This window comes from Gallinula chloropus, assembly GCF_964237585.1.
Source record: "Gallinula chloropus genome assembly, chromosome: 1".
Lineage (NCBI taxonomy): Eukaryota > Metazoa > Chordata > Aves > Gruiformes > Rallidae > Gallinula > Gallinula chloropus.
The window spans coordinates 108,205,108-108,349,286 of record NC_140085.1 but is presented as its reverse complement, the minus strand read 5'-3'; the positions used below and the strand labels follow the sequence as shown (position 1 = coordinate 108,349,286).

The 144,179-nt window shown below is 39.0% G+C and overlaps 2 protein-coding genes across 3 annotated transcripts; one reads left to right on the top strand and one right to left on the bottom strand.

The window, feature by feature from the left end:
* Positions 1 to 39,336: 39,336 nt before the first annotated feature.
* Positions 39,337 to 97,857, top strand: TMPRSS15 (transmembrane serine protease 15; the record flags this gene model as incomplete). Its single annotated transcript, XM_084279154.1, has 28 exons — positions 39,337 to 39,481; positions 42,395 to 42,525; positions 42,829 to 42,896; positions 43,715 to 43,759; positions 45,769 to 45,911; positions 47,264 to 47,308; positions 49,637 to 49,678; positions 49,987 to 50,028; positions 53,055 to 53,174; positions 58,701 to 58,809; positions 61,417 to 61,526; positions 62,504 to 62,641; positions 63,827 to 63,976; positions 66,341 to 66,443; positions 66,961 to 67,111; positions 68,295 to 68,436; positions 73,236 to 73,325; positions 74,564 to 74,689; positions 75,141 to 75,272; positions 80,119 to 80,229; positions 82,866 to 82,998; positions 87,967 to 88,062; positions 91,929 to 91,978; positions 92,417 to 92,591; positions 94,453 to 94,634; positions 94,878 to 94,973; positions 95,895 to 96,034; positions 97,702 to 97,857. 28 exons carry the CDS (start codon positions 39,337 to 39,339, stop codon positions 97,855 to 97,857), a joined length of 3,171 nt encoding a protein of 1,056 aa, XP_084135280.1.
* A 4,858-nt stretch (positions 97,858 to 102,715) lies between these two features.
* Positions 102,716 to 131,841, bottom strand: CHODL (chondrolectin; the record flags this gene model as incomplete). Of its 2 annotated transcripts, none has more annotated exons than XM_084279365.1 (7): positions 102,716 to 102,920; positions 107,015 to 107,117; positions 108,753 to 108,836; positions 109,221 to 109,283; positions 112,552 to 112,709; positions 113,458 to 113,770; positions 131,751 to 131,841. In XM_084279365.1, the coding sequence occupies 7 exons, from the start codon at positions 131,839 to 131,841 to the stop codon at positions 102,836 to 102,838; spliced, it is 897 nt and encodes a 298-aa protein (XP_084135491.1). In that variant the 3' UTR covers positions 102,716 to 102,835. The 2 variants fall into 2 exon arrangements, with proteins under 2 accessions (XP_084135491.1, XP_084135492.1); XM_084279366.1 differs by having other exon boundaries at positions 109,221 to 109,268.
* Positions 131,842 to 144,179: the final 12,338 nt, after the last annotated feature.

Genomic DNA, 144,179 nt, shown 5'->3' with positions numbered 1-144,179 from the left:
CACAGTATTTACTACAGTGGAATCTTGGCCTATAATTAAAGATGCAAAAAGCTACGGTAATACAGGTGATGATTAACACTAATAAAACTATAATTCCCAGAAATAGGTACCTCTTCCAGAATCATAGGGGAAGACTAGAAAAAGGGAAATATAGCTGTTTATAGGTACAGGACCTAAATCAAAGTTGCTCTGAGGTCGTCACGGATATTATGTTCTATACATGGACTGTATAGGGGCTAAGAGAACTGTGTAGTTTCTGTTGTATCACCAGTAAACACTAAAATGATTTGCTATCATTTTAATAGACAGAATATAGCCACTGAGTATTCTACCAGCCTCCAGTTTCTGAGCAAAGCACATTTATTGCCTGATCAAGTATTGACACGATGAGAGGTCACGCTCATTTCTGAAATCCCATTAGTGACCTGCATACTGGGCAGAGGGGGCACAGGTGTTAATTTCAAACTTAGGCACTTTAGAAATTCTTGGCTAAGTTGTCTACAAATAACACATATCTCAGGCCCAGACTAAAAACACTGAAATCACTCAGAGTTACTGGTCGTGACTAGAACAAGATCGTGAATGGTAGAGGAGGTGTGATTTTCACAGACTTTTTCAGGGCATCTCAGAGCATTATGGAATAGGAATGCTGATGACTTTGGGAAGGTCTCATATAAGAGTTAATTTTCAAAACTGACCTTCCCAAACCTGACAGGGGAGATGAGCCCCTTGAATATGAACCAATTTCTGAAGCAAGGGCAGGGACTTTGGGGGGAAGATCTAAGGCTGCAAGAGTACCCTTTTCATTTGCAGGGTTTAGGGCTAAGTAAATGAACGTGGAAGTTAAAACAAAAAAAATGCCCACAAGGCCAAGGACAGATTTATTTACAGTCAGTATGGACCACGGTGCATTATAAGCATGTTGAGCAGGTTGCTTGGGAACCATCTCAGACTTTTGTAGCATGATATGACAACTTTTGCTGAAATTTGTACAATCCCAGCCTGGATGCAGCTCTTCCAGGGGCTCCTTATCTTGCATTTCCACCTGGGCTATGAATGCAGCAATCATTAACAACTTCACTGACACACCACAGTTCTTGCTACTAATGATAACTAGTAATAAAGTTAATATGAACATTCATAGTATTATTATTTGTTCTAAACACAATACCATCCATGCACCAGAAGTATGTGAGGTCCTATTTTACAGAGCATTATTGTCATAATCCATTTGAATATCTCAAATGTACAGGACAATGTACTCTGTAAATTAAGCTTTGTTTTAGAGCTCATTAGCAAAAATAAACCCAAACAACACAGAGACTGTCTGAATTCCCTCTGTGCAGACTACTCTAACACATGAATTCACTAATTCATAACTTCTTTAATCCATTAATTCACTTACAAGTTCTCTAATTTCTAATTTGCATGCCTATGACCAGAAAAATTGCAATGCTGATGGTGTGAGCTCTTATTGTTCCTCCTCAGCATCACTCTGGGAAGTGTGAAAGCCTCAGCATTCCAGCTGCCGTTGGATCTGCTTCAAAACCTTTTTTGGGTAAGCTGATGCATTATACCTTCCAACTTGGAAGTTTGGTCTATACCAAATCCACTAGTTAATGGATTTTGAAGAAACTTCCAAACAATTACTATGCAAGAATGCTGGAGGTGGCATCTGCAGGAGACACCAAGCCGCTGGTGATAATGGCTGCACAGTGACCTCTATCCCTTCCTGTTAATTTTGTCCTGCCAACACATTGCTGTGGCTTTGACCTAACAGTGCTGCGCCCGGCATACATCAGGCCTGAGCGTGAGCTGTGTGTCAGGCCAAAGCCAAAGCAGGAGTTGTGCGAACAGAGTTATGCAGTCATAATGTGTTACAATAGCCCAGGTCCTGGAATGCAATGTAATGTCTAAGTAATGCAGAGAGCAAGAACATTGTTAGGAACAGAGACTAATCAAAAAAATTAAAAAATTAATTCAAAAGGGAGGGGGGTTTTTTTGGAGAAATCTTCTTGAATTTCCATAGAAACAAAAGTGGTGAAGATTTTTGGTGACAATTAAAAATAAGTGGAAAACTTGTATGCAAAACCCAAGGTCTTGTCACGCTGAAGACCTAACTGAAATGTGCAGTTATGATTTATCTGTTTTAGAATTCATGTCAAATCACATATCTCGTTCCTATTTCACATAGTTAGTTTCAGTGTTGGAGAGGAGGAACATTCTTACTTATTTGCTGTTAACTATTGCATATTTTTGTAATGCTTAGTATTTCTTATGTCTGAGACAATGTCTTTGAGTTTATCTAGGATCACAGAGGAAGAATGTAATGTTAACTGAAATGTGATATCACGTGTGGGTGGGTTTTTTTCTTTGGTTTTCCTTAAACCCCAATCAAGGGCCAGAAGCTTTAATTTAAATTAAGGTAAACAAAAACAAGAAAAAAATTGTGGTACATCACAGTACACAGAGACATTGAGAAGGTAAAAAAGCTTCTTCTTTTATCCCAGGGGTGACTATATATTTGGTATGCTTTTATACAGTTCGTTTTTTCATAGTCTGATCTCTGACTGGCATTAGTGCAGTAGTAGGGGAAGGACGGAAAGTTCCCGAAAGACTGTGACATCGCCAAGAATGCCAGCTTAATATGTCTTCGATATCCCTTATTTAGATATCTGCACACACAATTCTGTATAAACCTAAATTTTGCTCATTCTGCTCAGTAACACTAAAGTTTGTCTTCCATCAGTCTGTTGTATCACTGTTACTAATACACCTGGACATCATAGTGAAAAAAAAAGGTAGCAAGTGAGTTTGATGAGGCCTCATTTCTAGGAATGGACGTGTAACTAACATTGAAGATTACCAGGCTATTTGATTGCCTATGTGCTAGCTTGAGGGCTCTGCTTACCAAGATGCCTCACTAGCCAAAGAGACCCAGCAGACTCTACAGTGCTACTGAATTTCTATTAATGCTGTCATTAAATTTCCAGAAAGAATTCATGGGGTGGCCGGGAAAAAAAAAGTCTGAAATTCTGTGACTGATAGACTGTGGTAAATTAGTAATTAATATTAAAAGGCCCATCTGTCAACCTTTGGCTTTTCATATAGTTAGCAAGTGTGTATCTCAGCAGGTATATCCTATCTTCCCTTATGTTGCATGAAAAATCTAAGTAGCTCGTTGTAAATCTTATCACCTTGTGTGAACTGTATGTTGTTAATGGTTTTAGGAGTGGAGATTATGAGAGAACATACTTCCTTGAAAGACAGCTCAATCATCAACACATTGCTGAGTGCCTGACATAACACTCTTGTTTTTACTGCAGCGATGGGTGAACAGTTTTTATCTGCCAGTAGTTCATCAGTTAAAACAGCACACTTCCTAAAGTCTAGTGGGAAAAGTATTCTGTGTTATATAACTCCATTTTATGTGCCTGTGAATTGAAATGAAGTAAAATGAAAATCCCTTCATGGGATGATTTTGGTCAGAGGAAGAAAGGAAGGAGAAAGAGAAAGTTTTCTTAAGTGAAATGGTGTCACTTAAGTAAGAGAGACACAAAGGTCTGTCCATTTTTGCAGTCTGAGCTAATTTATTCTTCTAGATTCATCAGTGACTGCACAAGCTAAATCCTGTCTTCTAAAGACTTTATAAGAAAGATAACATAACTAACTTTTTCTGGATGTACATTTTCTGGATCCACAGATGGGAGTAGTCTGGCTTTGGAAGAAAAGCTTTGCAAAAGATAGCTAATTGCAGTGGGTTTAAAAGATATTTTTTCATTCTACTTTTGGCTATTAACTTTAGAAAAATTAACTTTCCAATGTAAAATCAGGTATCTCTGGTGTTTCTTCAGGTTTCTTTCTGGTTTCTGGAAAACATTAGAGGGTGTTGATGTTCTAATGATTACTTCAGTAATTGAAATAGATACCATTTATTTTTGAAACAGCATATTTTCTTACTGTAGCCAATGAAAAATCATTTTTAATAACCCCTGAAGGTATTAACATAAAGTATGCATCATTCTTAGAAACAGCACAAACAAAAACCAAAACCACTAGGAGATCATAAGGACAACCTCCCATAACACACTTAGAACTGTCAGTGATATCTTTTTCTTATGGGTGTCATCTGCCACTGCCCTGCTCATGCAAGGCTGGGCTGGGCTGCCATCAGCCTGAGTGGGGCTGAGCTGGGTTCCCAGGTGCCCCGTGGCCAAATGCCCATTGCCCAGCCTGCCTGAGCTCCCGCTCTGCAAGTGCCACGGGGGAGGCAGCTGGCAGTGATACTGGGGAAGCTGTGGGGAACCATTCAACTCTTCCCTGGGAGCAGGGGAAAGGGAGCAGGTGGGGAAAAGAAAATCTACCATAATCATCCATATCTCCAGAAGAATTCTGGATGCTGATGTCACCCTGCATCTCTCTGCTTTAAGAAAATTGTTATCATCGGCACTAGCAGGCAGAAAAAAACCCTAAGCATAACATGTTAGAAGCACAGATAACTTGAAGTCTTCTTGTACAACCATTGGAAGGGTTTTATTGTCAGTGAGGGGGTTATTTTTACTGTTTTGAACTACGAGTGTTAGTTTCCTGTAACTACTGCTTTATTTTCACAGCTGTTAAAATTTTGTTAGGCTAACAATAAACTCTTGTATCTGTAAAGTCCTTTACACCCATAACAAGATTTTTAATAGTGTAGACTGCCCTTCATACTGAAGCTGAGTACAGAGTAACAAATAAAAAAGATTAACATCTATTTCAAGTCACACCAAATTCTGAGACAAAACCAAGGCATCGCATGACATATGCCACAAAGAGATGAAGCTGAAGGGATTAGGGCATATTAAACTTTAGATGTTTATATGTGCTAGTGAAACTTGCATTCATTGCAAGAAAAATTTAAAATAAGGCCAAGGAAATATAAGAGTAAAAAGAAGACTGTTGGAGCATTGTGTGGCTGGGTTCTAGTGGAGAAGGGGGATTGCAGGGGTGGCTTCTGCAAGCAGCAGACTGGAGTTCTCTGCAGGCCCCACAGAGCAAACACCAGTTGGCCCAAGGTTGGACCTGCCGCTGACCAAGGCCAAGCCCATCAGTGCCTCTGGGACTCACATTTAGGAGAAAAAACCCTTAAGCAGATGCTTTTTGTCCCCAGAGAAGGGAGTGAGAAGATGTAAGGAACTGTGCAGGCACCAAGGTCAGGGAAGAAGGAGGAAGGGGAGGGCATGAGGCACTCCAGGTTCTGGAGAGAGAAAGAGATTCCCCTGCAGCCCAGGGAGAAACCCATGGTGAAGCAGGATGTCCCTCTGGAGCCCATGGATGATGACAGTGAACAGAGATCCCATCTACAGCCCATGGACAACCCCCTGCTGGAGTGGGTGGAAACACCTGAAGGACACTATGACCTCGTGGGAAGCCCATGTTGGAGAAAGTTCCTGGCAGCGAAACTTGCAGCCTGTGGAAAGGCCGACACACACAAGAGCAGGTTTATAGGGGGACTTGAGACTCTGTGGGGGACCAGGCTGGAGCAGTCTGGACCTGAAGATCAGCACCCCATGGAAGGGACCCATACTGGGGCAGTTGGTGAAGAGCTGAAGCCCTGTGGAAAAGGACTCACATTGGAGAAGTTCATGGAGGACTCTCTCCCATGGGTAGGACCCCACAGTGCAGCAGGGGAAGGGTTTGAGGAACACCAGCCTACCGGCTAAGAAGGAAAATGACACATGGGGAACTGACTGAAAACCCCATTGCTCCAGTCCCTGCCCCTCCCCATGTCACAAGGGCGGGGGAAAAATGGAGAGAAATCATGACTAAAGTGAAGTCTGCTAAGAAGGGAAGGGTGGGGGAAAATGCTTTAAGATCTGGTTACACTTCTCATTACCCGACTCTGGTGTCACTGGGTGTGCAGTGCAGTGTCATAAATTAGAGATTTTTCTTTCCTTTCTTCTGTGTTGAGTCTGTTGTGCCCATGATGCTAATTGCAGAATGATCTCTCTTTGTCCTTATCTCGACTCCTAAGCCTCTCGATATATATTTTCTCCCCTGTCCAACTGAAATGGGGAGTGATAGAGTGACTTTGGTGGGTGTCTGACCTCCAGCCAGGGTCAAACTACTACAAAGGTACCAGTAGATCCATGAGTTACAGGGACAAAGTTTGTAAACTCACAGCTATTTTTAATCTTATATGCTTTAAATCAAAGCCTTTGTTGTTGATGATTATGTCAATAGCATCTGAAAAAGGTAGGACATTTTGCAGGTGATTTGTGGCTTTTTAGCTCCCTGTGTTCTTGTTCAAAGCTTAAAAGGAGCCAAATTTTCTTATTTACTAACTAATTGCAGCCTAGCAGCCCAAAACATCTAGCAGTAAGAGAATGAAATAGAATGAAATAGAACGATGTCTACCTATGGCTTCTGATTGTGGTCCAACATTATGAAAACACACAAAGGGAAAAATACAGGAAAATTAGGGCTGAATTTGTTGTGCAGCTAAAAAGCCAATGAATTTGGAACACATGGTGATCTTAGAATTGAGCTGGGGTTGGGGGGGAGCAGGCTGTAAGGGAACAACAAAAAAGTGCTGAGAAATGCACAAATTTTGACACTTGTCACTACCATGCAAAACTTATCTGAATTTAACATCACATCAGGTCTTGCCCTGCAGCTCAGAGAAACTCACATAGTGGCAATAGAGTCAACAGATCCAGAGGGACTCTTCCACTTACTGAACACAGAGTTGCATTTTAAGTATCCAAAGCCTTTAAAAAATGAAGATATAAGCAAGGATGAATAGTAAATGTGGTCAGAGTACAACTTGATCACTTTTTTTTGTTTGAGAAATGTTCCCTAGAAATTATTGTTCAAGCAGCAATTTAATTCTGCAATTAAAAAAAAACCCAAAGAAACTAACTAGGTCCTTCTATCCATTCAAAAACAGGTCATGCTTATTCCTGTAATTAATAGTCTTTTCTTGAAACCTATGTGACTGGATCAGAGTTTTAGGACCATAATTCTTTTCCAGGTACAGCTCTCATTCTGTTGTGCCCAGGAGTAATGATCTTACATAGAAATCTCCTCTGTCATATTCAACCTTGCTTCCCATCTACCACTGTTGATGAGCTTAATTAGACTTCATTAAAAATCCTGTAGAGAAGGCTACTTAAAATTATGCATAAAATTGCCACCACACTGGAGATGTCATCTTAGAAAGCCTTTTGGGCTATTTCTGTATTTCATAAATAAGGTTGCCATGAAGAAAAAATTGTGTAGTTTTAATTCTCAGTCCTAGAAAACCCAAGTGATTATAATCCACTGTACCCCTCTTAACACATTTGAAGCTGATAAAATAACAATATTTACACAAAGGTAAAGCAGAACCTAAGAAATGCTTGTCTCATCTTAATGTGCAGAAGTGAAGGTGAGAATTGATGCTGCAAAAAAGTATCTCCATCTCTGCATTAGATTTACTCCTGTTTTAATCTTTCTAAAATTGAAAGATTTCAAGAAAAACAATCTGAACTTTTGTTGGTATGCTACTTTGTTTTCAAGGATTTGAATAGGAAGTAAATCTTGCAGATGCATAGATAGGCCTACGAGTTACCAAAAGATTCATACCCAAGGAGTTCATGCAGCCATCTGGAATGCATTGTTCCTGATCTTTTTATAAAGAGGCAGTCATTTTATCAAGAAGCAGAATTGTTATCACATAGCATATGTGATCATGGGTTTCCAAGTGAATGAAAGAACCAAATAATTTTGGTAATTACACAGAGACCAAAATGTAATGCTTAAAGCATAAGTGGAACAATTTCTAGTAACTCCAACTTTCTCAGAAACAAATTCTGTTTGTAGCAGTTTTCCAAAATTTCCTAACTGCAACAGTACCAACAAACCAGCATCAGCAGTGCTCTGAAGCAGCAAGTCACGGCTGCCACTTTCAGAAATACACTTTACTGCTACATGACCTCCACTTTTCTGTGGCTCGAAATGAGCGCTGGGAAATACACAGTGGGATCTGTTATAGAATATTCCTACCAGAGTTGCATAGACTCAATATAGTCAAAAACAGATGTTGTGGTCTTGTGTAGCTCAGTGTTGGTGGAGAAGGGGGGCTGCAGGGGTGGCTTCTGCAAGCAGCAGCCAAAACTTTCTGCAGGCCCGACAGAGCAAACACCAGCCAGCTCAAGCCGAGCCCATCAGCAACAGTCACAGCGCCTCTGGGAATCACATTTAGGAGGGAAAAAACATAAGCAGCTGCTTTTTTGCCACTGAAGAAGGGAGTGAGAAGATGTAAGAAACTGTGCAGACACCAAGGCCAGGGATGGCGGGGGAGGAGGCACCCCAGGTGCCAGAGAGAAAGATGCCCCTGCAGCCCATGGAGAAACCCATGAAGAAGCAGGTGTCCCTCTGCAGCCCATGGAAAAGGCCCAGACCCCACCTGCAGCCCATGGAGAGGCCCCACACTGCAGCAGGTGGAGACATACAGAAGGCGCTGTGGCCCCCATTTGGAGCAATTCCCTGCCAGCACTTGCAGCCTGTGGAGACAGACAGACACACAAAGATGAGAGAGAGAGAGAGAGAGAGAGGAACCCACGCCGGAGCAAGTTTGCTGGGGAGGGAAGCTTGTGGCCCCATGGAGGACCAGGCTGGAGCAGTCTGTGCCTGAGAGAATGAGAGACATTCTGTGATTTATGACTGCACCCCACAGAAGTGACCCACACTGGGGCAGCTGGTGAAGAGCTGAAGCCCTGTGGAAAAGGACTCACATTGGAGAAGATCGTGGAGGAGTCTCTCCTGTAGGTGGGACCCCACAGTGCAGCAGGGGAAGGGTGTGAGGAATGCCACCCTACTGGCTAAGAAGGAAAATGACACATAGGGAACTGACTGAAAACCCCATTGCCCCAGTCCCTGCCCCTCCCTATGTCACAAGGTGGGGGAAAGAAGGGAGAGAAATCATGAATAAAGTTAAATATGCTAAGAAGGAAGGGGTGGGGGGAGGTGCTTTTCCATCTGGTTACACTTCTCATTACCCGACTCACTGGGTGCAGTGTCATAAATTATAGTGTTCTTTCCTTTCTTCTGTGTTGAATCTGTTGTGCCCATGACACTGATTGCAGAATGATCTCTCCCTGTCCTTATCTTGACTCCAAAGTCTCTCAATATATATTTTCTCCCCTGTCCAACTGAAATGGGAAGTGGCTTTGGTGAGCATCTGACCTCCAGCCAGGGTCAAACTATCACACCAGAGTGAAATTAAACCATAGAATAGCAGAATCATAGAATATCCTCAGATGGAAGGTACCCACCAGTATCACTGAGTCCAACTCTGGGCTCCACACAGGGCCAGACAAGTTAGAGCACGTGAGTGCATCATCCAGCATCCCCAACAGGCAAACACATGTAATGTGTAGGTGACTGCCCACTGGTTAATTCACCAGATCCAGAGCACTGCTTTCATGTCTGTGCCTTTTGCCCTAACCAAAGCTGCCAGTGCAATACTAGGAAGGGCAGTAAAGGTGCTCTTGTCAGACTCAGAGCTGTACCCTGGCTGGACCCGGTGTTTGGCATGCTTATTCCTGTGTAATTCTGAATAGCATGGAAGAAAATGAGGTTCATGAAGAGCGTGACTGCCCTCCGGCGGCCGGATTCACCATTCATGGGGCAAGACTTAGTTTTCCCTTTGACACTTGAGGTTTATTTGAAAAGCAAGTGCCTAGAACTACAATTCCAGCACAACGTATGTCCATGGGATCGAAACTCTCAACCTTGGGTTTGAATACAAATAATGAAAAACTTTTTGGTGGCAGTGGTTTTGTTTTTTGGGGGGGCTTTGCAAAAATTTCACTGTCTTACAAGTTTTCAACCCCAACATGAAGCATTTAATGAGGACTTGACATTAATCTGTTTAGAATAAAATATTCAGCTTTTTGAAGTCTTAATCTTTTGGTCACTGGAAAAAGCACAGTCAATAGTAGTGCAGATAAACAGCAAATATATTCCCATTTGAAGCTTATCAGAAAGAAGCATGAGAATAAGAAGTTTGAGAATAAAGAATATATATTTTGTGTATATACAATTATGTTTACATGGAAATAATTTTTCATCTTTCTGATGGTTTAAGCTGTTACATTTAGTATTGGGTATCTGATCTTAACTCTGTAAGCAGGCAATTGATAACCATGTCTGTCATGCTGCTACTGGGTTTAGCTGTTATCTTTCTTTTAGCAGTGTTGAAAAAGTTATCTCCAGTTGAAAAGACTGTCTTTTCCTTGGTTTGGTTGTTTGTTTTACCATCAATGTCATATAATTGATAATAGCAGATTTGGAGCTTTCATTAAAAACACCCATGGCTGTTTTTCAAAGCTGGATTCTGTAACACATTTGGGGGTTTGTCTCATGAAAGATCTATAGACCATGCCAAACTTAGCCCATCATCTCTAAAAATAATTATGATGGAGTTAAAGCAAAAATTTAATTATCAACTTGCTGAAAATCATTTTTTCAGTTAGTGATAAACTACAACCATGTCCTCCTTTCTCTTACATGTCAGGTACATTATTGATCCTATATCACCTGCAACAAGAAGCACTGTTGTTTTATGCAAAGAGATACTACCATCTCAGATTCCCCTCAGTGATTAGTACGAGGTTGGCTAGATGTATTCAGGTGAGTAGCAATGAAGATTTTACAGATACATTTGCCAATGGTTTCTGTATCGAAAAATGCCAATGACAGAGCAGCCTTAAATGTCCCATCTATTCCAAGCAGACATTTGAACTTTTCCTTCTCACCAAAATACCTCTTTCCATACATATTTACAGATTATTTACATCTCCCGTAATACAATCTCTATGTTAATGTCGAGATTTTTTAAGGAACACAACAGTAAGAAGCTACACAACTCCCATTTATATACAATAGACAATAGATTGGTTATCCTACTCCTTTATACCCTTGTTAAATGCCACTTCACCAACTATCCAGATCATAGAAAATGCAGGAAGGATAAGGTTACGTACCACCCACACCCAGCATAAGATCAATATATTTCATTCTTAAAGTCTGTTTGAACTTTTCTCAAAAATTGTCTCATTCTAGTACCTCAGTATCCTTAACGAAAATGTAAATATCTAGTATCAATCTTTCTTGCTGCAATTAAACCTACTTTCTGCCCCACCAATATGATGAACACATTATTCCCTTTTTCTTCACAGCAGCATTTTACAGTATTTGCAACATTTTATTGTGTTTCCTCATCAACTTCATGTAGCTGAGAGGTCCTTCTGTATTTCACTATAGTTGACAATTTTGATAGTTCAGATCTCCATAATAGTTCTTAATTGGATTTTCATCCAACAATACACACACCTTTGACGTGCAGTCATCAAAATGGAGGCCTTAACAGTGCTGAATAGAGCAGGGAGCATGCTTTGCTTGTCATATCAAGACAGCCTCTTCACTCACTTTCCAACTGTAATCTACTTAAATCCCCAGACCCTGCAGTGCAGAACTGCCACTCGTCCTTCATTCCATAGTTACATCCCCAGTTGTTTCCACTTAAATGTAAACCTTAGGAAACCCTTTCACAGGCATTCTTCTAGTTACCAGAGTTACTGGTGGCAGCCTTCTGAGGAGGCATTTTGAAAAGCTTTGCTGCCCCCCTTGCAACATCTCTGTTATGTGAGATTTTCATATAAAACAGAATCAAATGTCAAGTTACGTAAAAATATCTGACTGACACAGGCTACAGACTCTGCTACCCTAGGAAATACCTTAGGACTTAGGAATTAGATTGTTCTGAGTGAATTCTTCCTGAAATGTCCATGTTGTAGCTTCTTTGTTTTGCTAACATCTTTATTTTGTTTAGAATGCTTTCAACTACTTGGAGTAATTTTTCCAGTGGTTTTGGATGTTTATTCTGTAAGAGTTGAACTTGCCCTGACAGATTTGTGATTTTTCAGCCAGTTCTTTCTTCCTTTTTACAAATACATTACATGGAAGTACACCTGCAGCCATTTAGTGTTTGTATTTTAAGATTCCTTTTGAGAGGTTTTCCTTGGATCCGGTTAGCTGAAAGCATCTAACTAATCCAAATCACTCTCTAACCTGTTGTTTTCCCCCATACTCCATGCTGAGGCCTTGACCTACTCTTGTTAACACTGATTCCTTTAGACACGTGAACATGGCTGAAATTTCTAATAAAGGAGTAATATTTACTCTTCAATCTTTTTATTGGCATATCTTCCCTTACAAGTATATTTTTCAAGCTCAAAGTAATTTTTATCCTTTTATAGTCTCCCTAGCTCAATAGAAATTCCTCAGACAGAGGATATTTTACTTTTCATTTAAAAGATTGAATTGACTTTACTTGGTCCATGCCAGTAGTAAGATGGATGGCATCCCTGACGATGACATAAACCTGTGTTTCTTGTCCATTCAGATACCATATTTTTTATATTAAGTAAAAAATGAGCAAAGGCATTGCATATAATCTTAATTTTCAGACAGATCTTTCAGACTGCTGTCGCCTGGTACCTTAGTTATCTTGACAGTTTTCCATTCCTCATCTTCTCAAAAGATGGAAACTCAAAGTCTTACTGCTACAGCGTCCCTTTTCTTAGCATGTCCCCTGATTTCGTTGACTCATTCACGTTGGCTGCACGTTACATACAGGATTAAGCAAAGTATTTTAGAACATCCATATCTTTAAGTGTATGATTGTGTGCTTTACTGAATCAAAGCTGAAATTATGAATCAAGTTTCATTTTTTCTTGACAATTTTCCGAATGCTGTGGCAATATGTTTCCCTCAACAACTAATTTGTTTAGTATTCATGAACATGGAAGATATTTTAAAACTATTCTCAAACTGATCACCAACCCATCCCACGTAAATACTTTTTAAAACATAGGACTAAACTTCACTGATGTTCAAGTAGGCTGATTAATCGAAATAATGTAGAGACTTTTGATGTGGCTTAGACTCTTTCTAAATATTGACAGAAGTTCAAAAAGAAGCTGAAACTTTTATAAATACAGTAACTGAGCTTTAACTATTTCAGTTTGATAGATTATTACTTTTAAACATGTTTTCTTAATTAGATATATATTTAAGAAGCTATATTTGGATATAATTTAAAGTACCACTGAAATCTGAGATATTAACAGTGAATTTAGGTTTGAATTAACCTCTATAAGTATGTAATGCCCCAAGATTCAAACACAAGTATGATTTTTATGTATTTTTTTTAAAAAAAAAAGTCACCATTCTGTAGTCTCCTAGGGCTTGCTTTGCAACCCGCTGGCATTACTGATGGTAGCAATGCTGATGACAGGGAGAGTCCCCTTTTAGGAGGACTTTGGATCATTCCTATTAGCAACAATTTCCAACTATGGCTGACTTACTTTATGATACTTAGTTGGCATAATTCCAAAACTAGTGGTGGGGAAAAAAATGCATTGCACCCCTAAGCTTAGCTGATCCTTTCAGATATTAGAACAGGTAACCCAATTATCTGAATCTGCCCATTTTGGGTGATAAAAGGGACGTATCTCCTTGCTATCTAAATGCCAGTATACAAAAAAAGACCTAATGAAGCTGAACTCACAGCTCCAGGAAAGAACATTTTAGTTCTATTATTCTGCAAAATTGCAAGAGGACTAATACAGCCTGGGGAAGATTGTAAAATGTATTATCCTTAGCTGCACTTTCCCTTATGGCCTGATTCCAAAGCAAAGCACTTTACTTTCATTCCCTATAAATATCTTTTCCTGTCATCCCCTGGTTTATTTTACTTTAGGGACATGATCAGCTTTTATCTGCTTTTAAAGATCCGTTTCTGACAGAAGGTAATGACATTTGGAACCTTTTGCCTTCACTATCACTTTAGACTTTTTGTGCCATGAAATTGCTCTTTTTTTCTTTCTTAGTTTGCAGATGGTGAAAGCTGATGCATCAGCCTCCTTGATGTTCCCCATTGGGCACCAAGAAATGACCAGGCAAAAAGCCAAGTCACAATGAGATCAACACAGAGACAAAAAATTTAACAATGTTGGCTATTTTTTTTCTCAACTTTTTATTTAACTAGAATTTCATAATGACTCTACAGAATGTGAGAGTGGCTCTCTCAAAAACCATATTGTTTAACAACCAAAAGCTGAAGTCCTTCTTTACTATGGATGCAGGACACACTCTTTAATTAGCTCAGTCAGTTTGCATACTGTGACGAATCATTCAGGGTTCTTGAGGGCTGCCAAACCTTGTTTCCCTACATAGTCCACTGGATTGAAATTGAATATAGATCCTGAATTTGACTCCTTTATCCATGCTACTTAACCTATGTGTCTGTTCATCAGTGCCAGAACGCCCTGGATTGTCTGCCTGGACGCACTTTGATGTTGGTAGGCACTGTGAGTCCAGGTGCTCTATTCTGTGAACAGCTCAGTGGTATGGAGGGAAGCATTAGTGATCTCTGATCCCATATCTCTTCAGTTGTATCTGGCATAGCACAGCCACTGCAAGGAACACAATTCTAATCTGATAGATCCCACTGACCAAAAAAAATCTTTAGAGAACCCAGAAAGTACTTAGAAATCATAAAATGTTGTGTCACTCGAATACGTCTGGGAAGCAATTCATACGGAATTTTCCTAAATCTGCACTTAAATACAAAGATGTCATACATGGTCTTAGTGCAACTAAAAATAAGGTGTTTCACACTTACATTGAAAACCAGCCTAATGTTCTGTTACGTGTTATCTTTGGGTGCTGCTTATGTTATAGAATAAACAATTATGCCAAGAAAGATGTAAAATGTAAAAGTTAAATCAGTTAATAATTTCTTGATTAGTTTTATAAAATGAAATAATGGGTAATTTTTATTTAACATTTATTTTTATGTTCATACTTTTCTATTAAATATTTAAATGTTCATATATACTTAAGTTGTAATCATCATAGTATATATTAAGTACTATGAAAAAAACCCACATTGACTGGAATTGAACAACATTCAATTAAATTTCTAATTTTGAATTGGCATTAATGACAAAAGTAACTGAAGTAGCTGCGTAAGTGCTAACTAGACTGAAGTACCTGGGGTATGAATAAGAGAAAACAGGAAATTAGCAAGTAAAATGTGTGTACAAAACACTTGAGGAAAACATTTAAATCTTTCTGGCCCGAATTTTTCTAGGAAAACTCCCTTAAGCTTTAATAAACATGACAAAGAAGATAAATGCTCTGAAACTTTCAGAAGTTCTTGGAAAAGTTTCTTTGACCACCCAGGAGCCTAATATCTTTGTTGATTAACCATTCCTCATAAAAGGGAACTGTTAGCAAGATACCCTTAAAGTGATTAAAAATAGACTGCTATCATTGTGCTGGTTTTGGCTGGGATAGAGTTAATTTCCTTCATAGTAGCTGGCAGCTGATATGGGACTGAGAACAGTTGTACTGGGTCTGGCTGAGATGAAGTTAATTTTCCCCACAGCAGCCTTCACAGGGCTGTGTTGCATGCCAGTAGCCAGAAAGGTGCTGATGACACACCAGGGTTTTGGCTGTTACTGGGTAGTGCTGGCACACATCAAGGCTGTCTCTCTCTCCATCATTTTTCCTTCCCTCAGCAGTAGGCTGGGGGTGGGCAAGATCGTAGGAGGAGACACAGCCAGGACAGCTGACCCAAACTGATATTCCATACCATATGAGGTCTGCTCAGAAGGAAGAAGCTGAGAGAAGAGGGGAGTGCATTTGTTTTTTCTAATGTTTGTTTGCTGGAGTGCCACTGTGTGTCAAGAAGCCCTGCTTCTGTGGAAATGGCCAAATATCACCTGCTGATGGGAAACAGAGAATAATCTTTTGCTTTGCTTCTGTGTGCAGCCTTTGGCTTTTGCTGTATTAAACTGCCTTTGTCTTGACCCATGAGTTTGGGGTGGTTTCTTTCCATCTTATTTTTCTCCCCTTCCTGTCCAGACGAGGAGGGGAGTGATAGAGCAGCTTGGTTCACACCTGGAATCCAGCCAAGGTTAAACCACCCCAACAGTGTCAATAACAAAGAGACATTTTAGTTACTGCCGAGCAGCACTTACACAGAGCCAAGGCCTTTGCTACTTTCTCACACCACACCACCAGAGTAGGCTGGGGGTGCACAAGGAGTTGTGAAGGGACACAGTCGGGACAGCAGACCCCAGCTGACCAAAAGGGACATTCCATACCATGTGATGTCATGCTCAGCACATAAAACTGAGGGAAGAAGAAAGAAGTGGGGGTACAACATTTGAAGTGAGGACATTTGTCTTCCCAAATCACCATTAGGCATGCTGGAGTCCTGCTTGCCTGGACATGGTTGAACACCTGTCTGGCAATGGGAAGTGGGGAATGAATTCCTTGTTCTGCTTTCCTGGAGTGTGTGACTTTTGCTATGCCTTGCCTTTATCTCAATGCACAAGTCTTCTCACTTCCACATTTCCAATTTTCTCCCCCCGTCTGGCTGTGGGGGAGTGAGTGAGCTGCTCCATGGGGCTCAGTTGCTGTCTGGGGTTAAACCATGACAGCCAGGCAAGTTCCAAAACCATTGCTACTGAAGTGGTGAACACAGCTCTCCTGATACAGACATGTCTGTTAAAATTGGTACTGTCAATTTCACTGGGCAGTGAAACATCACTATGAAAGTTAAAGAGAAGTGGTCACTGTGACTGTTGCAGAACAATACAGTAATCCTAGTGATTCACACAGTAGTGTAAAAGGAAAATGTTTTATTTATATGAGTTAAAATATGAAGAATGTGAAAAGAATAGGACTCAATGGTAAATAAAGTGTCTGCCTCCTGGCACCTGGTATGTTTTTCTCAAAGGCTTTCAAATCAAGCAAGAAGCGTGCTTTTTAACCTGGGAAAGGCTTCAAAATTGAAAAATAAAAATTTTAATTTTCAAGAAATGTTAAATACTTTTTTGGTGTTGTACTAAGGCACAGAAGAAAATTCCCAAGAGCTACAGAACAACTAGCAAGTCCTCTTTTCAGAACAAGCACCAGAACTAAAGGTTTAGGTGCATTCATGAAAAGTGCAATTTAACTCTGTTGCTTAAAAAATTGTAAGTAACATCTGACTTATAATAGCCTAATACTGTGGATTTTAATGTCTTAGAGCACATAGCAGGAAGTTGTTTGTTTGTTTGTTTGTTTTAAATGAATTCATGTTTAGGGCTTTGCATAAAGCTGGAAAGTGTATCACCATGAGTACATATATTCAACTTGGCCTACGGGTCAAAGAAAGGAAGCATGGGCTGAAGCAGGGAATGCAGATGAAAAATTGCATAGTTTTGGTTGCGATCCTAACTCATCCACTCTTCTATTTACTGTCATATTCAATATATTAAGTTATTTCATATATATCCATCAGTAGTTTACTATCTGAAGTTTGGATAATACAGGGTAGCAAAATATCTGGCATTAGAAGGGCAAGGATAAACTGGATAACGTGTATAATAAGCTTCATTAGATATTTAGAAAATATAGTCTGTAAGACAGAAGGTACTAATTCAAATTATGAGTAAAGGCCCATCATATAAAGCATGAAATTAAAAGTGCATTTTAATGACCACAGTGCTGAGTAAGATCACGTAACATTCCCGTACTTTACTGTCATTGAGGAATTCATTTACCACATCACATATTTTCTGTTTTACTCATGTTAAATGGTAAGGAAAAGATATTGTCCTGGTTTCAGCTGGGATAGCGTTAATCTTCTTACTAGCAGCTGGTGAAGTGCCCTGTTTGGGAGTTAGGATGAGGACAATGCTGATAACACACAGATGGTTTTAGTTGTTGCCCATAAGTCAGGGACTTTTCAGCTCCTCATGCTGCCCTGCTAACGAGAAAGCAGAGTCCAGGAAGCTTGAACGGGACACAGCCAGAACTGCTGACCCAAATTGGCCAAACAGATAGTCCATACCATATGATGTCATGCTCAGTATAGAACTGGGGTAGTTGGCCAGGAAATGTGCATCATTTCTGGGTGGTGAAAAGTTGTGCATGGCATTACTTGTTTTGCATTATGTTGTTGTTATTAATACATTCTTTTTCCTGTCCTAGTAATCTCTCTTTATCTCAACCCATAGAATCATAGAATCATAGAGTCTATGATTCTATGATTCTTTTTCCTGTCCTAGTAATCTCTCTTTATCTCAACCCATGATTGTTATCTTTTTTGATTATCTCCCTCCCACTGGGTGGGGGAAGGGTGAGGGAGTGAATGATCAGGTGTGTGGTTGTTTTAGCTGCCTGCTGGGTTAAACCACAACAGACACCAAAAAAAGGATTAACCAAGTGCTGTCCACATGTAACTGTTGCATTTTATTGTAGGATTTTTATTGTAAAGTCATACATCACTTGCACTAAAACTGTTTGCTTTTTAGGTTAAGATAAACTTCTAGCTTAGAATGCCTTTCCTCTTTCAGCACAATCATAAATTGCTTTTTTCTTATTTTGAAGTCTGGAAATCTTCTGCCTTAACTTGGTATCATTTGTTCTGTTTTAAATACCTTTCACAGGGGCTTTTTGTAATTAATTATGTGAACTGTAACTGATGGACAGTGACAGTTAGGAAAAAAGGCCTTAAACACAGGCAGATTAGTGAAAAATATGTCCAGTGTTCTCTTCTAACTCTTATGTCCTGTGCCAGCTGTGGCAAAACTGCAAACTGTTTCATAAAAAGTTAATAAGAAATATGATTGATGAAAAAGATTTCTCAATTAATGTTACTGCAATTTAGACTTATACATTTGACATTCATAAGCACTATTACTTTACTGGTTTGCTGAATAAATAAAATATAATTCCCATTGATATGCTACCTTCCATCACAGGCGTTTTAAGGAACCTAACAATTAAGGAAGCATCTCTGGTCATGTCAGTATAAATGAATCCTGTGTAAAATGTCATAGAATAGTTTGGCAGGGACCCCTAAAGTTCATCTTGGCTGCCTGCCCTGCCATGTGCAGAGACATCTTCAGCTAGACCAGTTTGCCCAAAGCCCCATCCAGCCCAACCTTGTACACTTCCAGGGATTGGGCATTCACAATTTCTCTGGGAAATCTCTTCCAGTGTCCCACTACCCTTATTATAACCCCCCCCACCGCCCCCCACCCCCCCCCCCGCCTTATATCCAATCTAAATCTACAGTCTTTCACCTCAGACCTGTTCCATCATGATTTTACATCAGTAAAATGAGTTGTAAATGCCATCAAGAGAAGTAGTTTTTGCTATGTGTTGTTTTTGCTTGGGGTTTTTTTAGTTCTATAAAGCCATGGTAAATATAGTTGCCTCTGTCTATAGGAAAAGCACATTTTCCTCCTGGTTTTTAAAGGCTGATGAAATATCTTCATTTTAAAAAGTGAGGGACAACACCTGCTTGCATTATCCTACTTGCTACAGGACCTCCTACTCGTCCACTATTTACTGTGCAAGAGCATCACTTAAATGCTTAAATTTTTCACAGGGAACCCTAGCTGCCTCTCCAAGCAGGCGTTCAGAGCTGAAACAATGACCTCCAGTATATCTGGTCCATGCTGGGTCCATGAGCTCTTTCAGATGAGCTGCATCTGGACCAATGAATTTCAGAACAGTAGAAGGGATATGTTTTGTAGTAAAGCTTTGAGCTATATGATATAAGCTTTCTTTTCTCTGAGTTACAAATCCATAATAAAGTAATGCATTAACATTTATAAGCCTTCAACACTAAAAAGAGGCCTATTTCTTCACATGACCTAAAAGAAAAGTAAAGCAGTACAACTTTAAGAGTGATAAACTTCATTTTCTCTGTGTACTACTGAGGACCCGTAAAATCAGCTTTCCAACATATCATACAGAACTACAACAGTTCGTTTTCCAAGAGACATGACATATATCTTGTATTTTTAATGGAATTTGCTCCACAGATGTACAGTAAAATGCCTCAGTGCTCTTCTAGTCATTGGCTAAGTTAAGGTTAACTTTGCAAGTGCTTTACTTATTAGAATTTGGTGATAGGATTTGTTCTTGTGCACTAGTCATTTTCTTTACCTGAAACACTTTAAAAGAAGAAATGGGTGATGTGATTGATGTGATGCCTATCTGACCCTTTCATCTCATGTGTATCTTTATCTTGCTATCAATTGCCTTCTTTTCTTTGGTTAATGATGTCAAAATCCTAAATAACTAGGTAGGCTTTACTCATGTAACGTCAGGTGTTTTTTCATGCCAAGCCAATTAGTCACTATTGAATAGCATTTTTCTTCCTTCTGTAGATAATGACATCTCTTTCAGTGCAAGTTCTGAACTATGTCATTTCTTCTCTGAAGACCTGAACACCTTTGCCTTGACTTTTCTCATTTTAGCTGGTCCTACTGGCAAATGTTGCTGTTCTGTGTTTCTCAGAGATCTACCTTTTTCATTCTTATTGTTCTCACTAAAATCATTATCATTTGTATTCAGAAGTGCCCATACCCTCGATATGTTGTATAACTGGGAAAAAAAAACATCCAGAAGAACAAACACCCAGTGCCAAGATCGGTTGCTGTCTTGAAGGTGCAGAAGCTTTCCTTTTATTTTCCCTCATTTGTTGTTGAGGGTTTTTTTTTCCCCAGAGAAAATGACATCCTGAAAAAGAAAGTTAGACTGTAACTAAGCAATTGCTATCCATTGTCTGAAATCAGTGTTGTTTTCTTTTATTATGGTAATGTCTGGAGATCTTAGGAGTGAGGTGCTACCTGGCAACACGCTGTGCTTGTTGTGACGTCCAAGGTCACAAAATCATTTCCACTCAATTTTTTTCTTTCAGTGTCAGTGAGGCTTAAGTACATATTTGCCAATAGGTGTGAGTTTATGTGCTCTTCTAAATTAAGGTTTAAGGCTCCGCTTCGGCAATCGGAGCTATGTAAGTGTAATTGCCATGGCCACACAGCTCTCTACTCACAGCAGGTGTGATTAAATGCTGAAGTCTTTGCTGAAAAATTATACTGAAGGTAGAATGTGTGCATCTGTAGGCAGATAACTGGTTCTTAATTCATTAGAAATGGCATGTATACAGGCAGAGAGGTATGTCTTCGCAACCTTAATTAGTAGTGAGTAATATTTCAGTAGATACTGGATTACAAAGTAGGAAATATACTTGAAGGGACTTTTAAATGATACTTTCATTATATACTTTTTTACATTCTTTTAAGTATATACAATTTTTATCATTTATTTGTACACATTTTATATAAATATATATACAAATTTTCCTACACAGCCTTAGCATTTTACTACCCAACAGTACAACTGTTAAGAAGTTACTCATTAATAAAAGGATGTCATGGGGATTTTTCTGGAAAACTAAGGAAGCTGCAGCCTTCTCTGCTCTCAGATTCCAGTAGCACTCAGACTCAAAAAGTTCTAGTCGCTTTTCATTCTGTGTTCATTGAGTAATTTTTATCTAGTTGTGGTTAGTCACCTAAAGGTAACTTCCAATTTTACACCCTCTAACTTTATTATGAATGCTTCAAATTAAAGGTTAGTATCAAGAGGATATAGGGGTACAGAAGATAACTTAAAAATTGCTTTAGCCTAAATTAATGTAAATCCACTTTCATAAATAGATGTTCTTCTCACAGCTGATGGAAGCTGATTATTGCCTAGGGGAGGAGGTAAACAAATCTGGGTATCTACAAAGAGAGTCAATGGGTTAAACAAAACAAACCCTAAGAAAAAGATTGCTGAAACTCTGGACTTACGTTACATGTTTACTCTGCTTATAATGACAGTGACTTAATCAAGTTTCTGCCTGATGTGAGGCATAAAAGGGAATGGAGAAAAATTCAAGTAATTTTTTACTTTTTTAAAAAACCCACAACCGCGAAAAACCAATCCAGCCAGTTATCTCTTCTCTAAATAATCTGAAATTATCTCCTTTTCTCCAGGTGGACTGTGCAGTAGAATAAAAAAAACAAATAATCTATTCTTTGCAGGAAAGGGGCTGTAGCAAAAGAACATGCCACATGAGCAGGAGCTTTCAAGTAGTACAGCAGTTTCTTCTAACTTGTAGTTTTGGTTTAATAAAAGAGGGGATAAGATTCTTCCTTGGGTGCAGTAATGGCAATACAACACTAAATTCAGAGTTTGTAATAGTCATGCTTTTTATTTTTAGATGGATGAAGAACTCCAATGGCCCCTTGATGAGAGAAAGAGTGAGGAAAGCTGCATACCTGGGAAGGGCTTCCAACTGGGAAGCACTCATTGAAACACGCAGCCATGTGGCAGCCTCTCCTGTGGCTCAGCTCTCCAAGAGGAGCATTTCTTCCACCTGCCTAGCTCTTCTACTTGTCCCAGGGTGAGTATCTCACAGCAGTTACTTTCCTCAGTCTCCTACTCCCTTCAATCTCCATCCCAAATAAATGTTATTTCCAAATGGCTTTCTAAATAGCACAACAGAAGTTCTTAATCATAACAACTGTAGCTATAATAATGCTGTCAACTGTTAGCCTCTACCTCCACTGTGCTCTGATGCCCACTGCTGCTACCACCATCTTAATGGAAAGCCATAAAAGTGCTTTTTGGTCTTCACCAGCTGTGCTAATGTAAGAAAGCTTCTCATTGCAAATACTGCTCTCCACTACCTAAAGGTATCTTCACCTGTGCCACTCTCTCAGTAGCACATATCAGCCTGTGTGAAAGACTTCTGGCTTACCCCCACTGGTTTTTGTTTGATCCTTTTGTTGTAAGGTTGTGGGTGTTTGTTTTTAATATGGGCTTCATGGCAAAATCAACATTTTAGCCTCCTACTTCCTGCCCATTATCCACTGTGGCACAGTACAAAAACAAAACAAAACAAAACAAAAACCCAAAAACCAAACACACACGCCCAAAAAAAAAAAAACCACCACAATAAAAAACCCCACAGGACAGAAGAAAGTTTAGAGGCAAATAAAGAGGAAAAGTAGCATGGTGTACATACTTGAGAAACAAGTATTTTTCAGTAGAGGGTCTTAAATACACTTTGAAATAAAGTAGCAGTCATTAGATTTCACAAAATATGAAGTCTAATAGAGTATACAAAACAAGAAGTAGAGATGCTTGTTAAAATTAATACATATTGCAAATAAACTGTATCTGAAGCACTTCAACCAACCACCTGCTCTTTGGAAGTTGCTCAATGTTTGGTAATGCTTGGCTATATGCTCTATGTTACCTGTTGTTGCACATCACTGAAGGGTAGGGGTTGGAAGGGACCTCTGGAGATCATATAGTCCAACACTCACACTAAAGCAGGATCACTGAGAGTGGGTTGCACAGGACTGTGTCCTGGTGGGTCTTGAAAGGAGCCTGTGACAGTGCTCTGCCACCCTCACAGTGAAGCAGCTTTTCCTCATGTTCAGATAGAAACCCCTGGGTTCCAGTTTGTGCCCATTGCCCTTTGTCTTGTCATTGAGCTCCACTTGGAAGAGCCTGGCAACATCACAGAAACAATTCAAAATTTACTCAGAATAGGACGTATGGGAAAGTTAGTTTTGGTTTGGTTTGTTTTTTTAATCTTATTTAATTTTTCAGACCAAGTCTGAACTAATACTCTGAAAATAACATCTGGATTCTTACTAACCATGATATGGGTCTGGGCCACCAGTTTTGTCTGCAGGCCTGGAAGACTTTAGTGTAGGATAATTTAGAAAACTATCACATGATAATTTTCTTACAGTGGATAACAACATTCTTCAAATGTCATTGTAATTCCACACTCTTTTTAATCTTACACTAAATACTGTAATATAGAATAAGGAAATAGATTAATTGCAGCTTAGCACAGATAAGCACAGTAACGTTAATTATGACAGGTTACTGGTGCCAACACAGCATTTTAGGTTAAACTAACTGGAAGGAAGATGACTGGAAAATACTCAAGATGTCAGAAAGAGGTGAATTGGCAGTCTCCACAGGTAAAAAGGTCAGGACAAATAGCACAACTGCAAAGCAGCTCGTAATTTACAGCCTATAAACTTACGTGGTTCCCTATATAGATTTAAGTAGTTTCATATTAGCCCTTAAGATGATAAAAGAAAGATCAGTTGTGATATAGTATTGCTCTGAGATTTGTTAATGTTCATGTCTTCTCAGAACTGAACTGTTAAGATTTTCTTCCCAAGGAGGTTAAAATCCCTGCTGCCCAAGTAGTGCTAAATAAATGTTAGAACAATCACTTTTCTCTTTTACAGTTTTCCCCTTTTTTCTTGTTAGATCCCAGTATCACAAACTGTCAACAGTGTATATGTTTTCTATCATTGTATTAGATATACTGGTTATATCTGCGTTGTTGCCATTTAGTTACACAGTACATGATATCATTAGATTAAGTAATATTCTTTGTATCTATTGTACTGGTATGTCTGGGGTGGCGTTAACTTTCTTCATAGAAACCTGTACAGTGCTGCAGGTTGTATTTGTGGCTAAAAGTGTGTGTCTGGCTCCCTAATATTTTGAATAATGCTGAACATCACTTGCAAAATTGGTCAGAGGGATATATTGTGTCATATAACATCATGTTTAGACACAAGAAATACTATACCTACCTTAAACTAATCTTACTGGGGAGATATGCTTGAGCCCCTGTCATTCTTTGCTACTGTTTTGAAGTCGGGGTGTCGACAAAAGAACGATGGTACCTCCGTATGTCAGGGTGAGTGGCTGGGTGTGAATGTGTCTGCACCCAACTGTACTGCAGAGGTAACGTTCATTTCAAGAAAGCCACCTTCAGGAAAAGGAATTCTGAGCATCTTTCCATGAGCAGCTTCCTCCTAAGCTAAGAGACTAGATCTCTGGAACCAGGCTCAAGCGTGGTATGCAAACGCAGTGCTGTTACACATTTAGTAGCTATACCAAGACTCCCATACAAAGGTTTGGAGGAGAATATGTATCTCCTTCATCAGGTCAGGATAATCCAAATTCCATTGAAAGATCCATAAACAGGGAAACTTGGGATCATTACTGGCCTTGTATTTTAAAAAACTAGCAACACTGGATTTTTATATATGTGTATATATATAAAAATAGGCTCTTAAAAAACATGTACAATTTTGTCCATCTATCCAGATGATCTCAACAGGATGCTATGTGCTTTCAATGGGAGATGCAATTTAAGAAGTACACAGAAACCTGGTTACTCCCAAACCTAAAAACTTCCATTGCCCTCCCTCTATACCCTCTCAAATTCTACTCTGTTATTTTTCATATGCAGGGATTGAAACTGCCCAGAAGATACACTTCAGCAGAAGATACAATCAAGATGAGTGGCCCAAGGGGTTTAAGTAGCATTTTAAGTAAATTTTAATAATGACCTCTTTATTGTTGCCATTAACCCTCCTAATGGTTCTCCCAATATTTTCTTTGCTCTCCTGAATTGAAGACTTTCAGGTATGAGAGAGATTTTCTAGCATTCCTCATCATTAGTGCATCTGACAGTTACCCAAAGCTTAATGTCAGTGGCACACATGGAGATTACACTGATTTCTCCTTTCTTTAAGTTACTCCTGAAGAAGCTGGCTAAAAAAAAAAATAAAAATTCCCAGCACCAGTCCTTGAGAGACTCCATTATAGACTCTTCTCTACCCTGAACAGTGAGAATTAATCTCTCTTCTTTCTGTACATACAACAGCTTTATGGGTCCCCGTTAAGGGACCTATCTAGTGGTTCTATGGCAAATTAGTTTCTGTAATATCTCTTCATGTGAAATCTTGTTAAAGCAGTTTGCGATGCCTATTTGACACTCTCACAGCACTTCTCTCCAAAATACTGACTTAAAGTTATGCACAATTGTTTCAAAATGGCACCCACGTTTTCTTCATAAAAAGAGTGGACATTCAAAAACACTGACAGTAATTGTTTACGTACTCTCCCTTTTAAGATTTAAATAATGAATGATCTATTAGTATCCTTGCATTAATCTACAACAACATGGCTTTACAGCCACAGTTTTTTCAACATACTTTTAAGAACTGTGTTTACCAAGATAACTTCTTCATTGTTATGTGCAAACTTTCATGTTACGGTAAGTAAGAGTAATCAATGAGTTCCTCTGAGAAAGAAAATTTGTAATATTTAATGTATGAATTACTGGAAGGTGACAGAAGAAAATTTTTGCATGTTCTGTCACACATCTAACCTATGGATTTTGGGGTTTTTTTCCAAAATTCATGCTTGGTTGGCTTTTTTTTTTACATTTTATAACTTTCCCAGTATTTCTGGGTTTACCTGGATTTCATTTTTCTTTTAGCTTTCCAGCATGACCTTCCAACATTTCCTTCTTTAATTTTTGTCTCAGTAAATCTAAATCTCTCTCTGACAGAATCTCTCTTAATTGTCTGTATACTTATTTTTCACTAAAGACCGATCCTTTCGGAGGATGTTATTTATTAGAAAATAAGTGAAAAATCATCTTCTGTATTTTATTTAACAAATGCTATATCTTCATCTCTGTGACTTTTGAATGAGCAGGTATATATTGTTGACTTTCCCAGGGCAGTGTAAATGCTATTAACTCATCTTCACTGTTTCCAAAGATTCAAGTTTTTCATGCTTTTTTTTTAGAAGACTGTTTAGAAATAATTTGCAAACAAAAATATCTCTAACTGTATTTTTTCACACAATTCCTAGACAAAATAAAACAACTGAAATATACAATAGCAATGAATGCTATTTATCATTCCATTATTCTTATCTTTCTCAATTTTTTACAATTTGTACAAATATTGCTTTTTGTATTGTTGTATTATTGCACCATTTAGTAGACATTTTACTAGGCTGCTGCACCCTGAAAAGTTGCCCTTTTTCATCATGTCTGATTATGCATGTGATCATGTGTGGCTGCAGTGAAAATCACTGTTCTGGGAGGTTATACTGTTTTCAGACTCCATGTGCTCTTCTTTTTGAAAACACTGCAAAAAATGCATGTGATAGCACAATTTGACTTTATAAATTATTTGGCCTCCTTTTTCTCTTGGATAAACTTGATCTCAAAGATAAAGGTTCAAAGATAACCAGCAAGAACAAATATTACCAGGGGGTAAAATGTATACTGGGACAAGCAGGACATTAGTGCCCCCTAATGAAATTGAAAGCTTGTTGAATAAAGTCAGATATTAAATAAATGGCAGGAAAATATTTTAAGAAATAAAAAACTAATCAAATTAATTTAAACAAACTAAATTTATTTTTCATGTCTTTTCTTTTAGAAGGAGCCATCTATCATTATTATTCTTTGTTACTTCCTGGAAAAATAGAAAGAAACTAGGGTTGATATCAACACTAATTTCCATTTGGTATAAAAGATGCATGACTCTGCTAATTCAGCATTTAGAGATTCTGCAGATTACATCTGCATTACTGTCACCTTAAATCACTGAAAACCTGTTAGATCTATCGGTCCTTATTACTCCAGAGCGGAGTCTTGGAGGTTGGTGTCCTGTGGTGGTTTGACCCTGGCTGGGGGTCAGATGCCCATCAAAGCTGCTCTATCACTCACTCCCCTTTTCAGCTGGAAGGGAGAGAAAATACATATCGAGAGGCTCAGGAGTCGAGATAAGGACAGGGAGAGATCATTCCGCAATCAGTGTCATGAGCACAACAGACTCAACACAGAAGAAAGGAAAGAAAACTCTCTAATTGATGACACTGCACTGCACACCCAGTGACACCAGTCAGGTAATGAAAAGTGCGAGCAGATATTAAAGCCCCTCCCCCCACCCCTCCCTTCTTAGCAGACTTCCCTTTAGTCATGATTTCTCTTCTTTCTCCCTCCTTGGGATAGCATGGCAGGGGTGGGGGTGTGTGGAAATATTCCTCACCCCCTTCCCCTGCTGCACTGGGGGGTCCCACCCACAGGACACAGTCCTCCACAAACTTCTCCAACACAAGTCCTTGTGTTTCTGACGGGGCTTCTGCTGCCCCAACGTGACTCACATCTATGGGGTACAATTTGTCAGGCCCAGACTGCTCCAGCCTGGTCCCCCACAGAGTCAGAAGCCCCCCCATACTACCTGCTCCAGCGTGGGCCTCTCCCTCAGTGGTCTGTAGGTTCTGCCAGCAGCTTGCCCCCATGGGGGCCACAGCATCTTCCATATGTTTCCACCTGCTCCAGGATGGGGCCTCTCCACAGGCTGCAGGTGGGGTCTCAGCCTTTTCCATGGGCTGCAGGGGGACACCCGCTCCACCATGGGTTTCTTCTTGGGCTGCAGGGGCATCTTTCTCTCCAGCACCTGGGGCGCCTCCTCCCCTGCCATCCCTGACGTTGGTGCCTGCACAGCTCATTACATCTTCTCACTCCTTTGTCCGGTCGCAAAAAGTGGCTGCTTGGGTTTTTTTCTCCTAAATGTGATTCCCAGAGGCGCTGGGACCATCACTGATGGGCTCAGCCTTGATCAGTGGTGGGTCTGGCCTTGAGCCCAGCTGGTATTTGCTCTGTGGGGCTTGCAGAGAGCTTCTGGCTGCTGCTTGCAGAAGCCACCCCTGAAGATCCCCTTCTCCACCAGAACCTGCCATGCAAAACTGTGACAGTCCCCAAGATAATAGATATATACAGATTTTTTTTTTCAGTTGGTAGCAACAGGAAAACATTGTGATATGGTTTTACACTAACAATGATACGTTAGGGGGTATGTACAAAGCAACCTAATCTCCAAGCTTTAAGTTAAAGACGACTATTTTGCGATGGAAAATTAAATTTTCCATTTAAAGTTTTAATAATTGGCAGAGGTATGAGAGAAGGAATTGGATTCTTTTTTTATGAACACAATTGCCAGCTTGGTTCCATGTCTGTAGTCTTTTATCACTTCTATGTGTAAATGAAAAAGATCAGAAATTTCAAATCCATTTGCAGGGCTAGTACTTAATAAAACAAAATTTTAATGGTAAATCAATTTAAAATGGGTTGCTTATGCAAAGTCAGTAAAATGCAGTGATGGCTAAGTTCTGACATTTCTATTGAAATAACTGACATATCTATTAGCTGATAAATATCTGTTAGATAAATACAAGCTAAAATGCTGAAATGCCTTCTTGTAGAATATATGGAAGCATCCCCTTGCCGTTCCCTGTCCTATCTGTCCCATTAGGGAAAAAATATTTTATGAAATCTGAAATAGTGTTCTCATGTAAATGGAATTTTTTAAGGCCTGATTTTTGGCAGTGTTGTCATTTGATCAGTTTCTAATATTTTTTAACTTTTTGCCATGTTTCAGACTAACTTAAAAGAACTGTTTTTCTTTTTTTTTATTTTCCTCCAAATGTACCAAACCTGTGAGAATTGATTTAGATTTGTATGTAAATCCTTTCATGCAGAGCAGTCCCATGTCTCAGTTCTCCAGTTTTCATTTGGTTTTGAGTGGCATTTCTGATTTTTAAATGAAAACCATTTGAGGCTGAAAGCTTTTCATAGAAAAAATAAAATATAATTTTTAATATTTCATATGTTCTATTTGGTATCAGGGTTGGGTTTTTTTTTCGCATTTTGGATAGATATTAAAATAAAGTCACCTAGTATTTTAAAAACATAAAGTTACAAAGCTTTTTACCATTCATCATCTTGGGAGCATTTATATTGTTTGGAGATAGTATTATATCTGTAGTGCTCAGAGTGGGTAATGAGGAACAATATGAACACAATGACCAAAATTTGAACTCCTGTTCAAATAGACAAGTCCAATTATATGAACCTTTGAGAAAGTAATTACATGCTTAGTTGACCTCATTTTCAAAACCCAAGAGCATTTTCCTCATCATTCTCTTATGTCAGGTACTGTTAAAATAATTATCATGAAAAAAATAAGAAATGCATTGTACATTCTTTATTTTATTTCTCCCTCACCTTGTCAAATGTCCAATGTGAAAAGTTAATTTGGTGCAATAAGCTAAACGGAGGTCTAACCTGGATGCTTTTCCGTATGTGTTTAAAAGAATATAAATTTACTTCAGTAGTTATCTTGCAGGTCAAGTACAGAGAACAAGAAAATAGAGTCATCAAACCATTTAATGATCTAACTTCTCTTCTGTATTACTTTGCTGGAGGGATCTTGAAAGATGAAGTAGAAGTTTACTTATCATTCCTTGTCCCCAAAACAAACACATAATTTTTCAAAAGTTTCTGCACTGATGCAATTCTTCCTCTACAAGTCAGGCCCAGTTTCTAGTAAAAGTTTTACCAAAAATTCTAAAAGGAAAAGAGCAAGATGGAAGCCAACTTCTTTTGGAATTATGTGCAGAGTATTTTTAACATCAAAAAGTGTCAGGCTGTCAAAATGCTTTCTAATGTGTATTTAAAGAGACCGAGCTTATGTTTATATCTGACACACTGAGCACTAGGTAAATGTTCATCAGCACTTTTCTACATCATCTTTGGCCTCAGTTTTTTCCTCATTTTGTGTACTTTTTATACGAGTGAACTCCAAGGCTTTTCAGATTTACTTCTCCCAATTTTCTCCTTTAAATTGTCTGACCTCTCTTTTCCCTTTGCTTTAGCTGATGTGGCCAGCCAGAAATAACCCCTATGAGGTGATAACAAATGGCATAATGATGGAGATACTTGAGTTCCTTATGGTGTGCTTTCCAGAATCTCAATCAATTAAGAGTGCTGCCAAATCCATAATATCGGTACACAGGAGTACAAATGTTTCATAAAACCAGATTGGATTTCACCTACGGATTTCCCAAATCACTTCACAGGCTTATGGGCCAATTATCTTTGTCTTTGTAGTATTGGTTATACAGGTTAGAAATAATTATTTCTTCTTTGGCCCTCCTTACTCTTTCTGCTATGGACATTCATGGTTAGGGTTTTCCAGAGTTATAATAAAAGAGATCTCTTTTTTTGCCTTAAAAAACAGAGACTGAGCAAGATGACCTTGAGACTGGGACTTTTAAAGCATTTACATTTCTGAGAGAGAGGCACTATTAACATTCTTTATAGCTAAATCTTAATGATCTTGTAAGTACCTTACGTTAGCTGATCTGCAGAACAGGGGATAGTATTACTTAGCAACTTCCAAGATCCTAAGTCAGCATTTAAACATGAAATTTCCCATTTCTCATATTATTTTCTCACACACACTCAAAATCAGTTTGCTGTCTAGCACCGGCAACCTTGGGAAAGATTGCTGGAAACTAGAAAAAAGGGTGAGGATGCATTTCAATGGCTGTTGTTGAATATTTAAAACCAGTATTTCTCCCCATTCATTGCAAATGTTACAGATATCATGAAATGGTTTAGATTGGATGGAAAGATGTTAGACTAGTCCTTATTTAAGCCTCTGTTGAATAACTTTTTTCTTTTCTGTGTTTTGTGGCCCTTGACAGGGAAACATTTTATATGAATTTTCTATTCCTTATTTAGAAATAAATACATACCGACAAAAACCTGCATTTTGGTATAGAAAAGCAGTTTTCATTTATTCTGTCATTGTGACAAAAAGCTAAGGACAATGGAGGAGAAACATTTCCCTGACATTTTTGTTTTCTTTTCAAGGCCTCCCTATTGGCCTATAAGGCACAAATCTGTATACACAGTAATGTCTCTATAGTTCCTTAATACTGTCTATGAATTTACACTGTACTGAAGTTACCACTGTTTTTATCTACTGCTCCACTCCGGCTTTTACACTAATTCAATCAGAACAGCAATAATACTGCTACTTCCTCCTGACCTTTGTCTTTTTACCTGCTTATTTTGCCATTCAGTGTTATCAGTCGAGTTAAGACTCTGATTCTTTCCCATGTGTGCTGTATCTGTTCCTGCCTTGTCTATTGACTTGTCACAGAGAACTTTGCATTGGCATGCTGTCTTCATTATTCAGGTGGTTCATGCTATTTTCTCTTTTCTTCTGTCACCAGCCTCCACTGACTCGTGTTTTATTTTTACTGATTGCTATTATCTTCACTTCGCTTCTATGATCTACTCTTTTTTTTCTCCTAATATTAAAGGGGAATATGTGGGAAGCATGTGTATATAGCACAAACAAAAAGCTGGTTGATTCAATAATGACTAAGTAGTTTATTCCCTGAATGGAAGGCAATATGTTACACTCAGCTCACCTGATTTTAACTACCTAAAAATTAGACATTCATTTAAATTTTCTATGATATTACTTTAGTCTTAGAGTTACTGACTGTCTCCAGAAGAAAATTCTTCCCCTCACCATTAAATTTTTAAGTTAGGTGAAAGTCTTCACAGAATCACAGAATTGAACAGGTTGGAAAAGACCTTTGAGATCATCGAGTCCAACCATACCTTTCCTCTACTAAACCATACACCTGAGCACTTCATCTACCTGCCTTTTAAATATAGCCAGGGATGGTGACTTAACTACCTCCCTGGTTAGCCTATTCCGATACCAAACAACCCTCAGTGAAGAACTTTGTCCTACTGTCTAATCTGAACCTGGCCTGGCACAGCTTGAGGTCATTCCCCCTTGTTCTATCACCTGTCACTTGGGTGAAGAGACCAACACCCATTTCTCTACAACCTCCTTTCAGGCAATTGTAGGTGGTGATAAGGTCTTCCCTCAGCCTCTTCTTCCCCAGGATAAATAGTCCCAGTTCCCTTAGCCACTCCTTGTAAGGTTTGCTCTCCATCCTCTTCACCAGCCTTATTGTCTTTGAACACACTCCAGGACCTGAATGTCTTTCTTGTAGTGAGGGGCCCAAAACTGAACACAGCACTTGAGGTGCAGCCTCACCAATGCCAAGTACAGGGGCACAATCACTTCGCTGGCCCTGCTGGTCATGCTGTTTTTGATACAAGGCAGGATGCCATTGGCCTCCGTGGCCGCCCGGGCACACTGCTGGCTCATATTAAGTCTGCTGTCAAACAACACCCCCAGGTCCTTCTCCACCAGGCAGCTTTCCAGCCACTCTTCCCCAAGCCTATAGTGCTGCATGGGGTTGTTATGTCCCAAGTACAGGACTCTGCACTTGGCCTTGTTGAACCTCATCCCGTTGGCCTCAGCCCATCCAGCCAGCCTGTTCAGATCCCTTTGAAGAGCCTCCCTACCCTCAAGCAAATCCACACATCCTCCCAGCTTATTGTTGTCCTCAAACTTACTGAGGGAACAGTCAATCCCTTCATCCAGGTCATTCCTAAAGACACTGAAGAGGACTGGACCCAGGATTGAGCCCTGGGGAACACCACTCATGACTGGCCTCCAGCTGGATTTAGCTCCATTTACCACAAGTCTTTGGGGGGGGGAGGGGGGGGGAGGGGTGTGAATGTAGTTTTTTTTGTGGTGGTCTTTTAAAAAAAATTAAAAAGTCTTCCTTCAAACTATGGGCAAGGTAATATATTCCACTTTTGCTTTCTGTAGAATTTTTTTCCCACCATGCCAGTCTGAAGAATTACAACTGCTAATGACACAAGTGCATTTTTAATTACTTTCCTGATATGGATCATTTAACATGGAGATAGATTGGTTTCCAGCAATCCATTTGGATCATTTCATTGAACAGTTAATTGTAATTCATATTTCTGAAACCTCTTCAAGGGTTGTATAAAATCCATGGGGGGTTTTATGTTGACTTGGGAGTTTTTTTTAACTTTTTGTTATAGGCTTATTGGAAGTCAGAATTTAATTAAATTGTGACCATACAAAACAGCATAGATATTAGCTTATACGATAGGAATCTAAAACTCCTCAGAACCCTTTGTCAGAGTTTTATTATGGTCTTCCATATAAAGTAAATGTATCAGTTACTTAACTGCATTCAGTTATGCTTTACTGTATTTAGTACATTACATGTCCTATCTGCTTAGTGATCACTGCTGGGAAACTGATTTCTTGTCAGGTGTGTATGTTAAAGTTCTTGGGGTAGTTCCTTAGAGCAAATGCCCTTCCAGGTGATTCCACGAGCAAATCTTCCTACAAGCAGATCTTCCAATACAATTTGATCTATCAGATATCAACTCAGCGTTTTTAACAACTGTTATTTCAAAGTATATTTAGAACCCAAATTTGAGGGATATTTAAGGACTGAAAGCGGGTATCAGTGTTCAGTTCTGTTCTCTATCTTCCCACTTTCAACATACCCTAGCCTAATGGAGACCTACATTACCTTGGCCTCCGTGCAGTTATATATGTTACATGACCCTGAAACCAGGTTGGTTTTTTGGTTTGATTTTGGAGGGAGTTGGTTGGTTTTTTTTTTTTAATTAACTGAATGACTGTGGTAGGTGGAATGGAGACATTGTTCCTTCATACCTTTAATGGCTAAAATAGAGGTCTCTCCAAATGTATTGAACATTTTTATGTTCTACAGCATAGTTTTTGCATCATCTCTAATCCAATTAAAAAAAAATCCCCACTTATTACTTACATCTTTAATACTGTATACACTTTTAAAATTTTTTGATCTTGTCAAATAACCTCTGGATAAGGAATACTATCCTAGAAAACTGAGGATTCGGCAAGTCCTCCAAGTTGGATTATCCTGGAAAGGAGTGAAAATAAGGTGTATACAAAGATGATTTAGACCTCCGCTAAGACATGAGTCCTCTGCCAAACTATTTATTGTTGGGTCAAATATACATGAGAAGATGTTTAAAGATAAAATAGCACATCAGTGATGTATATTATGCCAGTCTTAGTCAAGCAATATTAAATAAGGGATTATACAAAGAAGCGTATTTTTACTACTAAAAATTCTGATAACTTGCTTAGTAAATGAGGTCCATGTTTTTCATTCCATATAACATTTCACAGCTGGCTGATCACTACCACACATCTTCCTCATTTTTGATAAATGCAGTTGGAAGAGTAAAAGGTAATCATTACATAGGATTTGAATATTTTAAATAGAGAATTACTGGGAAGTTGTGCTACCATATGAGCTCCCTTTTAAATTTCTCTTTATGATGCAATAGTAAGAAGCAAGCTCATAGTCTGTTTCTGCACTTTCACTGCAGATCCACTGATTTGGTTTTCTACCTTCCTCTGTGGAAGTCTGCATAGCAAAAGGGACAAATCACTTAAGATACCTGGAAACAGCTCCAATAAAAAAGCTCATTTTGATTTCATTTTGAGAGGGGAGGGCAAGTCTGTGTGGGTAACCAAAACATTTTCCCACATATAGCTAGCTATAAATGGAATATCAGGCTTTAGGTATGTTTGTGATAGACTGGGTATTAGAGGGATTATCTGGACACAACATCCCCTCCTTTCTGTGTCAGCAGTTCTTTCACCCTGTGTTGGATGGAAATTGATTGAACAAGAAAATAAAGGCAGCCCAATAAAACATGTGGAGCTGCAGATGTGGGTGCAATATAAATGAACTAAATTGTGAATCCATTGGGCTTCTACTACAGCAATGTCCTACTTCTTTAAAAATTACTTGATCTCAAATTTCACTAGTATAACTGTAGTAATAATTTTTCAAAATTATCAATTACCAATACTTAAGTAATATTTAAATACTTGGTTATCTGGTTTTGAACACATTAATAGAGTACTTACCTTTGTACCTTTTAAAATATTTTTAAGTCATGGTGTAATTGTTTTGTTATACAGTTCACAAGCATCATCACAAAACTAGAGCTTAGACAATAATACAAATTTTGTATTATTTTCTCCAGTGAATAATTTCTGTGCTGCAGCCTGTTTATGACCTGTAAATACTCATAATTTGCAGTAGATGGATATTCTCTCTAATTTGGTAGTACCATTGGTTAATGCTCACTCTTTTCCTGAATGGATCACATTTCACCAGTTTAGTCATGTAAGAAACCAACAAAATATGACTTTGAAGAGTCCTATCAGTCTGTAGAGGAAATGAAAGTGAAATATAAACTTCAGAATTATAATTAAAAGAAAAAGAAATACAGCTAAGTCTGCAGACTGAAAACAGGAAGACAAGTATTTAAATGAGAAATAAAAGAGTAGAAGCAAGTGAAGTCAATGGCTAGCGGAAAGCGTGCAGTTACTGAATGTACTTTTCATTAAGAGACATAGAAACAGCCTGACAGAAACCTTATAAAGTTCAACCAAATTCAACAAGTGCAAAGTCCTAAATGTGTGAGGGAATAACCCTATGTACCAGTACTGGCTTGGAGCTGAAAAGCTGGTAGGAGTGTCTAAGTGCTGCCGTCAGCTACCTAAAGTATGATTACAGCGAAAACAGAGCCAGACTCTTTTGCATAGCGAAAGCCCAAAAGGCAATAAACACAAATTGCAGAAACTGAACATCCAATAAGACATAAGGAAAAAAAAAATCACTGTTCAGGTAGGCAGTGCTTGCACAGGTGTTTTTTCCAATGTGGTTGTGGAGTCCTCTACCTTGGAGGTTTTCAGATCTTGCCTAGACATGGCCCTGAACAGCCTTATCTAATTTCAATTTGCCCTGCCTTGAGCAGGAGGTTGGGCCAGATGGCTTTCACAGGGTCCTTCCAGCATAAACTGCTCTGCTTTTATAATTCAAGACTAATGGTAAACTAGCATTGGCACAATGTTTAAGTCTGCTCCCCTCAATTTGAAGATTTATAAATTGATATGTGAAATTATAAGGTTTTATATTCTTTTTTAACCACCTCATAGTAATACAGACTGCACTGTGTGTTATAAACAAATTCATGAAAGAGCTTACTCTTAATTACTCTCAGCTCAGCATTCAGGGCTTGCCTGTTATTTACAGCTACCATGACCTTGTTGCCAGCTCCCGTTGTTTAACAAGTGAGTTCATCTGTAGGAGTCACAACTCCAATTGGAGACTACTAAGTTACGTCAGCATGTAATCAATGTGTATGAGCACACACACAACTTCACTATCACATATAAGGTGCTAGTAAAAGAACCACAGTGTAAATGCCCACAACCTTTACTAGCTCCTCTGATTAATCACTTCACCGTTAGGGCATAAATTCAGAATTTAGAATGCAGTGAGAACTTTGGGTGATGTGTTTATCTCTTACTAGTTGATATACAAATACGTATACAAAATACGAAAGAGAAATCCAAAGTCCATCTACACAAAACTCCTTAGTTTTGTGATAGAAGATGTCTGATTAGGAATTGACAGGAATAAACAAGTAGTGTTTCATGCAGCATGGAAGTGCAGTGAATTAACCTTAGCTGCCTGCCAGATGCCCACTCAGCTGCTTCCTCACTCCCTCTCCTCAAGAGGACAGAGGAAGAAAATAGGAAAGAAAAGCTTGTGACTAAAGACAGGGAGATTACTCACCAGTTATCATCACAGGCGAAACCAGACTCATACTCGGAAAAATAATTTAATTTATTGCCATCCACACACGGTGCAGGGGGACAGGGACTGAGGACTTGTTAATTCATGGCAGCTCCTCTCCGTCACTCCTTCCTCCTCACATTCTTCCCTTGCTTCAGTGGGCATCCTTCCCATGTGCTGCAGTCCTTCAGGATGAACCTGCTCCAGCAAGGAGTGTCTACAGGTGGTAGTTCCTTCACAAAATATCCACCTACACCACTGTGGTCTCTCTAGGGGCTGCAAGAGAGCCCTGCTGTGGTGTCTGGAGCACCTCCTGGAGTCTCCCTCATCCCCTTAGGGCTCACAGGGCCATTTCTCACCCTTTTCCCCTCAGCCCTGGCTGTCTGGCAGTGCTTTGCCCTTTCTTAGCCAGGCTTTCCCTGAGGTGCCACCATGGTGTCTGCGGGGCTCAGCCCTGCTCTGCACTGGGTGGGTTGGAGCCGGCTGGAACCAGATGTGTCTGGCACAGGGCAGCTCTGGCTGCACCTCCCAGAGGCCTCTGCAGCCCCTCACAGACGATGGGCATCCACACACAGTACAACAGTCATGTATTTATGCAATTCTGTTGGATGTGGAGTAACGTAACAAAGAAGTATAACTGAGAAAAAATAGGTATTTAGAGGTATTCTGAACTTCTGTGACAGAGTGAATGTTCAGAAAAGTATAGAAAATTAAATCCCTTGTAATGAGTATTAAAATTCTTGCTGAGTAATCACAAATAGTTAGAGATAACACTATGTCACAGTTCAGCGAAGTTTTCATCAGCACAGATTTAATCTTTTCTTATATGTTCATAAGTACATAAGCACACATTTATATTCATATATGTGTGTGTGTCATACACAATATATACGAAAGCAGTTCTTAGTCTAATTCATCTAGCATGATGACTGAAAGATCTCATCTGTTTGCAGGATAAAGACTGAGTTTGCTCTTGCTCTGTGAAGGCAATATGATTAAGCTGTCCTGAATTTTGTTGTAAAAACTTTTTTTAAGAAAATAATTATTTCTAATAATAGGAAATATTACTGAATTTCTTTCATTGGGTTAGGGTAATACACTAAATCTAAGTTATTAGTGTCAGGTCAAGACTATGATTATGTTTTAGAGTGCTTTAAATCTGATCAGTTGTGTTACAGATGTTTTCTCAAAGTTCTCAAAGACCAGGAAGAGAACTGTTATGTCATCCAAGAGTCTTATTTCAAGCCTTTCTAATTTCTTAATCAATTTCTGTTAATTTATAGGTAGTTAAACCCTCTTTCTTCCAAATATTGACTCAAACAGGTTTCCCTTACATTTTACAGGCAGGGATACAGCTGGTGTGTTCAGACTCTCCAGTTCCATAAGGAGAGATGAGAATACCATACTATAAATCTGGATTTAGGACCTCTATTCCAGTCAAAAACTGTAGCTTAAAGGACACAAAACATAAAATCAGTTTGATGGCACTCTTCTGGAGGTGGTTTACTCAAATTTTTACAGATTAAATTTGTAACAAAAATGTTTGGGCTGTACAACTCATTGTTTGTTTAATTTAGTCTTGCTTTATTATGGATGAAGCACTGGCCATCCACAATTCTTTAACTTTATCAAGGGCAATAAAATATTAAAAAGTATACATTTCATAATATCTCTGGTCAGTTCTCCAGATATGTGGTGAAGGAACCACACCTTACATAGATTAGATTTGTACTGCTGAACTACTGTTCAGTGCCAAACATATTGCTGAACTATGGCCCAGTTATAAACACCACATTTGCCACTACATTCTATATATATAAAATTACTTTTAAATAAACTTTTGAAGCAGAATAACAAAAACCAATGCAAATCTAGTGATCAGCTTTACATTTCTGTGGGTTCACTTATTTATTTGAGACATAATCTTAACTGTTTCTTATATGAAGAGATTTCTTCTTATTTGTATATCTTGTGCGTGAATATGACTGCTCAGGAATGTTGTAAAAACCTATGATAATGAAGTTTTATGGTGTAATCAATTTACAAGCGTTTCCTATAAATATCTGTTCATTTGGATTACCAGACTCCTTTCCAGGTTGTGTCGGTCTTTAATTCACACAAGCTTTCAAGACAGAAATGAAGCTAAAAAAATCATCTGATGAGAAATATGTTCCTCTTAGTTACTATGAAATTTTGTTTGCTTCTCTGTTTGTAGTTCTTGTGTGTGTTTCTGTTGGACTAATTGTACTTTCATGGTTATCATCCCAGGAGTCACATCAAGGTAAGTAGAAAACCTTTAGCATTTTCAGTTCTTCAGTAGATTTTCAGACTTTGAAGCCAGTGGTATTGTCATTGTAATTATATGTCATATTTCATGCCATGCTTTTAATGGTGGGAGGGGAGGGTGTGCATTCTGAGGGGAGAGGGTTACGTTTTCCTTCTCCTGTGGAAATTCATGTGAACAAAATAGGTAAAAATACAAGCACTTGTGGCATGTCCTGAAGCTATAAAAAACAATTTTCATATTTTAGACTTTTGGTGAGGTCCCTGTAATGTAATCTAAGCTACAAAGTTTTGGTTATTCAATTGTATTTATCAACTAGAGAAGGTAATATAGCAAATTGTGATTTTTTTATCATTTTTGTCCATGTATGAGTTTGGAGTCAGAAAGACATTGATAATCTACTGAACTCTGTAAGGAACTTTAGGTGTTCTACATCTCTTGGAATTCTTTCATTTTTATATTTAAAACAACCCACTTTATATAATCATAGAATCACAGAATCGTTTGGGTTGGAGGGGACCTCAAAGATCCAACCCCCACCGCCATGGGCAGGGACACCCTTCACTAGACCAGGTTGCCCAAAGCCCCATCCAACCTGGTCTTGAAACACCACCAGGGACAAAACACCTCCAGCTTTGCTGGGCAACCTGTCCCAGTGCTTTGCCACTCTCACATTGAAGAGTTTTTCCCTAATCTCTAATCTAAATCTACCCTCTTTTAGTTAAAACCCATTACCCCTTGTCCTATCACTACACTCCCTGATAAGGAGTCCTTCTCCATTTTTCCCTTAGGTTCCCTTTAAGTTGCAGTAAGGTTTCTCTGGAGCCTTCTCTTTCCAGGCTGAACAAGCCCAGATGTTCATAGAAGTGCTCCAGCTCTCTGATCATACTTGTTGCTCTCCTCAAGACTCACTCCAATAGCTCCATATCATTCTTACAGTTGGGACCCAAGAGCTGGATGCCGTAATCCAGGTGGGATCTTACCAGAGTGAAGGGGCAAAATCAACTCCTTTGACCACCTAGTGACAATTCTTTTGACAGTACCCAGATAAGGTTTGGCTTTCTAAGCTGTGAGCTCACAATGCCAGCTCTTGTTGAATTTTAACTCAATAAATAACCCCAGTCCTTCTCCTCAGGGCTGCTCTCAATCCATTCCCCATGCAACCTGTAGTGCTGCTTGGGATTGTGCTGACCCATGTGCAAAGCCTTGTACTTCGCCTTGTTGATTGTGGTGCAGTTTACACTGGCCTAAATGCAGTTCACACAGGCCCATTTATTTATGGGAGTAATCCATCAGTGTGAGAGACATCCTGCATCAGTCAGCCCCTAGTCCTATGTAAAGTCACTCTTAATATTTAGATAATGCTCAGAATGTGATAGAATCAAGCTTTTGATACTCAAAGTAAGCTAAATTTAAAAATGGACATAAGATGATTTTCAAACGTAACTGAAATTTTAGTACAGATATCTTGTGGATTTATGTTAACTGTGCCCTAGTGAGGTCACACCTGGAGTACTGTGTCCAGTTCTGGGCTCCCCACTACATGAGACATATGGAGTTACTGGAGAGAGTCCAGTGAAGGACTGAGATTGTGGAGTCTCCATCCTTTGAGATATTCAAAAGCTGCCTGGAGATTGCCCTGGCCAACTGGATGTAGATGGCCCTCCTTGAACAGAGGGGTTGGGCCAGATAACCTCCAGAGCTCTCTTGCAATCTCAACCCTCCTGTGATCTAGATTCTTTGTTGTAAGGTAATGTATTTAGGTCTATGGAGCCCTTGCAGCTAATAGCAAAGAGACTTTTTGGGATGGGGTGAAGGAAACCAGTTAGGAAAAAAATTCAAGAAACACATTTTTTCATTATCGTGATTTTTGAAGCTGCAAAACCGATTCTGCTTCATTGAAGTTTTTTGTGCCTTCATTAACTAAAAGTTCATACTATTTCATACTGAAGCAAATGCAGACTAAACCAGCTCTAAGGCATACTTTTAAAAAAACTTGTTTGTTCAGAATAGTTGTTTATTCCTTTAGTTGCTATTGCTTTTCATTACAGATTTTTAAATCTGTTTTCCCTACTGACATATATAACCATATAAAGGCCTTTGCTATTTAGAAACATTTGTTAAAATAAATTTGCAATTGTTATAGAGATAAAAGGCTTTCAAGAAGCAAAACTGGTCTACGGTTACTGGTTGATAGAGCAAATCAGTGCCACCAGGCTTAGTTTTCCATCAAAAGCTGTTTATGTTATTTATCTGCTATCCACTTTTGTATTATTTTTTTTATATGTTAATGTCTTCAAACACAACCTAAAAATACCATCAGTACAGTAACTGTTAAGCAAAAGGTGTTTTCTATCAATCAGCCACATTAATTCAGGTCTTATCTGAAAATTTCCAGTATTTTACACAGTGAGGAAATATTTTTAATGTATAATGAATTGCTTCATGCATATTTCATGTGCTGTACCATTAAAAATGAAGATTAAATTTGCAGTAAGGACCAGTTATCCAGTTTCTTCATTAATCCTGCCAGCATTTCATGCTATGTTGATAAGAAAGGTTAGGTCAAAACCAGTGTGTATTTATATAAAAAGTGTACAGCATTAAATATAGAAAGTGTGGAGTAGTAATTCTTAATACTTTTAATCCAGAACATGCAAAAAATTCATAATTTGCTATCATTCTTCTCATGTATTCATGAAACTATGTTCACAGTTGTACCTGTTATAAACTTTGAAAAATGTGTATCACTTTTAAAATCAGCACTAGGCAAAACATCTCTGATTACAAAGCAAAACAGAAAGCTGAAATATATTGTACTGAAGTTGTGTGTGGAATAAAATCTAACGTAACATTCTTCATTTATTTCTGTCTAATTCAAACCGTTTCATTTTATTTTTAATTATTTAGCTGAAGCAGATGGCAATACTGATAGCTACATGGGAACATTTAAAATACTGTCTGGGACATCGTTCACTTCTTTTTTGCAAGACAGATCATCAGCTAATTTCAAAGTCCTTGCCTTTGATGTTGAAGAATTGGTAAGAACTTACTGGTTTGCGTTAATTCCAAGAGTATGCAGTAGCTACATTAATTCCCTAACATGAAATTAGTTGGTGGCTTTTTTTCCTCTCACCAAAATGAGTTATTTCAGGTCCTATGCCTGGTCAGAACTCAATATATTCCTTATTTGTGAAATTTGGTAAAGCAACAAAGAAAAAGTTTGCTTTTGTAGTCTAGATTTCTGAAGGAACAATTATTTAGTATTAATGCCATGAATTCAGTGTGTAACTGTGTGTATTTTTAATTACTGTATTGGTTCAAGATTTCTCTTTTTCATATAGATACAAAAAGTCTTTCAAGCAAGTGATCTGAAAAACAAATTTGGGAGATGTGAAATTTCCCAGTTCAAGTAGGTACAGTTTAATTAAACTTTGCAAAGAAAAGTCAAAAATCCTTAATTATCTATTTGTTTGGACTGTTTACCAATACCTTGCTTTTCAAGATATCCTTGGGAGCATCCTATATTATTCCTTTCATGTCTTATGTCTTCCAAGTGCTGCTGTGGAAAGTTTGATGCTGATGAGTTTCTTGGGGAAATACCTCTCTTGGGCTCTTTTATGTCCGTACCCTGACCAAACCAGTAAGGCTGAGCCTTGCTTCTCTGTTTCAAACTGTTGCTGAAATGTTGTTTTTTTTTTTTCCCAATATTTATTAGATGTCCTATGTTTGCAGGGTTGCTGACCCTTGCTATTTAAAAGAAAGTTCAGTTTAGAGATCTGCTGGCATAAGAGGACATGAATGGGAATACTCATATGTCCCTGTGGACAGGCATCAACTTAACTCATATTCCTTAGAGTGTTAACAAATGAGGCTGTCATTTGATAGCAGGTAAATAAATCTGCATCCTGTGTGTTATAAAGAGTCCATAAAATAGGTACTGTAAGACCTGCTTCATTTATTAAAGCTAGTAGGACCTCATTTTTTCAATATTCTGTTGTTTGTCCAATTGAAGGCCAGCAGGCAAAAGAGTCCAGTACATACAGTAAGGTCTGCAGTGCATCTGCACTGTTCTTAATAAGGTCATGATTCACCAAAACACATGTAATACTGTCTTCATTCTTAAACAGTTTCAAAACAAGCTTCCATCCTGTCCATAACATTATAAACTCAAGAGAAATCATATGCTTTTGTGTTGTGTTTTGTTTTATTGTTGTTTTTTTTCTACAGAAAACCTGAAGATGGCCGTGAAAGAATCAAAACGTCAGAGACTGGGTAATTGCATAATACAAAGTTACTTAAAACATTATTAAGAGACAATGATGCTATTAATTTAGAAAGTTCTCCTGTGGACAGTGAAAAGATGAAAAAATACATCTTTAGAGATCAGATAAGGCCCTCTAGAGGTTATATGAAGCTTCAAGACGTATCTTTCCTCCAACATCTTTTAGGATTAGAAGAAAGAAAAATGCTTTATTCCCTGGGACTGTCAATTTAGAAAGAAAAATGGTGCAGTAGGTAGGAAACTAGCTAGGAAGGAAACGTTATCAGTTTGCTCTGAACTTTCTTGTGGAAAGCTGCTTAAACAGGGGGTACAGATTTCACATTATCATTAGTAACCCAAGTTTTAAATAAGGAAAGGTCTGATGGGACAGTGAGATAGATAGAACAAAACAGAGAGCAAAAGCTAGAGACTAGAAGAAATGGAAGACTTTGGGAAAGGAATTACAAAATTACTTGTGTTATAGGTGAGACCGCAAAACTAAAGAGTATTTTATATGACGACAGATGATGCAATTCTGTGGTTCTGTGATACCATCTGTTCTGGTATCACAGTGTTTTCTGTAAACACATAAAGTGGCTAAATATGCAGAGGAGACAGTTCAGCTGAATAAGTCTGCTTTCAGAAGAGAAATGCCTATTAGCCAACTGTAAATACATGTATGTTGAAAATAGGAAGCAGATAGGAATTAAAGCAGTCTTTTGATTGGAATAATGAGGGCATAAACCTAATTAGCTAGAAAGGTGGAGTATGACCACTTTATAAATGATTTTATAACATCAAGGCAATTGACTACACAGTGGTCAGAATAGGTCACTTCCAGGGTTTTGTCCTTGTGAAGGTAGATCCGATCAGCACAATTTGGTTTCAGCACACAGAATGGGACTATTCTCATCCAATCATAATTGCTCAAGACTCTCTTTTTAAGCGATGGGGTTTTAGAGTTTTCTCATCTGGTATATTTAGGTGCCTTTTTAAGGAGGAGATCAGTTATGCCGAAGAACAACTTTTTTCTTTTCATCAACTACAATGGGAATCTAGATACCTGCACTGTAAACATAAATATTTGGTAAAATCAATTCCACTGCTGTATCTTTGCACAAACACTACAGGAATCACAGAAAACCCAATGTCAGTATATATTGGATCTAGCTTGCAGTACATTAGTAATGTTCTGACTTCATTTCTGCTTTGAAATAATACCTGAAATGTTACTTTGTCTCAGAAATTATTTTCTAGTTGATTCTTTTCATTTTAAATGTGTTTACCCCTTTGGGCAATCTCCTTGTTACTTCATCCTTGAGACTGCTGAGTCACAAGGGTAGCGATAATAGCTTTTGTTTGCTCAGCATGGCCTAGAGGTTATCAGAAATATGTAAGAAATTAAAGAGAAGAATTTTTCCATATATTGCAAACTATGCTCAGCAAAATGGCAGAATTAATCACCCCTTATCAAAAAGCACTGCTGAGTCAGTTGCAATTCAGTAGTATAAATGCTTAAGATTAAAAAAGGTTCGCACCTAAATTTAAGTAAATGGAGAAAAAAATTAGCAAGCATCATACTTGACACTACCTAATAGAAGCGATTGATTTGTATTATATTTTTGTAATGAATATATAAATTTCATAATTATTCAAGGTTCACCATCAATTTATTATGGCTTAAACTAGACCACCTGTTGAATAACAATAAACCTACTTTTCCTTTATTCAAATTCAGGTCTTTTGTAGGAATTGATATGACTCTTGAAGGGTTGGGTTTTTTTCACACAGTGAAAATAATAGTAGATAAAGAAAAAAACACCTGTTTTCCCAAGGTTTAAACCTACCTGATAATTGGTGTTTCTTCATGTGTCATCCTTGCCAGCCAAAAGTTAAAGATACTCTGGCTTTGCAAATGGAACCTGTGTTGGAATGAAATATTGTCTAGATGATAAGTCATATATCAGATTTATTTCATTATCTTGCATAACTAATCATCATCTCTGGTTTGTATTGCTAGTGTTGTTGTGATCTTCCACCTTTATTTTAACCAGCTGGTAACAGTTGAGAAAGTAAAGAATGAACTGGTTTTGGGTGTCAACTCAAGTAAAACTGATCTTACCAACACTTTGAAAATCGATGTGAACAGCATACAAGTCACAGGTAATGCTAATAAACATTTTTTCTCTATATAAATCCTTGAGAACTACAGGCAACCTGAATTAAAACTTTGTTTACAAACAACAAAGGGAGTGAAGACTCATTTATTGAAAAAGTATTGAGTAAGAACAACAAACTGAATGAAGAGTGCAGCTTCTGGAGAAGTACGCCCAAGGAACTGGGCGTACTATATTCCTCTATAAGCTTGGATAAAGTGTAAAGGGAAAAAAAAAGGAATGTGACTTTAAAGACTAGATAGTTTTAAATTCTGCAAATATACAAATACAGTGATTTTATGTAAGTACCAGAAAAATTATCAACGCCTAAAGGGAAGCCCAACAAGATCAATTGGAATCCTTATTACCTCAGTAAGCTTTAAAACAGACCCACACAGAGGATGAGGATAAAAAGTAATTGGAAGCCTTTGAAGAGCAAGTTAATTAGCTGACATTTGAAGACCTGCTGGAGATAATATTAAGTAGCAACTGATTGTTTTAAGAGGAGTGGGACATCTGGTGTGCAATGTCTCTTCCTCTGTTCTAAAAAGTGCATTTATTGCAAAGTACTTCAGATATTAGAGGCCTAAATTCAGAGTCTTGACATGTTTACATCTCTTTACTACTTGCACCACATATAAGAAGTTGTTCTGAACAACTGCATATCACTATGGAAAGCAATTGCTCATTATACTTCAAAAATGTCACCAAAGAAAATTAAGAGGAGCTTTCTAAAAGATTATATATCTATTGATGAGTTTTGAAAATCATCATTAAAATACCTCTCTTCACATGAGATATCCTCTGTCCATTCTATCAGGACTGGTTCAATAAAGTAACAACTGTAACTAATTAATAATCATATATGGCACTTTTGCATCATGTATCTCAGTATGTCCTACAAGAGAAGTGTTATTCCTATTTATGAGAGGAAGGGAACTACAAGACAGGTGGGACTTGTTTGAAATCACAGTTTTCACAGTGATTAAAAGCAACTTGCTTTCTTGCAAATTACCCCAGGTTAATTTGAACTCATTTATCTGATCTAAATACTGCTCTATAAGATGCAGGTGCTTTGAAAAATCCCCATAGTATAAAAAGTGTCAAGACAAATTTCAAGTTGAAGACAAAGAATAAAGAGAGATCAATACAGATTGTTCTGCCTTAGTAGGGTTATGATAGAGTTTGAGAAAAGGCTGGGAGCAGAGTGAGATGTTCAAAAGCAGGGAGGCAGGACACTGCTAGTGATTCGAAGAGAAATAGTCAGAAATAATGTGTGGTTTTTAACCTTTCTTTGAGTTGTATAAAGCTAAATACTGTGCTATATAAGGAGTTTATAATGAACTTGCTTTCTTCCAGAAGCTGCTGAAAGCCTTACTACAATGATGCCTTTAACTTCCTCAGGTCAGTATCTTTCATGAACCAGAAACCATTCTTTGCTATCAATACCACGCAATGAAACCTAAGACTTGCTGTTCAGCAGGGATCGCTTGGTAAAGCTGCCCTGGCTGTAGCTGGGGCTTGGCTGCTGGCGTCAAGCATTCAGTGATAGCTGTCCTTTGTTATTTCTGATCATTTGAGAAAGCATGATCTCCACCAACCACCTGAGCCACAAGCTGAAGTTTTCATGGATTTAGGAAAGTAGCTGAGGCTAGGGAGTCCTACTCTCATGCTGTGGTTGCCAATATACAGAGCATCATTGATTGATAAGACTTCTAGTGATGGTGGAAGGAAAGTCTATGACCTTAGGGCATGAAGCAGACACAACTCCTTGATCTCACAAATTCATTGAGTACAAACCTTCCAGAACTCAGTCAGACAGCTGAATAATACAGTATATGCTTTGTAGCACTAGATGCAGGTAGAGTTTCCACATACAAACTGCACAAAATTATCTCATACAAATTCTCCAGGGCAGGGTACCAGATCAGCACCTTCACACAATTTATGTGAGCCAAAGAAATGCATCTATGAATGCAGGGGCCAAGTGTTTACTGACAGTCTAATTACAGTGATAACAATAAAAGACTACTTATTAAGGTAGTTACAGGGCTACTACGGTGTATAGTCCAAAGTGTACAATTACTACAGCTTATTCCCAAGCATACTGTTGAAACTGCTTACAAATTTTCTCCTATCTGTACCTTCCTCTAGTACACTATATCAATGCTCCCCTGAGTCCTAAGTTCAATATTATTATTAATCATGCTCAAGAAGAAATTGGGAGGTGGGGAGAAGTGCCAGAGGAAGGGAGAAGTGTATTGGGAGTCATTAGCACCCAATACTGGAATGGAAATAATGTTCCTGGTGTGAATTCCTTTCCCCTTGATCTTAGGTCTGCTGTAGGTCATTTTCATACGGTTGCTGACATGCGCCTCCTTGCTCTTTCTGTTTCAGTCCAAATCCCATGATATAGCCAAATTTTACTGTATGTGGTATGTTTACATCTGCTGGATGCTTGGGGTTTAGCCCCAAGATTGTCGTTAAGGGTAATTCATCATTATCCACCTCCTGTTACTTTAGTGAAATTGCACAGGAATTGCCCATTTGTGATTTGTGCTTATAGCACTGATGTCACTGTCTTGTGATCCTCCCTCCTTTCATGCCTTTTGCTCTCAACTCGTATGTGCACTTTTGAGAATGCCTGAAACAATCAACAGTCTTCAAGATGTAGCTTCCTGATAACTGTTTTATTAGAACTGCTTGCTCATGCATGCTACCCATGTTTTAGGTCTTTTAATGTTTCATTCCTTTAAAAATAGTGATGCTTTAGAAAATATTTAGATAGATAGGTAGATACATATATATCATATAACACTTTGGAAACTACTGGGAGAGTGTGAATGAAGCTTTCTTCTCTAAATGTAGCTGTGGGAGAACAGTCTATCCACTTGCACCCTCCCTGTGCCTTCTGCTGGGCGTTCTCTCTCTCTGTGTCTCTCTGCCAGAGGAACTTTGTTGACACAGGAATGCTCCATAATCCATTTAACACAAAGTGTCTTAGTATTGGTTTTATGTTTGCTAAATAAGCATGTTTTGATAGAAAATTAATAGGAAGTCCTCATGCAAGTTTGTGCACTAATAGGTCTGGGAGAGCAGGAACATCTACCAAAACTAAGTCTCTGATAGCCAATGAGCAGCAACTTCTGCCAGCAAAACCCATACATGTAAAACAGTAGAGAAGGCCTTGCTACGTCTTTTGCTTTATTCTTTCGTCTTGTAAACTAAGGGACAGGGTCAATTAACTGTAGAGACATGGGGATCTTTATCAGCTGAGGACATCATCCTCCTACACACATATTTGAGTCTTAACGTAGAAGGTAAAAATAGTTAATAGAGATGTTAATGCAAATTCAAATAGGGAAAAAAAGAAGACCCTTTGGGGACTGGAAACAAGGGCATTCTCAGTGACTCTTACTAAGGGTACCACTAAGTGCAAGTTGTGTTGGAGCAATCACAAATAAGCATTCCATTTTTCCAGAATGTTTTGCACTTTACTCTCACTAATAGAAATCTAATGTACGTAGGCATTTGCTCATGTCTAAACATGTATGTACACAGGTATGTATGTATGCCTCCATGTAAATACACAAATACTAGATCTCTTTGAGGCTACTTTCCTCACACTGCAATAATAGATTTCTTGAACAGTTTATTGTTATTTAAAAGAAAATGTATATATACTATTTAGTACTCATATTAAAGTTGTCATAATTTCTCTTGTGTCAACAGATCCCACAAGTCTAATTACAAGTACCTTGGCACCGACTTCAGGTCAGAACTTTTACATATCAGGGGAAGAAAAGAAATACTAACTGTTACTTTAAGGGAGGAGGCAGGGGGGGAACAAAAGTCTTTTTGAAGTTATTGAAAAGCCTGTGACTAGAACTGAAAGATTTAAAATCCACTTGGGTTCCACATTGGGTTTGTTATGTTTGTCATGACATTTTACCTTCAGGATCAAACCACTCAAGCTGGCATTACCATATCATTAGCTAAGTAGGGGTTCAGGGACACAGCAACTAATTGTCTCACTGAGAGAGCAAGAAGTAGAGTTCTAATGTTGGGTTGTGTTTGCCCAGGTTCAGGACAACTCACCACAAGCAAGCCCTCAACAACTGTTGGTAGGTAACTATGTATGGGGAGGTTAAATGAATCTGTCTGAGATCTTAGAATTAAACTGTGTACAGTCACATCTCATATCATTCCATTCTCTCTTCCCAGTCCACCAAATATATGACATGTGGGTTTACTTTTGATGTAAATAAGGAGACCTCCTCAATGAGAAGGGACTTTTAAGGGGTGTATATTGATATAAATATATTGACACTGATATTCGGTGCTCATTTTGTTTCCTATTATTTCCTGGGACCTTTTGAAAATAAAGTTAATTAAAAAATTAAAAAACCCAATACCAACACCCCACCCCCCCCAAAAAAATCAAAACCACAAAAAACCAAAAAATCCACAAAAGCCAACCCAAAACACAACCTGCTAGCAAACTCCCACATGACTTCAAATGGAGAGAAATGCAAAGGTGTTTGAATCTTTGAAAAACTTACTTTAACCTCATTAAACAGTGAAATACATATGACATTTATAAGCATTTTTTAATGGGTCTAATTTATTTAATGGCATTTTTTAGTTGAGTACAGGAATTACATCGCAATTTGGGGCAATTTGCTGTTTAAAAATATTTCCCTAGAAAATGTTAATTTCATTCTATCCAGTAGGTGGCAATGCTGTTTAGTTTTCTGAGTTGAAGTCTAAAACTAGAATTGATCATGTCATATATAAACAATGTTTTCTTGTGCAATACATATTCCTAGATTATGGGTTGGCTTTTTGTTCTGAGTCTAGAACACACAGTTGCATCGCTGCTCATCTGTGGCAATTAATTCATTGGCACTGCACCACCTCCTGCACTTGACTAAAGGATGTTTGGTGTACTTCCATTACCAGTTGGATGCAAAATGGCAGTTCTTTGGCATTACACTGTCTGCACTGATAACACTGAAAGTGTTTTGTAAAGCACTGTGCAATTCTACAATACATCCAAACCAATTTCAATCTTTGTCACTTTTACTAATATACAATACAGTATCCCGCAAGCATTTAATTAATCAGATTGCAGAATGGTTTTATTAAAAACGTTAATCGAGCAATATGGTTAGAGGCTGCAAGACCAGTTGTACAACTTTATATCTTCTAAGTGAATATTTTCCATTAAATTTATGCAGTTATTCAAGAATTGTGAAATTAGTAGTTATCCAAAGCTTATTTGACCCAGTTTCTCAGCATTCTGACTGAGAAACTAGCTGCCACTGGCCTAGACAGGTGGACCCAGCTGGGTTAAAAACTGGCTGGATGGACGGGCTCAAAGGGTGGTGGTAAATGGAACCAAATCCAGCTGAAGGCCGGTCACGAGTGGCGTCCCCCAGGGCTCAGTCCTGGGTCCGGTCTTATTCAACATCTTTATCAATGACCTTGATGAAGGGATTGAATGCTCCCTCAGTAAGTTTGCAGATGACACTAAACTAGGAGGAAGTGTTGATCTGCCTGAGGGTAGGGAGGCTCTTCAGAGAGATCTGAACAGACTGGACCGATGGGCTGAGACCAATGGGATGAAGTTGAACAAGGCCAAGTGTGGAGTGCTGCACAAGGGACATAACAACCCCATGCAGTGCTACAGGCCTGGGGGAGACTGGCTGGAGAGCTGTCAGGCAGAGAAGGACCTGGGGGTGTTGGTTGACGGCAGGCTGAATATGAGACAGCAGTGTGCCAGGGTGGCCAGGAAAGCCAATGGCATCCTGGCTTGTATCAAAAACAGTGTGGCCAGTAGGTCTAGGGAGGTAATTGTGCCCCTGTACTCGGCATTGGTGAGGCCACACCTCAAGTGCTGCGTCCAGTTTTGGGCTCCTCACCATAAGAAGGACATTGAGGTCCTCGAGCGAGTACAGAGAAGGGCAACCAGGCTGGTGAAGAGGCTGGAGGGCAAATCCTATGAGAAGCAGCTGATGCAGCTGGGGCTGTTTAACTTTGAGAAGAGGAGGCTGAGGAGAAACCTTATCACCACCTACAACTACCTGAAGGGAGGTTGTAGAGAGGTGGGCGATGGTTTCTTCAGCCAGGAGACAGGAGATAGGACAAGGGGCAATGGCATGAGGCTGTGCCAGGGCAGGTTTAGATCGGATATTAGAAAAAAAATTTTTACTGAAAGAGTTGTCAGGGCCTGGAACAGGCTGCCCAGGGAGATGGTTGAGTCACCTTCCCTGGATGTGTTCAAAAAAAGGGTAGATGAGGTACTTAGGGATACGGTTTAGCTTAGGCTGGGAATGGTTGGACTTGGTGATCTTCAACCAACCTTGTGATTCTGTGATTATTTTAGCTGTATGGTTTTGTTCACTTTCTACGACCTACTGGAATTCTACAGATGTCTAACACCAAAGCCATCTAAAGACTAAAGCATGTTCACAGTGGATGAACATTTATGCTCTAGGAAATGCTATTAGTCAGATTCCATAATTCTAAAGGATCTGCCCATGTATTCTTTTTTGCAGAAATTTTCTCTTAACTTACAAATTTAATTACAAATATGAAAATAATAGGGTATCTGATATTCCTGGTGTTTTGAAACCCAGACTTGAAGGCTTTCATTTTTGAGATATACTGGTTAAAAAATGAGATCCTTTGGCATAATGAAGTATAACATCGTGATGTGTTGAAGTTGAAGAAATTAAATTAAATTGCATTCAACTAGAACCAGAGATTTTTTTACTGTTATTTAAACTGAATTACAGTTTTCTTATGTTATTCAAGCATAAGAAATTGGAAAATGTTTTTTATTATATTGTATAAAATAGTTTATTTGAAGAGAAGGAAATGGGAATTCATAGAAATTTCTTTCCAGTCCTACTTCAAGCGTAGTTTCAAAAGATATATCACTTCTGAGAACCTACTCCATTCTGTGAAATATTTAACTTTTTAGTATGTGATATTTCATTCCAGGCTTCTAAAAATGCGGTTTTGTAAAACACAATAGAGTGGGTGATTTGATTTGTGCTAGAGTAACCAAAGGTAAGTCAATTTTCCTTCGTAGTGAAACTTCATTACTGCTGGCCTGTTATTGCTGTTGTCCTTATTATTTCAGCTGAGTGTTTGCCACCTGCTGAACTTTGTGATGATGGTATAACCTGCATTGGAAAAGATTTATTTTGTGATGGAGTGTTGAATTGCCCGGAAGGTTCAGATGAATCTGAAAAAAGATGTGGTAAGAATGTAAACCCCTGTAAACCTGTCTTATTAAACATGTTCAAATGAGTCAGTAGCTTGTAAATACTTCATAGGCCACAAAATGCACAGTGAAAACCAAATCAATTCTATTAAAAATAATGAGTATTGTTATAATCTTTATATTGTGAATAGAAAGAGTTTTCTTTAAAATTATCATTGACAAAAAATACACTCAATAAATAATGAAGAAATACTACAAATTGGCTACGTAAATATAATATGGAAATATGGTTTAATATATTATTTTATTGATATTTAATATCTATAAATAAATATTGAGTGTGTTATAAAATAGAAAATTCATATGAAGTTCTGTACCAATAATACCAAATAATGTTCTTTCCAAATAAGATTTGCAGCCTGGGCAGACAAGTGTGACTGTTGTCACGGCAGGATGGAGCTCTGGCAGGAGCTCTTAACTCTGTTGGCCTCTCACCTGTAATCTCACAGCTCTGAGTGCTAGGGAATAGGAGTGTCTGCATGACTGGGACACAAAAATTTGAGCTGCTGGCACCACAGTCAGAATTGCAAGATGATAATGTGAAAATCTGAACAACCGGCTCTAGGTGGCCCTGCTCGAGCAGAGGATTGGACCAGATGATTCCAGAGGTCCCTTCCAACCTCAACTACTCTGTGATTCCATGAAAATCATACAAACTTGAAACATGACTGATACTTAATGGGAAAAGTTTATAACCTTGAGCACGTCTGTTTGCCTTTATCTGACTGGCTTTTTGTGCAGAGCAGCCACTGCTGCGTGTAGCCATGAATGCTGTGAAATTCCACCCATCAGTCTGACTACTTTGCTGCTTACCAAAGTGTGTGTGAAGCTTTTTACAGGGGAGGCATGTGTCTTAATGCTGTAGGCATTGCTCTTCAGTCTCAGCTCTCAGTTAAGTCAGCAAAGTTTTCCTGCAAATAGAACTTTTGCAGATGTTTTAGGAGGAGTCAGAGCAATTAAGTCCCTAACTGTTTGTTTGGTTTGGGTTTTTGGGGGTTTTGGATTTTTTTATATATAGAATTTGGTACTAGAAATCTGGAAAGCTTGTTTTGCTTCTGCTATGAGAACAGTCTTCTGAGTTTCCCTGAGAGTAACAGTCAGGGTTGTCTGGCCGGTGCTTTCAGAAACATGTAAAATGCAGAGCTCTGCTTTAAAAACAAACAAGCAAGTAAAAGAGCTATTTTTTTAAGAAGCATCTGCAAGCCTGACTCTGAAGGCTAATGACCTGCCTGACCCCTTCTGCCAGAAGTAGCATTTTCTTCAAGAAAATAAAACCAAAAAAACCCAACAAAAAATCCCAACAGTGAACTGCAGGCCTGCCCATTACCTGAGTGTATCCATCTCAGAAGGAAGATTTAGCTGAACCTTTCAGGGAAAATATCCACTGAAACACATCCAAGTGTCTCTTTAGTATAACAGCTGCATCCAGCTAAATCGTCTCTGATCCAGTCCCCCTGCAGTTGAGGAAATCAGAAGGTTTTAAGCAGCCTCAGCTAGACCCTTGTTCCACTGCAAGCATCAGTCATTCATTTCTACTACCATGCCATTGTTCTGAGCCATAGATTTTGTTTATGTTAGTTTGGTTTGGTTTAGATACAGCTTAATACAAAAAAAAAAGTGCTGATCCTTATAGTTCAAAAGTAACATTTAGTTAGTATATATGAGTCTGAGTTTATAAATTTTGGTCACATTTTATTAAAGGTGTTACAGTCAGACCTGTTATAGGAACTTAACTGATCAGAACTTAACTGATATTCAGACATCGGTAAAGACAAAAAATAAGTTCTCTTGCTTGCAGTCGAAGCTATGTTTACATGACTCAGCTGTACCCTGGAGGCTACACAGTGGTTTCAGTTATGAATTATGGTTGAGAGATTTCAGCTGAGGCATAGCCTCTTACCCACGTGGCTTTTGGGTCTGATTTGCATCTCTCCCTGAATCCCTAACAAATACGAATTGTGAATGCCCTGCTCCTTTGTACCTGAGGATGTTATTTCTTAATCAGTGTTTTAACATTCTCTAAGGAATATGCACAACTGACCTGAAAATTTCAGGAATGTCCATTGAAGAGAAAAAAAAGACAGAATGCCATAAGGAAACTAACTACAGTTACAGTCCACTTCAGGGAGCTGGATGATTTGCTCCTGTTTGTCTTCACCGAAGCCTGGTATTTCCAAGCAAGTCACTCAGTTACCATTAGTTTAGCAGTTTCAGCTCATAACCTTACAGAAATACAATTCTGTCTGGAAGATAAATTGTTGTTCCATGACTCTTATGTTACATTTTCAGGCTTAAAATTTTCCATCCAAAAACTCAGACCTGCTCTAAATTTATATATTTAGATTTCTTAGCAGACTGCAAAACCAGTGGAATGAGTGGCAATAAGCTGTATGTACATTTGGGATACCTGCCAATTTTTCCACCGCTCTGATTTTTTCACTTATGTCCCATCCCTAGGGTAACTTAGTACAGTCATATAAAAGCTAAAATTGTCTAGGTTTTCAGAAGTGCCTTAGAGTTTCATAATGAGTTTTACAGCCGATTCATAATTCATGCTACAAGTGCTCTTGCACACAGGAGAGTGGCTGCCTTTTAAAGCTGTACCCAGATAAGTAGTGGATGTACCGTTTAAGACCAGGTTAGATGGGACCCTGAGCAGCCTGGTCTGGTGGAGGGTGTCCCTGTCCAAGGCAGGGAGTTTGGAACTAGGTGATCTTTAAGGTCCCTTCCAACCCAAAGCATTCTATCATTCTGTGAAACAACTTGGTTTGTTTTTTCCAGTTTGGTTATTATTCCCTATGGTACTTCTGATATGTTGGTGGTTTAAAATATAGGATACAAGGGTGAATATTAATAGTGTCTTCCTGCTTTAGACATAATTCAGTAAAATCTCAGATTCTCAGCAGAGATTTAGGCAACTGAACACCTTTATTTATTTTGGTTCTATTGATTAAAATTATCTTGAAAGGTTTCTTTCTGGCTCTGCAATGCAGTGCAATAACAAAAGGCATTGTAAAAGTGCAGTTAGCAATTCCAATGAAAGGGTCTCTAGAGGAATGTGAAAGTCTGAACAGCATCTATTAATAATGGTTGGCGTTGCTGAAAAGCAGCCATGTAGCACATAAGTGTAAGGAAGGGGAGACTGGAGGCTTATCCCAGGAGGTATTTCTCTCTGTGGACTCTCTTTGCAGTTATTATAGTCTAGGCTAACATTTTGTGATTACCTACCTCACAGCATCACTACAGCACTGAGAGAGATTAATCATATGTACGCCAGGATGTAATGTACTGCCTTTGGCAGAGAAAGGTCCTGTCAAGTGAAATATGTGGGCTTGATCTAACCAGTTTGGGAAGCTTCTCCCTGCAATTCAAGGGTAACAGGATTAAGACCTCCTAATGTGCACTGTATGCAAAATCATTAAATAGAAATGGACAGCAAGAGGCATGTTAGGGGAGCAGTGGAAGTGGTTCCGACAAAAGATGTCTCTTGTCTCATTAGGACAACAACCAACGCTTTCCTGAGTGCTCCTGGAGGAGACAAAAATGTAATGCCTTCTGTGACCCTGCCCACCTTTGACCACAGCTGCTTCCCTGCAGTGAGGAAGCACTGTGGATTTCTTCAGGGAAATAGGAGTGGCCCCGGTTATCTTCCTGACATACTAAGCACTCAGTACTGCTAGGCTGTGAATGAGCAGCCTAAGGATTTTTGCCTGAATCTTTCTGTCCTGTTTGAAATTAGTCAGTGTCTCTTAAGAGATAAAAAGAAAAAAATAGAAGGAAACAAGAACAGAAATGCATTGTTGTCAAGAGCAAACTTTTGTTATTAATTTTATTATAACAGTATGCTATGTCTCTTTTTATTCCTGACAGTGCTATAAACTCCTTTTTAGATAAGCATGTGTCTTGGTAACCACATGCTATCAGTACCACTTTTTTGCACTCTTCATTAATAACAAGCTGAGAACGTTCCTTCTTTTCCCACTGATTTTATTCTTCTCCACGGGAAATGCTTGTAAATATTAGCCCATTGGCAATGACAGGAAACACATGAACAAAAATGGAGAAAAAAGTACTTCTATACTAATACCCAGCTCTAATGCTGTAGCTTTTATTCTAAAAAGGTTATATAGACTAATAACTCTCTCTTTCACGGACTTTGTTTCTCTGTGCATTTACAATCTTATGTGGTCTGTTTTCCTCTCAAAGGCTATGAAGATTGCAAAAGGCAGCATGTTTCTGTTCAGGCTCATGCATTAGACATACCATCGTTAGTGAAGTTCATTCTTCACAGGCTTTGTTAACAGTCCATGCCTGAACCTGACTGAAACAAAGCTAATTTTTATGTTGTGTTTGTTACAGTGGTAGTCAGAAAGAATTTTACACTTATAAAATGAACAGACAAGGAGAATCAATTAATCATTTTATATATCATTTCCCTGGGGAGGACTATGCTCAATAAAATTTCAATTTAATTTTCAATATTATTGACTATTTGTGATTTGGATAGTCATTATTGGTATGATTTTATTTCTGATGTTAATGAAAACCTCTATCTAATTTCTTGTTTATCTGCCTCAAATTGACAAACTTGCCCTTATCTCTCCAGATAATCATGTATGGTACTAATTTTATCCTTATTTGTAAGTTCTATGATACTTTCTGGAAATCTGAAGGAAAAACATCAGATTCCTGACAGAATGTTTGAGATGCAGCAAAAGCTTCAACAGTGCTTCAGTGTCTGATGAAATAAAATAACTCTACATGAACTAGCATTTTCAATCTTGCTCAGGCTTGAAAATACTTTTATTTTTAAAAAATAACTGATTTGTAAACAAAGAACATGCTTAGAATGGAATAGCAGCACCAAGGAAACAAAGCTAATAAAAGCTTTTTGAAAAAATACATAATGATGGATGACATTTGTCTCAGATGAATGAATTCGATAGCTGGCAGGAAACTCAGGATATCCACTTATCTTTGAGTACTTAGTGATATATAAGGAACTAGGAAGCTCATAAAACTAGAGATAGCAATAGTCAACTATACCCCTTCTTGCTTTTATCCACATGATATCAAATTGTTTCTGGTACTGCAAACACAGTTTCCTGATTTAAAATAGCTCTAGATAAGAACCATTAAGGCAAGATCATGTTTCCTTACAAATATATAAAATAAAATTAAAGAAGGAGAGTTGCATTGGTTGAATCCAGATGTTGGATTTGAATTATTTGTATTGATTTGGACTAGTTTGGATTTTCTCTAATTTTAAAGTGATGTATCTATAGTATTTTTCTTCTGATATAGTACCTAGAGATAAAATAGTTATGTGCATTAGAAGTGGGATTAAGTTGTTAGTGTGTTTTACTTTGTATTCCCATTGCTGCTTACAAAGCATTTTCAAGTTAATCCATGTAAACCTATATGTAAGATCTCTCTTATTTTGGCTCCAATTCTGCTTTTCAAATGGCATTTTGACAAATGTTTTTCATTATATCTTTACAGCTGCAGTTTGTGATGGAAAATTTATGTTGACTGATTCCTCTGGGTTTTTTCACTCTATGAATTATCCAAAACCGTATAATGCAAATATTGTTTGCCAATGGATTATAAAGTAAGCCACTTTCCAATAATTTTCTACCTAATTTTTGTTATCATTAGTATTATTATTATGAGGTCATATTGTTTCCTTCACATCAATCTCATGCCATTTGTTTGTATTCCCAAATACCCTAGCTTGGAAAATATGTAATAGCATTTTCTCTTTAGTATTTATGTAGCTTTTCTTTTAAAACTTGCATGTGTAAAAACCATAACTATATAAATAGTTTTCCTGTTAAAATAATAGTTATGATTTTGAGAAATCTGTGTATTACATGCATGCACAGAAACATATTTATAAGCTCAAAATAAATACAGTAAATACCAGTCTTTAGGCAATGATGCAGATTACTAACGGATGGAATTCTCAAAAATTCCCTTGTCATTTACAGGTACACATTTAATCTGGGAATTAAGAGCACTTGTGCTCCCAAGTCTCCTAGGAATATATCTTAAAAGTGCATGAGCATCTATAATAGCACCAAATGCCTTTTAAGTCCTAGGCAGAAGTGGAATTTTTTTAACCAAGGACACGTACCCACAGGGATGGACGCTCTAGGTCCACTTCATAGCCCAGGGAGAGAACAAATGATAGTCACAGTATATGACAAAACTCATCCTGAAGTGCACATCTCAAGTTAGAAGATTGCAAGCTGGAACCTCCCAGATATCCCTACAATGACTGTCCATTCAGAAGTTACTGCTTCGAAATGCAGTAATTATTATTGCTGTGTGATAACGGCCATTCTTTGAGAAACACTAATTTGGTAGAAGAGTTTCAAAAGAGGTTAAGGGCATGTCCTTAAAATTGGATCAGATTTGGATTTCTCATTCAAAATGCTCCTTTGAAAATGCTAGCCTTGGAGTATGTTCATGACATTCATCTTGACACTTCAGGAGAAAGTCATAGGTTTTTGGCTGTTTAGCACATTTGTTCCTTCTCATCTTCAGCAGGAGTCTTCACCAATAATCACTGGCTACACCTGGTTTTAAAATATAGGTGTGTCACAGGAAAAACATGAAAATGTATCCTTCAGACTATAAAACTGGAACTGACTTGTTCCTCAGTTTCTGGTGTCACAGAATTTGGGCATAGTAAATAGTCATATCTCAAGTGCACTATTTCCTTCTAAGCTTTTCATTTTGCTTCAAACACTGTGATAGCTGCAAGCAAGATTGTATTAGGTAGATATCTATATCAGGTATGTAGCTAACAAAAGCTACATGAGTAGTTGCAAATAATATAGTACAGATGCTGCTGATCTGTATAGTTACAGATTGGTGAATGACAAAAAAAATCTGGCAACGCTGACAGTAAAGCCATGAAAAAAGTCAATGTAGTACTCAAATATTGTCACCATTTTGAACAGAATTGTCTCTTTGAAGGAACATTTTGGCTTTTCCAGTAACCAGTGAGAAACATTTTGTCCTCCTGTTTTTATTCTCCCCATAAAAATGTGTTAAAATTGACCCTATAATACATTCAAGATTTTATTTCTCTTCTGCCTTTCTTTTTCTAGAAAGATTTCCTTATTATCTTTAGGAAAACTTTTTACATTTCACCTCATTTAACTCCTCCCCAAATTGAGATGTGATTTCCTCTCCTTTTAAAACAGCAGAAAGAGAACTATGTTCAATATTCCCCTGAAACCTGGGAGGGGGGGGGGGGTGGTTGAAAGATTAAATATCAACTGCATGTTTTACTCTTTTCAAATGAAATAATTTTTTGGTTTTGTGGGGTTTTTTCCTATGGAGATTTTTTTTTTTTATAATGCAAATTCCAATATTTACTTCATGGTTCTCTATTAATCAGTACTGATAAGCATCATCAGATTGCTGTTGAAAAACTATTTGCATTGGGTCTCTCAATTCCAGAAAGCAACAAAAATTGGTATCAGAAGATAAGCTGATTGTGATAGTAGAGGTTTAGAACTGAATACCATATATGTTTAGTGGAAGAGCAATGGGAGAGCTACTTAGATTATCGTAAAAGCTTAACTGCAGGAAAATAAACCCCAGTATTTTTTAAAACTTTCGTTAAGGTAACTTTTGTTATTAAAATTACTGGGTGATGGTAAGATTTGATAGCATGTTCTCAAACAGCGGGTTTGAGATCCTCAAATTTCCATGAAAATCCTGGTTTTGACAGGATTTTGGACTTTCTGGGGACAGATTTTGGTATCTTGCTATTAACACTGATACCAGGATACCACTTACCTGACTTCTGAAAGCCTACCTGAGCAGTTGGATGTTATCTATTAGTAACATGTATTAAAAAGTAATTGTAAATTAATGAGATGCAGAGGGGGAAAAAGTACAACTATTTAGCTAAATACCACATTCTAGAGTTGACAAGATTTAGTTCCTAAAATATACTTAATTACAGTGAGTAAAGGAATATGTCTTCTGTTACAAAAAGTTTATGCCCTATTCCTTTGGTAATTTTATGTGTTTGAACTTAGAAAAATAGCTCATCTTGATTAATAATCATTATTAATGTAATTTTTCATTATTTCTGATCTTAACATATTTCAAGCACACAATTAAGTTTCCACAGTCGAAAAAAATTGCTCTAACATGACTTTCAGTTCTGAGGTTTATTTTTCTCTTGTTATCTTAGAGTGCCTCAAGGTTTATCCATTAAACTGAACTTCACTTCTTTTGATACACAACAATATGCAGACACATTAAATATTTTTGAAGGTATAGGAGAAAACAAGATTTTAAGAGGTAAGGTTATTTTTCAGCTAACATTACTTTTCCATTAATAAAATTTAAATGGTAAAAAAAGCATTCTGACGCTGAAAATGTTGCATATATATGTTCAAATGGAAGAAGGAATCTATGTAAAACTACCCTGTTAGACAGTTGATGTAGCTATGAAGTTACCAGATAAATGCTTCCCTAGTATAATAACACTCTCCTCTTTTTTTTTAAGATATTATTTGAACAATCTTGATAACTTGACCAGAGTTGTGATCTTATGGGGTTCATGTTTTATGGAAATATGTTGTCAGAAGATCCTGAAACATAACACACATAACGTAAAATGAAGGAATCACGCATTTCAGTTTAGAAAATTGATTAAGAAGTATTACGATACTCCCTGAAATTCATTACAAGTTTGACATTACTTTCTTCAGATGTTGAAATATTGATGATACTTTATAGCCTGTTCTGGAAAACTGGGATTTTGTTCATTTTTCACAAGGCAGTCTATCCAGGTGCATACATCACAAAATGAAATTCCTGTGTAATTTCACAGTTTCCTTATTTTTGTATATCTGTAAACATATATGCTAATTATAAAATTGTGAGAGTAAGTACCAGTAACAAAAGTATATAATAAATATGTGATTCTGGAGTTTCAGAGTACGTATATATAAGTGTTGAGAACATTTACAGCATAATGAGCAGGGATATGAAGACTGTAGTGTTGAATGTATGTACTATATGAGACATTTTTTTCATGAGCTGATATCCATACTGATGGATATGAGAGGATATGCAGAATACTTACATGGCAGCCAAATAGCTATATATCTTGAATGCTTTGAAGCTATTTTAAGCAGGATCACAGTACAAAAGGGAAGGTATTGTTTAATACTCAAAAAGCTAATCTACTGTATTTTTGTGACAGCACTGGGGATTTTAATGTGCATGGGATTGTTTTCTCTCTGACTATATTATTCTTTATTTATTCCCAGCTTCTCTGTCGGGGACTAATCCTGGGACAATTTACATTTTTTCTCATGAGGCTACAGCACAGTTTATTTCCGATTATTCTGAAAATTACAATGGCTTTAATGCAACATACACTGCATTTAATGCAAGTGAACTAAACAGTAAGTCTTCTTTTTGAGTGTGTGTGTGTGTGTGTTTTTGTTATCCTGAAAGTTTGTAGAAACTATATTTTCAGTGTGACACAATGGAGATGAAAATGCAAGCAGTATTTTCTGGCCTCAGTACACTGACCAGATCCATTTTGGGAAATTTCACACTATTTTACAGTTGGAATCATTTATTTCACTAAGACTGTCCACAGGTTCACAAGCCTGTATCTAGCAGTAGTGTGATGCCTTACAAAGTCTATCTGTTTAAATAAGATTAAAACTCTTCCCATATCTCCTCAGATCCCTCTCAGCCAGTCTGTTCAGTAATGAACACTGTTGAATCACTGACACTAATCATTATTCTGTGATCACCTGACAGTACCTGCTCTCCAAAACTTTTGATGTCCTAAGTCATTGCCAAAAGTAGTAGCCCCAAATGATAAAAGTGACATGCAGGAAAATACCTATTTCAGCAAATAGGGGTTGGAAAAATTCCAGATGCAGTAAATCTACAGTGCCAACAAAGCACAATGCCAATCATGCACTGGTGTTCTTTAGTAGTCAGAAAAAATTTTAGATGCAGTTTGGACAAGTTTAGCCTTCTTCAGGTGCTAAATTTTGAGCAGGATGTGAATAGGGGATGTGGCTGGGAAGGGATCTGCTGCAGGAAGCATCCAGAGTGCCAGGAAACTTTCATCATGTGGAAACGCTTTCTAGGGGCTGACCTGCACTTCAAGGCACCAGGAAAAGACACCGAGCAGACATCCTGGGAATAAAAGTGATGGGGATGTTGCAGCAAATATACGTGAGCAAAGAAGGTGCAAAGGAGGACAAGGAAAGGGTCGCCCCTGGTGCATGGAGCGTAGCATTTCTGAGCATTCAGGTCCGGTTCTTCTGGCATTTCCGCTGAAGCAATCCAGGGCTTTGCAAAGAAAAGGGGAGAAGCGAAAGGCTAACCCTTAGTGTTAGCTATGCAAGGGCTCCTCTCTCATTCCCCCACCACATTACTGGTGAAGCATCAAAAAAGGTTGATGAATGAGGGCGAGTTCATGTAGTGATAGTGTGTTTTTAACAAGTTGTGTTGTGTTGTGTTTCATAGAAAAGGAAATTAAGTCCCCACCGGCTCCTCTTCTCAAACATTTAAAAGTTTACATAACAACACTGTCAGTTTTATTTACCAGAGGTTCTTATTCACAGATGATGAGAAAGTCAATTGCACTTTTGAAGACAGCTTTTGTTATTGGATACAAGATTTAGATGATGATTCAGAGTGGGAGAGAATTCAGGGCCCGACTTTTCCCTTTATGAGTGGTCCTGATTTTGATCATACATTTGGAAATGTGTCAGGTAAGATCAAATACAAGTTGCTTGCAAATTAAAGGAAAAGCTTGATTTAGCTTATGTTATACCACCTTGCAATAGATTCCTCACTATGGTATCAATGGGATGTAATTTTATTCTGCCATAAAAACTGAGACAAGGCTACCAGACAAAATGTCCTACTCATTTCCACCTTGTCGAAATATACCAAAACTAAAAGGAACAAAAAAACCCCAAACAAAAAAATCTAAACCCCAAAACAACCAAAAAAACCCCAACCCAACAACAACAACAAAAAAAAGCCAACACACCCCGCCCCCAAAAAAGGAATATATAAATTGATTACAGTGTGAGGTATTGAAGTTTCTTATCTGAGAAAGGAATTTCTATTATGCAACAGTGTTATAGATCAAATAACTGCACGTTTACCTTAAGGAAAATAATAAGTATAATTACATTTTAGGGAAATGATTTATATTTTATTTCCATCTACTGTTGATATCCCTATGGTTGTCACAGGATAATTTTTTATTTTACATAAAGTTGACCTGCAGGGTTCATAGAGTATCTGTGTCCCCAGTGAAATGCTAACTTTCAGCACATGTACAAAACACAAACACTCCAACAATTGTTATAGCAAAACAACCTAATTGGAAGAGTGGTCATATCAAATGTGGATTTTAGTTGAAGAGACAGTAGTGGTAGGAATGAGGTTTTGAATGTGTATCCCAGAATTAGACTCCAAAAGTTTCTTTCCCCTTTAACAGGAAAACTAAACAATCTCTCAGTTGGTTTCTAAATCAACTAGTCCTTCTAAAACAAATTAACATAATTTTGGTTTTGCAATGGTTGCATGTATTCTGTGCAATGTTTATACAGAACTTATTCAGTGACAAATAACTGGAAAAAATGCAAATTATTCTAGCAGAAGTTACTCCCAGGAAAAGAAAAATATTATTCAGCACATTATTGGGCAGAAAGTATTCACCTCTCTCTGAGTAAATGCACATATTCTAAACAATCTTCAGAAACTGTTTTATCTCCCAGCTTGACTCCTAGAATACAAATTAGACAAAAGAATATAAAATTTGTTTAAGAAAACAACAATGATATCTAGCTCTGTTGAACATGCTAATTTTTTTAGGTACTGTTTCACTATGCTAGATCTAAACTAACATAGAAGTTGCTATATGTAATGTTGCTATTTTATTTAATATTCAAATTTCTACAACCTATATTTGAAATCATGAACTGCCTTATTAATATCTAGATATTACATACATTCTCTGAGACAATGTGATTTTGGTTTGCTGCTCTTGAAAAGCAAAGGACTTCATACATACTCAACAATTGATTCTGAATGCTCAGAGAACTGATGAAACAAATACAGAGAACTGTCATTCATGACTATATGAAGACCTTTTCTGAAAGACCATACTATGCTCGCTTTCTTAATGCTAGACACCATGTTAATTTTAATGCACGCTTTCCAAGTCAATACAGGAAATGAAAGGCCTGATTCAGATTGCAGACTAATTTTTTGTCCTTCAACCTTCCACATGAAAAAGCTAGCTAATCTAGAAGTACAAATAACATAACATAACATACTATAGCATATATAATTTAAAGTATGTAATTAAATTTCTCTTTATTTATAGATTCTATGGATATAATATCTGCATATATTAGAAAGAAGGAATGGAAGGAAGTCTAAAATTACAGCCATGATTTCAATAAAGCAAGGATTATATTTTAGGATTTCTACCTCTGCCTAATTCTGCCTTCCTTTTGAAAAATAACGTTTCTGTAACCTGGCCTCACGTTATATTTCCATATGGTAGCAAGAAGTCCAAATTCACAAGTGCAAGGAATTAACTCATGAAAAAGCTAAAACCCCAGTTTCCCCAAATCTTTAGAATGCTTCCCCTTGCTAGAAAATATTCATATGGTAATTCTCTCATCCCCCTCAACACACAACCCATATTTCATATTATTATGAGAATAAAAATTATAAAAATGTTGGGAAATTCTTCTGCAAAGCCACAAGCACATCAAACAGGAAGATATTTTTATAAAGTAAGTAGAAATCACCCATGTGAATCATTGCCTTCAGTAAATAAGAGACAGAATTCCCACTAACTTCAAAAGGACTAGTTTCCCATTTGATGTCTAGTTCTGAGCAGTGTCCAAAAATGTCTAAAAGCTCATTTCAGTATGTCATTGACTGACTGACTTGGGATAATCATTCACATTTATTTTGCCAAGAATCTTCCATGTCATGCAACACTATCTGTGCTTGATGTTATTGATATTATTTTTAATATAAAAACTCTCATTTAAAAAATAAATCAGTAATTGCATACTGATTAAAACATGTTCATTATCTTGCAGGATTTTATATTTCAACACCTGTAGGACTTGGAATGGGAGATGAGAGAGTCCGGATTCTGAGTCTGCCTTTGGCCTCTTCAGATGCATTTTGCCTAAGCTTTTGGTATTCTTACGTAATTCCTAAACATATGATTTGTTTAAGAAAAAAACAACAGAAACAACAACCAAAAACCAGAAAAAAACCCCAACAAACAAATAGCTTTCTTTCATATATAATATTAACCCAAGTCAGTGTGCTAGCAACATAAAACTTCTGTTTGGATTTCCATGATTGGTCTCAATTCCAGGCCTGAAACTTTGAGTCGTTTCTAAGTTTGAGTCTTACAGTTAGCTTTAATGTATTTTCTTCTTCATCCTGCATCCAATATTCTTTTCTATACAGAAATGATATTAAGAATCCCAGAAGTGGTTTTGGTCATGAAGCTTAACCGTGCCTCTGCAGAAAATATAGCAAAGTACCAAAAAATCTTCCAGGTGTAATATAAACATACAATCAATTTTATTCTCATACTCACTGCAAATTAATCCTAATTCGATAAAACCATGTAGAAAATAAAAAGCTTGATATTTTTTAATGAAATTTCACTTTAATACTGTCAAAATTGCTCTTCCCCCTCTAGGTATTTCATGTACAGTACTAATGTTTACCTTTTAAGAGTTAGCATAAGCAATGATCAAGGATTGGAAAAGGTTATTTTCCAGAAAGAAGGAAACTATGGAAACAAATGGAATTATGGACAAGTAACTTTAAACGAAACATCTGATTTTAAGGTTTGTTAAACTGCTAGTTCTTTTGCAAATTTATTTTAGCTAAACTGAAATCAGAGTTTTCTGTCAAATGAACCCAATGATCCACAGCTCCAAAGGTAATACCTAGCATTATTCACTAATGCATGCCATCAAATAAATGCATAGAGAAGACTAGAGCCCCGCTTTGAATTGTCACACACCCTCACCCCCACTTAGTTGATCTGGAAATTGAAGTAGTATTATTATAGAAAACACAAAACCTTAACATTGTCATGAGACAATCAATGTTATCATGAAAGAGAGCTTTACACAAAACAAGAAGGTTCAAAGCCTATTAAAATCTGATGTGTTTAAAATCCCAACAGTGTGTTATGAAGTACTTGCTGTGAAATGTAAATTAAGTAGCTTCAGATTTTGAAGCAGTATTTTCACTAATTAATTAGAGAATAATTGACTGAAAATGTGTTCCAGACAGAAATGTGTTTGGCTCCACATGGTTAGCAACCAACCTGACTTATCTGTAAAGGAGAGGAGACTTATGCTAGACAGCTCCTATTGAAAAAATCTCTCTATTGAAAAAAAATATCTTTTTACAGGTATTTGGAAAGGGTTGTCCTATTGTAGCTTTTAGTGATGCCAAAGCACTGCCAGAAAGTTGTGTTTCCATCTGAGGAAGTAAATGCATCTGTGACCTGGCTGCATCACACTTACAGCAAATGTATCTTTTACGGTCTCAGGAGTGCTATACCTAGTGGCATTTCACCAGCACAAATTCCTTCATAGCAGAATTACTTTAAATATGTGGATATTAAAGCACAATAACAAACAAAGGAGATTATTAATTTCAATTTTTCATAGAGATATAGCACTAGATCAGCAGGTTCAGACTAATGAGTGATACAGAATTTGTGTTTCAAAAAAAGTATGTATTTATATATAAAAAGTAAAGTTACTGAGTAGTTTTAAATCACATTCATAATTTATATAAAGAAGTTCCTTCATTACTCAGTGACCCACTTTGCATATTGCTGTTTTGTTTTGCAAGGAATCCTGTCTCATCCTTGATGCCGCCTTCTGAGTATAGCACCAGTGTAGATTACAGTAGACAGAAGAGCACTCAAGAAAGAGGACAGAATGGTTCACCATAGGAGGCTGAAAAATGTTTCATTAAATCAAAAAATTCTATTTTTTTCATGAACTTCAGGTTATTTTTGATGCCTTTAAAAAGCGTGGTCCCAGTGATATTGCTTTGGATGACATTGGCCTGACAAAGGGAAAGTGTAATGAAAGCATTTATGTAGAAGCAACTGCGATTCCAGAGGCTACCACTACTCCTTCAGTTCCCAGTAAGTAAATGCTAAATTACACTTGAATGCCATTTCCTGTGACTGTACTTGTGTATGAGTGATTCAGGATTTTCAACCTTCAGTTTTATAAAAATCTCTCTTCAACATTATAAAATTATCCTCAAGATATCAAACTAAGGAATCATGTTTCCTGCCTGTGACTCCACTGATAGCAACAGAAGTGCTAGATTCACAGCTTACACTATCAGTGCAGTATCTTTCAAAATTTCAAGAGTGGATGATAATTCAAGAATTTAGAATTTGTCTCTTAAAAGCTTTAGTTAGTAACACTTCGAGTAAGCCTCTGAAGGGGAAGGAAGAAGAGAAGGAAGATTCTGACCTCTATACTTGAAATAATAAGCAATGTAGAAGGGGAACAAGAAAATGAGAAAAGTCAAATAATATCAGTAGCGGCCTCAATAGTAAAAAATCCCAGAGCTCTGAGAAAAATTAGGGTTTCACACTGAAAAATCCCACATTTATGGGAATGAATCTAAGAATGGAGCACAGTCTATGTGAATGTCTTATACCCAAAATGGAGATGGTATCTGGAACAAGTTTCACGATGAATCAATCCTTTCCAATATGCATTTGGTTGTACTCTTATACTTACTACAGTAAAAAGGATGCATTAATTGCTTTGAAGAAAAAATAGGGAAACAGAAAGGGCAGAAGGACAGTTAGCAGTTCTGGTTTCAAAGGAAATGAGTGGAAAAAAAACCCCAAAAGAGTTACAGGACTCACATCTAATGTTTCAATATTTGCATAAACCGTGGAATGTGTTAAAACCTATCCCTGATTTATTCAAATTTGCCTTTACTAACTCTATTTCTTGAGGTAAGGCAGGAGTGATAAAAAGATGCTTGCTCTAGTAATAATGGATGGGGCTTCTTTCCTGCCTCATTGTGCCTCATTTCATTTCACTATCTTATTGGTACCTCTTCTGAATCCCAGGTTCAGTGGGAAATTGGAGGAACGTTGGTTTTGTCATTTTCTCCAAGTCAAGTTAATGAAACACGAGATGTTTACCTATAGTGCACATGCACTCCTCCAGGCAGATTGTAAAGCTTGATCCAGACCCATCACATTGCAGAGTCTTTTAGAGGAAAGCACAGAAATTTAAACCTCCTGAAAACATTTCAGTGACACGGAGCTAGTTAGAAGAATCTCATTGAGGAAAAAATATGAAAAACACCTGTAGCCATCATTATAAATCTGAAAAATGTATATAAAACATTGAAAAAATATTGCATATTATGTTTACCAGATCCATGTACATACAAAGTAAAAAGAATATGGTAATAATATGAATAGAGCTTGTGGAAAAGAAACCATTAAATTATCTGATAAGGCTTTGTAATTTATTGTGAGAGGCATGAACTTTTTGGGAAAAAAAGCGGTTTCTACAAAAGACCTATTCATAGGTCGCTTGAAATTTTTAAAACAAGCAGTGAGTATATTCCAGAACCATCCCCTGTTAGAATTGTTGCTTACAAAACATGGGTAGTTGCTCTCATGGCAGTATATAGTAAATAAAAATGGTCTAAGATTAAAATAATAGAAAAAGACTATTTTCATTGTGTTCTTGTTGAAGCAAGTATTCTAGTAGTATTCTCATTCTCCCAAATATATCAACTGTAAATCTACTGCATTGGGACAGGAAACAAAACAAAACCTTCTAAATATATGAGCAAAATTCAGTTTTAGAGCTCTATCCTGAGACACAGCAGGGTAAAAGTTCAACAAGATGTCTCCATCGCCAAAATTAATTTTTAATAACTAGCAATTTCAGCCATAATTTACCAAAGCTAGCTTTGGAATTTGATTGCAGTTTTCTTTAAAGTGATTTTGCAGAGAGGTGGTGATATCTGCCACCTCCAGCCATCTTTCAGGTGCTGTGCGTAAACACACCTCACAAGTTAGCACCGGTCTAATGATTTACAGGTAGAATGACCTTGTGGTAAACAGTGTCTGAGTGCTGCTGTCTAAGCACTAAGGAAATGTCATTCAAAGTATAGATTTCCACCCAAATTATGGTGATAAAGTTTTCATAACCAAAAAAGGGGAAGATGTCATGTCATGTGGAACAGTTTAGCAGGAATCCGTACTGTCCTTCAACACAATACAAAAGCACAGTCTAAGCTGCTGCTGGAGGAAAGCTAACTTGTTTGCATAACTGTGTTGAGGCATGCTACATATATGCTGTAACCTGCTGAAAAAAGTGAATGTTATCAATCATCTTCAAAGAAGTATGAAATTACTTTGATGGATGTGGTGTAAGATTAGTAGTGGTTTCACAACAAGTGTCACGTCTATAAACGAAAGATGAAAGAATTTCAGCTGAGCCAATTTCTTTTTCCAGACATGAAAAGTAAAAAACAAGTAATAATAGTGGAATAGGAAAGCTAGATTTGCTTTTGTCTTTTGCACAAGACTGTCAGCTTACATTTTCATCTAAGACAAAGATCACTTTCATCTTCATATTCATTTATAACCTGTCTTTTAACACAAACAGCAGTGTGGAAATTACAGTGTAGATTCCACACTTAAGATGTCTGTGTCAATATAAATTAAAGTTTTAGGCAAAACATAGAGGATTTATTTTTTTTATTAATAGTTCATATATAATTTTCTTCAGAGTTGAGAAAATTGTCTATTAAGCTTAATGAAGTCCAAGATGGTTGTTTCTGATTGCTGTCTGGTTCTCTAACAAGTGACAGCTATACAAGTAACTCCATATATATTTGTGTTTAAAGATCACTGAAATATTTTAAAACATTTTTTCCACACATGGGTAAAATCAGTTATTTCTATCATTTTTCCATGCGAGAGAAAGATGATTCCTCATGTGCCCTAGTCAACAGCAGGTCAAATTTCATCATAAATTGCCACTGTTCTGCAATTAAGTTCACCTTGCTCTGCTCATATCATCAAATGATATTGGCTAAGAATTATATATCCTTCAGGTAGCTTTACAGTAGTCATGTGTCTGTTTGTAGGTGCAATAATGTTCCATAAAAAAGCCCATCTAATCTTTATATGTTGATAATGCTATTTAAAGAAAGTAGTCCTCATTGTGAGTAATACAGCTGAAACATAATATAATACTTTGTCAGCCTGTGCTTATTAAACAGCTCCTTTTCCTTTCAGAGTGCAACATTTCTTGTTAGGAATGAAACAGAGAGTTCTATAAGATGTCTGTCATGAGAAAGTTCAAATCTTTCTTGTATTTAGTGGAGCTTCTTCCCAGTAGGGTTCAATGGGCAAACCCAGTAGGACTTGTGGATTATGCAGTTCCCAACCAAGTGGCTCAGAGTATGCCAAAACTGACAGACATAATGAAATACAAAATTTAAATCATAAGGTGGGGGGAGATTTTTACAGTTTACCCAAAGTCTGAAAGTTGAAAAAATCCATTTTAATTCCAGGAATAAACCAACAGAACCCCAAAATTTTAAAAGTAGATTTCTTCTGCCTTGGTTTCTATTTCCTAAAACAGGTGGAGGAGCACTGTTAATACTTGAATAAAGCAATTGTGAACTACAATAATGGAAAAAAGCCCAAATTTATTCTGATTGAAAAAAATAGTGTTTCTCCACATGAAGTAAAATTTTGGAACGTGAAGCTGACATATTTTGGATGTAAACCATCTAAACTATATACTGAAAGAGAATAAATATATACAGTACAATTAGCTATGCTATGTGAGTGAGCGTGTGTATGTGTTTATACACTTTGACAATATTTGCTTTTAAATATTTTTTGTTTTCATATATAATTGCATATACATGTTTACAATGAAGACCTTTCTTATTGGAGTAGTTGTTTGAAGGAAAAAAAGAAATTACTACTTTGATCATTTACAAGGTTTAACTGTAAACACTTTTAGGGTCCTGACGAAATCAAAATAACAGAATAAAGGGGGGGGGGGAGTTGCTATAAAATTTATATTATTATTTATTTGCTACAAAAATGACCAGAGGGCCAGAGCACCTCCTCTGTGAGGACAGGCTGAGAGGTGGGCTTGTTCAGCCTGCAGAAGAGAAGGCTCTGGGGAGTCCTTATTGCAACGTAGAAGTAGTCCACAGGAAAGATGAAGAGGGTATCAGGTGGTGCAGTCATAAGACAAGTGGTAATGGGATTTAACTAAAAGAGGGAAGATTTAGATTAGATATTAGGAAGAAATTCTTTACTGTGAGAATGGTGAAGCACTGGGACAGGTTGCTCAGTGAATATGTTGCTGTCCCCTCCCCGGCCATGTTAAAGGCCAGGTTAGAGGAGGCTTTTAGTCGAAAGTGTCCCTGCCCATGACAGGGGGGTTGGAACTAGATGATCTTTGAGGGAAGCTTCAAATTGGTAATCACCAAATGAAGTACAGATTGTGTCCTTCCCCAGCTACCTGGGGAAAATTTCTCATAGCACTGCCATGAATGTAGTCTTACTAGCACTTCACACAGCAAGATATGAACTGTAGCTGCAGATAGCACTATGACATTAATTGTATGTGTCAGCAGGTCTGACTCAGGAAATGTAATTAATAATTAAATATATTACTAAGCAACTAATTAGTAACTAATTAGTTAATTTTTTATACACCTGGTTTCCCCAACACTGTCTCCTTATGGGAGCATTGGCTTCTCACAATTCAATGTTCAAGCTTTATACAAGTAGCACTTTAACTGAACCTTTACAGTGATGTCCTCTTCATGAAATTACTTCTTCCAAATTATCTTTGTTCTAATGGATTGCAAAAGCAAGACAATAGGATAATTATGTTTTTTAAATGTTTTCTTTTTCAGCTGACTGTGGAGGGCCAGTTGAACTATGGGAGCCAAACAGTACATTCAGCTCTGAAAAATTTCCAAACAATTATCCTAATCAAGCTTTCTGTAAGTCATTGTCCAAGTCTTCAGGAAAAGTTTAGCTATGTAAAAGTATAAATATTGAACCTGCTTTCACAAGTCAGATGCTATCAAGAAAAAAAAAAAGATCTAAGTTGTATATACTGACATCTTTTAACTGATGTCTATATGGCACTTAAGAAGAAGCTAAGGAGTCATGTGCCACTTGATTAAAAAGTCATGAAGGCAACCACAATTCCTTGGAATGGGTTCAGGCAAGCCAATTATACTATGCCTAATATGTCAAATATCCTTGTGTCAACGCAACAACAGACAAGGTGCTAGAAGTCCCCTTTTCACCATAACACCTCAATGTATTTTCCAGGTTAACATCATCATCTTTTCTGTTAAATAGTTAACCTTTCCTAAGGGCAAAGAATCTGTGTATGCATTTTGCAAGGGATCCTCCCTTAACTGAATGGTCAAGTGAAAAGACATTGTTATTCTACTGTTGTTACTTGATTTAGATTAAGCTACAGCTAGCAAAAGGGAAAATGTTTCAACATGGTCCACTATGGGCTGTTGATGGATGAAGCAAGGCAGAGAACTTTGTCATTGCTTCTTGATGAAATTTTAATTATTTATTACTTCATCTTTAAATGAAGAATTGTGTTTGGATGCTAATCATAAGAGTTATAATTTTGTTTTTCTGTCCCACTTGAGATTCCTACTAGTGAGAAAATACATTTCATTCTATGAACAGATTAAAAAAGTTGGATTTTTTTTCTTACTTTGTAAAAACATTTCCATATTATCCACACTTACATAGATTAAATATGATAAAGCACAGGAAAAACAAAAGCAAATACTTATCTAACTGGAAAGACAGGATTCTGTGACTGATTATAGAAATTATTTTACTATCAAATAAGACTGAAGTGACAAGACTTATTTGTCATATTTTCACAGTTACAAAAGAATCAGATTTGCTACTTTAGAAAAACTCAACAGTTGTCATGAATGGTAAAAAATGCATGTATGTATGTCTTTGGAGCCTAAATCCAGCTTTCAGAAGTGTTTTAGAGAATGAGAGTCAACTGAATTTTGGATCTTGACAGTGTAAATTGCTTTTAAAGATAAGATTTAGACTTCTATGTCCCTTGGGTGATTCTTAATAGTTTAGAGGGATTATAAATATATTCCCTCAAATCCTCCAACATAAAATACGACACAGTAAATGCATCAACTGAAAAGGTGATTTTTGTGTGTGTGTTATTATTTTGTAGGTGTGTGGTACTTAAATGCTGAAAAGGGAAAAAACATTCAACTTCATTTTCAGGATTTCAATCTGGAAAATATTCATGATGTAGTTGAAATCAGAGATGGCAGAGGACCAAATTCTTTACTTTTGGGCAAGTAGCATCATCAGATACTAAAATTAATACAATTAGACAGCTGAGGAAAACTGATGAATGTAATATAAAGGAAATTACTTCATTCTAATTTCATTCTACATTTCTTCACATTTTGGGGTCTCAAAAATTAGGAGGAAAACTTGAGGAAGCATATCATACTTGACATCACCTTTCCCAAAAATTTACACACTCATCTTTCTATGTAATCCAAATAAATAAGACTGCTCATGTCTGTGGACAAACAAATGATCTCTTAGTTGAACCTTATCTTTTCTATACTGATGTGTTAAATTTCATGTTGAGCTTTGATCATTGCAGTCTGATGGTAGTTAAGTTTGGAGGAACAACTGTACTCATGTGGTAGCAGTACTTGCTTTTGAAATCAAAACACTTTGAAATACATAAGAATGAAAGAGTTTAAATACATTTATTTTCTCTTGGAAAATAGCTGTCTATACAGGACAAGGCCCACTGCCAGATGTCTTCTCTACAACAAACCAGATGACAGTAATGTTCCTTACAGACGAGTCCGTGACCAAGAAGGGATTTCTTGCAAACTTTACTACTGGCTACCATCTAGGTAAGCATATGATCCCTTATATTTAAGAGGTTATACCAGTGGTCAAATACATTTAAGAAGTGAAAAGCAGAAAGTGACTTGATCCACAGAAGTATGAAAAAGTTAAAGAGAAAGCCTAGCAGTTACCCATGTGTACTTTATGTTTTCTCACATGAAAAGTGATGTTTTTGTTGCTTTACTATAATTGGATCAAAGTCTGTATCTTCTGCAACTCTATGTGATATTATGTGAAAAATTTACTTGGTATTTTGACCAATAGCTCTTAGAAACAATAAGAGGGCAAATACAAAATACACCCTATACAAGTCCCAGAAAAAAAAAATCAAACCCCCACACTTTGTGACCTATTTTAATACGCAATTAATATGTGCTTAAATGTATTTGTAAAATATGTATTATTCATCACATCCACTAGAAGAGAAAAATGTATATGGTAACTGATTATTCTTTCCAATATGGTCTTGCATCTTTAATAATTTGGGCCTTAGCATATGAAGGATCTGAGAAGAGTTGGTCTTTTAAAGATTTGTAAAGAAGTGTTTCTGTTCCCAGACAGGCCCCTTCTGAAAGACTCCTGATTTTTTTGGGGGGTGGGGCTGCAATTAGACTTGTCACTCATACACATAATTCAGAAATCAGCTCTCCAAAACCATGTGAAATGGAGCCAAATGCTCAAGTAGATGGAACAGCAATATGCTTACCAGGATACATACTTAACACTAACTTTAAGCCAAATATCTTGATGGAATTAATTAGAGGCTTTGTATTACTTCTGTGGAAGTCTGACAGCAGAAAGAAAAGAAAGAAGCAGTATGTATTCAGAGATAAGTACCATTCATTCGCATGAACAGAAAGTTAAGAAGAATCTACACACTTATTCTTACATTAAATATCATAAAAGGCAAGTGTCTCCAAGCATGTTTAGCTAGCTGCAGCTATTACTTAAGTTAGCAGTAATAATAATATTAATTTTCTTCATCTATAAAAAAATCTTAACCATTGATAAACCTTTGTAAAATCAACTCAGTTTAGTCCCCCTGCATAAGACTGAGAGGTAGGTTTACATGGATATATGACTGTTCTGCTGCTTCTTGTTCTTCCTTCTGTATCACATTAGTTCAGTCCAACAACACTAGCCTTTTTTTTAGCTGGTTCAGCATCTTTGCTGAGCCAGCTTTGCCCATATTTTGTTGTAAAATAAAATCAAGCTTAGCAAGGCAGAGTTCTCCAAGTGGCCATTGCCAGTTCTGGTTAAATATACTAAAAATGTTCCATTTGCAAAAGAATTACGCTGATTCATGATCTTTGCAGCCAAAGGACAGAGACTAATATCGTTAGTATGCAGGCCCAAGGATAAAAGGATTGTCAGTAAATAAATTAATTTTAAAAGAAAACCAGATTTTTCTTTGTATTTTTTTTCCATGAAATACTGTTGGGTTTTTTTTAAAGGAAGACTAATTTCCAAAGAAATACTTCTTGGCAGCATGCAATATAATAAAATACTAGCCTAAGTGAGAACTAAGTTCTGTGGAAAATCTGGCAACAGTTATGACCACTAAATGTGTGAAAATCTGTTTCAGACCGTTAGAAACCATATTATTTTGCTTACATAGTGTACAACAGGCAATACTTACCCAAGAATGTGTAATTTTTAATTAATATTAAAAATTCAGAGTAAAATCCATTATCTTGCCTTAAATAAGACTTCTAGATAATTAAATGTTTTAATCACTAAGGCCAGGAAGGTAAAATAAAGACATTTCCAAAAGTTCAGTGAAATTTAAGTTTATGAGTCTACATTTCCTGTAAAATTATAGAATGGTGCCATTAAAAATATGCTTTGGCCATAGACAGAATTATAACTTAATATTTACTCTCAATCTGATCTGCTTTTTGTACGTAACTGATACTGAAGTAGCTTAGTAATACTTTTTTTTGAATGCTGTCCTCATTAATTTCTGTTACTTTTTTCTCTTCCACCTTTCTTCACAGAATGGTTTCCCAATAAGATTCTTGGCTTTCAATGCCTCTATACATGTATGTTTGACTTGACATACTTTAAGACCTCTAAACTTTTGTGAAAGTGCTGAAGATCTGGAACTTGAAATCATTTGTCACTTTTCACAGGATTTGATTTTTGTCATTCCTCCAGTTTATTACATATAACAGAAGAACACTAGTAATTCAGCAGTGCTATCACAGAATCTACAATGTATAATACCATAGATTTTATTCTTAGAATCATAGAATAATTTAGGTTGGTAAAGACCTATAAGATCAAGTACAACCAATAACTTATCACTGAAAAGTCCACCACCAAACCAGTCCCTAAGGAACACACCTATCCATCTCATAGAGACCTCCAGTCATGGTGACTTAACCGCTTCCCCGGGCAGCATGTTCCAGTAGTTGACAACCCTTTTGGTGAAGAAAACTTTCCTGATATCCAGTCTAGATGCCCCCTAATGCAACTTGAGGCTATTACGTCTCATTCTATCACTTGTAAGAAGAGACTGACACCCACCTCACTACAGCCTCCATTCAGGTAGTTGTAGAGATTGATAAGGTCTCCCCTCAGCCTCCTTTACTGCAGGCTAAACAACTCTAGTTCCCTCAACCACTCTTCTTAACACACTCTCTACACACTTCACCAGCTTTGTTGCTCTTCTCAATGTCTTTCTTGTAGTGATGTCTGTCTTATAGTGATGGGTCAATAACTGAATACAGCATGGGGCACAGTCACTTCCCTAGTCCTGCTGGCTATACTGTTTCTGATACAAGCTAGGAGGCTGTTCACTTTCTTGTCCACCTGGGCACACTACCTGCACATACTCATCTGGCTATCAGCTAATACCTCCAGGGTCCTTTTCCACCAGGCAGCTTTCCAGCCACTCTTCCCCAAGCCTGTAGCACTGCATGGGGTTGTCGTGACCCCACTGAAGGACCCAGCATTTGGTCTGGCTGAACTTCATACACTTGTCCCCAGCCCATCAATCCAGGTCCAGGTGGTCCAGGTCCCTCAGTAGAGTCTCTGTACCCTCAAGCAGACCCACACTCACACCCAATTTAGTGTTGTTGGCAAATTTACTGAGGGTGCACTCAATTCCCTCATCCAAATCATTTGTGAAGATAAAAAAGAGAACTTACCCCAGTACTGAGCCACGGGGAATGCCATTTGTGAGCAGCTGCCAACTGGATTTAACTCCATTCACTACAACTCCTTGGGCCTGGCCATCAAGCCACTTCTTTACCCAGTAAAGTTTATGCCTGTCCAACCCATGGGTGTCTAGTTTCTCCAGGAAGATGCTTTGGGAAACAGTGTCACAGGCTTTACTATAAAGTCTAGGTAGGCAACTTTCACAGTCTTTCTCTCTTCCACTAAGCAGGCCACCTTGTCATAAAAGGAGATCAGGTTAGTCAAGCAGGACCTGAGTTTCCTAAACCCATGCTGACTGGGCCTGATCATCTGGTTGTCATGTACATGCCCTGAGATGGCACTCAGGATGATTTGCTCCATAAAATTTCCTGGCATTGAGGTCAGACTGACAAGCCTGTTGTTCCCTGGATCCTCCTTCTGGCCCTTCTTGTAGATGGGTATCACATTTGCTAACCTCCAGTCAACTAAGACCTCCTCAGTTTTCCATGACTGTCAACAAATAATGGCAGGTGACTTGGTGAGCACTTTCACCAGCTGCCTCAGCACACTTGGGTGGGATCCCATCCGGACCCATAGACTTGTCTCTACCTAAGTTGTGTAGCAGGTCCCCTTGGATTATGTGGCTTCATTCTGCTCCCTGTCCCTGTCTTCAAGCTCAGGGGTCTGGGTACCCTGAGAACAACTGGTCTTACCATTAAACACTGGGGAAAAGAAGGTATTAAGCCTTTTCCTCATTCTTTTTCACTATTCTTCCCCACACATCCAAGAAAGGGTGGAGATTCTCCTTAGCCCGCCTTCTGTTGCTAGTGTATTTATAGAAACAATTTTATTGTTTTCTACAGCAGTAGCCAGATTAATTTCTAGCTGAGCTTTGGCCTTTCCCTGCATAACCTCACAACATCTTTGTGGTCCCCATGAGCTGTCTGTTCCTTCTTCCAAAGGACATAACTCTCTTTTAATTATTTTTTCTTTCCCTGATTTCTATCCACATCTCTTTGTTCAGCCAGATTGGCCTTCTTTCCTGATGGCTCATCTTTCACACATGGGGTGGCCTTCCCCATGCCTTTGAGATTTCCTTCTTGGGGAATGTCCAGCCTTCCTGGACTCCCTTGACCTGAAGGATTGCATTCCACAGGTCTTTGTCAACCAGGTGTCTAAACAAGCCAGAGTCTGCCCTCTGGAAGCCCAAGGTATCAGTTCTTCTGACCCCTCCCCTTACTTCTCCAAGAATCAAAAGCTCTACCATTTCATGATCACTATGCCCAAAAATGGCCTCTAATGGTCACATCACCCACAAGTCCTTCTTTGTTCACAGAGTTCCCAAGTTGGCTTACTCATCAACTGTATCAGTATGCTTTCTTCCACATGCTCCAGGAACCTCCTAGACTGTTTCCTCTCTTGTATTATATTTCCAGCAGACATAGGGTAATTTGAAGTCCCCCATGAGAACAAGGGCTAGTGTATGTGAGATTTTTCCCAGCTGCTTAGAGAATATTTTGTCCAGCTAGCTTCTATTTATCTGAAAATAATCTTTATTTTTAAAAAGAAATAGATAGGAAAGGTAAGAAAAGGAAATAAGTCCTAAACACTATCCACTCATCTTTTCCTTCAGCTGAACTGTATGATCTCCAGTAAACATCAACCCTCTTCGTAATTAAAGATTAATTTTCCTTTCCTGTTTTCCTTCAGGAGTTTGTGGAGTTGATGAGCATCACTGTGGTAGTGGGGAGTGTATACCATTGCACAACCTATGTGACAACCTGCCTCAGTGTGAAGATGGCTCTGATGAGGCAAAGTGTGGTAAGGTTTCCTTGATACAAAGTGAAATAAATGTGTGCATATTCAGCAGAAATTAAATAGGAAAAAACCACAAAACCTCCACTAGTGCAAACTACTGCAGCAGCATGCAGGCCGTGCCATTATGCACAGCAGTTTCTCATTTGGTTTTTCAGGGCCAAAAAAACAAAGTCTCTTTTCTGAGATAGCGCCTGTAAACTACTAAAGATCTCTTGAAAAGGTAAAAAGTTCCCACCTGCAAAAAACTGTGGCTGCTTAAAGTGGCCTCAAAATTAAATGAAAAGTCATTATATGCTTCCCTTCTTTATCCATTTCGTATTCCAAAATTCTATCGCTTGTGTTCTGTAATTAGTTTGAGTTTCACAGCAGTGTAAGTTCTGCAGTGTAGGGTAAAGAATAAGAGTCTTCTTGATACACATTCCCAGATAATCTTGCAGGTGTCAGGCCATGCTGTGGCATGTGGCACCCTTCAGCCTGCCTGGACTCCATCTTGTGAAGGCATTGCCATGGGGTGAAGGGATGCCATAGCTGCAAAGGATCCATCAGTCATAGTGGATGTGCATGTCCCTACAATGAAGAAACCAACAGCTGCTATTGTTTAGTGATCTGGTGAAATAATCCTTTCCAAAATGTAGGTGTTCAGTATATGGCTTCATTTCACATAACATGGAAATGGTGTTCTCTAAGCAATAATTTAAATGTTAAAAAAAAATTATGTTAAAATCATGTTGGAACTAGCACAGAAATTAAACTGCTGTTTCTGACAAAGTGCTGTTCTGACAATTACTATGGAGAACTAATGGAAGAGCTAAAAACGAGCTTTTAAGCTCAGTACAATATTATCTTGCCACGGTTTAGGACATCAGATATATCCTTGGATGTGTGCTGACAGTTCTCATTGATTTCAATGTCTTTCACACACATTTTTTTCATATATGCCATATATAAATATATGTATGCATATAGATATACATGCATCCAAAGGTGTAGATTTGCTCTTCATATTATTGCAATGAGATATTTTGTTGCAAACATTCTTCCTTTAAAATGCATAGAATAAAATTCACTTCAGCTCCTTAAGAAATGAAAACTGAAATGAGTTTTCTCTAGCCATTATTAAAGATCTGAACAAGGTAACCATCACCTACATTAACTTGATGTAAATTTTCCCATAGATTTATTTTGTCATAGATTGTCTACTACTCCATAACAAATTACCTCACATTAAGTGAGTGAGTGAATTGTTTCCAAAAACCCATTTAATCGAAACATTGGCTGAATCAATTTAAGTCTTAAAATAAAATGAAAATTCAATTAGACATCTTCACATTGAGTCTTTTCAGTGTCCAAAAGTCTTGGTCATTTTCCTGAAACCAATTTCAATTTCTTATCAGAAGTGACAATTTGAACTAGATAAACCATCATTTTCAAATACTCCAACTTCTGAAACTTCCCAGGGAATGCAAAGAAAAGGCATCCCCTATCCCTTCCTTTGCAGAATTCTAAAAATATGTTTTAATTAAGCAGGTGTTGAGTGCTCAATGACTCTCTTATTTCTAACCAAAAGTGTGTTTGGAGAAGAACATGAATCCAATGAGCATAAAGGAAACAGAACTGTAGTTCAAGTAGAAGAGAGAAGTGTCAAAAGTGATTTTTAGAAACCTTATGGTGCAAGGAATTCTGAGATTCAAAAGTGCTCAAAAATTTCTCATGACTGAGTTTTACCATTAACCACTTCATTCATGTACACTTCATTCATGTACTCCAGGTGTCAGAGGCATTCCTAAATATTAGATTTTTCTCTTTTTTTACTATAGTGGGTGCACATTTTTGAGGAAATACTGTGGTGGAAAAGGGTTTTCTAGAAAACTAGAATTTTGACAAAAAAATAATTTGGCAATCAGTAAATTTCAAATGCATTGTTTTTCCCTACTTCATATTGGCATTGCCTGTCATCTGGTAAAATGCAGCTGTACCTCCTGACATATATGGGATTCTGTTAATCTCCTTAATCCTTAGCTGAGGGTTAAGGACCAACTTCCTTAGTTACTATGCCAATAGCATAAGATTTTTCACCATATGCTTAATGAATTTATGAATATTTGTTCTGAATATTTTGTTTAGGGAAAAAAGACAGAAAGGTTGGTTTTCAGGTAACTTTTATTATTTGTGTTTGTTTTAACTAAAGCTGCAAAGAAACAGTGAAAATTCTCATAGCAATTGGAACTGGAAAATCCAATTTTTCTGTCAGCTCTGGTTTTAACCAATCAGTGTTACGGAGCATTGTGCAGTTAAACTTTCACACTGCATCTGGAAATTACATAATGATAGCTAAGAAAAAGCATTGGTTACAGTTCGTGGAAAATGTACTGTTTATTCCTGAGACATTTGTAAAATACAGGGTATGAAACTCTCTTGTGGCAGAAATATAGAAGGGAGATAGCAATAACATTTCCTTCCTGTGGGAACACAGCATCCTGGAGATGCTGGTTTTATTACTGCTGTGGCATATTGAAACTTTTATTTGCTCTTTGCTGGTAGTAATAAATCTGCTTATATTACATTTCTGTTTGCTCAGGGGGCGGGCAGGGGGTGGTTTACCACCTACCTAAAATGCTTCTGTCCATTTTGGTCTACAGTGAGATTGCTTAATGGTTCTCTAAGCACCGAAGGGCTGGTACAGGCCAGGATTGGGAAGATGTGGCACTTGGCATGTGCAGATGATTGGAATGAAGAGATTTCAGACAGTGTTTGCCAGCTGCTGGGGTTAGGGTGAGTGAAAATTATTCATTGTCCTTTTCAATTGTTTGCAAGGTTCTTGAGTCTTTATATTAGTGTTTTCCTCATTATTTTACTGGTGTCTTTACCATTCTTAAGAAGGGAATTGTCTGTGGTAAGTGAAGTGTTTGATGTGCCAAGAAATTTGTAAGAAAATGTTGCAAACCCTGTTTTGATGGCGTTCCTTATAGGACTGATGAGACAATGTGGCAGATTAGGCATGAGGATACATATTGGAGAACATTAGGAGACTGATGTGGAAGTATTAGTCTTTCATCACTTTGTCATCGTCTGCGTCTTCATCTTCACTTTTATACGGATGGCTCAAGAGTGCCGGAGCAAACAGCAGCCTTGACTGCTCCATTGTCATACTAATGTTCATTTCAAGCAAATTCAAGATAATTACTTGAATATTCTGCTATTTGGCTCCCAAGAGGCTTCATACATATCATTAGACCTGAGCGGTTGGCAGAGGAAACTATTTCTCTTGAGGTGTACTTGGAGAGGGGAGGGAGGAGGGAAATATACCACTGAAAAAAATAGGTGTGGTTTCAGTCACTGCACAGCAGAATTTCCAGGCAAGAGGTGGAGAGGGTTGAGTGCAGATGTTCTGTATTTTTCAATCTATGGTAAAATTTATGGCATAAATTCTGGCCTTACTTATGCTATATGCAGCTTTACTGCCATTCACTTAATAATAAATAGCTTTCCTACAATGCCAAGGTTTTTAGGGAATGTCACGCATCAGAGTAACAATCAGATTAAATTCTAAGCTTGAAATTCATTATGTTGGTCTCTGACCAAAGTAAGAGGCCCACAAATGCCCTTCTGATAAATTAATTATAGACATCACAGAGTTAGGAGGACTTAGAAAAATATTTAAGTGTTATTTGGAAATATTTTTAATCATTGGATGAATGTGTGATCATTTGGGGTTTTTTTTTACTTTTTTGCTTTTGTGTAGGTACTGCATTTACATAAACATCAGATACCTGCATGCACAAATCCATAATTTAATTTATGTATGTAGTTATCTCATTTACACATGCATGTAAGAACACACAAACTATAACTAAATGTTCTTCTAGTGAAATAACTTGTCCTTTACGGTGAGCAGTAGCCCCTGATTCTTTCTCCTGCACCTCATCTTCCTCTCTAACTTCTGGAGACTAGTCATTTTGTGGTCTATTGGTTTAATTTGCATTTTTATATTTGATAGGCCTCACTGAACTTTGTCTTACATGGTACTTTCTATTACCTTTTAAAAATTACTTACACTTTTGTCTCCATAACACTCTATGGCAATATGTTTCACTTTGGCTCTATAAACTAGACAGATACTCTTTTTAAAAAAAATTCCTGATTACTTCTTTTTAATTCCATGTCTCAGTTTATTACATATGCCCATTATCCACAAAAAGCATTTGTAAATGTAAATTGCATCATATTCTCATATCCCGGGTGCTACTGTGGTTACTGATCCTACAGAATAGGATAAAATAAAATTCTTATATATGTACACATATATATAACTCCTGTAAGTGTCAGGCAATTTCTGCCTTCCACAAATGCCCCTGTAGCAACCCATTTCTTAATAAATGGCACTGTATTTGTTACTAAATGGGTGCTTGTAATAACAGGTCTCGAATCTGCTATAGCTCATGCTCCTATACTGAGTAATTACTTAGAATCATGATTTATTAGAGAAAGCAGCTAAGGTTCATCTAGGACAATTTACTTTTTCTGTTAATTGCTTATAAATTTGATAGTCTCATTTACTGTGTAATTTATGAAAAGGACAGAAATGATGGGAGTCCTGTAGCATATCCTAATTAATTATGTAGCTATAGAGTTTATGTGAATCCTTTTGCCTCCATTTTTCAAATTTTCCTGTTTCCGGCCAGGCCGGAGTTCCCTTCCCCAAGCAGCCAGCACAGGGGAGCTGAGCTGGCCAGGGCTGTTTCCACACCAGGTGACATCACACCCCCATAACAGGGCCTAGTCAGGGAGCAGCGGGTCCATGTGGCTCCAGGACAGTCCAAGTGTGGTCACATGCCGCATTGGCCATCAAGTCAGTGCCACTGCTCTCTGTTATCACCTCATCAGGTCTGTGTAGTGCTCTGTGTCATCACCTTGTGTGTGTATTCTGTCACAGGCTCTGTCATTGTTCTCCTCACAGTGCTGTGTCAGTAACTGCCCTTACCCCAGCCCGTGGGGCTTTTCTGTTTGGAGGGGTGCGTAAGCAGTGCCGGGAGCTCAGCTGCTGCCTGGGGCTGAACCACAATGCTCCAGTCCCCTCATCATCCTCATTGCCCCCCTCCACTGGACTCTCTCCAGTAGTTCCTTGTCTGTCTTGAACTGGGGAGCCCAGAATTGGACACAGCACTCTGAGCCCTACCATTCAGCTTGTTCTCAATCCACGTCACAGCCCAGCAATGCAACCCACACTTCCTAAGCTTGCTTTATGAGGATGTTATGGGGGACAATGTTAAAAGCCTTGCTGAAGTCAAGGTAGACAACATCTTTGCATGAGGTGTGCACCTCATTCAGCAGTGGAAATCTCCTGGACTGTGTGTGCTTGCCTCTGTCTCCTTACCAGCAAATGTCTGGGAGGTTCAAGTCCCCCATGAGGACCAGGGCCTGTGATGGTGAGGCTATTTACAGCTGTCTGCAGGCCTCATTGATTTCCTCTTCCTGATCAGGTGGCCTGTAGTAAACACCCACAACAGTGTCCCCTATATTAGCCTGCACCTTAATTCTTACTTGTAAGCCCTCAACTTGTTCTTCATCTAACCTTTGGCAGAGCTCAGTGCATTCCAGTTGCTCTCTCATGTAAAGAGCAATTCCACCACCTCACCTTGCTGGCCTGTCTTACCTAAAATGCACATAGCCATCCACAACAGTGTTCCAATCATGCAAGTTTTCCCACCATGTCTCTCTAAATGCAATGAGATGATGGCCCTGTGATCACACTCAGAACTCTAATTCTTGCTACTTATTCCTCATGGTGCTTATATTGGTGTACAGGTGTTTCAGAGAGGTAAATGAGCATGGAAGTTTCCCTGGAGGGATGCAAAAGGGTCCACCGTAGCCACGAAGACCTTTGAGGCAGTTAGCCTTCTGGTTCTCACCTTGGGAGGCAGCTAAGAAATGTTTGTCACTTCTCTGGTTGTCCTGGCTTATTCCCCAGTTTGATACCAAGACTTCTTACAAGGACTGAAAGTTTAGGGCTTGCTCTCAACCCTCAAAATTATTGAGATGGAAATGAGTTAGTTGAAATAGAATGTCATGTTTATGATTTCCAGGTCGATCAGGTTTCCATTCTCCCCACTTATGAACAGCAGTAGCTACATGCATAGATCCTTGAGAGACCTCAGAAGATCCTGCCTGTAACTGTCAGACCCAGGTTTTCCAGCTGAGAATATAACATGGGCTGAAAGGGGTGGAAATAATCCCCAATATTTATGCAGAAAAAAATATCTATTCTGATGGAAAAAATAGGATATTGGACAGTATGATCTTACTCTGCTGTAAAGCCAATGAGAGTCATGTTCTGGATGTAGAAAAAAACCCCTAGTTCTCTGTGTGTTCAGGCTGTTTGCAGCATTGAGGACCAGAGTTAGGGCAGTCCCAATAATGTGGTGACAGTTTCATGTCAGTTGTCACCAAGTAATAATGTGCATTTTGACCTGAAAGCCACAGAAGAACCTCGATGATTCTTTTGGACTGGTAGATCCAGTGTTTCACTTAGGATCAGACACCACTAGTGAGCTTGGCTTAAAGCTGTTGTTTAAGAAGCATCATTTCAAATTCAGGAAGTATAGAGAGGTCATTTTTATTTATCATTTGCAAATTTTCATAAAAAACCCTTGTGTACATGTGAACATTTAGCAAACAGCAGCTCTTCATATGAATCCACACACCTAGTCTTAGTCTTCCTACAGAGCAGATTTATGGGCAGATTCTAGACTTCAGACTTCCCAGGAGAATGAGATTCACTGCACTTGAAACATGGTATTCTCTTGATTCACAGGTGGTCCTGGTGTATTAAACCTGCATAAATGGTTCTCTACTTGCTCCTGGGATATGTGTGGCTAAAGGTTCATCTGGGAATAGTATGTCACCCCAAAAAAATTCTGCAGTCTGACCACAGCTATCTTTTTTCCCCATGCTTTCTCAAGAGAAAGCAACTAAGCTTCTTGGGTGTATGTTCCAAGCTTTGTGATACAAAGTATGTGATGCAGAATGGCCTATAAAATAAACCCAGATATGGGTTGTAAACATCAAAACAATTTATCTCACCAATAACATACAAAATACTTGGTGTTTGCTACCAGAAAAGTGAGTTGAAGAGTACACCCCACTTCAGAGGAATTATCCTGTGGAATAGCAAACAATGACACCCTTGAATTATTCCACAGTTATTTTGATTTCAACAGATTTACGAGGTGAAACAACATCTGAGGAAGGTAACATTTATTGCATTAGATTTTTCGTGATATAAAATATAGTTTCCTTTCTTCTCTAGGCACAGAAGTATAGTATCAATGTAACTACCCTACTGAAAAAAGCAAAACAGTGACATTCCAAGGTTCAGCTATTACCTTTCTGGTTTACATACTCAGTTTTAGCTCCATACATTTAAGAATTGGTATTACAGACCCTTCCTTGTGGCACAGAGAAACCGAAATTGGTAATTTACTGCTATTAAAATATTTAATTTCTGTCTCTTTTCAGTATTATTGTAGCATTAGAAATTTTAGAACAAAATGCAAGAGTGAATATAGGTGAGTCCTATTTTAATCCATGTGAGTTTCAAGCCTCAAATATCTCCTGATAAAGAGTAATAAAGGGAAAATAATATACAGTTTATTCCACTAGCACAACCATTTCCCAAACATTTCTCCACTGCTGGAACAACATAAATATCTAAAAATATGTTTGTGTGCTATTTCCTTCCAGGGATGCAAATATGTCATCAACTGTATTATTCACTGGAGATGGCCCATTTGTCACCATCACCAAAGAAGCTAACCACAGCCTAATATTTACAGAGAGGTGGGTAGAGTGAAGTTTCTTCCTCATACAAAGGATATCTTAAAAGTGTGTTGGTGATCATTTATACACTAATATCGAGCTCAAGTTTATCTGAGAGGTAACACGATTCTGTATGAGATCTGGAATAGGTTTTATTCTCTGCCTACTGCTGAATTCTGCCTAACTGGGAGACCCATTCTTCCCCATTGCATTCTTGTCCATCTATTCTACATTGATAGAGACTTGCTACATTTTTAGCTAGCATTTGAACTTAAGTGAAGTTTTTTACAGATTTACCCTGGAAATTATAAATATGGCTATTTTTACAAAACATTTATTATCTAGAAATCTCGAAATTATGAATATATAATATAGTAGAAGATTTTAAATGGAATGGGATTCACCCATGTTTATACAGTAGTTATCACAGTAGGCTCTCTCTCTAATCAATAAAGAAAAATAAGCACTCTGAATTGCAATCACCCAGGTATCTCTTGAAATGTGGTTAAGTCACATTCTATTATCCACTGACTTTATTGATACAGACTTAGGGCTAAATGTGGATTGCTAAAGTAAGCAATCCATAGACAGGTATCTACATATAGACAAATTAGTCTAACACAAAAATTACTTCTCCAGGTTTAGAACTGAATCATTAGAAGAGATGATCCTCAAAATCTATCTCATTATATTCTAATCTTTCTCAGTCCAAATAACAGCTGAAGTGATTCCAAAGGGTCCTACAAACTGGTAGAGTTTCTAGTACGTTAAATGAAACGTTAGCACAGGATTATATTCTCAGGAAATTCTGGGATTTACGGTACACCTCCAAAAGGAGAAAAGCTTGCCATCATCAAATAAAACAAAAATATAATGACTTCAATTACTGTCTTTCTGCTTATGAGAGGGCTTATTACACATATTTTCCTGGAATCCCACCAAAAGCACTGAGGCAGAAAATTGCCATGTAATTGCTAAAATGTTGAAACCATGTTGAAGATGGCAAGAGTCCATGTACTTTCAGGTTTCCTTTATAAACATACCACGTAGTAGCATGGGAGAAAATTCCTAAATTTCTATGCTGTATTTTATTTACAAACCCCCAAAAACCCCAAACATTTTATGGTCTAATTCTACTCTCTTCACCCCAAATATTTCTCTTTCTCACTGGGAGTGAAAGTACCTTAAAATAATGGAATATCATTGCAAGCTATTTTTCTTTTTTCTTGAGTGTCTGACTAAACCAGCATTACCGCAAGAGATCTTAAAGGGCAGTAATGATTTAAAGATGTCTTCTGTTAAAATCTACTAAACACTAAAAAGTGATTAATGCAGGAGGAAATGGAATAAGTTAATTCATCTTAGTTGTATTTCTGCTGCAGAAATAGGTACCTTCTACCATGTTTCATCTGGACAGCTGATAGGAATCATTTTACAGGGTGACACCATCACAGATTCGCACACTTTTTTTGTACATATAATGAATGATAGAAAGATCACACAGATTTGATAATTTAAAAAAAAAAAAAACCAAACCCAAAACTAATTAACTGGTAATCAAATTATAAAATGCATTTCTCACACTGTCTTTGGTCTTTATTCAAACTATAACTATAACTACCATTGCTGCAAAGCAGGGCACACAGAATAGGGCTTGGAAGTTGCAGTGTCAGAGACAGCGAAGCTGTTCTCCCATGCCCCTTGGGTAATGCATTTCTTGGCAGGAAAGCTTTGTTACGGGGCAGCATCCTGCCTTGAAGATACCCGTGAACAGTTTCCACAGGCATAACTGCTTTTGCCAGTCGTAAGTTAAGATCATACTCACAGAGATCCCAACGGTTCCAGATACCCACCCAACATGCTACTTCATAGATGACACTCAAGACAGGCACGTAGTGTGGCTATTCAGGACATGCAGTAGCTGTTGCCTTTTGGACTTCCCTGTGCTGACCAAGTGGCAGCTGAGGACTGGTGAACTGATGTGCAGGCAAGGAAGGAGGTTTCATACTGGGAGATAGCTTCACAAAGAAGAAAGAGCAGAGCCCTGTGAAGTAATTTCTACTAAAGCAATCAGTAGGTACTGGTGGTGAGACCAACACCCTCATTACATGCAACTCCCTACTTCAACATTCAAAAATAAGGATAAATCTGACATGTTGGATGTTATTTTGGCTCATTTATGCATCCGAGAGAAAGCATACCATTTCATAAAGGAGCTAATACACAATCCCACTGAGGACCCTTTCAAAGCCTACGGAGGCATATTGATTAAAAGTTATTTAATTGCTATACATTTTATGTAGTAGATAGCATTGGTTTGCTGCTGGTTTATGCATTTCTGGTTGTCCTACTTGACGTTCATCTCACCACCAATGGACACCCTTATGAAGTCAATACAGATTTGAATTGAAATGACATAAATTGGTTTCCACTTATTAAATTACAGATTTAAAATTATGCACCTGTGTTGAAGTGGAAAATGGCCATGTAAGACTATTGGCTGGAGGCATATCTCATTCTTACCCCCTTTATAGTGAAGATTTAACTGGGAAGGTGTGGGGTGGTTACAGTTCCCACTTGCCCTTTTGGCACCACTATGCCATTGCAAAACTGCTGGGTCACATCATGCATTATTTCTGTCACTACAGGCACCAAATTTTAGAGCAAATACAGTGAGGGATACATAGTGCATATCGGTCTGGGAGGGGAAGTCTTATGAGGAGAGGCTGAATTCCCTTGGTTAGTACAGCCTGGAGAAAAGGAGACTGAGGGGAGACCTCATCATGGTCTGTGGCTTCCTGACGAGGGGGAGCAAAGGGGCAGGTGCGGATCTCCTCTCTTTAGTGACCAGTGGTAGAACCTGAGGGAATGATATGAAGCTGCGACAGGGGAGGTTTAGATTGGATGTTATGAAGAGGCTCTTTACTGAGAGGGTGGTTGGGCACAGGAACAGGCTCCCCAGGGAAGTGGTTGGTTGCAGCACCGAGCTTGGCTGAGCTCAAGAAGCGTCCGGACGATGCGCTTAGTCCCATGCTCTGACCTGGCTGGCCCTGTGTGGAGCCAGGAGTTGGACTCGATGATCTTGATGGGTCCCTTCCAACTCAGCATATTCTATGATTCTTTATTTAGAGTACCCTTCCCTTTTTCTATTTTAAAATTATGTGGAAATCCATACTGTGAAATAGCCATTGGCAGACATGTTTTCTTTTCTTTGATCCATTTCTCTGTGTATCGGGTGTAAATTGTTAGCGCACACACTGTCTCAAGTGTTCAGATTCATTACCAGCTACAAAGATAATCTTAAAACCTCTGGGTATCAGAAATGCTTGAGTAGTTTTGAACTGTGGCCTTGTGCTCTTCAGACTCTGGATTTGTATCTCTGCTAAATAATTTCTAACCCTGTATATGCAGCTCTATGTTTTGCAGTGCACTACAATCTTAGTAAAAAGATACAGCCATACCAAACTAACATCTGAAATTCTTTGGTCACACTGATCTCTAGTGGTAAGGTACTGAAACGATCTCAAAAAGTAGAAAAAATACCATATTCCACTACAATTTTACTGAGAACCTGTCACAGACAGAGGACTCATTTCCCTAATACAAAAGGGGAGTCTACTTTTTTTCCCATAAAATACACAAATTAAGTGTCCGTTGAAGAGGAACACAAACATTTAATACACATACATTAATGTTGTACATTTATAATTGAAATGTAATTAAAATATGTAGGTCAAAATATTACAGTTAACAGTTTGATACTGATAGACTAATGTACTTGCATATATAAGCACTTTTTTTATATGTGTGTGTGTATGTATATTTAACAGTCATTTAGCATTACCTGGTGTGTAGATACTTGTGATTTAATTGCACTTTCATTCTAGAGAATACTGTTTGAACAACCTGGTGGTTCATCTGCAATGTAACATTAAACGTAAGTACACATACCCTGGGAATATTTCACACAGAAATCAAATTGTTCAGTCCATAAAGCCTAATGTTTATAGTTTGAATTGAAAGGTTAGGAAATGGACTATAAAAGCCATACTTGTAATGATATAAACACAGGAAAATTTATAGTCTTCACTTGTTTTCAGAGTTAAGTATACACTAGAGATGGGTCTATACTGAAAACATGTATATAAAAAATCCAGAAGGTGTGAGGAGAGAACACATCTAAATCCAAGTTATAAAGTGGCATCTCGATTTCAGCTATAAAACACCAAACGTTTTCCACAGTAATAGTATTCTTGAATAGCAGTCAGACACTACAAAGGCTATTTTTCCAAGAGTATTAGCTAATTTAATAAAACATACTGTATCACCCTAAAAATCTACTTTTTTTTTTTTTTAAATAAATTTATTCTTTTAGCTTGTGGAAAACACCTGGTAACTCAGAACAACGGAACGAGGATTGTAGGTGGAAGCGATGCCAGGATTGAGGCTTGGCCTTGGATAGTTTCACTCCATTTTAATTCCAGACCCGTTTGTGGAGCTTCCCTTGTCAGCGACGAATGGCTGGTGACAGCAGCACACTGTGTCTATGGGTAACGTTCGCTGCGCTGGCGGGCTAACACCGTCCGGTACTTCCACAGCAGGCAGGCATCCGAATGGCAGATAGCTGTCAGTAAAGCTGGGCTGAAGCATGACCTCAGCTGTCAGTCAATCCCAACACACCTTCAAAGGATCACACTGCAGTCACTGGGGACTGGCACTTTCCACAGGGTTTCTAGGTGTTTGCTTTACAGTGAAATTAGTATAAATTCACTCTTTCTCTCCGCGGACCCCAGGGCATCTTTCCAACTAGCTGCGACGGCCACGTGACATGCATGCCATGCCACTTGTGATATGTGCAGGTTTGCTAAGGAGGCATCACATCATGAAAAATTTGTGACACAGATATAAAAAACTAATAAGTAGTTCACTGTTTAATTACTGTGTTTTGAATCACCTGTGGGCTCAGATAAAGGCTGCTTTCTGCTCGGTCCTTACTTTAAAGCAGAGAATCACGGAACTAAGCAGCATTTTCTGAACAATGAAGAATTGCACTTTAAATATAAGGTATTAATACTGAGCATTTGCACTTAACCTGTAATTATTGTGAGACTCCATTAAGTAGTTGAATCTCTGCCAGTGGCATAAAGGATGACATCATACCTCATAAAGGTTAACCCAGTGTCGCCTGTTCCTCCCGTGTATTATCATAGATGGATCAAGATTTACTGTGCATCATTGGAATGAATCTTGATTTATGCGCATCGATTAAGCAATATTGGATATCCTCTAGATGGTGTTAATGGTACCACTGAAAGAAGCAATGCATATTTAAATATGCATTTTCTAGGCTTGGCTTCCATAACATCTACAATAAAAACAAGCGCTGCAGAAGACACCTAGAAACTGGAATGGCAAAAAAAGAAACATTAATATTCAAAATCACGGTAGAGCTTTCATTATGAATAGCTAAGTAGTAAGGCAGTGAAGACTATGCCAGTACATTAAAGCTGCCTCATTGCATGACGGGAGCTATATTCCACACAAAAGACACTGAAATGAGAAGGATCAAGCTGCTTTAGTTTTCACACAATAAATCCACACCTGTCTTGGTACTTCCTTTTCACTTAAATCACCTTTCTGTTTTCCCTTAAATCTCATTTTATCAAGTGGGAGCTTGTGGCTTCACACCCTAGTTCTGAGCATTTAACTTAAATGCTCGTAGTTTCGAACAAGATAACCCCTTGATGTCAAACCAAAACTTCATCAGAAACCAATTCCGTACATCAGTCAGGCCAAAAACATACTCCTGAAACTATGAACTGGTTGATTAAAAAATAGAAAATAATTAAGTTCTCTAAGTTAAATACAGCCTCAAACCAGCATGTGTAGCTCAGCAAATAAAAAGCAGTAGATTGTCATACTTTGGTTTAGCATATCTTTTTTGATTTAAATGAAAAAATTAAGAGACCAATTTTCTGATTCTATGAACTGCATCATTTTCAACATCTTAGACCTCTTATTCTTTAGATATTCCGTAATAATTTTCTAACTGGGACCGATATTAATTGCCTGGTGGGCAGTCAGCAGTATTCTTCACAGTGTTTAAAAAGCTGTAATAATTTAGTTAATGTATTTACCACCTCTGCACTACTGTCTCATTAATCCTTTATAAATAATGCATTATAAACTTATCATTAAAAAAAAATCAACCACTAATTTTTACAGTGTGGATGTTAAAGATAGTATCACTATCACAAAGCTGTAACTGCATCTGCGGCAGTCTATTTGTTTTGACAAAATGTGCAAGCGCTATGAATTAACATGAGGTTAAAGGTTAGCATTTTACCCAACATGTTTTTCAAAACTTTCATTACTCTGTCATAACTGTGAGTATTCCTTTGCAACTTCTAGGAGGCAATTAAACCCATCCCAATGGAAAGCATTTCTTGGCCTGTACGACCAATCAGACACGTCACAGCCTTCAACGGTCATTCGAAACATCGACCAAATAATTATGAATCCTCATTACATAAAGCGTACCAAAGACAGTGACATTGCTCTCATGCACCTTCAATACAAAGTGCAATTTACAGGTGAGCTGGGCTTTTTTCCCCACGGAACAGATTTACTCTGTGATGCCAAGTCCCGACTGTGCTAAGCATATGAGGCTGGTGGGGTGCTGGGACGTTCTTTACAACCTAATCATTCTGGAGTCGGTCCAGTACTTCCTCACCCAAAAAAGTGGGTTTGTATTAATGAACACACTCTTATGTGACTTCATAAAAATGTGCATACAGGGAAGAGGCTGAAATTGATCACTCAATTTTCATTCACAGATTACATACAACCTGTCTGCTTACCAGAGAAATCCCAACAGTTTTTACCGGGAATGTACTGCTCCATTGCTGGCTGGGGTACTATCAGGAGTGAAGGTGGGTCATCTGCTTGGGAAGTTATGACAGGCATGAAGCCATGAGGGAAATTTGATCCTGATTCCACACTGTTTGTTAAGGTTGAGTAGTTTAGAGAGGTACTCCTCCATATGAAAATTTGGGAACTATTCCCCTCCACTCTTCCTTCTCTAAAGCACAGTAATGAGTTATTTATTAGAAAAAAATATACATATCTGAGATCATTAAAATATGAAAGAAACTTATTGCATCTCCTTAGAAGTTACGAAAACTACTTTTCTCAACATGAAATGTGTACATCTTATTTCCAGGTATTGGGTGGGGAAGAGGAAGATTAGTCTTTCTGACAACATGTAAATGATTTTCCCCAGAAGTCAAACATACTGACTGTAGTGTGACATGTATGTATGTTCTGTGTGTATACCACATGCTCCAGATTTGGAGTCTCTGTGAAATACTAAACATGCCATTTCACTTCCACAGTTACTTGCATGGATTTGTTTCTCCATTTTTGGAATAAATTTGCATTTAAAATTTTGGGTAGGAACTGGTAACTGGAATTTTTATAAAGACTTTAAATAGTAAATCAAAGTTACACAATGAATAGTGAGGAAACATTGGACAATCCAAGCTCCTAAGCCCTTAATTATCCCTTACATCTCCCCACAGTGAGTTCACAGTCATCAATTTTAGTAATCTTGATTTAATTATAACCAAATTCAGCCCCATTACACAAATGAAAGACAGGATTCAGCTAATGAGTACCATTTAATCAGTGACTGTGTTACAGGGGTGTAAGCCTGAATAATACAGTGGTGAGGAAGGGCCTCCTGCTGCTCCATAGCGTGCCCAGCATGCTGGAACAGGAATAAAACCATCGGTGTTCTAAGTGGTATGTACACATATATTACAGCAGGTAAATGGACTTTGTATTTTCATCAGGTCCCACTTCAGATATATTGCAAGAAGCAGAGGTTCCTCTCATTTCAAATGAAAAATGCCAACAATGGATGCCGGAATATAATATTACTGAGAACATGATCTGTGCGGGTTACGACATAGGAGGAGTAGATTCCTGTCAGGTAAATACAAGTGACTTATTTCCACTGCTAGCATATACTACATCTAATTGCTGAATAAAATGCTCCCTGATCCTCCAGCCATTAAAATCAGGACAGTCACAGTCCATGAATGTAATTTCTACTCCCATTGAATTCTTCATCAGGATACAAGTTGAAAATATAAAAATCTGTGTTGTACCATCTTTACGTAAACAACAACAGAGGGAGAAAAGGACTGGAAATTTTCTGCATGAAGCTTTGAATAATTACTGCTGAATAATTCCAGGAAGGAAAGAGGGACATGCTTAGGGAAAAGCAGAGTACAGAGAAATAAATGCCAAATAGATTGAAGTCTCGGAAATGCCTCGTGCAGGGAAAGAGAGAGAGACCGCACGCGCGCGTGCGGAAGCAGTGATACTTTTTCCCAGAATCTGCAGACTCAGGGGTCTAAGTGGATGCCACAGTATTTTTGGAGAGGTTACCTTTCTGCATTGATCTCATATGCAGATTCCTGGGGATCTAGTTTTTATCCATTCCAGCATTGCTTACAATATATTGTTTCTCAACATAATCAGAGTTGGATGTCAGATAATTTTTCCTTCAGCAATATGGAGTTTATGGCATGGAGACTGGCTGGTTCTCCTCAAGTCTGATGAGGAGCATTCTCATGTAATTGTTCTTGCCTTGCTCTCACAACCCAAGCCTTCATCAGGTGCATTGACTTTGGCTAGAAAGAAGAGTGTATGCAAGCCTAATTTCAAACGCCATTCCCTTAGCCTCCACGGCTTTCCTCTTTCATTTATGCCTTCTGAACCTCATACTGAAAAAAAAATAAAAGCAGTGTAGCACCATAGGCTGATATAGACTACAAGTGACCAGCGTTGTGATCAATGACCATTCAACCATGAGCAAAGACAAACAATTGAGTCTTGATAGCTCTTCAGCCTTTAGGCTGCTGTCACAGCCTTTGAACTTTTGAGGATGCTCTAAAGTTATGGGCAGAAGTATTTTAATGGCCAAGTGCTTGCAGAACTCTCCCTTAAAGAACAATTCACAGGGCTATGAGAAGACAAAACTATAACTGTTTCAGCTAACTCAACAGACAACAAAAAGCAGTCACTGTTTTCTTTCTCATCAAGACATGGTTGACTCATCCCCCACTCAGGCAGTGGGATGAAACAAATTTGGCCTCCCGTGCTCTATTGCAATGCTACATCTTCTAAACTATTGGGAAGGAGGTGTGAGAAAAGGACACCTCTTCTGGCCATCTTGCCATCTTTTTCTCTAAAGTTGAAATTGCAGAAACTCTGGTGTGACTGAAAATAGAACAATATTTGGGCTGAATGGACTCAACTAAAAATAACCCTACACATTTACAAAGGCTTTGTGAAAGATGAAGGACTAAATGTAAAAGCAATAAGCAAAAAAAACCCATTTGAAACCCAGTCCTGTATTGAAAGACTGATACAGAGTTTAAGATCACATCTTTGAAAAAAAACAAAAAAACCAGAAAGGAGACAGATTTATCTTTCCACATGGAAAAAAATCATATTTATCTTACTTCAGCTGCCCAAAATATAAAGGAATCCAATGTCCATCTGTAAGGCTCAACATGAACAAAAGATCATAAGCAGGCTCTGCTTCAGAGTTGACACTGTCACTTTTAACTCTTGAATTTCATATTGCAGGGAGATTCAGGTGGTCCTCTGACAACTGAAGATGGTCACAAGTGGTTTTTGGTTGGTGTAACATCATTTGGCCATGAGTGTGCACTTCCCGAACGACCAGGAGTGTATGCTCGAGTCACCATGTTTGCAGACTGGATCAAAGAAATCATCTATTAGCTTGATATTTTTTAATGATACGAATTAAAGTTTGAAAGCAAACCGTTGTATAATGATGTAAGCTAGACTGGCATCCCAATCTCACAGTTCGAGAAACTGAATAACTATTTAAATTTTGGGGAGAAAATTACTAACTGAGAACTCCATTACCAATTGAAAGCTGTATTTCAAAATAGATGCTTTGGGGTTTTTTAATCAATAGCTTTAGCACTTTACTACTTCTTTTATATGAGACCCCGGGGAAACAGTTTCTTTGGATGCCAGTGCATTACACGCACAGTGGAGGCTGCACAAAATATGGGCAGTTTAAAAAGAAAAAAAAAACAAAACCAAAAAACCCACAAAAAAACCCAAAACTGCAAATGCCTTATTGAAAAATGGTCTGAATTATTAATCTCAGTCTCAACACCACCCAGTTTTATGTTTCCCGCTGTCTTTCTCAACATGCATTTTCATTTCAATGCATAGCTGGCTCTCCTCGGTAATCTCAGCACGGATTGGCGCGGAGGCACGCGCTATCGGTTTGGACTGCACTTACGGGAGTTCCTCCAGTCTTGCAGAAAGCTCTGGAATGAGGTTTATGGATTGTGCGTAAAGGCTGATCGTGTTTCATGCTGCCTTCTAATGAATAAACTGAAAGCAAGCCAGAAGTTCTCTCCTGTGTAATTCATTTGGAATTAATAGAGTTAAATAAGGATTGAATGTAGCTTTTTAGTTCTCTTTTAAGGCAAGTGTTTCAACAATTATTCAAGTGGTTACAGACATGTGCTTATGTCCACCCAAGCACAGACCTGCAATACTGCAACTTCTCTCAGAAAAACTAATGGTTTTTAAGCCATCTGACAATGAGGAGTATGGGCTGTTCCTGGTGAATAAAAAGTAACAAGGTTCTTTTGATACATCATTTTTTCTGTACTGGTGACTCAATATTGATTTTGGGCTTTATATAACAATTATCACAGTAGCTTGTTACAGCATTCTAAATGGGAAAGAATATGAAGAAAAAAGGGGAGGGGGGGATATCTCCTTGACCTCTTTTCTAAATAGGTTTCTTTTAACACACAATTATGTACTTGTGGAAATGCCTTAAAGTCGATGGTCTCTTAGTGCAGTACGCTGCCTTTCGTTTGGTTCTTCCTTCAGCCTAGTGTAGGAATTTAGCTTTTTTTTATTATTATTCCAAAGTACTGCATGAAAATACAAAGCACATTCCAACCTCCCTCGTGCACACATCTACACCTACACGCACAGCCGCGTGGTGTCTGCACGGGGCTCCCGCGCTGGGTGCTCGCAGCGCTGAACGCAGATCAGGTGTGCCAGAAATACCAGGGTAGCTCAGAAACACAGCCTGACAGTCACTGGTGGAAAAATACCAACTCCCAAACCATTTTCAGGTCTTCGTAACTGTTAAAGGACTGGATCCGGCCAAGATACTTATCTTTATCAATGCCTCTGTGACCACAAGGAACAGAGACAGGTGTAAGTAAGCCAGAGAGAAGATAAAAGGTAAAAAGACACATTCTTTCATGCAAACCCCACAGTTTTTAACATTAAAAATGTTAAAGTTGCAAATCCTTGTGGATTACTGCTTCTCCCGTTTCTTTCCTTCACTTCAAAACAGCCACTGAAAATAAAGTGCATTCTACTATCGGTATAAATTGATTTGGATGAAGTAATTACATTGAAATACTTAATTAAAATGTGTCATGATTTCTCCATTATTTATGATACATGACTACTGGAAGTGGTGTTTCAGTCTGTTAATGAAATACAAGAGCCAACTCAAAGCAGATCCAGTCACCAGAAAATGTGCTTCCCAGAAATACAGTGATGTGCTCTTATTTATGGGTATTTTTCTGCTTCCCAAAATGCAAAGCATAGATGTATCTTGAGTTACACAATAATAAACCAACCCCCTAGACTAAAATACTTCCTGCTGTAAACTCTGGTATACAAACATATAAATAATATAGACCAGTATAATTAAAAATAAACATTATTTCGACTAATTTATGTCTAGATTAATATAATCTCAACTGAGCACATTCTGGCCTTCATTCAGCATCCAGTATTTCCATTGCCTGCACATTAACCTGTGAAGAAACCAGTCGCTATGATGTTAAATCACGTGTGCGCCACGGATATTGTCAACTGCATCACAGTTCCAAGGTGCTCTGAAAGAGAGGGTGGAAGCTCGGTGCTGGCTGACACTTGCTTGCACCCGAAAAAGGTTAAAAGATTAAAGAAGGAAAGAAGAGCTTTTTCTTTCAGAAGCTTCTTGCTTGCGAAAGGCCAAGATCACAACAGAAAACAATAAAAACTTTATTCCTAAGGGAAAATAGAAGGGGGTGGGAGCATGATGGTTTCAAAATCCCAAACTGAAGTCATGCCACCCAACCACCAGAGGGCTAGCTAAGGAGGCGTCCTGTTTGTCCTTCAGCTCCTTGCCTCACCTACTGCTGCCTTCTGGAAGAGAGTCAGACAGTTAGCAGCAGCAAATGTGGTCACTGCAGGCCAACAAGCTTATTCAAAGGGGCTCCAGTTGATGAAGTCTTTCCTTTCTCCAGTCTATAGATCTTTATGTGAATATGAAGGACAGAGGATTGAGGGGGATTTGGTTTTTTCTTTTTTAATTGCAGTTCTGATGACACCAATGGACCACATCACATAAATACCTGCTGTTGTTTTTCTGGATTCTCTAAGCCCAAACAAAACCCAAAGGAAGCATCACCATAAAGTCAATTTCTAATTTAATCTGCACACCGTTCTGCAGTCCTCTACCCAGGATTCTTAAGTTTCTTTACATTTTTTTTACTGATATCTAGGAACAACATTCTGATGAAGGAAGCCATTTCCTTTCCCTAAGCAGGTGATATATATTTTGTCCCAACAATGATTATTCCTGATGATTACATAGAGAGTCTGGGTATATTATTTAAAAAAGCATTGCATGCCACTTTCCATTCTTCCTTCACACAGAGTTTAAGACTGGTCCACGCTGCCACCTGCCCAGCAATCACCTTCACCCTGTGGGAAAGACATCTGAAAGGTATTTGCATTCTCCTAATTGCTGCGTGGAAATAATGCTTGGCACATTGATCATAATGTCAATGACTACACCTTTGCATATATTTTGGAAGCACAAAGTATGAGGAAATAGTTAATCCTTAAATTAAAGGGAGTTGAACCTTTAAGACAATAAAAAAGAACTAAATTTTTTACCGCAACTGTTCCCAAGAAAGAAGAATCTCTTCCCTCAGGTGAGTTAAGCAATACTTAAGTCAGGAGAAAAACAGATCTGGTGTTGGCAACCATGCAGGATCATAGTGTTTTTCTCTATTTATCATCACCACAAAAGAAATTGAAGTAAGGGATTGGGCAGAGAAATAAATTGTGAATGACTGGATAAAAGCTACAGAATATTTTAAGTAGGGATCACAATACTTAATCTGGACTACAGAAGAAAGCTTCTTTGAAGAGTAAGTAAAAAACACAGCATAACAGCAGCTTTAAGATGCTTTCAACAGTGCTCCAGGAATAGCACTGCACGGTTAGCACTAGCTGTATTAAACTTACAGAAGTGTTTTCTACACTCAGAAAAATGGATGCTCAATTGTCTGTGGACTCAAAGCTGCAGCCAGCACCAACCAGCACAGCACCAGCAGCCCAAGGAGTAACACAGTGGAGCTTCTGTCTCCCCCCAGCTCCCACCCAGGGGTAGCTCTGAATCTGGGTTAAGGTAAAGCCAGCTAGCTTGAACTCGTGCTCTTGAACTCTGGCTGCACCTGCAGCAAAACCACTTAAGTTTCTGCGATGGCACCGGACTGTCACCAACAAATCAGCCAGAGTGCTATTGCTGCTGCCCTGGGATCTGCTCCTAATGACTGGCAAAGCCTGTCCTGTGGCACAGAAAGCTCCTAAGGAACCAAAGAGAATGGACATTAATGATGTTAATAACATCTGTAAGAGAAGACTTTAAATGCATAAGGGTTACCTCTAGATTAGCTTTTCTAGCAATATTGTGATGGATCTATTGGTGCCACTTCCAAGAAAAGCCGTTTGTCTTCTCTTTGATCCAACATAACATGATTCCTGACAAACCATTAACTACCTTCACATGATCTTCAATGTCTTTTTTTCACTGATTTACTGAAACAAGTAATTTTAAACTGTTGTCCATTGTGATGATATTTTTTCCTCAGAAAAAATAAAAAATATTTTACTTAAATGACAACTAATGGCTGCCTTCAAAGGACACCTCATGAATATAATATCACTTGCCCAGTTATTTATGTTGACCTTGGACCAATATTGCATAATGTTATGGCCATTACCTGGCAAAGCAGATCCATTACATGACATCAAATGTCTTTTACGAATCTTTTCATCTTGCCACATCAGACCAGTGTCACAACGTGGCTACCTCTGCCAGTGGCCACATTAATATTTAATAAAATAATCTGTGTGCCTGAGGATCAAAAAGTGTGTTAAGTGTGCAAAAAATACTAAGCAAATGTTTTTGTATCAAACATTTATGCAAAGATAAATAATTGTTACACTGTAAAATCGTCTGTTCCATTTACAGTACATCAACTAGGTTACAATGCATGAGAGACTAAAGGAAACAAAGGGGGTTTGTATAACTACAAACAGTCTTAAAACCAATATACATTGTAGGTAATTCCCCATAAAAACTTCAAATGCTCCGTTCATTCCATTGCCTACAACTAGCTAACTTACGTCTCTTAGCAAAATAAACACATACCCTTTATTTAGCATGGCATATTTTGTTACTGAATTAATAATCCAACATTATATAAAAATGATCTGAACATTTGCCTCAAGGGGGAGCTTACAGTTCATTCTTGTAGATCCTTTGCGTTTTCAAGCCATTCCAAGCTAATGTTCTTTGACGACATTATAATACAGCCTGACTGCAAAATGTTGGGTTTTTGCTTTGTTTTCAGTCAGTAAATCCTTATACCTCCATGCTACTGTCCTTCCTAGGCGTCTTTGAAATCCATAGCGTGGACTGGTTTGGACTGGTTTTTGTTCTTCCTTTACTGAAAAATAAAAATATAAACTATTTTCAGTGCATGCATGCCTTAGCAGCCCTGATTCAAGGTTGTGATCAGACGTGGGTATTTCATCCCCTCTTTGAAGACCATCTTTGTTGCTTTCATAGCATAGGGTTCCCCATCCACAAAAGGCTCGTGCCCATGCTGCACCAGGCATAGTACTGCTGAGGTAAGCAACTGTCACCAAAGATACCAGACCACCCTGCTTAGCAGTGCTCCTTTGATGAACTGAAGCGTCTCGCCCCATGGGCTTTATTATTATTACTTATTTTTGGTTTTCAGTTCATGTTCATCCATACCTACTCATACAGGGTGGTCTTTTCAGAGAGGGCTGTGGTCACTGTTAGAGCAGGGTGGTGGGAGGCTGGGTGCTTCCATTGTCTGGGGGAAATTATGGGAGATGGGAACACACATGCCCCCAAGTCGACACCCAACATGCTCAGGGTGCAGCCCACCCACCCAGGGGGGCTATCATAACCCTGCCCACACACATCCTAAAGCTGCATCCCTGTGATCACAGTACACTAATGGGTGCCAGTGTGTACTGGTACACCAGAAAGCCTCTTCCCTTCAGGGCTTGACCTAACTTCTAATGAAGTAATGGCACATGAATCTGACTCCTGGCAATGAATGACTGGTAGAAAGCTTCCTTAGACCTAGTTTTCATTCCAAACTGTCAACAGTGGCTTTTGTGTTTACATGGGGTTTTTTTTCAATAGAAAAGATAAAACTGGGTTCAGAAGAACTTGCCCTGCAATGCTGCAAAAAAGCTCACTCTAATCTTTACAGGGAGCCCCGAGGTCACCCTGTGAGCAGAGCAGATGCCAGTCTCTCCACGTCTAGCACTTCTGCCACAAGATACCAGTCTCCCTTATTTAGATGGCAGAAGACAGTACACTGCAGCCTACTGGAAAGAAAAGGCCCATCACGAGCCACTGCAGCTGCAGTTCAATAGGAATGTGATAGCCTCTGGCCAGAATATCACATACTGATGCTCTTTTTCCAAGTAAGTAAAAACCAGAGGAGGAGAAGTAGCCCTACACAATTCCCTAAGTTGGAAACCCAACAGTCACACACATTTAGTTTTACTCCCTTTCTGGTGTGTAAACCTAAGTGAGTCTGAACTGATTTTAAAATGTTCTTTGAGGGAGCTGGACAGTAGAGTAGCTTTTAATCCCTCCAGACTTACCTCTGAAGTCCTACAAAGTAATGCATTATGTACCTGAGCCCATTGGAGTAATTGAAAAAAGGCTCCCATTGGTTTCAGTGGACTTTAGATCAGGCCACAACACTATAAACAAAGCAACTGCAATAAATCAAGTAGTTTCAGCACTTCTTTCTTTAAGAAACTGATTGACTACTTCCTTCCAGATTAATACAGGAGGATCAGGCATATTTTATAAATTGATGGTAAAATTCTGTGAATGGAGAGTCCTTGCCACGCAGCAGGAACAACTTCTCAATACCCTGGATTGGAACTGTAGCTGTATAAAAAGAGCTTATCTTCAGCAAACCTACACTGATTTTCAACAGCTATACATCTGCTTCAGGAGATAGGTTTTAGTAAGACAGGGAGAAAAGATGCAATAAATAGCTTAAGTGCGTTGCTGTTTTGACCATCAATGCAATGATAGAAACTGAGAAATATACCAGGTTGGAATTTAAACTTTCTGCAAGGCATTCAGATGATAATGGAGATGGGTCTTTGAAGCAGTTTCTCCTTGCTTCCCTGGAAGAAATGAAAGGGAGAGCATCTAAGCATGAATGAGCTGATCATTTCTACTAGCTACAGGGAAGATGTTTTGCTCTGCCTTAGTACTACCCTTTAAGAGCCCAACGCCAGGCAAAATTAGTCATGACCTTTCAAGCTAGGCATGTCCTGGTTGGCCATGGATTGTGGCTTTCAGAGGAAAGGTCACCATGCTGTGGAAGCCTAAAAAAGAATGAGAAGTCAGGTTCATTTGGAAAGTTGGGAATCCCTCCTTCCCCAGCAGGACAGAATTCCTTTTCCTAAAGATCTACAGTGTTCATATGATCAATTCAAGTGTTTGTTTCTTTCTGATTTACCTTTTTCTCATGAACTGAAATGTTTTGGAGGATAGGTCATATGTGGAAATACAACTGAAAATAGATGGAGAAACAGGTTTTTTTAAAACAAATATCTGTTTCAAAAAATAAAAGAAAATACTTAATTTTTGGTGATATCAGAATATCTTCTTTTGACTTAAATTTTAAAGAAAATTTGGTTTACTATATTTAATTAAAAGCTTTGGGTGCAATGAGAAATGAACATTCTGAAAAAAGTCTGTCTTGATTCAAATCCATTTTCCCCCTGATTATTGTATTGTTTAATCTACCAAACTAATCAGCTAACAGAAAAAGTAGAATCTTCCAAGCTGGATTTCCAGTATCTGTGCCACAGAATTTTTAAGTCTTGGAAGTTGAGATTAATTACTTCTGGACAAACAGCTACAGCATCGAAGGCCTGATCAAAGCCCGCTGAAGCCAACACTACTTTTTCTATTGATTTCAGTGGGTCATGAGTCTCTCATTGTTTTCCCAGAGGTGTTCAAGAGCTGAACCTTCTCTGGGGAAAGAAATAGCTGCTAGAAAAGGTATGAACATGTATGTCATACTTACCAAGAAATCCCGGTCCACTGTAACAAGGGTTCCAGATTTAAATTACTTACATAATGGCTGTTATACATGTGATCCCTTTATTACTCTCTTTGTTTTGAGTTTTCAACCTTCTACTGCCCGACAGCTGAGCTTTGGATACAACCTTTCACAACAATGAATTTGTCTGCCAGAAGACAAGTTGGAAGGATCACCTCTTCCTTTTCTTTTTAGGAAAATGCATAACAAAGTCTAATTTATGATGCTAACCTCATAATATCTTCTCTTTATGTTCACTTGTCTCAGTGAGACACATCAGTAAGGAGTGCTGCGAACGTAAGTGCACACTCACTTTGTACAAGCAGACTTCACATTTGGAGTGTGTTCTCACTTGAAATATGGTATTTCAGCTATTTTCAGAAAATGCTAGATAAAAACCACAGATAAAAAATAGAGGGTAAAAGTAAGTAGGAATTTTTCTGATTTCCTGAAGCAGTGATGTCATATTCCATACTAGTATCCCCACTCTTCAAGAGGGATAATGGCTTGTGAATCTGTTTATTATTGTTACTTTACCAAAATAGTCTTTATCCATAAAGCATATTTCAGTTTAAAGTTTTCCGTATTACATTAGCTTAAAATGTCTCCTGGAAAAAAACCTGCAGAATGAAAGGTATTCCTGAAATTTTCAGAAAGATTAGTTCAGGGAAAAAAAAAAACCAGCCAAAAATCATATGTTGCCACATCTTGGTGTATCATGTTTTGAGAAAGATAAAAGGTCCAAAGAATTTTAAAGCATGGCTCAAAATACAGCCTGTTCCATGGGGTGAAATGTTTCCTATTTGCACAGGAATACAGCAGTGATGCTACACCCATGCACACAAGCCTATTTACCCATCTTCTTTGACAGGTACACGATGTACAGAAGTGTTGCACCAGCATGTGGCTCTAAACACGCTTTTGTTGTTTTCAGCTTGTCTGCTCCAGTGGCTCACCAGCTGAAGGTGCAAGACATGCACTGAAACACCACCAAAGAGCTACTGACCCCCTGGGTTTATCCTTGGAACAAACTGAGGCGAGTCCTGGAGCTTGCCCTCTACTAGCGTGAACCCCAGTATTGCTCCCCAAAGCCCAGGTGCTGTATGATGGTAACCACAGTGGAAGAGGTAAAGTTAAAGTGCTGCCAGTAGTTCAGCCTATCAGATGGTCAGCAAAGGTTTCTTTTTCATAACCAGATGAAGTCACAGTGAGAATGTACTTTTAGAGACCTGGAACCATTTTGGTGCATTGTGGAGAAGCCCAGCAGTGAGTGGTCAGCCCTGAACTATTTGGGCTTTAACAGATAAAAAGTATGCTTATTTGCATATGTGGGGACAGATGTTAGCAGGCTTTCAGTATGTACAGCTTGGCAATGGAAACATGAATTCTGCATTATAAGATCATTTTGGATTAGTATATCTTACCTTTTATGAAGCATCTGGAAACAGCAAGTCCCAAAAGCCACCAGTATCAATAGCAGTAGTGGTATAGTGGGTATTACAACATAAATTAGATTCGGAATTATACCTGCAAGACAAAAAAAGTTCTCATTAATGTCTTTTATGTTGAAATACTCTTAACTATGTGAGTAAAAATCCAGAGCAAAATATCAGAAATACATTAACTTACACAAAAGACCATTCCTTCTATAGGAAGAGCTCCAAAAAGAAGACTCAGCGATACCAAGAATAAAATAATAGTGCTCCAGTGATGTGCAAAACACATCTTAAGGACTTAAATTCTGACATTTCCTGTGGGCATCAATGAGACACTTTCAATTTTTTAATTGAAAATTCAAGTATTTAACAGGCTGTGCTCTTTTTACAGTCCATATGACCTGCCTACTTGGTTGCCCTTCTATGTTGGATTCCCACCTATGCAGGACCACAAAAGGAACAAACCCTGTTCTCCTCTCCCCACTGCCCTTAAGAGACGAAGAGGCTTGCTGCCCTTGACTAGTAAGGAGAGAGCAAAAGGTGCTCCCCTGCAGGTCTCTGGGAAAATGGAGCAGGAAATGGTGCAAGCTAAGACTCTATTATCTACCTAGAAAAGAGAATGGGGTCTACAACTTCCAGAAAGGGTCTGCCTGCTTTTCAGCAACTATACGCCATGCTTTATAACAGTGCACATCTAATGTGCAAATTGTGGAGACTTTCTTACCCACTGTCCTCTCTTGAACATATCTTTAGTAGCAAGAATAAATGTGAATATTCAGGTTTGGTTTCTTTATGAGTTTTAGATACAGAATCTTTGCATGGTTTCTGTAAATAGTATTATTCATTTCAAAATACAGTGCATCAGTATATCCATTCTAACAATACCAGTTAGGAAAACAGTTCAAATCCAGCCAAGCATGGAAAGGGAGCACCAGCTTTCCATAATCCCATGCTGTAATCTTGTCAAATCCTGAGCTGCTCCTCAGAAATGTTTAATTCTTTGAATTAAGACCATGCTACAACCCTTCATGGACCGCAGGACTCCGTTCAGGATGTAAATAGTGACATGAAGGTACAAGCACTACAGAAAATTCCTAAGCAGTGGGTACCCATTTTCTAAATACCAAAAAAATATCTCTGCTAGACATCTCTGCAAAGCATTAGCTCCTCATGGTGTTCCTTAAACCACCAGGTACTTGGGGGAGCAATGGCACAGAGTGCTTGTTCTTCAGATAACTGAAAAGTCCATGCCCAATCTGTCAGGATTCACTTGATTTGAGAGCCCCAGGTATCAGATACAAAAGGTAATATACACATGTATGTTTGCTACACATGTTTGGGAAGAGGTGGGGAGGAGATGGAGTGGGGCAACTGGTTACCGCAGCCTAGAAAGAGATGTTTCACAGCTGGGTCAGCACTGGTGGAATCTTGCATCTTGACAAGAGACTCACCAGGGTCAGAGACAACGGTGCAGATTTCAAGAACTGCTACACTGCAGATTTGGATCCAAGTTTGGGGAGACATGGAAATAATTTGTTTCCACAGTTACAATGAGGACTGTTTAAAAACCTTGAAATGTTATTCAAAAGTATACTCTTTCAGGGCACTTCCTGGGGAAATGGACTGCTTCCACCCACTGACAGTAATGGAAATTGTTACAGATTAATTTAACAGAGTCCACCACTAACATTTTTACCAGAAGATTAAATTCATATGAACCCATTACCTGTTTCAGTAGCAATAATGTGATACTGATCTTCTGGTTTGCTTGTGTCATGAGAATTTCCTGCTGGCACTGTTGGAAAAATACCTGAAAAGGGTATCGGACGTTTTAGGGAAACAGACAGCACAAAATATAGCTGTTATGTTGTTAAATAAAGTAATAGTAATTGCATCTTCATTTATACTGAGAAAATGAACCTTTTCAGGATTGATTAAACGGCTGGATATAAACATGTAAACAGGATTTTGCCACAAAACTGGGATTACATCTGGAACAAGAATTATAAGCAGTGCTATTCTGAACAATAGCCAGACATTTGTAACTATTGCTCTCTAAAGGATTGATTTTTTCATACATTCTAGTTCTAAACGACGCCTGTTAAAGTTGAGCAGTTTTGGAGGTTCTTGCAAATTACCCTTATATTTACATATTTACCATTGCAACTCAATTTAATGTTTCCAAATTTCTTACCGTAATCTGGTTCTGCTCTGTCTCCTAATTCTTTTTCTAAGACATTATCTGTTAAATCAATATCTGAAATCAGTTGTTGAAGAATGAAAAGTGTGTGCAATAAAAGAGATATTTTCATTACTTTGCATGCAGTATCACAGAAATAGATACGTTCTCCAAATAATTGCTTAATTCTTCACCATTTAAACTTCTTACCAAAGACTATTTGCAAACTAGAGTCAAAATCACTTCTAGCTCATACTTTTATGCTCCTTACAAAAGGCTACACTTCTCTAGTTCTAATTCTTCGTGGGTTCTGCTACATTACTGGATAAACCACTGAATCTTAATTTCTTGTGCTGAAGAAAAACCTGTTCCAAGTTTCATTTGTGCTGGCAATCCTCTTACAATAAAAGATGGAAAGTGTTCTTGATTAACACTTAAATCTTATTCACATTTTCAAAACAATGCTTACAGAATGCAGCCTACAAAGCAAAACAAAGCAGCACAGGTTTTTGAGGTTAGATGTCAGCCTCATGTAGTTGGGTTTTGCAACAAGCAGCCCTAGAACACAAGTCATGAGCAGTGGATCCTAATGCATTATTGTAACGCATCAGGAAGTGCAGAACACATTCACAGCTTTGTAGAGGCTTGCAGGTTTACTTATGGCTACTGAGAGTTTACAGAGACCACAGAAATAATTACTTCACACTGAAAGGATAGGCAAAGGAGTGGAATATGCATGATTTTTTTTAAATACCGTTCATTTATCTTAAGATTATACTAATATAACAGTGCTGCAAGCCTGCGGTTCCCAGAGTCTGGATAAAGACAGAGTGCTGGGGGAACTGAAGAAGCAATGAAGCCTACTAGAACTAAGGTAATTATTTCATCTACTCTGGTAAAAGCTGGCTATGTTTGGCCATATATAAAGACAAACATCAAAATATCACAAAGAACTGAGTTGCCAGCTCTAAACAGCAGAAGGAGATGAGTCTTTAATTACACTGCATAACCAAATGTGGTTGTAATTACCAACCTATTATTAAATTTAAGACCACTGAATGATCGATATGATCTAAAGCAAACTTAAACATTGCAACAGTAAAGGCTGCCAGGGGGAATACTATAAAAAAGGATTAGAAAAATGGAAGTGACCACCAGAAGTGTAGTTGCTACTCCAGTAAGACAGCCTGGTACCCACGGCCTTGGCCTTGCTGCTGATACAATCAGGTGCAGCTTCATCACCATCACCTACATCCTCTGCGTTTTTGGCCTCTGACTGGGATTGTGCACTCAGAATCGTTATACTCAAATAGACAGGTAAGTTGTGAAAAACAATGTACTCAGATAACAAAGTGAAAATCAATACGTGCATTGCATTTCAATTATCCTGGCAAAATGTATGTATTTTGTGTTGCAAATGGCTGACATTGAAGCTATTACAGTGATTTGGGGGAGAAAAAAGGTCATTTGTAATGTAATTTTCTTACATACATAGTTGTACTTTCTTCAGGCAATGAAAGACATACCATAGGCCTATTTGTATACATTTATGCATCTACTTTTCTTCCCTGTGTGGTAGAAAAATACATTTCTGGAGAATAGTCTGTTTTGCTAAAGAGCACAATTCCAACAGTTTAAAAAGTAAATAGCTACAATTCAGCAGCACTGTATTTAGCTGCATAACAATGTCAATCCTAATAATAATCTACCTATATATTGTTTGCCTTACTATATGCCTCATTATACACTAGTAATCTATTTCTGTGTGGTAAAAGAAATATAAAATCATTTTCATTGTTATTACTATTGTGTTTTCTGCCAATCCAAAATACTTGGCATTTTTTCAGATGGTGAAAGCAATAGGGGAAAAAAAAGAACAGTTCTTTATCACATCACAACACAACTAGAATGGTAATAGTTCAGTATTACAAAATAAACATTTAACTTAAACTTATTTGGTTTAAAGATACGAAATGTACTTGAAACTGAGGCCTTTTTAACAAAACCTGTATTTTCTGACATAAAAATTTTAACAACCGAAAACATTTTGCTTGTGTTGCATTGTTTCGATATAATTGTGATCAGTTGCAAAAGTAATAAAATTGTATACATCATAGTTCTTTGAATGGCCTGGGTGACCAAGATAACTGATCTCCATAAGGCAGTGTAACTAATAATAGGTAGGTATAGGATAGTAACTAATAGGTTTTGAAGCAGGAACAGATTTGGGCGATGGGGAGAAATTGCGGGTACATCAAGCCTTCCACGTATTTAGTATTTTCTTGCCATATTAATTGCCATGAATATCCCCCAAAACTGGAGGAAGAAAATACCCTGGATCTCTACAGACAGATGGATCTCTACAAAGAGCACAGTTACTGCTAGATCATGAGCACAGAGAAAGCAGGTAGGAAATTGCAGAATTAGGTAGGTCAAATAGCTGCTAAGAGAAGCATGCGCTTTCTGACTTCCACATTAGTTTTTGAAAAGCAGATGTAACATTATTTGACAATATTTGTATGAACCTGCTGAAAAACATGTTTTCATTTACTGTAAGTACTGCCATTGGTACTGTAAGTGCCATCGTTTACCTTTAAGTACCTCCAGAAGTAGAAACTGTTACAGGTTCAACTTGGAAGTTTATTTTTCACATCCTGTTTTTATTTGCACAAAGTTCTAGTTTATAGCTAATGCTTCCTCTGCTGACATATATACAGAACCTATGTCATGTCTGGAAGCATAGCCAAATTGCCAAAGATGTGGCTTTTCCTGTCACCATCTGAACTAGGGGGCATCTGGTTTTCATTTCTGTAAATCTACATGCAGGAATACAGGAATTTCTTCCTGCTGATCTGGACTTCTATTTTCTTTAAACCAAAACTTTTCAAAACAGCCATTGCCCATAAGCTGTTATAAATATGTCAGAGGTCTGCAACTACAAGGACGGTGTCATTGTTTTTATAGTAGGACCAAGAGAGGTCTTAACTGTCCTACTTGACAGAAAGCAAGGGAAGTAGAAAATGGCCACTTAGAATGCTTTGTGGAGAATAAAGTGACTAGTGGATGAGCTAAATCAAAGTAAACCTGGGAATGCATGATAGTAAAGCTCACCTTGAAAATGTTCTTACCGGATAGAGATAATTTACTTAAATTATCACTAGATTTGATATATTATATCCCACATTAATGTCAGCTTAGTCACTCACTCCACCCCAAAGGAACTGCTTGTGGTACTGGTTCTAAGGCTGTGGCCACAAGACATTTGTAGATTCCCTCATGAAAACACGAGGCAACTATTTTTCTAATCAGTATCCCACCTATGAAATACAGCTTTAGTTCCACCTACCTGGGCCATATTTGCAGATAAAATTGTGCTTCATGTTGCATCTATCATCATTCCACTGATAGAGGTATGGCCCTCCCAGACCTGGGTTCGCAGTTGGCTGATGATACATCACAACACAGGCTTCACTTCCACAGGAAGGCTCATCTGTATACCAATTTCTAGCGGTACACAAAAGAAAAGCTTTCAAATTTTGAAGGTAAGGTTTCTCAGGATGGCAAGAAAGTTGTTCACATCAATGCAAGCACACAAACCCCAATGGCCCCATCCTCTTCAGAGATACACTGCATTTGCTACAAGTCTTCTGTGAGGAGAGTTTAGGGCCTGAGCTCCCACATCACTGGATTGTAAAAAAAAAGAACCCAAACTGACCTGTCTCAGCACCTCTGTAGAAATAACATCATACTGCTCCGTTACCTGCTTTCCTTCCTATCTGCCTCTTACCCTTCCCGTTGTCCTGAGTCTTGTGAGCTGCTGCTACTCGGGCCTTTAGCATAACAGAAGACAGGGTAGGGTACTTTAAGCTAAGTAATATGCATTAATGTACTTGCTGGCTGGTTCCTTGATTTGCAGTGGCCAGAGTCTTACAGAATTTGTCTGCCTGCCTTCAGACCACATCCTAAATCCTCTGTTTGGGGCAGCAACGCTTCCAAAAGCCATACAGAGGCAAATTCATGAGATGAGTGCAAAGAAAACTGTAGGCTGAAGCCACACTAGGCCATCCTTTTACAGCTTCAAATTCAAATCCCGGGTTGCCAGCTTCCTTTATCTGGAGAAGTTAGGAAGGGATACTACAAACTTCATGGTACAGCATGTCTTTGAGCTTCCTTACAGAAGATTTGACTTGCCAGGGATTTCACTCGGTGCCTTTCCATGAACCTTTCTCAACAAGCAGTTCTACAGACTTACCTGAACGGTGATGTACTTCCATCAGCCCACTGGTAGAGGTCAGGGCAAGCACTTGAAGTGGCTAGTCCATCGCCACTTCTCCACAACCCAATCCAGAAATCACCATCAGAAATCCCAGAGCCTGATTTAGTAAGGTTTTGCAACATGTTTTCTATTAGCTGCTGCTCAGCTTCGCTCTCCAAGCTCAGTAAGGCGCCACCATCAATCTCACAAGCCTGGCGTGCCTCCTGAAAGCCCACACGTCTAGACAAGTCCTGGAAATAGGCTAACTTGTAACAAGAGCGCTTGAAGTCGCCATAGCACACCTTCTGACCTGAAAAATATAAACATGAGAATGTTTAGAGTACACTAATGAATGCAACAACTGAAAAAAACATTATAGCACAGCAGGCATACAATAATGGAGGAGAACAGGCAGTTTGTTTTTTTATGCCCCTGTCTTTAAGAACTCAGGGCGATACAATGACACCATGGAAAACCTTAGCTTAAATTTATATAACAAATATCATGTAGCTCATGGGAATCTGCGACTTTCTTCCCAAGGCTGGTGAAGCTCTCCAAGACACTGAAGATTCCCACTAACTTCTACAAAAATATCCTTTAATGACTGTACCATCAGGCCCCTCTGTTGAAGCCAGGATCCTTTGGAGGGTATTTTCTTAACACTTTCATACCAATGGACTGACTTCAGTTATATTTGTAATCAAAGCTATCTGATCAGGAAAAAAAAAATATGCAGAATTCTCAATTTCATTGGCAAGCAGCAGCTAGCAGAAGCTAGATTCCTCTACCCAACCTGCAGGAGAGGCATGTATTCACAAAGTGCTCACAGCTACTCTGCTATGATGTGTCGAATATAAGGCCAATGACTTATTTCAGTACAAAATGGAGTAATAAGAAAAGTAACAAAATATACAGACACAAACCTAACATGAAAGCATACTGGAGAAAAAGGGAAGAAAAAACCCACCTCATCAGACACACTAATTGGTGGGCTATTAAAAACTGCAGACCAACAGAACTTTGCACACCTCGGGATCCAGGATGCTGGGGGGTGCTGGTAGGAATATGCAATCTGATCAGGGACCGTTAGGGAATGGGGAGGAATGCCAGGGGAATGGACAGAAAGGGGTATATAAGGGGCCTCATACATTAAAAATGACAGGCAGTGGGCAAGGGGAGAGGTGTCTGGGCATGCCCCATCCCTAGAGACCTGATGCTGCCAACTGATGAGGATAGGACATGGCTGTCTGCATCTACGTGGGTCCTGCAGGTGGGTGCTGTGGAAGGCAGCACCTTGTCTGTGGCAGCATGTGCCATGGCCGCACCAGCGCCCTGTCTGTGCGGCACTGGAGGGGCTGCTCAGCTCTTCTGCTGGCTGAGCCAGCCATGGGGACAGCAGCATCCATATCCCCTGGCTCAGAGACAGGGAGGCCCTGGGTACCTGTGTGGCCACCGACAGCCAGGCAGGAAGGCGTCCTGGGACTGGAGTTGCTGGAGGAGGTGGCCACACTCCTAGGATCCCTTAACACAACCAATGAACTCCAGATATTAGCAGATACCACAGTACTGTCCAGATACCATAAAGCAGCCCTGTGATGCTTTCAGAAAATACTAGGTCTGCTGCACTCACACCACTTTTTCCTTGCCCTTCAGATTTATGTCTGTGGAAACAATCAAAAGCCAAATGACAAAATAATGTTTATTCCTTCCAGTTCTTTGACTGAGAAAGACACATGGCCTTTTCCTAAGAAGGAAAAACAATTATCATCATCTACAACTGGTGAGATTGTCTAGAGTTTATTCAACACATACATCATGTGGAATGAGCAAACTCACTTATCAGCTGCAACTGAACTCCAGAATGCTTATTCAGGGACAGGAGAATGGTTCTAAATATAAGGAAACAAGCTGGCCATCTCTTGAAAAAAAAAAAAATCAAGTTTTTTTTCAGGATGGAAATTTATCATTGGAAAAGTTGAAGAGTTTTATTTTGCTAACCAAGTAAGAATTACTGAAGGATATCAAAGTAGTAAGAACTAGCAGGCGTTACCTAGATTGTTTAGAAACCAATAAATTCTATCATTTTACTGGAAAATTTGTCAATGATAGCATTTTATTGTACCATGTTAGTTTTGCATTTGAAAATCTTTTATTTACTCCCAATTGTTTATCAGCAGTCAATCTGCCAAACTGATACAGAAACAAACAACAATCTAATGTAAGCACAACCTTGTGCCACTGGTATCAGTGGAAAAAGCCAGGCTATTTGGATGTTGTCTGATAATGTGCCAATGATGTTGTGTACGTCCCAACTCTTTTCCTTCCATTTCCCTTGCTATCAATGAATGTAGTAAGAGCAGCAGCACTTGGGCAGTGGTTCTGTAGAATCAGTGGGCAGACCCTCTGTTAGAGATGCATATAAAAATAATGTTTTCTTCATAAGGCTTCTTGAAAGGAGAAGAAAAAGACACCCCCATCAAAGTTACAAAGCAGTAATTCCAAATACTTGGAAGAGGGAAGTACAAGAATGAAAGCTGCATGTGAAATCACAGCTCATTCCCTTCAACTATAATGATGTGGTGCCAGTTTTGTTAACATGAACATCACCTTTTTGTTTTCCCCAGGAGCTCTTCTCATTGACAGGGGTAGAGCACACTGTGAAGGAGGACCTGATCAACATTTCCATCTTCACCGCTGGGTGAGTGACAATGGCTTACTGCCAGAGTACACATCTGCACATCACAGTGCAAACATCCAAAGGCCAGCATTGGATTACATAGACAGTGATCATCTATGAGGAAAAGGGACCACAGCTCTCCATGTAACTAAATACTGGATTCAAAGCATTAATCCACGATGTATACACAGATTCATGGAGAGTCCTTCATACATCATCTTGTTCTTTATTTTCCAGAGAATTTGCAGAAACTGATTTTTTCAGGATTCCTTTCATTCTGAGCACATACTGTTCCTTGACACCAAGTAGTGATTTATGAGCAAATGCAAGAATGAAAATAGCCCTGTCGTGATTTCAGTCGTGCAGGAACACTCAATCCACGAAGATGAGTGGGCTGGCCACTACCAATCTCAGCTCCAGTGCTGCACCTCTCTTTCATGGGAAACTAACTAGCCTTCCATCCCTACCACACACACATCCGACCCCTGCCCCATGTGTTTCCCAAGTGGCTGAAGTGCCCACCATCCCTCTCTCACTTTTCACACACAGTCTCTCCTCTTCCATGACTCTCCCAAAACCTGAATCAAATGATCCTCCAAAGGGACAATGGGGCCTTGCTGGCTAAGCTTCTTCAGGGCAATTATCAACCAGTCAGCTACTGCACGGAGACTCACGTTGCCAAAGAGCACATGCTGTTTCTGAGCTGCTATAGGGTATAAATTGTGCTGTACATCCACCCAATATAGAGGTTACACCAGTGCTGAGGCTCCAACACCTGCACCAAGCTGAGGAAACCAGGTGGGACTGCACAGAGGAGGAAGAGCTCCTGGCGCACAGCAGCACTAGAGATGCTCATAGGTGCCACTGCAGCGCTTAATACGTGCCCAGCTTGCCACCATTGTGCACCTGGAGCAGGAAGCCCTCCTGGAGCCATCCAGGGCACAGATATGAAGGCCCAAACTTTACCCAAAGCTGGTCTGAATAATTTTTGAGGATACAATCATTATTACAGATGTTTGTGTGGGATTAAATAACTCTAAAATCAAGTATTATGAAGCAAAAGAATTGAACACGTGAAGATTTGCATACAGTCCAACTCCTAAATTGCTTCTACTTCATTTATTGCTCTCTACACCTGAGGCAGAACAACTAACTTCCTCCTTACAGGCTGATCTTTCCTGTAAGAATATACCTCTAGAAAACAACAGAGAAAACAGCAAGCAACCAAGAAGTATTTGGCATTAAGACCCATCCTGTATGTGATGCAGTGTAGTAAGCTTTCTGGAACAAGCTGTGAATTTTTTTTGTTCTAGTTAATTTAGTCCCTGTGTTAGGCAATGACCTACTCTGAATCTTTTCTTTTTTCTTTTGAAAGGGACTTTTATCTGCGGTAAGGGAGCTAGTTCAATGTGTTAATGGAAATCTGCAGTTGTGCCTTAATAGCTGGCAAATCAGTTGACATTTTAGTGCTCTTCTCTGAGCATGCTGAGATGTCATGTTTTCAAGCCTCGTTTTTTACAGCTTTTTTTCACTACTAATTTCTGAGAAACAAAACAGAAATAATTTACCAGTGGAAAATGACAGAATAGACCCCATTGTAGAGAAAACAAGTATGGAAACGTTAACTATTGGCTATTTTACCTCCTAACATCTTTGCAGCAGACAAAGACTCCATTATTAACTCTAAAGAAACATTTGCTATAAATTGAATTCCAATTTTTCTGTCACAATTGACTAGAAACTAGATTTTCAAGCAAGTCTATTGGAATGAATCAGGCTAAGATAGTACACAATGTGAATAAATATAGGCCCTTACAACCTTATGAAAAACCTGCCCTGTGCTGTTTGAGAGATGAAAGCAAAGGAAAGCATTGCTCCATCACAATCCATCCAGAAAGGGAAAAAAAACATGTTATTGCATTTAGTCCTCCCTTCAGCATGAGACCAAAGATCTAGCTAATTAATTTAATAAGATCTAAGAATTCATTCTTACCGTTTTCCCTTACAAACGCTCAGACGAGTTAATGTCTCAAGCAACACTATCAGACAACCCTGCAGACACAAAGGTGGAGAGCTTATATCCTTCCTCTCATGGCTTGTATCAGCTCCTCCACCCACCTTCCCCCACCCAAGCAGAATAGCCCTGACCCTGGTCAGAAGCAGCCACAGAAACACATGCTTGGCATGGTGTCATGAACCCACACCTTACCTTTTCATCAACAATTGCTTTCTCACCTGCTGCAGGAAAGCACTGTGTTGAAGCAACAAGTCACTGACATTAAAAAAAACCCCACAGTTCTCTTTTTTCCCCCAATTACAAAACTGCATGTTTAGGTCTCCCCAGTTCCCACGATGGAAATGTTGCCAGGTCTGTTCTCTCTCCTGCACACAGCAGCCACCCAGCACAGCTCTGGCCCCGTTCCCTCAGCCTGAGCAGCTCAGCCTGCCCACTGCAGGGAAGCTGAACTGGCTGGAAATCCTGTGCCCTCACTTCGTCTTGCCATCCCATCAGGATCAGCACTAGTTCTAAGTGGCAGCTAGATACCATTCCCATCCATAGGGAGCGGTTTTCATCCTCCTGTGTCACACAGCAGCTCCATAGAAGAGGGATTTTTACACCAACATTAAAAGAAAGACGGCTTTTAGTTGAAATAATTGATACTTAGTTAAAATGCTTCCGCGGATATTTCTGCAGGGGAAAAAAATAATAATCTTGAAGAAAAAGAGAAACATGAATTCTCAGCTGGTATTTCAAACAATTATGTCTCCATTCTGTTTTAATAATGATGCTTCATTAAACAGAAATAATAGGTTCCTTTATCATCTGTCATGACAGAAGTTATAGCAAAATGTCATTTAGAAGCAAAATTATTGATGCAGTACTGAGCTCAGAGACTTATCTCCAGGCTCAGTCTTGCCTACACCATGGGCCATGAGGAGCACAGAGGTTATCTTGAGTAACAAACATGACTCAGCTGGAAGCTTTGAAGATTTGAAGTCAGGTACAAGATAAGCTCTCTGATGGTAAATCTCACCCTTCTTCCTCTTGAACCTCATAAACTGATCTACAGTCCAGCATCCACCTGAATTAGTGGGGAACAGCCACTGCACGTGCAGGGCATATGTGAGGAGAGGACAAAGGAAAGCATAAAGCCTGCTGTAGAAAATTGCAGCATGCTTTCATACCGTGACTTTTTTCTTCCTGAGATAATGGATTCAGCAGGAAGCACAGAGGAGCATTTGGTACAAAAGGAATGTGAAATACTTTAAGCTAACCAGAGTCCCACAGGTCAGCATGAGGCTCGCGGAGGCCTCAGGAAATAAAGTAACAACATAAAGACACAAGGACTGAAGTGAAAGTGATCATGAAGTAACAGCAAGGCAGAAATCTATGTAAATAAACCAAAATATTCCAGTGGCTCAGTATTTCTCTGCTTGCATTAGGAAGACTAGTCACGGTCTTGAGCTTGTGTGAGCACTCTGACCACCTTAGGGGCTATGTAACCAGCATGCAGGACTCTGTTCAGGAGAACTCTGTACTACCCAGTCAGATTTTGATTGGGTTCAGCTGCTGGATGTGTTTTGATATCTTATGTTACCACTCTAGATGCTTTACTGCATCATATTTATGTCCATCTACTAAATTTATTTTGAGTGTTTTGATGATTCATGTTACTTTTTTTAAAAACCCAAGGCAATTGTCCTAGGATTTCAGAACAACATTCTAACTTCATTTAGATTAAAAGTAAATTGCCATCTCCTCTCTCAGACTTTGCAATACTGACAACACATTGTTCTCTAGTTGAGTCAGATGTTGCTCAGCTCACACTCCTGAGCAACTTAAGGAGTTCTGGGCACTCACGAATCTGCCATTCAAATAGAAATTGCTATACAGATCACGGGCCAGCCAGTATCTGTACCAACATCTTCACACCTAACTCTTCCATACTTCAATACGTACTTTTTCCTCCTAATAACCAAGTTAGAGACATTCATGATTGATTTATGCTTTTTCTGGATTAGGGGTTATGCCTGATTGTCATAATACAGCTTCTCTAAACTGATTTTTCTTCTGTGAAAATCTTTCAAATCTTTCAAAGGTTCCAAGTCCCTTTCAAGCAGTTATATTAAAGTAACTGAGGACCACATTTGCCTGTTAAGTAGCTGTACTTCAGGTAGGTATGTGTACAGGCAGACAGTTTGTATATATGATATTATATAATTATTAGCATGTAGATAATGTCTAAGGTGGCGTAATAGACGGGCCCCAAACTCTTAGGCAAAATTCTATTAGTCAGACTTCGTACAATGCTTTCATAACAGAGTCCCCTTCTTGCATAATTCTTAGGCTTTAGCATGAGAAAATTATGGACATACAGTGAGGATGTCCAAAATTATACATAAAAGGCAAATTCTTTCTATTCTCTCAAACACAGGCCAGATGATCTATCATTACCCACTGACCATCCCGTAACTTGTCAAGCAGCAAAGACGGTGACTGAGGTCCCTAGACACCAGCCAAACAGCCATTTTCAGGGTTAACAGCTCTTGCAGAAAACAAAAATGGGATGATCGAAGTTCTAAGTGTAAAGAAGGGAATCAGAGGAAAAAGGAAACATTTGAGGGTTGGGGTAAGGAAAGTTCCATGGGACAAGGAAAGAGGAAAACAGCGATACTAAAAGAACTCACAAAGCAGGTTATACATACTGCAGTTTGCTCAGCGCCCAGAACCCGATGCCCAGCCTGTCCCTGAGGAGTGATTTACCCCTCCCCAACCAGCCCCTCCGTCCTTCATATACTGAACTTGATGTCATAGGGTATAGAATACCTCTTTGGCTAGTTTGCGTTATCTGTCCTGCCTGTGGCCCCTCCCAGCTTCTTGTGAAAACTAATGCTATCCCAGATGAAAAAGCAGGACAGGACATTATCCACCCTTTATTCTATACCATTTATACCATGCCCAGATCCTACACTTTCCAATTAATCACCACCACTTCTACTGCTTTTGATAAATATCTATACACACACACATACAGATATCCCTTAGTCTATGGGCAAACCCTCTAACATATCCCTTGAGTTCATTTAGTCCATGACTCTGGGCTCCATCTCTAGTAATAATCTTTCAGGGAAGAGAGATGGTGTGTGCTTTTGGACTGTTGCACACTGCATCTGGAGTTTGCTGCTGGTGTATCTGGCCTGGTTCACACACACAGGATATGTTTCCAGCCAGCCAGTGGTTGCTTCAACCACTGTAAGCACATGGTGCTTGCTTTGGAGGGCTTGTGGGAGTGATATAATCCATCTGCGAGGCTTCTGCATATTTATATTTCAACCACCATCCTCCATACCAGGGCAGCAATATCTTGCCATAGTGGCACAGCCCAGATGGGTTTGCCTCTGCACTGTGAGTTGCTCTGCTTCTGTTTAGTCACCACCCCCACGGGGAACTGGCCACCATCCAAGAGTCAGTATGGAGGCCGAGCTCTGGCCACATTTCTCTTTCAGCAGTATCTAAAGCCAGCTAGATGGCTTTCACCTCTGCAAACTAGCTCAATTCACCTTCTCCTTCAACAGCTTCTGCAACATGTCGTATAGGACTCCATGCAGCAGCCTTCCATCTTTGATATTTTTTCCACAATGCGACAGGGCCCATCAGTGAACAGGGCATACTGCTGCTCATTTTGTGGGGTCTCTTCAACATGCCTCACCTCCACCTCTGGCAGTAGTTTAAAACCTTTGTCTTCTGGTAGCCCATGATCACTTCCACAATTCCTGCATAACTGTAATTTCTTATTTGATCCCACTGGAGAAAGGAGAAGCATTTTTCCTGGAAGAATCCCTTTTTGTGATTGTTTTTTCCTCTCAATTCACACACGCACACGCCAGTAGGGTTGAGGTAGGTTCTCAATACCACTTCCTCATGTTCTCTCTATGGTCACACAAATAAAACCACAGGGTGCCTCATGGTGGGCACCCTCTCTTGATCAGAGGAACACTTACTCCTAATATCCGAGATACTGATCCATACAGGTAGGGAGTAGGATATATTTTGAAGTTGATGGACCTTCTGGGAATAGTTTCTCCACAGTCAAGCCTAGATATGACTTGCCACAGTCAGCAAGCCAATTCATCCACCGTTAGTGTCTCTTCACCTTTCCAGTCCGTTACTGCCAAAGAGCTGGCAGTACAAAACTTCCACATGGGTCATGTTCATTGGGCTTTATCTGAATCTGTGGGTAACTGCTCGTTGTCTGCATTAGACTGTCTCCTGCGCGGCTAATTCCCTCAGATACTGGATACATCCCCTCTCTGTGATGGTCCGCTTGCCTCGGTGACATGTAACATCTTCACTGAAGGGATACCTTTCCTTCATGCCTGACAACAGTCACCTCCAGAGGCTCAGGGCTTGTGACTCTTCTCCAATCACCTTGTCCAATGCTCCTTTCCCTGGACAGAGATCCCAGCTGCTTGGCTTCCTTACCCTTTAATTCCAAGCTATCGGCCCCACTATCTCAGCATCAAGCAGCCATGTAACAATGTGCTCCCCTGGACACAGCTGAAGTCTTTTCACACATCTTGCACCACACTCAGACACGGGGATCAGGTAATAACCTTTGGTTCTGCCTCTTCCTCCCTTTTTCGTGATGGTACTGATCCATCAACCATAATTCCCTGTAGTTGTTCACAAGTAAATTACCAAATCACTGGAGGTAAGAAGTTCTCTAGATACCTGCCTGTATTCTCCCACATGCTGTGCCACTTATGCCTTTCCAACCTTGGGTAGATTTCTGTGTGATATATTTAAAGCAATCTTTTGTAACCCTAAACAAGGCCTGGAACACACTCAGGAGACACAGCAATAGAAACATGCTGGCTTGAAGGGCATTCAAAACTCTCAAAAACCATTATAACAGCCCAAAGAAAAAAGGGGATGTGAAAGAGATGGAGCAAGTATTCCCCCTGAATCTTGCCAATAGATTTGGTGTGATTATTAATCAATTCCAAGAGAAGTCATCCAAGGTATGGGCATGACATCAATGCCACATACAAATACTAGCTTAACTTCATGACCAGTGATCTTACTACATCGTAAGTGGATATGACACAGTAAACAAAGAGAATCCGGACCACTCTTCCAATAGTGTTAAACAGCACCACAAGAAATACATGCAGCAATTAAGTATTTACATACCACAGCCATATGAACAACACATCACTGTGCCCACAGACTATAGATAATATAATAAAGGCATGTAATAAATTTGTTTTAACAGCTCTGGCTGGGTTTGTTATCTCAGCCCTTTGTGCCCCACATTGGTTTAGCCCCAGGCAGCAGCTAAGCACCATACAGATGCTTGCTCACTCTGCCCAACCCGGTGGGACGCAAAGGAGAATAGGAAGAAAAATTTAAAACTCGTGGGTTGGAATAAGGGCAGTTTACTAGATACAACAGAGGAAGAGGAAAATAACAACAATACTAATTAAAGAATATACAAAGCAGGTGACATTTTTGGGGACAAGGAGTTGACTTGGTTATTTCTGAATAGCAAGTGTTCTCAATAGACCCAAGGCCACACTTTCACAAAACCAGGCAGTCAGAAAGGAGACATTGTGCAGCGCTGATCTGAATACTGAAGACTACTGCTTACAACTAACACCAGGATCTTGGCATCTGGCTGAATACAGGTGCCATTAAAATGAAGCCAAATAGCTCCCCTGAAAATTGCAGCAAGGTAACTGGTTAGTAAAATAGTTTGTTAAAAATATACATATGAACACTGATGACAAGTACTGATCTAAACAGATTATTTTGGGGGAGGTTTATTAAACACTCTGTGCTCAGAACAGTTGTTCTAGGTCACAGGAAGATACAAGAAAGGATGCCTCAAAAACAATACAAAGAAAAAACAACCCGTAGATAAATTTTTCATCGTATTGAATAAAGCACTGCAAGATTTGTCTTCCCCAGAGCAGACTACAAGTTCACCTGGATTTTGAAAACCAAGGATACAGCATTTCAAATACAGGTTTGTTCTTGATGCACTGAGAACTGGAATACCTGCCCACATCAAAGGCTGCCATCTTCCCCAAGTGAAGCAATAGGCTTATTCACTCATTTCACAAAGAAGTTAACACACACACATTTCATATAGTTATCTTCTCTAGCCTGGCATACATGGCAGGGATCTCAGGCCACTGATAACAAAGCAGTAAAAAAGTAGTTTGATTTCTAAATCTTATTACAAGCTAATCAACATTTCACCATCCACAATTTCCCTTGCAAGAAAACATAAGATTACAATTATGCAAATCAATACAGGGTAAGTGTCTTCAACTGGAAAATAAATATCCATTTTTATGAAACAGTTTTAGTGACTGATTTGAGTGATTATGTCAGTGTCAAAAAAAAAAATTATCTATAAAGTATTTCTCAAGTACCTTCCCCCTCTGCCAGTCAAATCATTAAAGCCCTGACAGATTTCCTTTCTTCTAAGTGAAACATGCCTACTTTTTGGCACTAGGTCAGTTTCAGATATCTAGCATGTCATAAATTTAAAGATCTAAGATCCATTTAGCTTTTCCTGTAATAACTGTTTTCCTCTCTTCTAATCATGTGAACTTTATGTATCAGAGCTGATCATGGCAGACAGCCACTTCCCTCTGTAAGGGGCTAGGGTCCAGCTGCACTGTCCCAGGGTCCATGCAAAGTGCCAAACATAGTTGCTAAGACAACCCCCTAAAAATTGCAAGTTGCCTTTCCTTTTCCCATCTTGAAAAGGAACCAAGATTGGTGTTGGGCTTATATTTTTCCCCGTCTGTGAAATGTCTAGCAACATTGTCACAGTGAGACATGGAGGCTCCTTGGCATCACCAAGCATGATGAGGACAATGCACTTAAGCTCTGTGCCAGCACCCAGAGTCGGTAGGCCTTGCATTTCTATGTGGTACAAGCTGTGTCTTCTGAATTTGCAGTAAGAAAGTCACCACAAGAGCAGGACATGAGCATGAGCATTTTATTTTGCCATCAGGACCTCAGTTTCCCCAACAAATAATAATGTTTGCCAAAAAAAATAATAATGCAAGACCACCCAAACCATAACACTCTTCATGGGTATAAATAACCCTACCCACTTCCACAGGCACCAGCAGGCAGGCCAGTGATAAGACACAAATGTCAACACAATCTAATGGAGCCTATTCAAAATAAGATGCAAGATGACATGTTAGAAACATCTACGCATCTGCAAGTCTGCTCCGGGATGTGGACTATTTACCCAGGACTTAAACACATTTACTGCTGAAGCTCTTAGCAGCATTTTTGCTTGATCATCTTCATTTTTCTGAGAAGTCTTATACACACACACAATAACTTCTCTAAATACCACAGCCTAAAGACACACCATGAGTGTTCCATTATTTCAGCTGTTTAATAAAAAAGCAGAAATACTGACACAAACACTGACAAGACCGGCAAATTAAGCCACTTCATCAAGAGCTTTCTGTGAAGCTGTAAAGACCAGAGCAGATTTCCCAGGTACTTTTACAACAGACTTAATACGGCAGCTAGTGTTAGCATGTTGGGGAATAAACTTGACAAAAACTGTAGAATCAGAATGGCTTAAGTATAATGTGTGCCAGCCCAGAGGAGCAGGGAATAGTCTCCTGTCGCAAAGCAGCAGACATTTTCACACAGGTTTATATATGTATATATATACATATATATATATACACATACACACACACCCCCCCCCCCAGTAAAGTCCCTCAACAGGATTTCTCACAGGCTTGAAGGGTGGAACACCCTGCATGCATCCCAATATAAGAGTGCAACAAAGTGCCCCTCATCTTTTTGCAGTAGTTTCACAGTTACAAGAAAGCAACGGGCAAGTCCTTCCTTGCTCATTCACCTTCTACTAAAAAAGTGGGAGAGGCCAATCCAGATGGGATCTTAGAACTGGTGACAGTTTCCCTAAGGCAAAACAGAAGGGATCTTTGAGGGAAGGAGAAATAAATTAGAATAGATTTCTCTTAGAGTAAATTATCCTTTATAACAGAATCAAATGGAGGTAGAGCGTAACTGGTTAATTCACATCACGTGTATACAACGCTGTATGGGAAGAAACTGTTGAGATCCACAGAGTGAGATTCACCTTACCAAACTTTAGTCATTTGCAACATATCTGTCCTTATCTGAGCTGGCTCACTGACTGAACTGTGTCAACAAAGAAACAGGCATTTTTAGAGTGCATCTCTGATATTTAAGATGTCAAAATAAAATTAATCCCACCCTAATTTTTTTTTTTCCTTCACTGCTTATAAAATGAGTCCAAGTGATTAGCTGTATGCTGCAGCTACATTTAGATTTAGTCATGCCAACTGCTGAGTTAAGACTCAGAATTTCTTAAGATTGATTGGAACTGAAGGTCCTACTGTCTGTCAGTGGTGGGAGTGGCATCTGCTTCAGCAAGAGACTCGAATAACTTCTGACTGCGCAACAGATGTGAGTATGGGGTTACAATTTAGAAATTACTATCAAGTCATTGCTTCCTCTTACTTGTTCTGGAGATACTCAAGAGCAGTCTGGATGCCTATCTGTGCAATATGAGCTAGGGAGCTGCTTTGGCAGGGGGGTTGGACCCGATGATTCCTTGAGGTCCCTTCCAACACCTACAATTCTGTGATTCTACGATTTTACATTCTTTATTCTTTTCCGATAGACAAGATACTTGTAAAGGGAAAGTCATTATGAGAATTTGGTTTTAGAACTAGTGCTGTTTAGAGAAAAGCACACATCTTTTCAGGAAGTCTGATTTACAAAAAATCAGACCTGAGCTAGAGAGCAGTAAAGTCAAGGCACAAGACATGACTTCAAGGCAAGAGACTTTTTTTGCACCTAGCTGCTGTGCTGGGACAGCACACCAGCCTTGTCTCACTGGAAGCAAGAAGAACCAGGTGAAAGATAAGCAGACTGCCCATACTGTTCTTTAGCACAGCTCCCTCCGTGGCAGGTATTTTCTCTTGGGCCTGTCAGGTGGGGCACTGGGCCTTGGAAGTCACGAGTTAGAGGAAAGCACTGCAAATCTCAAACTTGGAAAAAGATACTGAGAAGGAGCAGTTGTATTCCTGGAAAGTGTTCACCTATGTCAAAATGCTGGAAGTTTTTAATCACTCTTTCCTTAGACTCTGAATAGAGCCCCAGTCTGGCCAACCCATACAGCTCTCCCCCATAGGCAAGGTAAGCTTTACAGGGCTGATAAAGGGGATCACTCCAAATACAGAAGTCTGAATCCTGATACTGAAGGACTCATCCACCATCACAGTCTCAGGTTATCAAAACTGAGTTCCCATCTTTGAGCCATAATAGTTTACCTAATATAAAGTGTCCTTCTACTAGATATTAAGGAATTTATTGGTTAGGAACAATGCGTGTTTAGTAGAAACATGTATTACATCCAAGAGTTGTCATCACACTGCAAGAACCTAGATCACTGCTTTGTCCCCAAGATGGCACTGTTCAGAATAAATGCATAAAGAGAGGGATTAATAAAGGAGTGTTAAGTGCCCAACCTCCCTTGCAGTCTCAACTTCAGTGATTAAGACGACCTGTAACTGAACAAAGATCTTGTACCATGTGGGCATGCAGGTCCATTAAAAGCTTTTCTAGCATGGAAGATGAGACTGGCAGTGTGGGGTGTTTGGTTTGTTTTGTTTTTTCCCAATCTGAGCTATAATTATAAAATTAACAGTCCATGCCTCTCCCCACTCCCCCAGAAAAAAAATTTAAAAAAAACCCAAACAGTAGGTGGTTTCATCTACAGAAAATACTTAAGTCTGACAGACAAAACTCAGGTGAAATAATCAGGCCAAGCCAATTGAGCTAAATTAAATTGTCCCTTATGAGAAAGGGTTTTTTTAACCTCTGTTCAATTCATTACCCATGAAGATAATTCTTTAATTATCTTATTTTACCATATTTTATGACTAACTCAAATATGGTCATAAACTGTGAGAATGAACATATCCACATCCTTAAAGCCATGTGAAGCAAATAAGCCTATAGTTGAGAGGCAGCCCTTCTTGTTTCATGACAGAAAAGGTTTTTTATTCTTTTAGTATTTTACATATATACAAATACTTTTACACAAAAATAAACAAATACTGCATTAAAATACTCTACCAGTGTTTAATCTGCTGGTGATGCACAGCAATAGAGAAGAGCAAAGTTTAAAAAGCCACAGAAACACAAAAAGGCAGCATACAGCAGTCATTAAAGTATAACATCTATGATTAATGCACAGGCTGTTAAATGATTAGTAATAAGATTAGCTTGCATCTTTCCTGCCCAATAGATACTTAAAGTAATTGCATCTTTGCAAACTGCATTATCATCACTTCATGTTATTCATGATGTCATAGGACAGCAAGGCAGACTCAGCACTTTCTCCTGAGCCTGCTTTGATTTTTTCTTTACTTTAAGAATCAATTCTCTGGCAACACTAGACATTCTGGTATGGAGGCTGTAAGCACAGCTCACGAAGGTCTGTCAAACCACATTAAAAATTGCAAAGCGTTTGTATTACTTGTCTTCAATTCCCAAATGAAAGGTGGCAAAGTAGTAACACTTAAATGCGAATTGTCTGAGGCAAGCAATCTTCTCAATTCTATCCTAGGAAAATTAACATACTTGGAAAAAGAAACTCAAGGCAGACGGTTCCTTCTCTGCCCTCTTGACACTGTGGTCAAAATGGTTGCAATTCTGCAATTATTACTAGGTCTGGCACGACCTTGCAGTCTGTAAATGGGAATCTTTCCACAAGGTCCAACCAGCACTCAAGTCAGTTTCAGGGAACAGTTTCTATGCGAGTGATGGGAATGATACATTTAATTTATTTGGAATGCAAGCAGTGAGATTTCCATTTATTATTCTGTATCCAGGTCCGGGGCCCACAGTACAAGAAAGATGTGGAACTGCTGGAGAGGGTTCAGAGGAGGCCACGAAGATGATTAGAGGACTGGAGCACCTCCCCTATGAAAAGAGGCTGAGGGAGCTGGATTTGTTCAGCCTGGAGAAGAGAAGGCTGTGGGGGGACCTCATTGCAGCCTTCCAGTAGCTGAAGGGAGCTTATAAACAGGAGGGGAATCATCTTTTTAAAAGGGTAGACAATGACAGGACAAGGGGGGAATGGATTAAAACTAAAGGCAGGAAGGTTTAGATTAGATATTAGGGGGAAGTCTTTTACAGAGAGAGTGGTGAGGTGCTGGAACAGGCTGCCCAGAGAGGTGGTGAATGCCCCATCCCTGGAAGTGTTCAAGGCCAGGTTGGTTGGGGCACTGGGCAACCTTGTGTAGATCCAGGCCTGGAGGTTGGTGGCCCTGCCTGTGGCAGGGGTGTTGGAGCTCTATGATCCTTGGGGTTCCTTCCAACCCAGAACATTCTAGGATTCCAGATTATTATGTTTGAATCATAAATTAGCAATTTTCTAGAAACAATTCTGCTTAAGATGGAGACTCATGATTTTAAATGTAAGCCTGTTTAAGTCCAAACTGTTGGTTCTTACATAAGGCAGACAGATATATAAGCTGGATGGAAGTCAGGTGGACAGCACACACCACCCAAGAATTCAATAGTACTATTTCTTGTTTGAAAAAATGCCAACTACTACTAGCACTAGACCTCTCCATGTGCCTGTGGAAGGATTGGGGTGTGGTCCTTGAGAGAGAAAAAAAAAAAATCTCCTACCAGTATTCCAGAATATTCCAGCACATGCAAAATAAATCTCTTCAGCTGTTACCATCTAGAGAATCTTTATCTAACAAATACCACTTCAGCTAATACACCCGATAGTGCATAAACGGTTCCTTCTGTAAGTGCCTTCAAATCCTCTCCTCTGCTCTATCAGCCAAGTGTTAGCCACATAACACAGCGTGACAGCAGACTAGTTGCATACTTTGAAACACTTAGGGAAACATGGAGTAGATCCTGTACTCTTTAAAAACTTCACAGCTTTATATGCATCTAGGAACACCCTGACTAAGCAGTATACACATATTACACATTGTTTTAAAAGCTGGATCTCTACCAAGTTTGTTACATGTGTTATTTAAATGCAGAAGCTCCAGCTAGAAGATTAAAGAACTGGGTTTCCCCAGACACACATACACTCCCGTACTGAGACTATGAATGCAAAGTGCACCTTCACTAGTCCTTAAAATAACAAACTGTTAGATAGTCTTTGTATAAACTGTTAAATTAAGCTTTGCTCTATTGTATGTGACCCTACAATTTACATTATAACAGATGAAGTAGTTCGGGGTTAGGTTGGCAAGCTGTTTCAAAAACGTCGGAAGGTCTGCTACCAAGCCATTGTTTCCTGGAAGATAGGGTTTCATCAAAAGCCCAACAGCATATCTCAGCTCCACACATGAACTTGCTTCCAATAAGGCATCACCAAAATAGTCAGTGACTCTGCTACACCAACAGCTAAGAAAACTATCTGAATACAGGAACCTAGTGTTTCCTATTAAAAAAGCTGCCCAAAAAGTTTTCTTGACATGCTACCATTACAACTGTATACAAATAGTTTGCACTGTTCCAAAATCAGTTTGCAGAGATGTGTTCTCACTTGCATATACAGAGGCTTGCACACATAACTTGCTAACGAGTGCAGTCAAGTGTGTAAATCTTTGTGTCGGGACACACGTGTGGAGATGTGCTTGCACACAAAACATGCCTCTGAGAGCCTGTCAGCTTTATCTTGGATGGTCTTACCCAAAGTGAAATCAGAAAGAGCTTCTGCATTAAATTTAGCAGCTTCTGAGCACGCTCACGCTGGATATACACAATGTGATCCTACATCTCAAACTGAAGCCTGCAACACTGGAGCTTAAGCACTGGCTTCCCTTCGGTTCCCGAAAGTTGCAGGTGTTCCCACACATCACAAAACTATGTTTGCTGTATGGCCTTGAAAGTTTGCGTTTTTCCCTCCTAACTACATCACTTACAAAATCAAAGAGAAAAAGAAAAAAAAGGAGAAGAAACACCCCTGTGCAGACGCAAACACATCTCCACGCGCAGCTGCTCCTCAGGAAAATCCTGTGGGAAGCACACCCTCTGTACCTCTGTAGGCACCTAAAACGCGCTCCGTCTCGCAGGGAGCCGACCAAACCCCGAACTCAGCCTGTGCCAGGCAACACCGCGGTGGCAGGAACAGGCTGAAGACTGCTGCGGAAGTTTGACAGCCAAGCTTTCCGCCTCTGGAGCCCCACACGGGCGGCTGTTCCCCACTCCGGCGGGTGCGCTGCTCCCCGGCGAGCCTCCCCCGGCCAGGACAGGCTGTCTTTACCAAAGCCACCGCCGCTCCGAGAGCCGCCTGGAAGCCACCGGGGCAGCGGTGCGCCCAGCCGGCTCCAGCGACGCGCCCAGGAGCCGGTGCCACAGCCCGTCGCCGACGCGCGGGTCATTCAAGCGGTGGGCTTGGTCCCAGCTCTTCCCCTCCGCGGTACCAGCTCCTACGAGCGCTGAACTCCAGCATCGCCTCCCCCTCCCCGGCCGGACACGACCCGGCTCCGCGCCTCCCGTCCCACACCGGCCCCGCCGCCGCGTACTCACCGCTGAGGACGCGCCCAGCGAGTCCCCCGGGCCCGCACAGCACCGCGGCCGCCAGCACCGCCGCCAGCCCCAGCCCGCCTCTGGACCCCATGGCGGTGACCCCGCTGCCGTTTCCCCGCCGAGAAGCGTCCCAGGCGCTCAGGGCAGGCCGATGCCCACCGGCGGGGAGGCGTCACCGGTCCAGCTCCGCGCCTCGGCACACCAACGCCTCCCCGCCGTCCCGCGGCCCTGCCTATATCTGCTTCCCCCCCCCCCGCCCCGCCGAGGGCCGGCCCAGGCGGGCGGCCGGGACCGCCCCCGCACCGCCCCCCGCGGCCCCCCGCAGGCCCCGACGGCGGCTGGACTCTGCCGGTGCCCCCGCCCCAGCCCCGCTGTAAGGGGCAGCCCGGGGTGCGGAGGTAACGGGACCTGTGGCCCGAGGCCGTGGGTCCCGCCGCGCAGCAGCCCCGTTTCGAGTGGGAGCGGGACCGGTGTCAGACGAGCTCCCACCCCTCATCGCCGGCGGCCGCGGAGCTGGGCAGACAGCGGCAAAGGTATTCGGTGTGCGGCGCCCGGCTCGCCGCCGTCGGGGCTGCCACGTCCCGCTCGGGGTTTGAGGGCTCTCGGAGCGGCGGCTGCCGCCAAGCCCCACGCTGTCGGGTCATCTGGTCTTACCGGCTGCGGAATGCGACCAAGACCCAGCTCCGTGCGGGTCTCCCGCCTGTTAAAGGCTTCACAGACTTCCCTGGTACATGTATTCCCGAGCAAGAACAGAAATGTACTGTTGCCGACTTAAAAAGGTCTAAATCCGTATGCATGTATACAGGTGTCCGCTCCGGAACTCCCCTTTTCTCATTGCCCTAGAAGACACTGTGAGGCACACCCACGCTACTGCCGTTCCGAAGGCACGCTGTGGCAGGGCTGTTGGACCTCCTCAAAGGGGCCGCGTTCACCACTTCGTTCCTCAGAGTCATGACGCTAAGGTTCTTTCTCTACAAATGCAGTTTACTTGTGTTCTTGTGAATGCTTTGCTTTTAAACGGGATAGATCATTACAGACCCCTTAAAGCTCATTTTTAATGCAAATTATTTGACAGATTGCCCGTTTGAACTTAGTCTTGCTCAGAACTTACCTAAAGTTTATATATATATAAATAAATATGTATATATGCACCATATCGGTGAATCATTTTGCCTTTGGATGTTTATAGACAGGTTTTGAAGGCAAAACCATGTTAGAATACCGTGGACTTTAAAACACTTGATGGATTTCCTAGCTGCCTTAAAGCTACCTTAGATGAGTTTCTTTCTAAAAACGTAGTTGAAGGTAGCAATGGAAAATTATTTCAAGCACTGATGTGTTTTGCCACCAACTTGGTTTTTTATTTAATAGCAGGCTTAGTTACTTGTTTGACTGCTATAAACTTTTTTTCCATGTGTATTTTTGGCTTCCAAGCCAAGAAGTATTGCTTTCTACATTTACAGGTAAGTTGAGCTGGTCGTACTGAACACTGAATTCTGAAATGGAGTAGCTACCTTAAATCTCAATGGCATCTGAGACTCAACCTTTTCTTCATGGTCCTCGTATGTCTACTGATGATGTGCAGACATAGAAGAGCATGACCAAAGTTAACACAGTGAGAATTTTAAACATGTTTGGTAATCAAAGCCTTTCAGCTCTATGTGCTTTTCACCTGCGCCTGTGTTGCAAGTATGAGGGAGCTGAAGTTTGTCTGAAGTATCTTGGATCTCAAGTTCAGCCAAAGGAGGTGGGGAATATTAAAAAGGTTTTAGAAGTTTTCAAGAGCATAAAGTCTCCTACTGCCTCAGAAATTACTATGGATAGTAAGGGTTGAAACCTTCCAAATTGGTGGGAATCTTATTTCAAACACCAGCCATGGGTACTGAAAAGGTCTTCTTTCTTATCCCTTTGCAAAGCTTCGTTAGCTTGCCAGCTCCTAAAGCCACACTGAAATAAAATAGATATCTGCAGAGCTAAAGAAACTCTCCAGGCATCCACAAGACCATCTCTTTTCCAGTGGAATTAATGGCATACGGAAGGAAACAAAACAAATCCTGTCTTCAGTAAATTATGCAGCTCTTTTTTTCACATGCTTTATGCTGGTTTATTAGCCAAAACTGTATATACAGTGACTGTTCCTGGCATTCTGCTGATCTTTGCTGCACATCTCATCACACGAGTCTCTTAGGGAGAAAAAAAAAAAAAAGAGAAAAAGCACACTTGTATTGAGACCAAACTGCATTTTCATAATTATCTGCAGAAACTTTCCAGGCTTGTCTTCATCTTACAGCCACTTGCTGCTTGCTTTCCCGCAGAAAGAAAACACAGGGAGTGCCCTGTGATGCTGCACCAGAGGAGCTTTCCTTACCAGTGTTGAGTCACACCAGTTAAGAAGCTACCTAGTGATCTGTCTACTTCTCCCTCTCCTGCTCATAGTTCATATATATATATATATATACATAATTTCAGGAAATGCTGATTTCACTTTCAGTTAAAAATAATTGCTTCCCAGACCTGGCAACTCCCTAATTTGCAATTGTTCTTCTGGGCCTTCTAAATGATGGAGACAGGACTCACTGCTGGGACCAGGTCTATGGTCTTTATAATCCATTCATGTTGTTGATACTGTAGTTTGATCCGCAGTGTACAAGCATAAGACACAGCAGCATTGTGAAGCAACTAAGCAACCTAGAATTTTAACAAACCACAATAACTGTATTACAACTCAAAACCCTTTGAGTTTATAGTTCATATTTTGGGTTTATAGTACCCAGAATATGAACAACTTCTAGTGCATTAAAAATTTTGTGATGATTATTCTAAAATCCTAATAACTTGTACTAATACTTGAAACCACTCTTTGAAAGGTGGACTGTCTTTTCTCTGGGATCATTATTGTTTTGTCATACTGCAAGGTTTTATTTCCTAATCTGGAGAATACAAACTTAGAATAGTTTAGCTGAACATAAAGCTTTCAAAATAATTGCTGTCTTCAAGTCAAGACTGGGTATTTTTTGGAGGTAACTTTTATTCTAAGACAAATTATTTAGCAAATCACAGAAAAAATGGGTAAACTTGAGCTGTTTTTTCCATAAGGTAGCTAAATCATTGGGTAATTTAACGGTGTTTAGCCTATGAAATTCTGAATAAATCTGATCATTAATTAAATGCTGCTATGTTTCTTCTTACTGCTTTTTAAACACTTTGGAGACCAGATTTGGCCAATCTTTAAAAAATGGTTACTATTTAGTATTACTGATCAATTTTCAAGCAAGCCTAGAAGGGAAAAAAAGAGCTCCTCTATTTTAACATTCACCAACATGGCAGTGCTCTATACTTCACTTTCATGAAGTGCTGTTTAAAATCTGAAGTACAGCTGTCTGCTCTGTTCATTTCTCAGCAATGATTATTTTAATTTTCCTTTTAGTTTCCTCACTCATATCTAAAATTCCTCTACCATTTGCCCATGAGCCTAGAATATGCAGTCTCTGAAGCTGCCCTGTTGTGTGTGTATATATTTATATATTTATATATTTATATATTTATATATTTATATATTTATATATTTATATATTTATATATTTATATATTTATATATTTATATATTTATATAAAAATATATTTATATATTAGAGGAGAAAAGAATTTTGTACATTAACTGTATGCAAAGGCTTGCATGTGGATAATTTATTAAATAATTTCTCTAGAGCTCTATCAATCTGCCGTCTTATTGGCTTCAAAAATTGTTTAAGCTACCTAGTTTCTTCTGCCAATTTTCTTGGGACTACAATAGCATTATGTTTTACATTTGGGTGGGTTTTTTAATTTATTCTGTAGTTATGGAAAAGAATTAGGTGCAGATGCTAAAAATATTTCAGAAGACATAAAGTGTACTAGAGGAGGGAAGGGATTAGGGAGATTTTAAGCTTCCCTTCAGCAGGATCTGAGGTACCACACACCCATTAATGTGAGTGAAAAAAAAAGAAAAAAAGAAAAGAAATAAACCCAGAGGAACAGGAGACAGGAGAGAAAGGGATTGTACCATTGTTCATTATTCAAGTGTCTAAAAATGTATTTCAAGTCTGCACAACACTTTGTCACTTCTGCACAATACACTGTCCCTTAGGAATTCCCAGTGAGTTGGTGGTCTGCGTAGCTGGGACCGGCGAGGGGCACTGGCTTGAGCTATGATACCCCAGTTCAAATAGGGCTGGTCCGGCCTCCATCTGCCCAGCTCTGAAGCCAGCTAATTCAGCACTAACTCAGGTATTTCTGCATAGTGCTGCATTGCACAGTGCAAAATGCCGTTGAGGCTGTATGCAGTATGACTGACAGTTACACCAAGTTCTGCCAAGGAGCACCAAAGTAATTTAATTTCCTTCGATTATAATCCATTTAGATGTAACATATAGCAGAAGTAGCTTTAAAAAAAATGAGCAAGACGCTTTAGATAAACAGGGTTTCTTAAAGGCCACCAGACAGTTTTTTTATATATTAGCACCAAAATCGCAAGTTCACAGACTATTTAAGCATTCTTAAACTGTGATATATTTTTCCTACTAAAATAATATGCTTTCTCCCCTTAAAATCCCATTAAAGCCAGCTCTTGAGCAAAAGCTTCATGGCTATGGACCAAATTTATTAATAGTACTTTTGGTCTGGATCAGACTAATCAGCAGAATGAAACTGTGCATGTTAATTAAGCCTGATTCTCAGACCAGATGCAAAATACTAAGTGAGCAACAGTTCTGTCCCAAACTGAGACACTAGGTCATGTTTCAACCTGCCAAGATGAGCATTTCAACAACTTTAAAGCTTTATTATGGAAACATGTTGTAGGCAAGCAGGTAACTGAAAACAACTGTTGTTAGAAAATTCATCTTTCTGGGTAAAGATAGTGGTTCACCAGAGTTCCCAACTGAGTAAAATTTCTAGCCATTTCTTCATCTGTCCTCTCAAGGGAAGCAGCAGGTGCGCAGCAATATTCTTGTAAGATGTGTGCCAAGCTTCAAAGTCCAGGTGGTCTCTACTGGGGGAGATTAAATAGTATCTTTGGGTGTCACAAACATCTGTGTATCTTTACTTGATTTGCCTGAATGAGAACTTAAATTTTGGTTATTGGTGTTTATCAAATATCATTTAGCAAATTTGTGAGAGTAGAAGGATTAATATTACTCTTTCACGGTGTTACCCTCTTTTCCTGATGATGATGACGGGACCACATTTGGATGCAAGGGTCTCCATGTATTACAGATAGCAGCAGTATTCACATAAACCTTGCCACCATACCCCGCATGAAAGATGCACTGCACGTTTTCTTTTTGCTGTGACCTTTGTGATTGTCTAATCTTATCTTGTGCTAATATGTTTTATCAAAATCTTTGCTGTCTGGAATTTTCTGTAGACTTGCTGGACAGCAGGTTTGTTCGGGAATGTTGTGAGATTAACTCATTATGTTTTCAGAGCTTGTTTTTACTGCTTACTTTTAACTACTATTGTGACAATTGAGCAGGACAGGTTTGCTAGGAGGGTCGATGGAGTGCTTTTGTGAATCAGCAACCATGTGAGAGGGAGAATGGATTTTCTTTTGTGATTCTTTAGTCAAAGTGTTATTTTCTCCTCAAAACTTTTATCTGTCTCTTAAAGCATGACTGCTAGGCCAACACACCCATTCTTTCCTTCTAAGCTGCTTTCAGGCAGCTCAAAAGAAGATGTGATAACCAATAAAGATTGATGACTATTATTATTATGTCTGCTCAGCAGCAGAGGTTGCCTGAGGGTCTGAGCATCCTTCTTTACCGCAAGATGTAACCTGAGCTGTGGGTTGTGTTTTGAACTTTCATCTGACCATTGGGGTTTTTTGCCCTTACCAAAGACGGGGTTCATATAGGCTCTCAGGGACAAAGTAAGCATTCCATGTTCATTTTGAGGATTGTGTTGGTTTGACCCTGGCTGGAGGCCAGACACCCACCAAAGCCGCTTTACCATTCCCCTTTTCAGCTGGACAGGGGAGAAAATATATATTGAGAGGTTTAGTAGTCGAGATAAGGACAGGGAGAGATCATTCCACAATCAGTGTCACGGGCACAACAGACTCAACACAGAAGAAAGGAAAAAAACCTCTCTAATTTATTACACTGCACTGCACACCCAGTGACACCAGAGTAGGATAATGAGAGGTACGACCAGATCTTAAAGCACCTTCTCCCATCCCTCTTTCTTAGCACTTAACTCTATTCAAGATTTCTCTCCCTTCTTCGCCACCAGGTTTCATACGGGGAGACTGGGAGTGGGGTTTTCGGTCAGTTCCTCACAAGTTGTTTTCCTTCTTAGGTGGGAAGGCATTCCTCAGGCTCTTCCCCTGCTCCAGCATGGAGTCCCACCCACAGGAGACAGTCCTTTACTATAGGGCTTCAGCTCTTCACCAGCTGCCCCAGCGTAGCTTGCTTCAATGTTGGTCACAGTGTCTTCTGTATTTCTCCACCCACTCTAGTGTGGGGCCTTTCCACAGGCTGCAGGTGGGAGATCGGCTTTTTCCACAGGCTGCAGGGGGGACACCCACTCCACCATGGGTTTCTCCATGGGCTGCAGGGGAATCTCTCCCTCCGGCACCTGGGGCACCTTCTCCCCCCACATCACTGGCCTTGGTGCCTGCACAGTTTCTTTCATCTTCTCACTCCCTTCTCTGGTGGCAAAAAGTGGCTGCTTGCGGGATTTTTTCTCCTAAATGTGATTCCCAGCGGCGCTGTGACCATCACTGATGGGCTCGGCCTTGGTCAGCGGTGGGTCCGTTCTTGAGCTGGCTGGTGTTTGCTCTGTGGGGCCTGCAGAGAGCTTCTGGCTGCTGCTTGCAGAAGCCACCCCTGCAGCCCCCCTCCTCCACCAGAACCATGTAAAACCACAACAAGTGATGTTCCCTTTTACACAGTTCATTCCTCAGTTTTTTTCTGTTCTACCAATGCTTTTTCCATTTATCTACTCCTTCACCCTTTGGACGATTCTATGAGCGTTACTGCAAGTACCCTACAATGTTAACCTGTCTCACTCATCTTCTTCTAGCATGTGTTCTTTCAGATGATACTGAGGCCTGCAGCTCATTCCCTCTCCTCCTGATAAATCTGAATCATGTTCCATAAGCCCTGTAATGCTGTGAAAGCAGCTCTATAGTGCTGTTTAGTCATGATCTTCTAGCAGCAGTGGTACAGCCACATGCAGAACCTCCTTTGTTCCCTGCCACACCCTTCTTTACCATCTCCTCTGTTCACCAATAAATAAAAAGAACCTTTTCAGGTTCTGCTGCCTCCTCATGTTGAGACATGGGATATATGCATCAGCTGAAGAGATGAGAGTACTTGTGCTGCTGTGAGTGGTTCTTTTTCTCGTCTCTGGGAAGGTCTTACTGTTTCCAAAGTATAATGAGAGATCCTGCTTGTCACCCAGTGTTTGCTTTTGTCAGTATCTCAACTTTTGAATGACTGAAGCAGCTCGAATGCAAATCAGCATTTGAGTAGAAAAAAAAAAGAAAACAAAACAAATCAAAACAAAATCTTTCTTTCACAATCTTGTTCTGTTTCCTAATGTGCTCTGATCAAATCATCCAATTTGTTAGCAAGAACTCTCACCACGCTTACAGCTTTGTGTTAGAAAGTTTGTAGTTCACCTGCTTCTGTCTCCTCCAAGCAGAAGAAGGAAGAGGCAACATGGATGCTGACAATGTTCCTCAAAGTCTACCTCATATAAGTAGCTCTGCTAGCCTGGATATGTCAGCTCACATCTCTCAGCCAGCCTGCCTGGTGGGTTTGCCAGTGATACAGAGGATGTGAAAGGAGTGCGTGTTTATCAAAGTAGACCAAACTATGCCTCATGTCAGGCTGTATACCTGACATGAGTGTGTGTGCAGAGATGATTTCTTGCACCTCTGCTAGGTGAACTGTGTGGACAGTAAAGTAAAGGAGCAATGACCAGTGAAGCAGAAATGCAAAAGCAAAGAAGAAGGCACATCAGATACACACCAGAGCAAGACTGTCACATGTTGCTCCAGATGCTGTTGTACTTGGATGTCAGCAGCTGACGTTTCAAGTTTTTCTCACCACCCTACTGATCCATTCTTGCCAGCAATAACAATATCACTTAGAAAACCTCCAAACAGGAATATGGTTCCTGGGAGAAATTTGTTATCCTTCTTTAACAGCCTTCTTTTAACAGCTTCTTCATCCCCCCACACAAAGCTTTGTTCCAGCTAGAAGTCCTGCAAATCAGGGGTTCCCAAAAGCTGCCCATTACTGGAAGCAGAAGGTGTGAGCAGTGGTGTTCCTGTAAAATTCCAGATTTCTGGCCTAATGTGTTTCTGGTTCAGCTGCTGTCAAATGGATCCCAGAGAAGCTGGATCTCTTCCTTTCTGCCTGAGCAGCCAGTCTATCCAGAATTGTGTACATTTGCGGGTTTGTTGTATGTGGATACAGTTTAAAAGTAAACAGTTTCTGTAATGAAGATGGGTTGCTTGTATAAATACAGCTTGAGAAAGTGGAGCAGGGAGGGGTGGAGAAAAACTTGAATTTCAGCTAGTAGATAACTGCAAATAAGGCAAAATCTGCAACAGCATAGTTTTGTTAGATGAAGCACACTTAACCTTTAGTATTAAAATTCATTAAAATGGTTGGTATTTGCAGAGTAATATAATTACCTTTCTCTTGTAGCCGACATTACTATACCTGTGGTGTTCCCTGCCTGGTTTACTGGCCTTTTAGCATTTCATTTGAAAGACTAGATAGTATGGCTCATTAATGTGACCTGACTGAAATCAAATGAGCTGTGATGCTGAAGCTCCAAAAGAAGCTAAACAAAATGTCATATCGCTACTCTAACCTAACATGTCACACTAAACCAGCGATCTCCATGGATTTGTTCTCTTGAACAGACGTTGATGTTTTCCATATGCAGCGTGTATTGAGGCTACCTACACCTTGGGGATCGCTTCTCTAATAAGGCGTAGTCTCATCACAGACCTCCCTTCAGTAAGGAGAACTACCACAATCTCATAACTTTCAGTAATTTGGATGGCAGTAACAGGGCATCAGCAACTCCTCGCTGATTCTAATTCCTGGAGAGCTGGGATTAATTCAATTGCAGATGTCAATTGTTGCTAATTCAGGTCTGCAGCGATAAGGTGGCTGATTCAGCAGGAAACAGAATTCATTTTCTTCTAGACACATACGGGTATCTCTTTGCATGAGTTAAGCTATTTGTGATACTCCCTACCTTGCAGAAGCAGGAATGCCAGTTGCAACTACTGTTCTTGCATTCCCAATGAGGTCTGATCAATGTTAGGGATGCTGGGAACTCTGAAGGCTTGGCTTTCATACTTCTGTCCAAAACTGAGCTTTGGCAACTGATAGCATCTGAACGTGCTACTGATCTGAAAATGTTCTCTTTTCCTCCTTTCTTCTTATCTTCTTCTCCCTGCAGCTTTCTGAAGCATACCACTTGGGGAGGGGGAAACTCAGCCCACGCATGACACCCTGCAGGAGCTAGTTTAATGCATGCAATAAGAAGCATGAAATATAAAATAATCCTCTCTAGAAAGTCTAATCAGTAGATTTCACTTCGTCTTTACAGAGAATACTGAATGATCTCGTGAGACCACATTGCTGAATTAAAGCTTCACTTGTTCCAAGGGTGGAAGGCTTTGTTGAAGGAGGAAGTAAAAAGAACTGCTGACATCTGCAGCACAAAAAGAAATCGAGAAATTTAAAAAATAAGAATTCCTATACTAATTTTTTTATTAATAAAAGCCTGGAAAAGTGTATAGCTTTGTAGGAGGAAAGAAGAGATTATTCTATTCGTAGAAAACATTTAGCTAATGTTTTTATTGTAAGAGGATATGCTACCCAGCATACTGCTTCATAGATTAATATCTGGGGAATTTTGTCTTCGCTAAGCCTAAGCAAAGACAAATACTGGCATGCCAAGAATGCCAGCTACACTTGCTACAATGCAAGTTCTATATAATAAGCTTATGCAATGCACACTCCAACTTTAAATATGTGGAATACCTTAAGGATATCTGCTCGTTAAAATGAATCTTGTCAAATGCTATATTGCACAAGCTGACCCATGGCTTCATGACCTCCCAAATTTGGAATGCCTTCAGCTCTCTTGAGTTGAATGTCAAATGACAGGCTGTATCCAAGAGGGAATGGGATGGAAAATGTTTCATGTCCTCTTGGAGAAAACTCATTGCAGAAAACTGATGTGAATGTTTATTGTTCTTTTTGAAGCCACCTGGCCATTCTTCTGTATGTAGCAGAATGGTCTTCTGTGTAAGGAGGCTATAGAACAACTCAGTTATTAGGGAATGTATGTAGTGAAACTGCAAAGTTAATGTTACTGACAAAGCTTCCACCATAATGCTAGTCTGCAGGTGAGATAATTGAGGATTACTCTTAAACTTTTTGGATCACCTTCCCAAATGGAGGCTACTTGAATTATTTTCTGAATGTGGTTGGATTCTCTTCTTTCCCAAAATCCTGCTAACGACTCAACCAACAATAAAAGCTAGTTATTTTTCATAGCTCAATGAAATATGAATTAAACAAGTAATTATGTTAAAATAGAACGAAAAAGGCTAAAAGCTACTAAAGAATTAATCTTTGGTCTTTATTAGCCTTATACAGGCTACCAATTCACAAGTGTCAGACTAGTAGAACTGCTCATGAGAACTGAAATTTTACCTCAAGGCAACAACAGAAAACCTTCTCATTCATCTTTGAAATATTACATTATGGAGAAAATCTCTTTTCTTTTGTTATCATTGCTTCAGTGGATAAAAAGCTTGAATTTGTGGATGTTTTGTTGTTTTTTTTTTTTCAGGGAGACCCAAACTGTGTCCATAATTAGGGAATATATATTGCATAAACATATATTTATAATAATATACAAATACATGCTAATGTTTTAGTATATATACTATATGCGTGTATATAAGTATAATATTCCCTCACAATAGCTATAAAATAATCAAGTGCTGTAAACATGAGGTTTTCGGTCTCAAAACAATGCAAGAGCCTACTAATTCACGCTGAGGCAGTTGGTGAGAAGCTGAAGCCCCAACAGAAAGGAGTCACGTTGGAGAAGTTTGTGGAGGACTGTCTTCTCTGGGTGGGACCCCATGGTGCCGTAGGGGAAGGGTGTGAGGAATGCCCTCCCAGTTAAGAAGGATAATGTTATGAGGAACTGACCAAAACCCCCATTCTTCCAGTTCCTGCCCCTTCCCGTGCCACAATGGGGGGAAGAAGGGAGCAAAATCATGACTAAAGTGAAGTCTACTAAGAAGAGGGGGGGGGGGGGGGGGGGTTGCTCATGACCCAAATCTGGTGTGACTGGGTATGCAGTGCAGTGTCAAATTAGAGATTTTTCTTTCCTTTCTTCTATGTTGAGTCTGTTGTGCCCATGACGCTGATTGCAGAATGATCTCTCCCTGTCCTTATCTTGACTCCTGAGCCTCTCAATATATATTTTCTCCCCATAGTTGAGTGAGATACTAGTCTATACAGGTGGGGAGCAGGATTTGAATTGCTGTAACTCCTGGGACAGTTTTTTGAACAGACATTCAAACTTTTCAGACAGCTTTTCAACAGCCAAGATACAGACCTGTAAGGAGGAAGAGACATTTTCTTCATATTGCCAGAGTTGACCAGCTAATTCATCTACCAATTGGTCCATCTTCATCTTTCCAGGCCAGCACTGCCAATAAATTGGCATACAATGATGGTGTATAAACTTTCACCAGGTGGGTTCTGTGCATTGGACTTCATCTGGATCTGTGGGTAACTACTCATTGTCTGCATCATTATAAATCGCCTTCCACCCCCTCAGGTACTGGATACCACTCTCCATGATGGTCCACTTACCTGGATGATATATAACATCCTCACTGAATGGATACCTTTCAGTCACACCTGACAAAAGCCACCACCAGAGGCTGAGGCCAGCCATGAATATCCAACTCAGGGCAGATGGGTTTTTAACCCTAACTAAGACCTGAAGCACATTCAGGAGACATAGGAATAGGAATATTCTCATTTGAACATCTCAAGGATATTAAAAATTCTCAAGAGCTATTGTAGCTGGTCTAGAGGAGAAGGGGAGGGTGAAGGAGTGGAGAAAGTGTGGCTCTCCAAGGAGAACAGGCAGAGTGTAATTAGGGGTAGTTCCCATGGGATCACTGTGAAAGTATGGAGATGACAGTGATGCCAAGCACAAATACCAGATTAGTTTCACACAAACAGTAATTTTATCATGTTGTAACCCAGTGTTACACGGTAGAACAGAACGGTAGCCTTGATCCATCTTGAAGAGATGATAAACAGCACAGCAGGGAATACATACACGGTAAGCTAGGCGTTACATAACACAACTCAGAACAAATAA